The sequence below is a fragment of the Oncorhynchus nerka genome, linkage group LG6, assembly GCF_034236695.1.
Source record: "Oncorhynchus nerka isolate Pitt River linkage group LG6, Oner_Uvic_2.0, whole genome shotgun sequence".
NCBI lineage: Eukaryota > Metazoa > Chordata > Actinopteri > Salmoniformes > Salmonidae > Oncorhynchus > Oncorhynchus nerka.
In genome coordinates this window covers 30,819,659-30,937,709 of record NC_088401.1, presented here as the reverse complement: position 1 = coordinate 30,937,709, position 118,051 = coordinate 30,819,659, and the positions used below count along the sequence as shown (strand labels likewise).

General features: G+C 42.0%; 1 protein-coding gene across 2 annotated transcripts; it reads left to right on the top strand.

Annotated features, from left to right (window-relative positions):
• Positions 1 to 5,986: 5,986 nt before the first annotated feature.
• On the top strand, positions 5,987 to 64,905 carry LOC115130326 (protein disulfide-isomerase TMX3). Of its 2 annotated transcripts, none has more exons than XM_029661352.2 (16): positions 5,987 to 6,085; positions 6,386 to 6,437; positions 9,882 to 9,921; positions 12,241 to 12,364; positions 14,689 to 14,734; positions 18,811 to 18,891; positions 20,013 to 20,112; positions 20,792 to 20,869; positions 21,322 to 21,388; positions 46,493 to 46,591; positions 47,282 to 47,339; positions 47,576 to 47,629; positions 50,007 to 50,063; positions 57,015 to 57,144; positions 58,348 to 58,416; positions 62,506 to 64,905. In XM_029661352.2, exons 1-16 carry the CDS (start codon positions 6,034 to 6,036, stop codon positions 62,776 to 62,778), a joined length of 1,380 nt encoding a protein of 459 aa, XP_029517212.1. In that variant the 5' UTR covers positions 5,987 to 6,033; the 3' UTR covers positions 62,779 to 64,905. The 2 variants fall into 2 exon arrangements, with proteins under 2 accessions (XP_029517212.1, XP_029517213.1); XM_029661353.2 differs by lacking the exon at positions 5,987 to 6,085 and adding an exon at positions 6,183 to 6,275.
• The last annotated feature ends 53,146 nt before the right edge of the window (positions 64,906 to 118,051 follow it).

Sequence of the window (118,051 nt, the reverse complement as noted above, 5' to 3'; positions counted from 1 at the left end):
AATCAATCATGGCCTCTAAACCTTCAAGCTTCATACTGGACCCTATTCCAACTAAACTACTGAAAGAGCTGCTTCCTGTGCTTGGCCCCCCTATGTTGAACTTAATAAACGGCTCCCTATCCACCAGATGTGTACCAAACTCACTAAAAGTGGCAGTAATAAAGCCTTCCTGAAGACAAACAATGTATATTAAACGCTTCAGTCTGGTTTTAGACTCCATCATAGCACTGCGACTGCACTTGTGAAGGTGGTAAATTACCTTTTAATGGCATCAGACCGAGGCTCTGTATCTGTCCTCATGGTCCTAGACCTTAGTGCTGTTTTTAATATCGTCGATCACCACATTCTTTTGGAGAGATTGAAAACCCAAATTGGTCTACACGGACAATTTAAGCCATTTTGCCACGACTTTGTAAGTATGATTGGGGTCAATGTCCATTTGGAAGACCCATTTGCGACCAAGCTTTAACTTCCTTAAATCAAATCAAATCTAATTTTATTTGTCACATACACATGGTTAGCAGATGTTAATGCGAGTGTAGCGAAATGCTTGTGCTTCTAGTTCCGACAATGCAGTGATAACCAACAAGTAATCTAACTAACAATTCCAAAACTACTGTCTTATACACAGTGTAAGGGGATAAAGAATATGTACATAAGGATATATGAATGAGTGATGGTACAGAGCAGCATACAGTAGATGGTATCGAGTACAGTATATACATATGAGATGAGAATGTAGACAAAGTAAACAAAGTGGCATAGTTAGTGGCTAGTGATATATGTATTACATAAGGATGCAGTCGATGATGTAGAGTACAGTATATACGTATGCATATGAGATGAATAATGTAGGGTAAGTAACATTATATAAGGTAGCATTGTTTAAAGTGGCTAGTGATATATTTACAACATTTCCCATCAATTCCCATTATTAAAGTGGCTGGAGTTTGGTCAGTGTCAATGACAGTGTGTTGGCAGCAGCCACTCAATGTTAGTGGTGGCTGTTTAACAGTCTGATGGCCTTGAGATAGAAGCTGTTTTTCAGTCTCTCGGTCCCAGCTTTGATGCACCTGTACTGACCTCGCCTTCTGGATGATAGCGGGGTGAACAGGCAGTGGTTCGGGTGGTTGATGTCCTTGATGATCTTTATGGCCTTCCTGTAACATCGGGTGGTGTAGGTGTCCTGGAGGGCAGGTAGTTTGCCCCGGTGATGCGTTGTGCAGACCTCACTACCCTCTGGAGAGCCTTACGGTTGAGGGCGGAGCAGTTGCCGTACCAGGCGGTGATACAGCCCGCCAGGATGCTCTCGATTGTGCATCTGTAGAAGTTTGTGAGTGCTTTTGGTGACAAGCCGAATTTCTTCAGCCTCCTGAGGTTGAAGAGGCGCTGCTGCGCCTTCTTCACGACGCTGTCAGTGTGAGTGGACCAATTCAGTTTGTCTGTGATGTGTATGCCGAGGAACTTAAAACTTGCTACCCTCTCCACTACTGTTCCATCGATGTGGATAGGGGGTGTTCCCTCTGCTGTTTCCTGAAGTCCACAATCATCTCCTTAGTTTTGTTGACGTTGAGTGTGAGGTTATCTTCCTGACACCACACTCCGAGGGCCCTCACCTCCTCCCTGTAGGCCGTCTCGTCGTTGTTGGTAATCAAGCCTACCACTGTTGTGTCGTCCGCAAACTTGATGATTGAGTTGAGGCGTGCGTGGCCACGCAGTCGTGGGTGAACAGGGAGTACAGGAGAGGGCTCAGAACGCACCCTTGTGGGGCCCCGTGTTGAGGATCAGCAGGGAGGAGATGTTGTTGCCTACCCTCACCACCTGGGGGCGGCCCGTCAGGAAGTCCAGTACCCAGTTGCACAGGGCGGGGTCGAGACCCAAGGTCTCGAGCTTGATGACGAGCTTGGAGGGTACTATGGTGTTGAATGCCGAGCTGTAGTCGATGAACAGCATTCTCACATAGGTATTCCTCTTGTCCAGGTGGGTTAGGGCAGTGTGCAGTGTGGTTGAGATTGCATCGTCTGTGGACCTATTTGGGCGGTAAGCAAATTGGAGTGGGTCTAGGGTGTCAGGTAGGGTGGAGGTGATATGGTCCTTGACTAGTCTCTCAAAGCACTTCATGATGACGGAAGTGAGTGCTACGGGGGCGGTAGTCGTTTAGCTCAGTTACCTTAGCTTTCTTGGGAACAGGAACAATGGTGGCCCTCTTGAAGCATGTGGGAACAGCAGACTGGTATAGGGATTGATTGAATATGTCCGTAAACACACCGGCCAGCTGGTCTGCGCATGCTCTGAGGGCGCGGCTGCGGATGCCGTCTGGGCCTGAAGCCTTGCGAGGGTTAACACGTTTAAATGTCTTACTCACCTCGGCTGCAGTGAAGGAGAGACCGCATGTTTTCGTTGCAGGCCGTGTCAGTGGCACTGTATTGTCCTCAAAGCGGGCAAAAAAGTGATGTCTTGAGATGTTGCTTCAATATATCCACATAATTTTCCTTCCTCATGATGCCATGTATTTTGTGAAGTGCACCAGTCCCTCGTGCAGCAAAGCACCCCCACAACATGATACTGCCACCCCCATGCTTCACGGTTGGGATGGTGTTCTTCAGCTTGCAAGCTTCCCCCTTTTTCCTCCAAACATAACAATGGTCATTGTGGCCAAACAGTTCTATTTTTGTTTCATCAGACCAGAGGACATTTCTCCAAAAGTATGATCTTTGTCCCCATGTGCAGTTTCAAACCGTAGTCTGGCTTTTTTTATGGAGGTTTAGGAGCCGTGGCTTCTTCCATGCTGAACGGCCTTTCAGGTTATGTCGATATAGGACTCGTTTTACTGTGGATATAGATACTTTTGTACCTGTTTACATTTACATTTAAGTCATTTAGCAGACCCTCTTATCCAGAGCGACTTACAAATTGGTGCGTTCACCTTAAGACATCCAGTGGAACAGCCACTTTACAATAGTGCATCTAAATCTTTTAAGGGGGGTGAGAAGGATTACTTTATCCTATCCTAGGTATTCCTTAAAGAGGTGGGGTTTCAGGTGTCTCCGGAAGGTGGTGATTGACTCCGCTGTCCTGGCGTCGTGAGGGAGTTTGTTCCACCATTGGGGGGCCAGAGCAGCGAACAGTTTTGACTGGGCTGCGCGGGAACTGTACTTCCTCAGTGGTAGGGAGGCGAGCAGGCCAGAGGTGGATGAACGCAGTGCCCTTGTTTGGGTGTAGGGCCTGATCAGAGCCTGGAGGTACTGAGGTGCCGTTCCCCTCACAGCTCCGTAGGCAAGCACCATGGTCTTGTAGCGGATGCGAGCTTCAACTGGAAGCCAGTGGAGAGAGCGGAGGAGCGGGGTGACGTGAGAGAACTTGGGAAGGTTGAACACCAGACGGGCTGCGGCGTTCTGGATGAGTTGTAGGGGTTTAATGGCACAGGCAGGGAGCCCAGCCAACAGCGAGTTGCAGTAATCCAGACGGGAGATGACAAGTGCCTGGATTAGGACCTGCGCTGCTTCCTGTGTGAGGCAGGGTCGTACTCTGCGGATGTTGTAGAGCATGAACCTACAAGAACGGGCCACCGCCTTGATGTTAGTTGAGAACGACAGGGTGTTGTCCAGGATCACGCCAAGGTTCTTAGCGCTCTGGGAGGAGGACACAATGGAGTTGTCAACCGTGATGGCGAGATCATGGAATGGGCAGTCCTTCCCCGGGAGGAAGAGCAGCTCCGTCTTGCCGAGGTTCAGCTTGAGGTGGTGATCCGTCATCCACACTGATATGTCTGCCAGACATGCAGAGATGCGATTCGCCACCTGGTCATCAGAAGGGGGAAAGGAGAAGATTAATTGTGTGTCATCTGCATAGCAATGATAGGAGAGACCATGTGAGGTTATGACAGAGCCAAGTGACTTGGTGTATAGCGAGAATAATGTTTCCTCCAGCATCTTCACAAGGTCCTTTGCTGTTGTTCGGGGATTGATTTGCACTTTTCGCACCAAAGTATGTTCATCTCTAGAGGACAGAACGCGCCTCCTTTCTGAGCGGTATGACAGCTGCGTGGTCCCATGGTGTTTATAATTGCGTACCATTGTTTGTACAGACAGACATGGTACCTTCAGGCGTTTGGAAATTGCTCCCAAGGATGAACCAGACTTGTGGAGGTCTACATTTTTTTTCTGAGGTCTTGGCTGATTTCTCTTGATTTCCCCATGGTGTCAAGTAAAGAGACACTGAGTTTGAAGGTAGGCCTTGAAATACATCCACAGGTACACCTCCAATTGACTCAAATTATGTCAATTAGCCTATCAGAAACTTCTGAAGCCATGACATAATTTTCTGGAATTTTCCAAGCTGTTTAAAGGCACAGTCAACTCAGTGTATGTAAACTTCTGACCCACTGAAATTGTGATACAATGAGTTATAAGTGAAATAATCTGTCTGTAAACAATTGTTGGAAAAATCTCTTGTGTCATGCACAAAGTAGATGTCTTAACCGACTTGCCAATACTATAGTTGGTAAACAAAACATGTGTGGAGTGGTTGAAAAACAAGTTAATGACTCTGTCACGGCTGTTGAAAGAAGTGGACCAAAGTGCAGCGTGGTGAGTGTACATTTTATTTTTATTATTGTAAAATGTCACTAACAAAACAAGAAATAAACCCCCAAAAAAAAATGAATGACCGTGAAGCTTAACAAAGACAACTACCCACACCGAAAGGAGGGGAAAAAGGGCTACCTAAGTATGGTCCCCAATCAGAGACAATGATAGACAGCTGTCGCTGATTGAGAACCATATCGGGCCAAAAGAAACCTAAAAAAAACAAAAAATAGAATGCCCACCCCACATCACACCCTGACCTAACCAAATAGAGAAATAAAACGGCTCTCTAAGGTCAGGGCGTGACAGACTCCAACTTAAGTGTATGTAAACTTCTGACTTCAACTGTATATGTTTTACATTGTTTGCAAACTGATATGTGACATGCATTAATGCCAAAATAACATGCAAAACAGGCAAGCCCCCCCCAAAAAAAAAAAAATTTAAAAAAATTATATATATATATATATATAGAGAGAATTTCTTTTTTTTAATAACTTTATTTTCATTTTTATGTGGGGCTCAAAACAGGCCCTGAATGACGGGTTTCCACTGTCAATAGCTCTTACGAGTTTATAAATTACAGTGCATGGAGAATGCTGTTATTTCTACTAAAAATGATGAAGTAGATGCTTCTTCCATTTGGAACCGGCAGGTTCATGGTGATGGATTTATGAGTGAATTCAAGGTCAGAATAAGGTGTGTCTGTAGACACCTCTACCACAACTTAATTTCTTAGATCTCCACCCCCAACGAATAGCGGGAGAACAGAATTCCATTCTCATGCTTAAACTGAAGGTCAGAATAGGCACAGAGAGAAAAGTGCATAAGAAGGGAATTACATTCAATTTACAGGGCTTAACTCAGGTCGGAATCGGCCCCATAAGGCATTGGCCTGCTCCAGCCTCTGGAATGCCCTCACAGACCACCTGAAGGAAACTCTGGGCTCCTTTAAAATGGGCTCCTTTAAAATGGGTCTAAAGACCTTTCTCTTTAGGAAGGCTTTGTGTTGATAGCTGTGCTCCTTGGTGTCCTTGCTCCATAGCGTCAGCTGTATTCTTTGTGTCAGTTGCAGTGTCTAGTTGTGTCCATTTTTTTCTATTTGGTTTTTATTTTTATTTCATACACTTATTATTCTTTATGAGGAAAAGCACTTTACAAATGCAATAAATGATTATTTATTATTGGTTAAACGGAATCAATTGTAGGCTACAGTTAATTTAACAGCAGGAAAAGAAATATGCCAAAGAAAGAGATTGTCTGTAAATGTAATTATGATTAACACTGAAAGACTACATGGTCCTTAAGTTATTATTATAAAAGTAATATTATTAATGCATTTCTGATGCCTGCAACCTTGTGATGCTTCCGATTTAATGCAGCGTAATCACAGCGCATGCTCAGACAGACAGACAGGAAAATACTGCTTGTATTTATTTCCTGCTTGATGTTTCCTTTCGGAGCAATGGCAAAAGTGAAAGCCACCTTGGTTTGTGCAGGTACTTACACTTTCTAACCGTTTCTGTTTTGTTAATAAATGCGTTATTCGTTGCATTACCTTGACAACTTGTCCGATTTATTTTTGCTTGGGTGGAATTGCGGTGCAAAATGCACGGACAGTAACAGTAACGTAGCTAGCTAAGGGCGCGAGCTATTCTAGCTGATGCATCATGAGGTTGCAAGCCGTAGGTAACGTTAGCAGCATATCTCAAATTGCAGAATCATTCGTGTAAATGTGTTGCTTAATTGTTAACGTGATGATTTTCACATTATCTGTTCATTTTGTTTTTATATTGTAGGGCTTTTTCTATGTTCAACGGTGCTTGCAATTGTCGAAGAACTCGATGACACGTAAGTGATGCTCTAATGTATTTCGCTTGTGGAATCTTCCTGTCTTTTGTTTAACGTCAATCCCTAGTATGTATGCGAATGTTGTCACCTGACGACCATTTTGGTTAATGTAATAGTCCCAATGAATAAATATTCTATGGTAAAATAACTTAAGCTATTCCAAACTCAAACCAGTCACTCCCCCTGTACACAGAAACGTATGTTAATATTGTTTGTAAACAAAATTGTAGACTTCTAAGTTTGACTCAGTGTACCCATCACCAAGGGCATAACTTTTGTGTTGTTATGTTGGGGGGGGTACATCCCAAAATTCTGATAATTTGGTCAATATATCCCAACCACAACTGATATACCAATCATTTTGGTATTACTTTAAACTGTTGGTCTAACTTTATTATGCAATCTGGTTTCCGAGCTGGTCATGGGTGCACCTCAGCCACGCTCAAGGTCCTAAACGATATCATAACCGCCATCGATAAGAGAAAATACTTTGTAGCTGTATTCATCGACCTGGCCCAGGCTTTCGACTCTCAATCACCACATTCTTATCGGCAGACTCAAAAGCCTTGGTTCCTCAAATGACTGCCTCGCCTGTTCACCAACTACTTCTCAAACAGAGTTCAGTGTGTCAAATCGGAGAGCCTGTTGTCTGGACCTCTGGCAGTCTCTATGGGGGTGCCACAAGGTTCAATCCTCGGGCCGACTCTTTTCTCTGTATACATCAATGATATCACTCTTGCTGCTGGTGATTCTCTGATCCACCTCTATGCAGACGACACCATTCTGTATACTTCTGGCCCTTCTTTGGGCACTGTGTTAACTAACCTCCAGATGAGCTTCAATGCCATACAACTCTCCTTCCATTGCCTCCAACTGCTCTTAAATGCAAGTAAAACTAAATGCATGCTCTTCAACCGATCGCTGCCCACACCTGCCCTCCCGTCCAGCATCACTACTCTGGACGGTTCTGACTTAGAATTTGTGGACAACTACAAATACCTAGGTGTCTGGTTAGACTGTAAACTGACCTTCCAGACTCACATTAAGCATCTCCAACCCAAAATGAAATCTATTTCGCAACAAAGCATCCTTCACTCATGCTGCCAAACATACCCTTGTAAAACTGACTATCCTACCGATCTTTGACTTTGGCGATGTCATTTACAAAATAGCCTCCAACACTCTACACAGCAAATTGGATGCAGTCTATCACAGTGCCATCTGTTTTGTCACCAAAGCCCCATATACTACCCACCACTGTGACCAGTATTCTCTCGTTGGATGACCCTCGCTTCATATTCGTCACCAAACCCACTGGCTCCAGGTCATCTATAAGTCTTTGCTAGGTAAAGCCCCGCCTTATCTCATCTCACTGGTCACCATAGCAGCACCCACCCGTAGCATGTGCCACAACAGGTATATTTCACTGGTCACCCACAAAGCCAATTCCTCCTTTGGCCACCTTTCCTTCCAGTTCTCTGCTGCCAATGACTGGAACGAACTGCAAAAATCACTGAAGCTGGACACTCATATCTCCCTCACTAGCTTTAAGCACCAGCTGTCAGAGCAGCTCACAGATCACTGCACCGGTACATAGCCCATATGTAAATAGCCCGTCCAACTACCTCATCCCCATACTGTTATTTATTTTTCTCCTTTGCACCCCAGTATCTCTACTTTCACACTCATCTTCTGCATATCTATCACGCCAGTGTTTAATTGCTATATTGTAATTATTTTGCCACTATGGCCTATTTTAAATAAAGGTGAAAAAAATAAAATAAGTTTAGAAAGTAACCATGCTTGGCAATTTTTTTGGTAGAAGGACTGCGAGAAAGTCAGTTCTGGGTTGCATTCAGTTCGATTGAACGTTTGCTACATTGTTTAACGGATGGTGTTTGGTAGGTGTGGCAGGGTGTGGCTTGAAACAGTGAGTGACATATTTGAAGGCCAGCGGTGAATTTTGAACCCACAACCCCTGCCCGTTTTTTAAACTAGTTGTTCAGAACAACGTTGCCTTTTATTTCTGTATTGAATGCAGCCCTGGTGACTTTTCTACTCAAATTAATTAAAGTAATATGATGGTGACACCATTGAAATATAATTTTACAATCCAAAATTGAGCCTAACAACATTCTGGTCCAACAAGACCTGTAGCCAAACTGATGCATCATAGTGGCTATAAATAAATAAATAGACTGAAGCATGGGGTTGCCCATCTGTTTTTGTGCTAATCATTGACTAGATCAGTGCTTCCTAAACGTTTTCTGTCATGGCCCTGTTTGCTCATGGGGGAACATCATATGCCCCTTAACCTCCCCACAAGATTATAGGATAAGAATACTTGTTAGTCATCAAGAAACCGTACATACAAACACCAGTAACTGGTTTCCCTTCCATATTGAAATCAAGAAGAGAAAATTACAAATAAACCAGCTTACTGCTGTGCAATGTCATATATATCCTTATTAAAAATATAAAGTTGTTTCTGGAAGTACTCATTAGGTTGCATAAACATGATGACTGCTTTCCTCCCTGAATTTTGGCCTTCAAAATTGTTTTCTAGGTTGCTGCTGCTGGCCATAGTATGTGAGACAGGCATGCTGCCTCTGACTGGGGAGAGACACAGGCTTGCCTACTGCCAGAGGTTCAGAGAAACAGCCCTTCTCTAATTCTGTAGCCTACTAGAAACAAGTTGTTTCAAGTTTATAATACTACCAAAGGTGTTTAAACTCACAAAATTGAGCCCAATACAACCGTTACCAATTATCACTCATTTTGAGAAAAATCTTGTTACTTTGCAATAGAAACTTAAACGTAAAATGTTTTATTTTTCTGTATAATTCTTATTTGCGCTTATGATTTTACCATGTTAAATGTGACTGTCTTTATTTGTTACAAGTCAGCTCACAAAATTAAGGGTTTGTTAAGAGGAAAGAGCGGAGCTTTTGCTCCGTTCTTACAAGCCCAAAGCATATTTGGCGGCTGGGGGATCCAATCATAAAATTAGGAATTGAGTAGTAGTGTAAAGCCACAGAAAGCCAGTAACTACGGTGGGAAAATAATTTCCAATTCAACCCCTGCAAGTTAAGGGCCTGCTCATTACATCCTTGTTGCAGTATGTCTTGTTCATTAGACTTGTCTATAATACCTCGTTCACATCATATTGGAAATTCAAAAGTCTGACTTGCTTACTCGTTGGAGAAAGATACGTTTCCCACTAGGGAAATATCAGAATCAACCAATAGGAAACTAAACTCAAATCATTTTTGCTTATTTTAACTCAGAGGTCCCGAGTTTCTGACGTGGCGGGATTTTCAATGTTTCATACCGGGTATTGCGAAGTTTCATGGTTTGAATAAGTCACTTTTAATAGCTTTGCTACTGGTTAAAATATAAAGCCAAAATGTTATGAATTCTGATTATAATTTTTTTCTTCCTCAGGTTTAAAGACACCAGAGTAGATGATGTCTGGCTGGTGGACGTGAGTCTTGTTTGCTTTGCATCGCACACACTGCAATCATACTGACGTGACGAGGCTGAATGAGCCCATTCAGCACTGCTTTAGACCCTCGTCCCGACACCAGTGTCCAGCTCATCCCTTACGGAAGTGGCAGTGGGGGAGGGAAGGGGGAGGTGTGTCTACTGTGTGTGTTTTAGTCAATGGAGAAGTCATGCATGGCGGGCGGCGGGCCTGGCCTGGGGGCTCTGAGGGGGTTTATGCCAGAGCCCAGGGTTCATGTCTGAGGCCTGAGCAAATCCAGCTGGCACCCAAAGCTGGCACTCCCTGTCCAGACCAGTCTGACCGCTTGAGGAGAAATGATTGGAGTGACAGCAGTCGTACTATATACACTGACGTCGATCACTATAGGCAGGCACAGACACAGCCGGAAACACAGTCTTGTAGACTGGCACACAGAACAGGGCTGTGCATTGACTATCAGGAAAAAAAAATGCTTAGGTGGAAATGCCAATCCCAATACCAAGTACAGCATTGCCACAAAGATGGGAGATTTTTATTGAAATGTTGTAATTCAACTTTTTTGGCTGGTGGTGTGTTCGGGGTTGTCATTTCAAGTAAACCCAGGGTATAGCAAAGAACAGGTCCCATGAGCGCCAACATGTTAAGTTTACAGGAGCATATATAATGTGGTGTCAAATGAAAGCTAAGTCTATATTTTGGGGGAATTAAGGCATAGATATGTTTTTCAACCATTTTTCCATCCCAAAAATTTGGAATAAACAGAGCTTTGATTTCTGATCACACAGATTTAAAAAAGTATTTAAAAAACCATCTAGAAAAAGTCTTAAAAGGTATTAGAAATGCATCAAAACACAATGTTGAAGTAAAGGCTCCTGCCAACTAATATCAAAATGTATATTTACTTTTGCAGAAATAATTTGCCTTCTGTGAGTTTAAGAAATATTACCTCATGTTTCTGTTACCACAAACCCACATTTCTTTAAAATATTTTCTAATTTCTCTCCCTCATGAGGAGGGAGGATTATGAAAGAAGTAACAAGTAAAGGTAGACCTACAAATTAGTTAGGGTTTTTACTGATAACTATTTTGTTTATGAATTATTAAATGATTACAATGCGTCACTCTGTTACCAAATTGGTACCAGTGACTGTAATGAAATGACTGCAATTGAATTGGGAAATCATAGTAGTCACAAACCACAGGTACAGTAGAGAACACATGGGAAGAGTGCAGTATAATGCAATATACTGTACTGAACTATACTCTACTTTTTTTTACTGTACTCTACTATGCTCTACTGTACAGAACTGTATTTTACTGAATATTACGGTGGTGTCAACTTGTGGAACATAGAAGTTTATGATTGGTACAGATTTGGTCTGGACCAAACAAATTTGATCTTGTTTGGGAGCTGAGCTCATTAGAATAATAGCCAGTGTGTAGAATAATATGCAAATGAGTGATATATCGCCTTAAAGACGATGACTGTATAGTACAGATCCCATGATGTCATTATGTTACCATTGTTCTGTTATGTTACCGAGTGTTAGTCTCGTTCAATTGCAATATTATTGCATAGAACTGACCCATCACAGCAGTGCCAAAAGAGGGCTCACAATTTCAACCAATCTCCGCTAATTTACCACATATGGTTCAATCAAGCCACACATCAGCAAACTTTTTCCTTTGTCAGCGCATTTCTGCGACAAATTGGACAAAATCATTGTCTATTGTTATATGCAAAATGTCAGAATTGACTAAGTAAAATGAAGCATTTTTGCCCACAAATATCACAAAAAATCCCTGCGAAATCTTGGAGGGACTCTATTTATCACCTTGGTTGCTGTAGCTTCATTCACCTCAAACACATGTCAATACAGCAGTTAACTTGCCACTTACTAGCTCAGCATCGGGATTAAAAACTAGTTTTGTTTCATGTCAAGTCAAACTGCAGTTTAGCCTACCTAGCGTCCTAGCTGTCGACAGCCATCTTCCACCTCCGCACTGTTTTGAGAGAAAAGTCTCGCTGTTCATCTGCCCGCTCCGACCGTGTCCTCGTGGTCCTAAAGTCAGCCCGCTAATACCTCTAAACTGCATTTGTCATTTTAATTGGATTTGGAATGATTTTAGTAGCCTATTTTAAATTGTTGTGGTTGAGCTAGGATATGGCGACTGCCATACCCAGTTGATGTCCCTGAGTGTGTTGTCGCCATGCGTGTTATTTCTGAACAGTGTGTGTATTTGTGTTCATAGTTTTAGAGCTAGTCCTATTTCATCATGTTTACAGTGGCTGACAGTGTTGTGTTGGGCCTTTTGCAGTTTTATGCACCATGGTGTGGCTACTGTAAAAAACTGGAGCCCGTTTGGTATGACGTCGGCGCCGAGTTGAAAAGCTCTGGATCGCCTGTGCGAGTGGGCAAGATGGACGGCACTGCATATTCTGGTGAGTCTCTGTTGCAGTGACCATGTCAATGGCTTCTCTACATAATCGTGATTGCCTCTAGTCTTGACTACCGACATTATTTTGTCAATGTAAGTACATTTGAAACGGCACATTTGAAAGTTTTAGACCAAAATAACAGTACGCATATATGGTTTAACATGCAGTCTATCGGGTTGACACCACAGCTATCTATAGTTCAGACAGGAAACGCCACGTATTCGTTTACATTTACATTACATTTAAGTCATTTAGCAGACGCTCTTATCCAGAGCGACTTACAAATTGGTGCATTCACCTTATGACATCCAGTGGAGCAGCCACTTTACAATAGTGCATCTAAATCAATTTAAACATTTATTAGAAGAGGATTACAGTACATGCATACGTTAGTCTTGGCATTAGGCTCTGCTCCTTCGGGGTAGCTCACTGCCAGAGTGCATTATGTTAAGATAATAATATTAATAATATTATTATTATTATTACAGGCAGTGAGCAAAACAAAAGCGGCGCTCAAACAGGCGGAGGCAGGTGTGGGGTGGGAAAGCAGAAAACTGACATGCATGACGAGTAACACATTACAGCAATAGCATGTCACCAGAACCTCAGCGCATAGCTTGCGTGTGGCAGCCATCAGAGAATGTGTGTGCAGAACCTGTTGGACTGAATAGGCCGCCATATTAAGGTAGTGATGAATCTAATTTGTGCAATATCAGCTGATGCCAATACTTGGGTTTCTTGTCTGAGCAATTATGATTATGATTTTTTTTGTATATCAAATACACATGGCCAAAAGTATGTGGACACCCCTTCAAATTAGTGGATTCTGCTATTTCAGCCAAACCCGTTGCTGACTGGTGTATAAGATCAAGCACACATGCAATGCCATGCTATCTCCATACGCTAACATTGGCAGTAGAATGGGCCGTACTGAAGAGCTCAGTGACTTTAAACGTGGGACCGTCATAGGATGCCACCTGTCCAACAAGTCCGCTAGAGCTGCCCCGGTCAACTGTAAGTGCTGTTATTGTGAAGTGGAAACATCCTAGGAGCAACAACGGTTCAGCCGCGAAGTGGTAGGCCACACAAGCTCACAGAACAGGACCATCGTGTGCTATAGCGCGTAAGAACATCTGTCCTTGGTTGCAACACTCACTACTGAGTTCAAAACTGTCTCTGGAAGCAACGTCAGCACAGGAACTGTTCGTCGGGAGCTTCATGAAATGGGCTTCCATGGCTGAGCAGCCGTACACAAGCCTAAGATCAACATGCACAATGCCAAGCGTACACCCTGGTGGAGGAGGAATAATGGTCTGGGGCTGTTTTTCATGGTTCGGGCTAGGCCCCTTAGTTCCAGTGAAGGAAAGTCTTAATGTTATAACATACAATGACATTCTAGATGATTCTGTGCTTCCAACTTTGTGGCAACAGTTTGGGGAAGGCCCTTTCCTGTTTCAGCCTGACAATGTCTCTGTGCACAAAGCGAGGTCCATATAGAAATGGTTTGTCGAGATTGGTTTGGAAGAACTTGACTGGCTTGCACAGAGCCCTGACCTCAACGCCATTGAACACCTTTGGGATGAATTGGAACGTTGACTGCGAGCCAGGCCTAATCGCCCAACATCAGTGCCCGACCTCATTAATGCTCCCTACAGCAATGTTCCAGCATCAAGTAGAACGTCTTCCCAGAAGAGTGGAGGCTGTTATAGCAGCAAAGGAGGGACCAGCTCCATATTAATGCCCATGATTTTGGAATGAGATGTTCAAGCAGTTATCCACATACTTTTGGCCTTGTAGTGTAAATATCTTCCATCTAATTGAGCATACAGAGTCCAAAATGGCACCCTATTCCGTGTATAATGCACTGCTAGGGCCTTTAGGGCTCTGAGCAGAAGTAGTCCACTCTATAGGGTGCAATTTGGGATGCACAAGAGAAGTTAACAACTTCCCCTATGTCTTACTGTGCATCAACTGCCATTCTGTTATCGGTTTCACCTGGCTGTTAAAGATGCACTATTCCTATTGCCAAGACCTAAGTCTGACTTCATTACTTAGGATCTCTTTTTCTCATGTTATTGACCCCTAGCCTCTCACTCTGGCTAATCACGCATAAACCAGATTAAAATTCCACGGACAGATTACATGACTGTCTGTCGCTGACTTTACTCGCAGTCCAAGATTAGGCTAACTAAGAGGCTACTAAAACCTCATCAACAGGTGACGACAGCTTTCAGGTATTAGGGAAAGTGCATTCTGAGGACAGAGCTGGTCCTTAAAATGTAGTCCAAGACAATTAACTGCGGAAAATATTGTCACTTTCCATCCAGGCATGTCCTCAGAATTTGGAGTACGAGGATACCCCACAATCAAATTGTAAGTATGAGCATATATGAAGACGATATACACTGATCATTGCCGTTTAGAAGTTTACATAACGAGCAATGCTTTACCCAATATTTTCTTTCACAATGATCATGTCTTTACTGAACTGAGTTGTCCATTGTGACTTGACTTGTCAGCATTAGGCCTGATGATGAGATTTATGGAATAAAGCTCCCCATACGCCCCTGGGGCTAGCCAATGGGGGATTTAAGGTGTTGTTGCCGCCTACCCTGAGGGCAATACATGGCCTAATGAGGTATTGTATCATTAAGATATGATGATTTGATCATATATTTAGGTAATCCAAGGTGCCAGTCAAATATACTGAGTGCAATGGAGCAGAATGTGTGTGTACAGTGCATTTGGAAGGTATTCAGACCTTTGTTACGTTACAGCCTTATTCTAAAATGGATTCAATTGTTTGTTTTCTCCATCAATCTACACACCCCATAATGACAGCAAAAACAGGTTTTTAGATTTTTTTTTTACAGCCTCGAGTCTTCTTGGGTGTGACACTACAAGCTTGGCACACCTGTATTTGGGGAGTTTTTCCCATTCTTCCCTGCAGATCCTCTCCAGCTCTGTTAGGTTGGATGGGGAGCGTCACTGCACAGCTATTTTCAGGTCTCTCCAGAGATGTTCGATCGGGTTCAAGTCCGGGCTCTGGCTGGGCCACTCAAGGACATTCCTGTGTTGTCTTGGCTGTGTGCTTAGGGTGGTTGTCCTGTTGGAAGGTGAACCTTCGCCCCAGTCTGAGGTCCTGAGTGCTCTGGACTCTCTGTACTTTGCTCAGTTCATCTTTCCCTCAATCCTGACTAGTCTCCCAGTCCCTGCCACTGAAAAATATCCCCATAGTATGATGCTGCCACCACCATGCTTCACCGTAGGGATGGGGCCAGGTTTCTTCCAGACGTGACGCTTGGCATTCAGGCCAAAGAGTTCAATCTTGGTTTCATCAGACCAGAGAATCTTGTTTCTCATGGTCAGAGTCCTTTGGGTGCCTTTTTGCAAACTCCAAGTGGGCTGTCATATGCCTTTTACTGAGGAGTGGCTTCCGCCTGGCCACTCTACCAAAAAGGCCTGATTGATGGAGAGATGGTTGTCCTTCTGGGAGGTTCTCCCATTTCCACCCCGACCAAGGCCCTTGTCCCCCGATTGCTCAGTTTGGCCGGGCGGCCAGCTCTAGGAAGAGTCTTGGAGGTTAAAAACTTCTTCCATTTAAGAATGATGGAGTTCCCTGTGTTCTTGGGGACCTTCACTTTGTTATTATGGGGTATTGTGTTTAGATTGAGGAAAATATTTTATTTAATCCGTTTTAGAATAAGGCTGTAATGTAACAAAATGTGAAAAAAAGGAAGGGGTCTGAATACATTCCGAATGCACTGTATATAGAACCAAAATATAAACACAAAGTTGTAATATTTTTGATTGTGAAGGACACAACTTTTGTCCCTCAGTCAAGTATTGCATTTCAAGCACAGCTTGAACTACAAAGACCAGGGAGCTTTTTGAAAGACTCATAAAGAAGGGCAGTGATTGGTAGATGGATAACAATAACAAATCAGACATGGAATGTCTTTTTTTAAGCATGGTCAAGTTAAATAGGCTGTGGACTATGTATTAAACCACCAAGACACATGAAAGGTACAGTTATCCCTCTGAACTGAGCTGCAGGACAGGAATGAAGCTGCTCAGGAATGTCACCATGAGGCCATTGGTGATTTTAAAACAGCTACAGTGTTCAAATGGCTGTGATTTGATTGGAGAAAACAACTGAGGATGGCTCAATCACATTGGTAACTCTTTACTTCACACCCAGTGTCATAACACGGTCATAATCATTTCATAATATTATAACAGTCATGACCCATATATTTACACAGGTTGTGACATATATTGTGTTATTTTATGGTTGGTTATGACACCTACATGTGTCAACCCACATTTATTCAAATCATTTTTTGTTGTTGTAATGTATTATTTATTGTCAGGTTTTGTTCATCATATTTTTAATAACTTGTAGAAAATACACTTTATGACACTGTCAAGAAGCATCATAATAATATAAAGCAGATAGGCCTATCACATGCATGCCCTTATATCAGTCATTAGTCAAAAAGAGGGTGTCTTTTTTCCCCTGCTCCTGTAAATTCTGCTCCTTCATTCATCCCAGTCGTCAGCAACAGAGAATTGGAATAGGTGCATGTGTGACAATTGTGTGTGAAATTACAATCATTTAATATGCTCAATTTCAAATATGGGCACTTTTGTGTAACAAATATACTGTTGACACGTAGGCTATGGTGTAATCTGGAATGTTATGCTTTGTGGGGTAGGTTTTGTGGGTTTTAACACTCTTATGTAGGTGTCGTAACCAGCCATAAAATAACACAATAGAAGTCACGACAGGTCTAAATTATGTGTCATGACAGTATGATGACAAGTTATGTCAGCTGTTATGAAATGTCTTGCCGTGTCATAATGTGTTATGATGCTGGGTGTCAAGTAAAGTGTTACCATAACATTGTAGAGACTCCACAATGACCTAAATTGATTTTTTTTAGGATAAAAAAGAAACTGGATGGGCCTAAGCACAGGCAAAATCCTAGAGGAAAACCTGCTTCAGTCTGCTTACACCAGAGGCTGGTAGAGGAATTCACCTTTTAGCAGGACAATAACCTAAATCCCAAAGTTGCTTACCAGGAAGACTGTGAATGTTCCTGAGTGGCCAAGTTACAGTTTTGACTTAAACCTGCTTGAAAATATAACGCCAAGACTTGAAAATTGCTAGAGCTTGAAGAAAAAAAGGATGGGCAAATATTGCACAATTTGAAGACCTTCCCAAGAAGACAGCTGTAATCAATGCCGAAGATGTTTCTAACATATTGACTCAGGGAGCTGAATATTTGCGCAAAGACAATATTTTAGTGATACCATTTTATTCACACAGTGGTTTTTTTATTTTATTTTTTAGATTGTTGACAATTAAATACATTTGAATCCCACTTTAACACAAAATGTGAAGACATCCAAGGGGTCTGAACACTTTGGCAAGACGCTGTAAATCCCTGAGGAAGTAGAAGCTGTAGCCTCTTCAAACAACACAGTATAATATTTTATTAATTTATTTGAGGCTTCTGTAGGACACTTAGGTTCTGTTTGAGCAAACATGATAACTCTGTTAGATGATCACAGTGGGGGCAATCATCACATTAAACCAAGCGAGTGATGAAATATTCTCAGGGGACTACACTAGGTAGCTTCCCCCCGGAGAGAAATATAGATACAGACCTGAGACTCCATCTCTCCCGGAGTTCATTAGAATAGATCCAAATAGCCTTGTGTACTGGCGTGTCCCTAGCAAACACTCCTGGATGTATTTGTCAGGTCTTTTGGGGTCTGATCCTGGTAGTGTTGTGGTTGATGTAACTATATAATGAAAGAGAAGAGGGCCCTTGTTTTCTCTCCTGTACTGCTATTGGAAATTGGATGACGCTTATCCAAAACCCTGATCAAATAGAGAGATTCTGGGGCTGAACGTGTCAAGTATCTCTGAGTGGGAGTGCTGATCTTGGATCAGGTATACCCCTGCCCATGTAATGTAATTAGTTGTGATCTAAAGGCAAACCTGATCCGAAATCAGCACTCCTACTCTGAGACGCTTGATACATACAGCCCTGACCTCTGGGTAAAGGGATCACTTTGACCCATGGACCTGCCTCTGGATTGGAATCACATTTTGGTTTGAGTCATTTTGGATTTGACTCACACTTGCTGGAGAAGTGTAATCTCTTAGCTTTGGCATTGTTATCATGCCTTTTCACAGCACTACAAAGAGCAACCCCAGAGTGGGTTGTCAGAATATACACATACAAGCACTAGATACCGAGCATAACAATTAAAGGGCCAAATGAAAGGCTTTTATCTTGTTTTTCTCTCATGCAAATGTACCATTCTGTCCATTTCTCCTCACAAAAGGACTGGCATGAAGAAGGAAATTCACAGTCTTTTTCTTGGTGTTATTCAATCTCTTTCTCACCGCCACACTCACTCTACTCCTTTCTCAGGCTAAAGGGTGATCTTGCCTATAATTACAAGGGGCCAAGGACAAAGGATGACATCGTAGAATTCGCCAACAGGGTAGCAGGGTAAGTCGTAGGACTCTTACCATATGCGCTGTTGCTTCAACATTTCTTATGGATGATATAAATGAGTACATAATCCCTTATGTAAGTCTATATGAATAGATATGATCAGACAAAAATGACTATACATGCCCTGAATACTGTGGTCTTCTAAACAGGACATTATGCTTGTATGGGCTACACATAGGACATTACGCTGTATGGGAACTCTATACAACAAATGTCTCCCCCTTAGAATGCAGTGAATTTCCAGGGCGCAGTGGTCTAGGGCACTGCATCGCAGTGCTAGCTGTGCCACCAGAGACTCTGGGTTCGCGCCCAGGCTCTGTTTCAGCCGGGCACGACCGGGAGGTCCATGGGGCGACGCACAATTGGCCTAGCGTCGTCCGGGTTTGGCCGGGTAGGGATATTCTTGTCTCATCGTGCACTAGCGACTCCTGTGGCGGGCCGGGTGCAGTGCATGGTGTTTCCTCCGACACATTGGTGCGGCTGGCTTCCGGGTTGGATGCGCGCTGTGTTAAGAAGCAGTGCGGGCTTGGTTGGGTTGTGTTTCGGAGGACACATGGCTTTCAACCTTCGTCTCTCCCGAATCCCGTATGGGAGTTGTAGCGATGAGACAAGATAGTAACTACTAACAATTGGATGGGGAGAAAAGGGGGGTGAAATTTAAATAAAAAAAATGTAAAAATGAATGCAGTGAATTTCCACCCAAGCCCTTTAAAGTCTCTTCAAATGCCAGGCAATAGCTTAGCCTGAGGGGATTTCTCTCTCTCGGGAAAATCCAAACTAGACCCATGACGACTGATCAGTCGGAATGGTGGGTCAAAGACCTGGCTGGGTTTTCACCTCTGACTGCATGCTTCTGCGATGTTCACTAGATGGCACCAGAACCATACACATTAAACTAGAGGTCAACTAGAAAAGAAACATGGCCGTGTTCAGTAGGCAGTCCGTAGCAATAAATAAATGAGTGTTCTAATATGAGATGTTCAGGTTAGTTCCTCTCTGTTTCACTTTGTAAACGTTTTCTCAACTTCAGGCAATTTTAACTAATGGCAAACACATTATCTTATAATCCAAACTATAGTGTTTCTGTTTGTGTGCATGTCTTCTGTCCTCTTCAGGCCGGCAGTCCGAGCACTTCCAAGCAAGCAGATGTTTGACCATATGATGAAGAGACATGACGTGCTCTTTGTATACTTCGGCGGGGAGTCTCCTCTCAAGGTAGGGGCTCTGGAAGTTTCTCTGGTCCAGACAGAGCATAACCTCCAAGTGTGGAGTGAGAGTGTTAACAATATGTAGCAATATAATATGTGTGAAGTTGTTTTGACCCAATACCTTCAGAAAAATATAAAAATCAACAAACATTTATGTTAAGTAATTCGGTGCATGAAATCATAGTAGGATTCATATTCTCCCAGTGTGATCATGGGAATTTGTTAACGATACATTTATTCCAGTCAGTTCAAGTAGGTTATTTGCCATTCAGAGGTGTAAAAAGAAATTGTAATTCTTGGTTGTAGCTCTCACATAGTACACATTATATAGTAAGACGATCCATACTACATTGGCGTATTGGTTAGCTACCATCCTGATTTAACTGTGCTTTCTGAGTAATTCGATATGCATTCCCCCCCATATGTTTATCACTTCTCTGTGGGTCTGAAATGTTATCTTAACATCCAATCAATGCCACTGAAAGCTGTCATGGCATTTAGCTAGAATTTATTGATTGGATCATAAAGCTTCTGCCCACACCGCTGCTGCCAAGCGCTCTCAGAGTGAGGAAAGGCCCATTTATACAACGTGCTAGATGACCTTGATAAATGTCCCAAACCAAGTTAACACAGAGGGCAATTCTCAGGGAAGAAGAAGCTTGCAACTTGTGTTTTCTCGTTTGCAGGAGAAGTATATCGACATGGCTGCGGAGCTGATTGTGTATACATACTTCTTCTCTGCGTCTGAAGACGTCTTACCAGAGGTAACGGCCTTGAGAATGTGGCATGTCCCCTGGCTCTTCAGCTAGGTTGTTTCCCCACATAACATTTCAGAGAGGAGAACTTATCAACGGCGCATTTGAAAGTTTCATTCTCATTACTTTTCTAATGAGGGATTTCTTGTGATTTTGATCATTGTTTTAGTCGTATAGCTAGCTAGACGAACACAAGGCAGCACTCACAAGTGAAAGTCCAGGAGTGCTGCTGTGACATTCTCCATGCAGTATGATATGGTAAATGCCATAGGGACAGTGAAGCCTGCGAGCATGCTGCTTTTGCAGGTTTATTTGGCATGAGGTCCACAGTTTGCTAGGATGGCTTGCCGCCAATAGGACTGCTGTCTCGTATGGTTCAGGTGCCCATAAATTAAGAAAGTAAGGGATGATTTATGGAATTCGCTTTGAATTATGTGTTTTTATGTGTTTTCACTATCCAGTCAGTGACTTTGCCAGAGCTTCCATCGGTCGTAGTCTTCAAGGACGGGGCCTACTTTACCTATGATGGTAAGTATCTGGTCGGGGCTACAGGGCTGGGGTGGTGGGTGATACGCTTGAGTAATATTTTGTTTGCGCTTTCCAAATAGTTTTCTAATTTTCTGTTTTAACTGCCTATGGCTTGTCATAAAATGTTCTCTTGGAGTAACTATGTGTGATATCGGCCTTTGAGGACCATCTTTTCCCTAGAAAGGAGGTCAGTCTAATTTGGGCAAGGCAAGGGTGCCATTTTTCTCCTTTGTTCCTCTCCTCCTCTCCTCCCCCTCTACTAGCCTTGTTTGCTCAGGCTTTCTTTCTCCAGTCTTAAACCAGAGTGTCTGTTCTTTCATCTTTCATCCGGCTTCACCACACTGCCTTTTGAAGTGGTGACTCCTCCATTATAAAGCGGTTCGGCTCTTCCCACTATCGCCTCTGTGGTCAGGCCAGTGATGTCGTGGTGGTGGCTTTCTCTGGGCAGACACAGAGCAGGCAAAGGAACAGGGAGGGATGGGTGGATGGTGGATATAACTGAGTGGGCGTGGGATGGTGGGAGACCACAGTGCAGTCCAGAGGAACCAGGGAGGGCTGGGCTTCCATCTGGGACTGACTCGGCCATGTCTGAGTCAGAGCTGCCCAGTAAAGTCAAGTCGGAAAGAATTATATGCTATAGCCACCAATACAGTTCAGAGCCCCCTCAGCGTATGAGCACCAGCTCGCCACATTCTTGCATCACTTCCTCTATACCGCCACCGAGCGTTTCGGGAGGGAGGCGAAAACGGAAGGGCAGCGCGTCCAGGCACAGGCCGACAACAAAGGGGCCCCAGTAGTGTATGTTGGGGAGGTTAGGCGCTCTGTGAAGGGCCCGCAGAACAAAATCCATCCCCTGGTTTGGCTCTGGTCCAGCCTGGCATTGGATGTCTGTCTGTTCCACCTGGCTGTTCCAAAATGGGGGCTTCCGGCACCAGAAGTCCAGCAGGAGGCGGTCTCCACAGCGGACGGTCACCACGAAAATACCACACTCCAGCGAGTCCTCTAGGACCCTGATAACGAGGATGTTCTGTATGGCTTGCATCGCCATGGTTACTGCCAGAGATAAGCTAGGGAAATCAGAGCCGGAGCAACAAGATATGACAGATGATTGGCTTTTTTCTGAACATGCAGCTTGGTTATCTCACTCCACTGGAAAACATAAGTGGTTCTGGGATAGAAAACATATTTGTATTACTTAAGTTTAAAAAATATATATATTTTACATTCTACACTTCATCTTTAGACATTTGGAAACAGAGGGGGTAGACAGGCAAGTGGGAGAACAGTAGAATTGTATCCCGGTCTCCGGTGGGGAACCGTTACTCTGATACTGAGAGTGTTACTGCAAGACCACAGGCTCTGCACAATGAAAAGGATTTAGAAGGCTGTTACTTCAAGATCAACAGTAGCACATAATCCAACAGTAAAATTGGAATGGTAAAATCTCATTTTGATTGGTAAACACATCTCATAGTGCTTCTAAGAGAAATGCTCTAGTCGGTATAATGACCTAAAAGCCTTTCCAATAATACCTTGTATTTAGTCGGTGTGATGCATATTTTACCTGAATCCTCCTCAGCATGGTCCCTGGTTTGGGAGTCCTGCCATTGGTGCTCTGCTCTGGGCTGTGCTCTGCCTAATAGGCGAGTTCCTCTAATGTAGCAGAGCAGCCACTGAAATTATGTTCACATTCTCTCTGGTGCTCTATGACACATTTTTACTGCATGTGTTGGGCTACTTCCCAAATGGCACCCTATTATCTATGTAGTGCATAGGGCTCTGGTCAAAACTAGTGCACTATATAGGGAATAGGGTACATTTTGGGACATACACACAATATCTCCCCTCCACCACATATGCAAGTTACTATCATCGCCAGACGGTCAGAATTTGCATTGAACATAGGGACATTTACAACTACATGCAATCAGCTCATTCAAATATGAGACTAGTACGTCACCATTTACTGTATATTCTAGTTGTGTTATGAATAGCTGTGGGGTTTAGCTTGGACACGTATATTGGCTTGCTTTTGTGATAATTCCAGTGTCTATTTGTACATGTATAGTGTTTTGTGTTAATTCCTGTTTGCACACTCATTGCCAGAATTTGAAATGGTCAACAACAGAACACCCCTTCAGTATTCCCACACCTCAGTTTTAGTGTTGTCCAAATACGGCAGCCCCACTTTGTGTAAACACTATTTGACGTAATGTCATAAAGCTCTGATCGGCTTGCTGCACAGAACAAACAACCTAGCAGTCCATTTTGGAGCATGAACGCTCCCACAGAATACAAGTAATAATAATTATTTTCATTTTACAGAATAATCTGTGCATAAAATAAAAATGGGAAAAAATTGACACTAGACATGGCAACTGACACAAAGAACACAGCTGACGCTACAATGACACCAAGGAGCACAGCTATCACCAAGCCTTCCTAAAGAGAAAGGTTCCCCAAGGAGCAGAGCTTGGTCCTAGGGGCTTGGCAGGATATCACTTGACCCGAGTGTGGGGTTAATGGGGGAGAGCAGTTTAAGATAAGGAGGCCATAAATACATTGCCATAAATACATAGGACAGTCAGCAGCAGGGTTTTGATTTCAATCTGAAATTAGACTGGGAGCCAGTGCAGAGATGCCAGTATGGGGGTGATGTGATGGTGTTTCTGCACTCTCATCAGGATCCTGGCAGTGTTGTTCTGGATGTTTTGGAGCTTCTGGAGACTCCCGCCAGGGATCCCAATGAGTGCGTTGCAATAGTCCAGCCTTGAGGAGATAAAGGCATGGTTGATCTTCTCTGCATCAGACTGAGTGTGGGTGGGATGGAGTTTGGCAATGTTCTTGAGGTGATAGAATTAGGCTTTACACAGTTGTTTGATGTGGTTGTCAAAGGTCAGTGAGGAATCAAGCTTTACACACAGTTTGGAGGTGTGTTATTGGTGAGTTACCTGGTAGGGGTTGCTGTTCAGTTGCTTCATCCATCCCTTTATCTCAAAGCAGGTGTTCAGGCGGCACATGCATCATAGGGACTTGGGGCAGTTTTTACTGACAGCTGGGCAGTGGTGTAAATAACTTTAAGTAAAAATAATTGAACGTGCTACTTAAATCTGGAAAAAAATGTAAAAAAATAAATCCTTACTTTACTCTTTTTTGACAACTTTTACTTTTACTCCACTACATTCCTAAAGAAAATAATGTACTTTTTACTTCATACATTTTCCCTGACACCCAAAAGTACTTGTTTCATTTTTAATGCTTAGCAGGACAAGAAAATGGCCCCATTCACGCACTTATCAAGAGAACATCCCAGTTCATCCCTACGTCCTCTGATCTGGCGAACTCACTAAACACAAATTCTTTGTTGTAAATTATGTCTTGAGTGTTGGAGTGTGACCGTGGCTATCCGTAAAAAAAAAAAAACACGAAAATCTTTCCATCTGGTTTGCTTAATATAAGGAATTTGAAATTATTTATACTTTTACTTTTGATACTTAAGTATTATTAAAATTAAAGACTTTTACTCAAGTAGTATTTTACTGGGTGACTTATCTTTACTTTTATGCAAGTATGAGAATTGGGTACTTTTTCCACCACTGCAGCTGGGTGTCATCAGCATAGCAGTGGAATGAGATTCCATGCAGGGTAATGAAACGACCGAGGGTTGTTGGTCCAAGAACTGATCCTTGTGGGACACCGCACAGTTGGTGTGGTGGGTCCGGGACCTGGACACATACTCAATCCTGTCTGGGTGTAACTAGCTCAGAGCTGGTGGTCCAGATATTCCGATGGTGTCCCGGAAGAATTCCAGGAGGATGGGGTGGTCGACAGCGTCAAACGCTGCTCTCAAGTCCAGGAGGATCAGGAGACGCGGAGTGCTTGCATCAGCTGCAATCAGCAGGTTGTTGGTGACCCTGAGTAGGGCTGTTTCAGTACTGTGGTGTTTGCTGGAAACCTGACTGGAACTTTTCAAACAGGATATTCTGAATGAGATGGTCCTGGAGCTGTACAGACACCACTTTTTCCAACACCTTGGAGAGAAAGGGGAGGTTGGGTATTGGCCTGTAATTGGTTAGCACTTCTGGGTCTATCTAAGGTGGGCTTCTTCAGAAGACCGCTGATGACAGTGGTCTTAAATGCAGGTGGGACACTGCCAGATTGGAGGGAGTGGTTAACAATATGGGTTATCAGTGCAGGGATGCATGGCTGGAGCAGGGCTTTTGGAATAGGATCCAAGGTACAGGAGTAGGTTTTCATTAATACCTCCCTGGGTCAATGAAACAGGAGAGGGGCTGAGGTGGCGTTCGTGGAGGTTCGAGGGCAGGAGGAGACTGAGTAGTAGAGCAGGAGATGAAAGATTTGATGTTGCTAACCTTTGTTTAAAAACATTTTAAAAAGTAAATGAAGCTGTTACACTGCTCTTCTGCTGTCTCCATCTGGGACTGGGTTTTCAAAAGATGGTTTATGGTGGGAAACCGGTGCTTTGAGTTTCCAGGATTTTTATTGATGAGGTTGGAGTAGAACGTTGACCGCGCCTCTTTCATGGCCTTGGAATAGGCTGTATGGTGCTCTTGAAAGGCCCATTTGTGGACAATGAAGTTTTGAGTTTCTGAGATGCCGTTCCATGATGCGACTAGTGGATTTGGTTCTTCTCAGTTCTGGAGTAAACCAGGGAGCTAAGCGAGCGAATGCGATGTCCAATATTTTTATGGAGGTCAAGCACACTGCTCAGGGATTGGTTGTAAACCTCCACAGTTTCATTCACTGACAAAAAAGCTGGAGGAGGCAGGTTCAAGATGTCCTCTGACAAGCTGGCTGGGTCGATGTTTTTCCAGTTCTGGAAACACGTGCTTGGACTTGGTTAAAGGGGAAGGAATGTCAAGTCCAGTGCGACAACCTTGTGGTCAGACACACTAAGGTCATATACCTGCATGTCGTTGATTGGGGCAGAGTCCGTGATGACCAGGTCAAGTGTCCCCACAGGTGTGCGTGGTGGCATCAACAAGTAGCTTCAGGTCAACTCAGAAACTCAGCAGTAGTGACATGAGGGAGAGTCAACGTGGATATTGAAGTCTCCTAGAATCACAATGTTGGCTGAGGTGGAGTAGAGCGTTTGGATTTTACAGCGAGACATACAAAAGAGCACAGTTCAGGCAGCTGGGATCTTTTCAGTTCAACTTGGCATATGATGGCCATGCCAGTGCTGAGGAAGGTGGCATGCCTTATTTATGGCTGAGTAGACCCCAGGCTGATGCCAGGTTTCAGTTAGGCACATGTCAAGCTCCTTGTCTGCTACGTGGTTGTGCAGCAGGAGGGATTTATTAGTGAGAGACTAGACAATAAATAGTTCCATTCTGATAGGCAAGGGAGCTGTAGATGGAACAGGAGCTGCATGAAGTGTCTGAAGAGGTACTGAAATCCACTCCGCGTTTTCAGATTTGCCTTGTGGGTCTCGCGGTGTTTCCAACTGCCTGAGGAGCAGCCCGCAGAGACGTGGCCAGTGTCTTTTGTCATCCATCTCCGTTGGGCATGTTGTACTGCACTCACTGGGAGTGCACACACAACACTTTAGTTTGAGTAATAGTTTCCTAACCCCTTCTGTGTAGTGAATGAGGGTTGCTGCCATTTCTGAGTCTTTGTTTCAGCCTGAAAGAAAATTAGATGAAGCTCTTTGAAGATTTGGGCTGGTTTTCAAATCCGAACAATTAGCTAGTTGATTAAAGGAGTTGATAAAAATAAACTAACTTGTTGGTAAAAATAAATGTGTTCAATACTTGATTAGCTATAAATATATATAATATATATATATATATATATTAAAAACAATGCACATAATATGAACAAATAAAACAAATCGTTACGGATACATTAGCAGGAGTAAACTACACAGGCTGCCATTAGGCGCCATGGCAACCAAAAAGTACAGGGGTTCATCCATTTTTAACCTCCTAAGTGCTCCGATTTGGAAGTTTGACAAAGTTCTACCCGACTTTGATAATGTTACAGCCTGTATATACTGTACAGGATAGTTTTTAATCTTACATAAAGTCTGTGTTCAGTGAAAGATGGGCTGCATGCTAGACTTGAACATGGTTATAATGAAGACTGAAATAGACGCTAGACAGTAGGGGTACTAGTTTGTTCTTCTCTCTGTCTCCAGCCTTTTGACATCTTTTTTTTCCTTTCCCCTTGTTAAAGCTGAGCTCATATATTGCATACTGTTAATGAGATCATATCAACAATGTCTCGCTTGGCTGTACATGGAACATTTCAGCAATTTTATGCTTATATAGCCAGTTATGTGGTGCGGTTTATGGTATTACAGCCTGGAAGCCCTGCATAAAGGCAAGATTTGTTTGCAAATGTTTCAGTGAGAGTACGTCAGTGAGGTGCGACGAATGAATGGGTTTATATGAATGTGTTGGATAGATAACCTGCTCTTAAGGACGACAGAACTTCGGTAATGATCAAATCAAAAGTTTATTTGTCACGTGCGCCGAATACAACAGGTAGACCTTACAGTGAAATGCTTACTTACAGGCTCTAACCAATGGTGCGGGGGAAAAAAGTGTGTGTGTGTGTGGGTAAGTAAAGAAATAAAACAATAGTAAAAAGACATTTGAAAAAAGAGTAGCAAGGCTATATACAGACACCTGTTAGTCAGGCTTATTGAGGTAGTATGTACATGTAGGGATCGTTAAAGTGACTATGCATATATGATGAACAGAGAGTAGCAGAAGCGTAAAAAGAGGGGTTGGCAGGTGGTGGGACACAATGCAGATAGCCCGGTTAGCCAATGTGCGGGAGCACTGGTTGGTCGGGCCAATTTAGGTAGTATGTACATGAATGTATAGTTGAAGTGACTATGCATATAAGATAAACAGAGAGTAGCAGCAGCGTAAAAAGAGGGGTTGGCAGGTGGTGGGACACAATGCAGATAGTCCGGTTAGCCAATGTGCGGGAGCACTGGTTGGTCGGGCCAATTTAGGATAAACATGAATGTATAGCAGACTATGCATATAAGATAAACAGAGAGTAGCAGCAGCGTAAAAGAGGGGGGTGGGGGGGCACACAATACAAATAGTCTGGGTAACCATTTGGTTACCTGTTCAGGAATAGGCTTTGTCGTGTCCTCTTCACGACTGTCTTGGTGTGTTTGGACCATTCTAGTTTGTTGTTGATGTGGACACCAAGGAATTTGAAGCTCTCAACCTGCTCCACTACAGCCCCATCGATGAGAATGGGGACGTGCTCGGTGCTCCTTTTCCTGTAGTCCACAATCATCTCCTTAGTCTTGGTTACGTTGAGGGATAGGTTGTTATTCTGGCACCACCCGGCCAGATCTCTGTCCTCCTCCCTATAGGCTGTCTTGTCGGTGATCAGGCCTACTCCTGTTGTATCGTCAGCAAACTTAATGATGGTGTTGGAGTCGTGCCTGGCCATGCAGTCGTGGGTGAACAGGGAGTACAGGAGGGGACTGAGCATGCACCCCTGGGGAGCTCTAGTGTTGAGGATCAGCGTGGCAGATGTGTTGCTACCTACCCTCACCACCTGGGGGCGGCCTGTCAGGAAGTCCAGGATCCAGTTGCAGAGGGAGGTGTTTAGTCCCAGGATCCTTAGCTTGGTGATGAGCTTTGAGGAGACTATGGTGTTGAACACTGAGCTGTAGTCAATGAACAGCATTCTCACATAGGTGTTCATTTTGTCCAGGTGTGAAAGGGCAGTGTGGAGTGCAATAGAGATATCATCATCTGCGGATCTGTTTGGGCGGTATGCAAATTGGATTGGGTCTAGGTTTCTGGGATAATGGTGTTGATGTGAGCCATGACCAGCCTTTCAAAGCACTTCATGACTACGGACGTGAGTGCTACGGGTCTGTAGTCATTTAGGCAGGTTGCCTTTGTGTTCTTGGGCACAGGGACTATGGTGGTCTGCTTGAAGCATGTTGGTATTACAGACTCAATCAGGGACATGTTGAAAATGTCGGTGAAGACACCTGTCAGTTGGCAGCACATGCCCGGAGCACACGTCCTGGTAATCCGTCTGGCCCCGCAGCCTTGTGTATGTTGACCTGTTTAAAGGTCTTACTCACGTTGGCTACGGAGAGCGTGATCACACAGTCGTCCGGAACAGCTGATGCTCATGCGTGCCTCAGTGTTGCTTGCCTCGAAGTGATTTAGCTTGTCTGGTAGGCTCGTGTCACTGGGCAGCTTGCGGCTGTGCTTCCCTTTGTAGTCTGTAATAGTTTGCAAGCCCTGCCACATCCGTCGAGCGTCGGAGCCGGTGTAGTATGATTCAATCTTAGCCCTGTATTGACACTTTGCCTGTTTGATGGTTCGTCGCAGGGCATAGCGTGATTTCTTGTAAGCTTCCGGGCTAGAGTCCCGCACCTTGAAAGTGGCGGCTCTACCCTTTAGCTCAGTGCGAATGTTGACTGTAATCCATGGCTTCTGGTTGGGGTATGTACGTACAGTCACTTTGGGGACGACGTCCTCAATGCACTTATTGATAAAGCCAGTGAGTGATGTGGTGTATTCCTCAATGTCATCAGAAGAATCTCGGAACATGTTCCAGTCTGTGACAGCAAAGCAGTCCTGTAGTTTAGCATCTGCTTCATCTGACCATTTTTTATAGACAGAGTCACTGGTACTTACTGCTTTAATTTTTGCTTGTAAGCAGGAATCAGGAGGATAGAGTTGTGGTCGGATTTACCAAATGGAGGGCGAGGGAGAGCTTTGTACGCGTCTCTGTGTGTGGAGTACAGGTGATATAGAATTTATTTCCCTCTGGTTGCACATTTAACATGTTGATAGAGATTTGGTAGAACTGCATTAAAGAGATTAAGTTTCCCTGCATTAAAGTCTCCGGCCACTAGGAGCGCCGCCTCTGGGTGAGTGGTTTCCTGTTTGCTTATTTCCTTATACAGCTGACTGAGTGCGGTCTTAGTGCCAGCATCTGTCTGTGGTGGTAAATAAACAGCCACGAAAAGTATAGCTGAGAACTCTCTAGGCAAGTAGTGTGGTCTGCAGTTTATCACAATATACTCTACTTCAGGCGAGACTTCCTTAGATTTCGTGCACCAGCTGTTGTTTATAAATATGCACAGACCGCCCCCCTTCTCGTCTTACCGGAGTATGCTGTTCTATCCTGCCGGTGCAGCGCGTATCCCGCTAGCTGAATATCCATGTCGTCATTCAGCCACGATTCCGTGAAGCATAGTATATTACAGTTATTGATGTCCCGTTGGTGGGATATTCGTGATCCTACCTTGTCTAGTTTATTTTTCCAATGATTGCACGTTGGTGAGTAATATTGACGGTAACGACAGTTTTCCTAGTTGTCTTCTCCGGGTCCGGACGAGGCATCGCTTCCTTTTGCGAATAATTGTGATGTCCTGTGGGGTGTTTGGAGAATATTGTGTGAGTCCTGCTTGTTGTTGTTGTTGAAGAAGTCTTTGTCTAATCCGAGGTGAGTGATCACTGTCCTGATATCCAGAAGCTCTTTTCTTCCGTAAGATACGGTTGCAGAAACATTATGTACAAAATAATTTACAACTATTGTGAAAAACCCCACATAATAGAACAATTGGTTAGGAGACCGTAAAACGGAGGCCATTCCCTCCGGTGCCATTTTTTTGTTGATTCCTTTTCCCCTCTATGGCAAGGAAGCATGCACTGCACACTGATACCAACATTTTACAAACAATACGATACCAGGCCACGTATCACGACACCAAGTAGTAACGTGATACCACGGTGGGGGAAAAATCAGTGGCCAAGCATCCTGTTCTCCCCCCCCACCCCGGACGCTTGTTCACGTTACAACACATTGAATTTGACTTCATACTGTTCAGTGTATAATGGAATACTGCATAGAATGGCTGATTTGCTCATATTTGCAAAGGTCTTCCCGGAATATTCATTAGTGGAGGCTGGTGAAGGGAGGATGGCTCATAGTAATGACTGGAACGGCGCAAATGGAAAGGCATCAAACATATAGAAACCATGTGTTTGATGGAGCCCGTCCTCCCCTATTAAGGTTCCACCAACCTCCTGTGATATACATTCATAAGGACCTGCATGTCAGTAAGGGGAAAACACCTCATGAAACCTTCTTTACTCTTCAGTTAACACAGACACACGCACACACACTCTCCCTCTCTCTGTCTCCCTCACTCTCATAAACACACACCACTCTTTCTCCCACAAACACACACTGCTCCCAACTTTTGAAACGTTAGGCACCAAACTGAATTTAAGGAGCATCAGAAAGAAAGAGATTGTTCTAGATAGTTTAGGCTTACATTAGCCCTAAATGAATCCTACCTTTTGAAGCAGACCCTTTTCCTTTCTTCCTGTGCCAATCAAATTTGCCTAAACCTACTGTCAAATGACCAGGTTGTTAGCTAGCTAGTTAACATTACTGAACAACATTGTTTGTTATCACACCAATATTTAGGGACTCTGGATTACTTTAATTAAAACGGCCCACGTTACGGTTTGTGAAATGATATGAAAAGGCATCTGGGGTAATATGGGTATTATTATGTTTTTTATAATTTAGGCTAGGAGACAGCCGTTTTCTTTGCTCTAAAGCTGCAAGTAGTATTGCCTGTCGCCAAGTGGTGCTCCATTTTCCCACTGACACTCTGAGGCTGCATGACAGTGAACTTGCAAAGTCCACTCAGACTGGTCTGTGCTCTTGGTTATAACAGGCAATTCAATTATACAATGTATCAAAATGGTTCGCTTTGCACACTGCTCCAATGTAACAAATCTAACAACAGAAGACTGATCTGGGTCTGCATCCCCGCTCCACATCACGGCTAAATTATTTACAAAACAAACTGACGGAGGAATAGACCCGCGTGAAGAGAGGACGGAGAGAAGCAGGTGAGTTCAGGCACTCCATGCTTTGGCCGTGCAGCATTTATTGTGATATGGCCACTGCAGAAGTCAGGATATTTATGCTTTGCAGAGCTGTTTCTTTTCAAATACATTTTTAATTTAACCTTTATTTAACTAGGCAAGTCGGTTAAGAACAAATTCTTATTTTACAATGACGGCCGACCCCGGCCAAACCCTCCCTTAACCCGGAAGACACTGAGTCATTTGTGCGCCGCCATATGGCCTGTTGAGCATAGCTGTTGTCAAGGAAATTACTTAGTGTTATACATGACCTCCCGCCCCCACCTACCATCAACCAATCATGCCAATCATGTCCAAAAATTTGGAGGTGCACAGCGGTGCGGTACAGAGTAAAATTTGACCTCTGCATGCCTCCGGAGGCTCCACAATTGTGTCACACCCTCCATACGGAGCCACTGACTACGTTTTAGAATCAAGCATAAATTGGCTCTGAGGGGTCGGGCATGTAGGGGTTGCGTCTGGCTGATTACAGCTGCCACGTGATAAGCGCTTATAAGTGAAGTGGATATTATTGGATCTGTGCATGCAAGAGACTAGTGACTTGCTTAAATTCAACTGAATTCATAAAACAAAATTGACTTTATAAACATTTTATAACGGCGCCAACCGGTTCTTTAGATCGGTAGGGCTGAAAAACTTGGTAGTATCATATGAAAATCAAATTGTATTGGTCACATACACATATTTAGCAGATTTTATTGCGGGTGTAGCGAAATACTTATATTCTGAAATGTTGGTATCATAAGTATCATGGTGTTTTGGTACCGTGGTATTACCGTGGTACTGGTATACCGTACAACACTGCACACCATTTGCTGTCGTGTGCCCTGCCTGTCATATAATTTGCTAGCAACACGGTAACCATGCTCTCCTTTGCTGATGTTCATGCCAGATATCATTATCATCTGGTCTGTGGATGTTGCCAAGCTATCCCAACCCATCTTTTGGCTTGTTGTGCTCTCTCTTACCGTGTGAGTGACATAGCCCTTGTAGTCAGGCCCTTAACACGAGCCTCCTCTCCTTTTCAGTCTGCTTTGTCTCAGAGGGCCAATCCACCATTAACCTTCCTTTACCAGGCATATGTCACACCTGCATCTCACTTTCAAACTAAATATGCTGGCTTATCACCCTCCCTCGACCCCTCCTTATTTGTGAAACTCAGGCTGACAGGCTCGTGTTGGTGTATGTGGAGATTGCAGGGCTCGACCCAGGCAGAGACGAGCGCTAGGCGCGAGCTAATTTGTTTCAAGGTGAACGAGGCCCAGTCAGGCTGCTGGACTCAGCGTGATGCCTACCCTCCCTCCCTCTCTGTCTCCCCCACTGCTTCAGTAGGGAGGGAGAATAAACTTTCAAGCTGCCGCCTGCCCACCTGCTGTCTATAAAGGCCAAGCAGCTGTGGAGAGAACTTTGTGGAATGCCAGTCTACCCACGTCTGACTCAGTGCTGTGAAGAACAACTTCTTGCTAAGACTACATATAACCTACTGTACAGTATGTAACGGCCAAGAGATGACTTACTGTAGCATACAGTATATGCAGTCAAAGCTCAGCTTTTGACTACGTGAGGAGAACATGTATTAGCATTGTATGACCATGATGGTCCATAAGTTTATTACAGGTATTATGGTTGGGTGGTCAACTCATATCTCCTATAGGAGGGAGTCCTACTAATAGCTTATTATAAATGTGTTCACACCTACAGCATTATTTTTATTCTTTAGCCAGCCGGTGTTACCCAACGAGGTCTTGTTAACTTAACATTTCATAATGGAATCTTGTACTTGACATCAATCGTTTCATCCGGTGCCCATGTGCTGCTTCTTTCTCTGGGAGAACAGTGTAGCCAAGCTTGGCTCTGCTTCCCCGTTGCTCACTGTCGCTAGTGGCAGATGGCGATACGGTATTTTCCGTTCAAACGCCTGTTCCACATGTCAAGGTAAAAAAAAAAAAACTTGCAGCGCTGTTAGACATGTCATATTTCACAATAATGCCTTGTGATCTGGAGGACGGCCTTTTGCATCCTCCCAAAGGTCCAAATGTGTAGTCTGTACCCTTACCGATTATCATGGACAGTAAAGATTTGAAAGACACATTACCAGGCAACTCCTTTTTTCTATATTTACAACTTAGGTCAGCTATGTTGGCCTAGGGACTCTTGGGAAACCCAACTACCGAACCATCCAATGATGGGATTTATAAATAAATTATCTGGGTTCCCGAAAGCACTGATCTCTATAATGTATAATCTACTTTTGGAAAGCTCATATTCTGAGCTAGCCATTAAAATATGATCCACAGATCTAAGTGAATCTGAACAGCACTTTTAACTGGAACAGAACATGGACAAATTTTACCTTGGCATCCCGTAATCCGAACCATCAAACATTTAACCTTTGTTCACAGACTGTATTTAACACCAAGGAAACATTTTACGATGAAATTGGCTCCAACTCTTACCTGTTCACTGTGTCCCTTCATATCAGCTAAGCACATTTCTTCATATGATGTTGGAGTGCCCTTCAATTAAATGCTTCTGGGACAAAGTTACAACATACATTTCAAAGTGCATGAATGTAAATATTACTGTGTTACTCAATGATGATGGCTCCTTGAATCTCTCAATCAATCAGAGAAGATTACTACTGGCAGGCAGCACTGCCACAAAAAAAAGATGTTGGCTCTTAGATGGCAATCACCTTCCTCCCAATTCGCCAGTGGATACATTTACTATTAGACGTTACAACATTAGAATTAACAACAGTGAGAATGATTGGTGTTAGTCAAGGAACAATTGCAGCCTGCACAAATGCACTACAGGTCAAAAGGTTTAGAACATCCCCATTTTTCCAGTTTTTACTGAAATTTAAGCAGTTAAAGTCCAGTGAATAACCTGAAATGGTACAAAGGTAAGCGCAAAACACCAGTCTCAATGTCAACAGGCGACTCCGGGATGTTGTCCTTCTAGGCAGAGTTCCTCTGTCCAGTGTCTGTTCTTTTGCCCATCTTAATATTTTCTTTTCATTGGCTAGTCTGAGATATGGATTTTTCTTTGCCTAGAAGGCCAGCATCCCGGAGTCGCCTCTAAACAATTGTCGTGTCTTTGGCTATGCCGGATTAAGTGATATGACATGCTATTCTATCAAATAATTTCTCCGTAATTAATATTACCTGATTGAGCTAATCATGTAAATATAATTAACTAGAGAGTCGGGCACCACAAAATAATATTTATAGAGCTGTTATCTTCCGAATAAACTCTTAAAGACCTAGTAATATTTTACATCAATAGCAGTCAATATTAATCGTCATCTTAATTCAGTCTCATCTGAAAGTTGTAAATTCTTGGTTATCTGCACGAACCCTGGCTAAGAATTTGAATCAGCAATACAAAATTGGGTTTAATTATTAGTTTACTAAATACCTCATTAATCACACAGAATTACACATACACATAATTAAATCATAACTTGATTACAAATGACATCATAAAGGAAAACGTCCCTAGCGGGCGGAACAGATATGACAGCTTGTTACACAAAAGAAAAGGAGCTGGGTTTGAGTGAAAGAGCGGGAAGACTGAGGAACAAAGGGCGAAGCTGTGCTATCGTAAATACAGTATCTTATACATTCTAAATTACCGCCCATTTGGAAAAGGAAAATGCAATAAATATTTACTCTGAGCTGCGCTTCAGTAGGTTGGTGGTAGATGGAAGGCCGTGTTGCCCAACCGAGTCCTTTGAAGAATGTCTCTGCTGGTAAATTGACTCGTTGTAGTAACGTCGTGGTGTGGTAGACGGGATACTCTGTCTGTTCCTTCCTAACCCTCGTTTGCAGCAGCTGTTGCTAACTCAATGGCTAGGAGGTATCACTTCTGTAGTGAATAAGAGTTCAACGTTCATACCATTCGCAACCAAAGCTCACACTGATGTTGGCTTCGTTCTGTAGTTATTATCTGAACCATTCTGACATCGGACCGTCGTCCTAACGTCCTCGGAACAGGAGGTTATATTGCTTGATCCTAAGGGCTTATATAGGAAGGGAGAGGAGGGCGTGTTTGAAAAGGGCGGGCCACTGATTGAGCAGATCCCTATCTTATGAAAACCCAAATCTCACATTTTAGAAGCTAAAATCACATTTCATCCCATCATGAATAATTTCATATTCAAACATTTAAATTGAACAACAATTCCATGTGAATCCGATAACTCTGATGTGTAAACTTTCCACCGTAGAGTTTGTCATCTTATCATTGATGAGAATGTCTCAAATGACAACCGAACTGACATCATATTCATTAAGTACCACCGCATATATGTTCAATTGGTCAGATTACCAGAATATTGTTAATTTCCCCCCACCTTCTGATGTTCCCAGAATCTCTATGTTAACCAAGGGTTTGCAAATGTAACATCTGTAGGGTAGAGAGAGGAAAAAGGGGGGAAGAGGTATTTATGACTGTCATAAACCAACGTCATGGCACAGAGACTGTTTTTTTTGCAGGTACTATTTAATGAAGCTACCATTTGAGATATTGTGAGGCGTCTGTTTCTCAAACTAGACACTCTAATGTACTTGTCCTCTTGCTCAGTTGTGCACCAGGGTCTCCCACTCTTTCTATTCTGATTAGAGCCAGTTTGTGCTGTTCTGTGAAGGGAGTAGTACACAGCATTGTACAAGATCTTCAGTTGCTTGGCAATTTCTCGCATGGAATAGCCTTAATTTCTCAGAACAACAATAGATGGATGAGTTTCAGAAGAAAGGTCTTTGTTTCTGGTCATTTAGAGCCTGTAATCGAACCCACAAATGCTGCTGCTCCAGATACTCAACTAGTCTAAGTTTTATTGCTTCTTTAATTAGCACAACAGTTTTCAGCTGTGCTAACATAATTGCAAAAGGGTTTTGTAAAGATCAATTAGCCTTTTAAAATGATGAACTTGGATTAGCTAAGGAGTGATGGTTGCTGATAATGGGCCTCTGTACGCCTATGTAGATATTCCATAAAATATCTGCAGTTTCCAGCTACAATAGTAATTTACATTAACAATGTCTACACTGTATTTCTGACCAATTTTATGTTATTTTAACGGACAAAAAATTTGCTTTTCTTTCAAAAACAAGGACATTTCTAAGTGACCCCAAACTTTTGAACTGTAGTGTGCCTTATAAGAAAAGAACAAGACGGTAGACTTCAAATCATGTAATGGCCAGCACATCATGGAATGGCCAGCACAGTCTCCAGACTTAAACCCCATCGAGCTGGTTTAGGATGAACTGGGCAGAAGGGTGAAAGCAAAGCAACCTACAAGTGCAACACATTTGTGGGAACTTCTGCAACAGTGTTGGGAAGAACTTTCTGAACTATATTTGATTTCCGTTGTAGAAAGAATGTGTGTTCGGCTGTTATGTCTGCAAAAGGTGGCTACTTTGACGATAACATTTTGTTAAACAAAAAGATTCCCTGATGTATTTTCTGTCTCAAATTGTTAAATGCTTTCATTTCAGAGTACATTAAGACAAACTGTGTGAACTTTTGTAAAAACTATAAAAATGGAGGTGTTCTAAAACTTTTGACAGGTAGTGTATATACTCTGTAAGAATAATCTCAGCTGAAGCCCAGCACATACATACAAAAAATAATATATATGAATATGTATACAGCGACATTTTGAAAGTATTCAGACCCCTTGACTTTTTCCATATTTTGATGGTCACAGCCTTATTCTAAAACTGATTAAATAGTCCCCCCCCCATTAATCTACTCACAATACCCCATAATGACAAAGCGAAAACAGGTTTTTAGAAATGTTTGCACATTTATAAAAAAAAATGTACAACTTAAATATCACATTTACATAAGCATTCAGACCCTATATTCAGTACATTATTGAACCACCTTTGCAGTGATTACAGCCTCAAGTCTTCTTGGGTATGATGCTACAAGCTTGGCACACTGGTATTTGGGGGGTTTCTCACGTTCTTCTCTGCAGATCTTCTCAAGCTCTGTCAGGTTGGATGGGGAGCACAGCTATTTTCAGGTTTCTCCAGAGATGTTCGATCGGGTTCAAGTGCCCGAGCTGTGGCTGGGCCACTCAATGACATTCAGAGTCTTGTCCCAAAGCCACTCATGCGTTGTCTTGGCTGTGGGCTTCGGGTCGTTGTCCTGTTGGAAGGTGAACCTTTGCCCCCATCTGAGGTCCTGAGCGCTCTGGAGCAGGTTTTCATCAAGGATCTCTCTGTACTTTACTCCGTTCATCTTTCCATTGATCCTGACTAGTCTCCCAGTCCCTGCCGCTGAAAAACATCCCCATAGCATGATGCTGCCACCACCATGCTTCAATTTAGAGATGATGGCAGGTTTCCTCCAGATGTGACGCTTGGCATTCAGGCGAGTTCAATCTTGGTTTCATCAGACCTGAGAACCTTGTTTCTCATGGTTTGAGAGTCCTTTAGGTGCCTTTTGGCAAACTCCAAGTGGGCTGTCATGTGCCTTTTACTGGGGAGTGGCTTCCATCTGGCTACTCTACCATAAAGGCTGTGCCTCCATCATTCTTAAATGGAAGAAGTTTGGACCCAGCAATACTCTTCCTAGAGTTGGCCGCCCGGCCTAACTGAGCAATCGGGGGAGAAGGGCCTTAGAAAGGGAGGTGACCAAGAATCCGATGGTCACTCAGACAGGGCTCCAGAGTTCCTCTGTGGAGAAGGGAGAATCTTCTGGAAGGACAACCATCTCTGCAGAACCACCAATCAGGCCTTTATGTTAGTGGCCAGATGGAAGTCAATCCTCAGTAAAAGGCACATGACAGCCCGCTTGGAGTTTGCCAAAAGGCACTTAAAGGACTCACAAACTATATATCTGGTCTGATGAAACCAAGATTGAACTCTTTGGTCTGAATGCCAAGCGTCACGTCTGGAGGAAACCTGGCACCGCTCATCACCTGGCCTATAACATACTTACGGTGAATGGTGGCGTCAGCATCATGCTGTGGGGATGTTTTTCAGCTGCAGGTACTGGGAGACTAGTCAGGATCGAGGGAGAAAGGAGCAAAGTACAGAGCGATCCTTGATTAAAGCTCCCAAGTGGCGCAGCGGTCTAAGGCACTGCATCTCAGTGCAAGAGGCGTCACTACAGTACCTGGTTCGAATCCAGTCTGCATCACATCCGGCTGTGATTGGGAGTCCCATAGGGCGGCGCACACAATTGGCACAGCGTTGGCCAGTGTAAACCGTCATTGTAAATAAGAATTTGTTCTTAACTTACTTGCCTAGTTAAATAAAGGTTAAATTAAAAAAACCTGCTCCAGAGTGTTCAGGAACTCAGACTGGGCCGAAGGTTAATCTTCTAACAGAACAACGACCCTAAGCTTCGGGACAGGTCTCTGAATGTCCTTGAGCGGCTCAGCCAGAGCCCAGACTTGAACCCGATCTAAAATCTCTGGAGAGACCTGCATATAGCTGTGAAGTGATGCTCCCCAAAGGTGCTTCAACATAATACTTATGTAATATTTCAGTTTTTTTTAATAGATTAGTAAAAATGTATTAGCCTGTTTTTGCTTTGTCATTATGGGATATTGTCTGTGTAGATTGATGCGGGGGGAAAAACTATTTTATAATTTTTAGAACAAGGCTGTAACGTAACAATGTGAAAAAAGTAAATGGGTCTGAATACTTTTGTGTGTATATAAATATGTGTGTGTGTGTATATATATACAGTGGGGCAAAAAAGTATTTAGTCAGCCACCAATTGTGCAAGTTCTCCCACTTAAAAAGATGATAGGCCTGTAATTTTCATCATAGGTACACTTCAACTATGACAACAAAATGAGAAGAAGAAAAAAAAAAAAATCACATTGTAAGATTTTTTATGAATTTATCTGCAAATTATGGTGGAAAATAAGTATTTGGTCAATAACAAAAGTTTATCTCAATACTTTGTTATATACCCTTTGGCAATGACAGAGGTCAAATGTTTTCTGTAAGTCTTCACAAGGTTTTCACACACTTGCTGGTATTTTGGCCCATTCCTCCATGCAGATCTCCTCTAGAGCAGTGATGTTTTGGGGCTGTTGCTGGGCAACACGGACTTTCAACTCCCTCCAAAGATTTCCTATGGGGTTGAGATCTGGAGACTGGCTAGGCCACTCCAGGACCTTGAAATACTTCTTACGAAGCCACTCCTTCGTTGCCCGGGCGGTGTGTTTGGGATCATTGTCATGTAGTGATGGACTTTCGTTTTTCTTTGCATATTTGAGCCGTTCTTGCCATAATATGGACTTGGTCTTTTACCAAATAGGGCTATCTTCTGTATACCACCCCTACCTTGTCACAACAACTGATTGTCTCAAACACATTAAGAAGGAAAGAAATTCCACAAGGCACACCTGTTAACCTCTAGCGACGAGCAATCCCGTATCCGGGAGCGTAAATCATAGCCTCAAGCGCATTACCATAACGCAACGTTTCCTATTCATGAAAATCGCAAATGAAATGAAATAAATATATTCAAACACAAGCTTAGCCTTTTGTTAACAACACTGTCATCTCAGATTTTCAAAATATGCTTTTCAACCAAAGCTACACAAGCATTTGTGTAAGAGTATTGATAGCCTAGCATAGCATTAAGCCTAGCATTCAGCAGGCAACATTTTCACAAAAACAAGAAAAGCATTCAAATAAAATAATTTACCTTTGAAGAACTTCGGATGATTTCAATGACGAGACTCTCAGTTAGATAGCAAATGTTAATTTTTTCCAAAAATATTATTTGTGTTGGCGAAATAGCTCCGTTTTGTTCATCACGTTTGGCTAAGAAAAAGACCGGAAAATGCAGTCACTACAACGCCAAACTTTTTTCAAAATTAGCTCCATAATATCGACAGAAACATGGCAAACGTTGTTTAGAATCAATCCTCAAGGTGTTTTTCACATATCTATTCGATAATATATCAGTCGTGACAGTTGGTTTCTCATCAGAAGCAAACGGCACTTCCTGATTGGATTTTTATCTGGGTTTCGCCTGTAACATCAGTTCTGTGGCACTCACAGACAATATCTTTGCAGTTTTGGAAACGCCAGAGTGTTTTCTTTCCAAAACTGTCAATTATATGAGCATCTTTTCGTGACAAAATATCTTGTTTAAAACGGGAACGTTTTTCATCCAAAAATTTAAATAGCGCCCCCTATATCCAAGAAGTTAATTGAAAAATATAAACCCTGTTATGAGCAGGTGTGTCCAAACTTTTTACTGGTACTGTTTATGTTTGTGTATTTGCATTTAATTTTTGTTTTATTTTACTGTCATTGCTGTCAGGCCCAGGGGAAGTGGTGGTATGTGGAGTGTTTTCTGTGCTCACAGGGCGGCTGGGTTGGGTGAATGGGATGGGAGGTTAGGGGTGGAAGATCACTTATTTTTGTTTCTTTCCCTTGTATATTGTACCTGTAACTCCCAATTAAGATAAATGAAAAGGGGTCACACAAAAAGAAAAAGAACATGAGGTTGGTTTGCACTCAGGAAATTGTAGTGTTGAATATGACAATTTATCATTGCGGTTTTAATGAAGCGGGGGAGTTATGCATGCACTGTAAAATTGAAAAGAGCTCAGACTAGCTGCTTCCTGAGTGTGAATGGCATTTTTTTTCTCTGAGTCATTCACCAGTGTGGTTGTATACAGAAACAAAATTGTTAGGCTAATAAGGTCGGGGGAGAGGGGGGTATTATTCATCCAGATGTCACAGTGTGAAAAGAATCCAGGCCTACACAGTTAGTTGCACAGTAAATTTGAGACCTGTGTTCGTTGTGTTGTGAATCAGAGTCTTCTAAAATGCTTAAATAACATCTTCGGTCTGATGTTGTTCATTCATAGAATTTGTGCGTCAACAAAACTGTTTTCATGTTTGTAAAACTATTCGCATTACCATTTCCTCCAGATGTTTTTAGCCACCCTGATTCACAACATGCCAGCTTTGACACAACACACCCACATGAAAAAAGAAAAAGATAGTGTACTAGTCTAAATACTGTAGTATTATATAAACTATAGCGTTCACTTTACTGCTTTTGCAGACGACTAGTATACTGTTTAGTTACTGTAGTGTTTTCGCCTACGTGACTAGTATTTACTGTAGTGTTTTCGCCTATGTGACTAGTATTTACTGTAGTGTTTTTGCGGACATGACCGTAGTATATTGTAGTAACACCGTAGCTAAAATGGCACAACTACCAGACTACGCCAGTTACTGTTTGTTGAGGGGAACACCTCAACCAGAACATAAGACACACTGGTTCGTGACAGGCCACCTATTGAGTTGGTTCAACAGTTCTGAGCAATGTAACAGACCAGACAACATTTCAGCAAAAATGTACAATTTGTATTACAATTGTAACATCTAAACTTTAGGTTCTAGGCCCATTTATGGGTAAACATTTCAGAGTCAGATATAAAGAACAAGCAAAGTTGATTAACTTGACCAGGTTATAGACTACAGGGCTGATTAAGTTGAAGTGCTGACTTAGCACAGTGGCCTCCCTCAAATATCATATGAATACACATTAGACATGGCTAAATGCATAGAATTGCAAGAACATTTACTGTAAAGCTTAGAGAATTAGGTGTGCTTATTTGACACACAACATGCATTAAGAGTACACCAAAGTGACTTCTTAGATCTGTTACTTCCACTAGATGGCTTTCTGAGATACAACAGTGCTTTCAGATGACCAAAAACAATGACAAACAGTACTGCACTTCTGATGGTAGAAAATAAACAGTTAACCACTGCATTTACATAAACAATTGATATTTTAGAAATGCATATTTACTTTATTTAGACAGTCAACTGATTGGAGGGTGCTGCCAATAAACTGCCTGGACCTCAAACCAGCAAAGCCTCTCCCAACAAACCCACTGTAAACAAAAGGATATTCTTGCACTGGCTTTAACATTTCTCCATGTGGGTTTAGGTGTAAATGTGAACTAGGAAAACAATGGAAATACATTTGAATAGGGATGCACCAATATGACTGTAACGATGTGTGCTGAGAGTCAGGAAGCAAGTTCAGGGAGTGAGCGTTTCAATAAATGAACGCAACATAATACAAAACAAGAAACACAAACAACGCACAGACATGAATAACAATAACGCCTGGGGAAAGAACCAAAGGGAGTGCCATATATATAGGGAAGGTAATCAGGGAAGTGATGGAGTCTAGGTGAGTCTGATGATGCACAGGTGTTCGTAACAATGGTGACAGGTGTACGCCATAATGAGCAGCCTGGTGACTTAGAGGCCCAGAGAGGGAGTACACGTGACAATGACATTTTTGCCCGATACCGATAGTGGCCTTTTAAGCATTCCAGTACAGTTAAATAGTTTAACAAAGTTTCATTTGTTCAGTTAGTAACAGATGGTTTAATAACTTGTAAATGACAAATCCATGAATGTGTTTTATCACACAACAGATATTCATGACACAAATATTACAAAGCTGGTTAAGTTGTTGGTGGCTCTGCTTTACTATCCAATCTTGACCGTATGGAGAAACTTAAATGCTTTGAAATAAATATTGGTTTAAACTAAAATGCAGTTAATCATTTTAGCTTTAGCTCCTTGAAAAATGACTGTCTCTAGGTTATGTCATAAACTGCTATAAATGGCACAACTTAAACTTTCCAAATGTGCTCAAATGACTTGACTAGTAAAATGTGAGCAAATTTACAACACATCATCTCATCTTTCATTTAGGAAATAAAAATAATAAACAATAACAAAAAATGCTTTGTTTTAAATGAAATGAAAATGTTGACCTATACCAGCCACGAATAAACAAAAGAAAAGCCATTTGTCTTTTTCCAATTTTAACATTTGGGGGTGGTTTTTCTTCACCTGCTCGGCTTTGTCACAAGAGAGTCTGTTTATGTTTTTGTCTACAATGTTTGAAGCTGCACTGAAAAGGCACTCACTGTCCACACTAGTACAGGGAGCACCAAGATACTTGCACACAGCTTTAGCTAGGATGGGGAAACGGCTCTCCATCATGTAAAAAGTACTGTTCCATCTGGTGGAAATGTCTTGCTTAAGCTTTTTGTTTTCACTCCAAGCTGCTCCAGCGTTGATGCAGGCGGCTGTATGCCAGCTGTGAGTGTTTAACATGACCCACTATCTTCCTACCTGTTGCCACTGTGTCAGATATGCTGCGTTGGGCCAAAACACCTTCGTTCACATCCAGTTGCAGCGTGTGTGCCATGCAAACTGGCGACTCCACATTCTTCCAAATCCTTTGTCATGTTATGTTTCAAACATGTTCTCAAATGCCATTGAAATGGCAGCAGCGATATGAGAACCAGCACATTCTTGAGTTTGCAATACGGCTTTCCTCAGTACGAAATCCTCGTTGACCCAGACTCCGCATACCCATGGGGCTGACATCACTGGTCCGAATGTCAGTCGTGAAGCTAAAAGTAGTGACGCCCATAGCAAGTAGCTCATGTATGTGCGTTTCAACAATACTGTGTAACTCCGGTTGGGCACATCTGGGGGGAAAAAAGTGCCTACTTGGTAGTGTGTACCGGGGCTCGATGTGCTCGATCAGTCGGCGAAAGCCAACATCATCCACGTTAGAGAAGGGTTGATTGTCAAGGGCAATGAATTCCATTATCTTGGCGTTAATGGATTTCAACCTTTGAATTGTCTCGCTGAAATGTTCTTACTCTTTCAAATGACTGCTCGACTTGAACTTGTTTAGTAGTTGGAAGTGTGCGCTTAGTTTTTTTTCTGCTTTTGTTCTAAGTAGTTGCTGAACGTCTGGGGGTGTTGCACTTTCAAATCAGTAATTAGGTTTGTGGTATTGAAAGATTTCACTTTCCCCCCTCGGGAAATAATAGCAGCACAAACTTTTTTATTTGAACCTTTATTTAACGAGGCAAGTCAGTAAAGACATTCTTATTTACAATGACGGCCTTGTTCAGGTACAGAAATACAGCATTTTACCTTGTCAGCTCGGGGATTCGATCTAGCAACCTTTCGGTTACTGGCCCAACGCTCTAACCACTAGGCTACCTGCCGCCCTCATATGGGACTTTTTTGTTGTCTTCCTTTGAAACTTCAAAATAGATCCACACAGCAGACATTGTGGGCTAGGTTAGGAATGCTGTGTTGTAAGTGTAGCGCTGTATTTTTTGTGGCGTCATTACATCATACAGGTATACACGTCAGCTTTGACATCGGTTTTGCACATCGGCGTTAAACTATACATTGATGTTTGGCATTTTTAGCTAATATCGTCCGATTCCGATATGCTTACCAATTTATATCGTGCATCCCTACATTTTAAACTTATTTTGTATTTTTCTCAACAAATGTCTTAACGCATTGTATCTACTTTTGTGCTTGTATTTGTGTTTTTAAATAGTCAAATCAATCAAGAGACTACAGTGCGGAGTATAGTATTCTACAGTATATTTCAAAATGATATCGTAAGCACTACACGATCGAGTGGGATGAGCTCCCCAGAGACAGCACGTTTAAATCAGAACAGCATCGACACCGCTAGCAAAAAAGCTATCTAGCAGTCCAATCGATCTAAAAATACTAAAGTAAACATTATGTAATCAAGTGTTATAACAGTGTGCAGTATAGTATTCTGCAGTATACTACAAAAGTCTATAGTAAGCAGCAGTTCTGAAATATATCCTACCAGACCACTTCACCTATAGACACATATCTGGCAGAACACTGGTCCAATAGCACATCCTTACATAATAATAATATATATTTATTTTATATTGCAATTTTCATACAAAATCTGTAAAAAAAAATATATATATATATATAATAATAATTCAGGGAGCTGCCAGTTCATGAGAGGAGGTCCTCCACAGCTGGATGATGATGCAGTTCAGTATAGGACTAGCTTGAGTAGAGGTGGTGTCGATGGTCCAGCCACAACTCCACTGTGTGTGGCCCTCTTTGTAGTGTCTGGATGGGTGGGAAACTGTGCGTGCGAGCTTGTCTTCCTCACATAGCGAATATCAACAGGTAGTAAGTAAGTAATTAGTCTGACCTTCTACTTCCCAACCACGCGTCGATACTCAATTGAACCATTCTCTGTAAACTGTTGTTTTCTCAATTGATCATCAATGCTTGACATTTCTCTGTTGTCTTGTTATTCTCTGTAATTGCAGAGTACGTGGACGGTGGCTTGTCTTCCTGGGTTAACAAAGAACGATTTCAGAGCTACCTGCAGATCGATGGCTTCACCCTGTATGAACTGGGAGAGACAGGTACAGTATACATTCTGTACTCTACAAACCTACTGACAAGCACAGTATAGGCCTTTTCCATAATCCTGTGCACTTGTGGCTATCTGGGTAGATTTGACAGGTGTAAGCAATTTGGTAATAGCTCCAACTCCAACGTTTTACCCTATTGCTTACACCAATCAGTCTTTCAGATCTCCACAAGTGCACAGAGTCAAGGGGTCGATTTGGGATTGGGCCACCAATTGCATTGCATCCTATCAGTACATTCAACATAATAACCTCAACCAAGGCTTTGTCATGAAATGCTATATGACACGCCAGCAGAGGGCGGAGTAGTTCTTACCATTTCCAACTAAGTGCTTCCTTCCTGCATCAGTCCACAAGCCTGAACACTGAACAATACATGTACACCCATCTTAAGTTGTATGGCAGTTGTTTTATGAGTCCATTTGTCTTGTTCTGATTGGCCTCTTCCCCTTCTACTGCACCTGAATAGCCTCCGCCCACTGGTTCTAGAACCACCAAGAAGTCACCAAATGCAGAATGACAAATTAATAGAAACCTTGGTTGGTGCTTTCTTTGTTTTAGCTGCTTCTGTAGTGATGTGCTATATCTCCCCCAAAGCCTTTTATCTTCAGGCTATTGTCCTCCCGCCTTCTCTTCTGCTGTCTGTTTGTGAGTGTGATTTGTAATCCCTCTCTCCCTCTACAGGCAAATTGGTGGCGATTGCAGTCATCGACGAGAAGGACCCGACAGAGGAAAGCGGCAGGTACAAAAGAACATTGTGAAATTAAAGCCTAGTGCTGCTAGACAAATTACAATCGCACGCTTCCATGGAAACCGCTGCGGCGGCATTTAAAAACGCCCAGCTTTTTCAACTAAAGATAAGCGCTGCATTTATTGTTTGGATTGCCCACAAATTGATGCATGTGGGAAGAGCGTCACGATGTGGACTGATGTGAACTAATGTGGTACCTTTGCCTCTTTCTTTGATTTGTCTGTTAGATTAAAGACTCTGATTCAGAGAGTGGCAAAGGAATACAGGGAGCATTTTAACAGGTAAGTGTTTGGATGGAGATGGACCATTCATATATTCATAATCACACACACACAAACTTTTGTTTTTCTGTCCTTGTGACCGACCTTAAATGTATTTCCATTCAAAACCCTATTTTCTCTAATCCCTAACCTTAACCCCTAACTCTAATCCTAAATCTAACCCCCAATTCTAACCCTAATTTTAACACTAAACTTAAAATAGTCTTTGTCTTCATGGTCCTTGTTTTACTATCCTTGTGGGAACATTTGGAGATTTCAGGTCCCCACGAGGTTAGAAGAACAAGTGTACACACACACACACACACACACACACACACTTATTACAAGGGATCGCTGTGGGGAGACAGCCTAACCAGCTGTACTTCTTTGAGGACATGTCTGGTTTCATTCAGTATCAGTGGGGAGGTAATTATGCAAAATGTCAGGCTTACCAAAAATAGGCGCTCCTCTGGAGCTGTCAGTCGCTGCACAGTTGGAGGAACGTATTACCTCACGAGACTTTGTTCTCCTGTAAGAATACCTTATTAAACTATCACCAGTGTGAATGGAACACTACATTACAGAATGGTGCGTGCAATGGATTCATTTTGCTTTAATTAAGAAGTGATCTACCTCGCGACAAACTCGAAATGGGATTCATAAGGCTGATGCGTAAGAACACACACATCAAATGCATTCACTGCAGTACAGACCCTCGTCCCATACATAGTCCTACATATTAGTGTCAATGTACAGAATCTCACCATACTTGGCACACATTCCATATTGCTCTTTCTCTTTACTAGTTAATTCACCGGTGCTGGCCCTCTAGCTAAATGAAGACGTATTATCTAAAATCTCTATGATCAAAGTGTTTCTTCTCCTCTCCAGGCAGCCACATTAGAGCTGATTGAATTTCACAGATCCCTATCATCAGTTAGACTATCTGCCACGCTATCGCGCCTTGTTTTTGAAGTCATCACACTCTCCTGATTCACAGTTAGATTATAGCCCAGTGTTTTGACACAACCTAAATGCTAGATGGCTCGTTGTAATTACGTCACACCCCCCTTGTTAGTGCCCCTTCTGGTGGGCAGACACGGAGACTGAGGCAGACACGGAGACTGAGGCAGACACGGAAGGCAGGCGACTGATGCAGATAGATGTCATTTGGATGAGTGAAGCGGTGTGTGAGGGTGGTAATGAATACTGTGGCATTCAGCTCGCCCTCCATCCGCAACCGTGTGACAGAGCGATAAATGCAATCTCTGAGAGGAGACTACCCAAGGAGACGTGTCTGTGTGTGTGTTGTGTGTTATTCTCTGTGTGTGTTTGGGTGCTGGCTAGGTGTGTGTGTCTGTGTGCTATGGGTTGGGGGTATGTGTATTTGAGTGATTGTGAGTTAGCGTTGTGGGTCTGTTGCACAGCAGAGAGTTGAAAAGAGAGTGGGAGGGAGGTGAAGACAGGGGGAACGGGAGGGAGACAGCAATATTTATGCGGTTGAGTAGGGAGAGCTATGGTGATTGCTATGATGAACTGACATTTATAGACACGCTCACCACATAAAATGTGTATAATATATTCTTCCAAAAGTCTCTCACATGTACACACACACACGAACACACACTGAATTCATTCATTGAAGTCCATAAACTAGCTTCCTCTTAGGTAAGAGAAATGTCTCACAATTGCTTGGTATCTTAGAATAAGAATTCAACAAGCCTCACTTCCTTCAAGTACTCAGTCTTTAGCCCAATATTATCTGACTGAGCTTCAGCCTAACCAGATTAGATCGGGTTTAATAATAGTTGAGTGTCTTCATAAACATGTCATTGATATTGGCACCGGCTGTATTGTTTGGCACCCAGGGGACAGGTGTTCCAGATGGAACCATGATTTAATATGAATGTAATATATATGTTGAGGCGGCCATAATCCGTCTCTCAGTGCGAATGACTGGGTTCTTCCCAGTTCCCTCGGCTTCTGCTGCAGACCCCTTCCATCCCTATCGCCTGCTTTCTTCCCACAATGCATCACACAGGCGCCAACACAAAACAACACAATGAGATACAAATGGCATGCGCCAACACAGAGCAACACAATGAGATACGAATGGAATTCTTCCTTCCTCTGCCTTACCGTTTTTAGGTAACTCATCCGATACTTTTTTGAAATGGGAATTTGGGAATTTTGTGTTATTTTGCTATTACGTGCCGTTGGAGAGAGAAGGGAGTCCTTGGTTCAGTCTTCATAGGACACTTGTGTTATAACTCTTGTTAGGATAGCAATGCTTATATCCTTTCATTTTGTTGGTCTTATGATGAGTTGTTTGTTATAAATGAGCTTGTTTGTATGCATGTTGTCTCATTTTGTTGCTCGTCTTGTTCCATCTCCCCAGAGACTTCCAGTTTGGCCACATGGATGGAAACGACTACATCAACAGCCTCATTATGGGGTGAGCGTCTCCTCCTTTTTCTCCTCCATCTCTCAGGCTTCTTTACCTCCTCTTCTGTACTTCCTCTCCTCCTCTCCTCTACCACCCCTTTCTTCTACCACCACCTTCCTGTCTCTTCCTCCTCCCTTCTACTGCCTCCTCCTCTCTCCCCCCTACTCCCTTCCCAGGTTTCCTAGGCTACCGCAGTAACCTCACACTGTCAGACTCCATAAAACCGCAATTTAAAGTCTGCCTCCGCTATTAAAATGCACTCTGTTGGATCCGTCAATTACCCGGGACTGACCGTCATTTGCTTTTAGTGGGCTGGGAATTGCCAGAATTACCATGAGACATAGGTGTTGATACGATATGTATTGCGATTCTCTATGTATTGCGATTCGATACTGTGATTTTAGTGCGATTCGATGTTCCAAACATATTGCTTACCATATGTCTGCTGCAGAGGGACAAGAAAGAGCCATGAGAATGAGTTTTGATCAGTCAAGTGCTAAAAACAAAATGGCTCCCTATTTAAAAAGAAGATCGAGAACAAGCTATGAAGGAAAAATACTGCCGTTTTGGTGCAGGTATAGCCAACTAGCGCAATAATATTGCGACTTTGTCAAAACGATACAATACAGTGGGGCAAAAAAGTATTTAGTCAGCCACCAATTGTGCAAGTTCTCCCACTTAAAAAGATGAGGCCTGTAATTTTCATCATAGGTACACTTCAACTATGACAGACAAAATGAGAAAAAAATCCAGAAAATCACATTGTAGGATTTTTAATAATATATTGTAAAAAATAAAAAAAAAAAAAAATCCCGATAGTTACATATCTTTTTATTTTTTCCCCCATCACTAATGCTAGCTCCCATCCAGGTTTACCTTGTATAGATACCGCCGTGGAGATGGGGAGAATACACGAGTCCTATGAAGCTGGTGGATTAGAGTCTTATTGGGCCTGTGCTTTAATGGCTGTCGGAGGGAGAGCTGTGCTAATGATGCAGTAAGCCCCAGTATGGAGCTGCGTGACAGGGCTCGCTGCTGCGTGGTGTGGTGTCATGCTCTGAGAGGCCTGTGCTGCTGCTGTTCTGACACCACCACACTGTTAATTAGCCCGGACCGCCAAGCCTGGCAGGGCCAGCAGGATCACAGCGGGGCAGCGGGGGCACAGGACTGTGTGTGTGTGATGTATGCGTGCAACCATGCATACATACATAATACACGGAGTATACCAAACATTAGGAACACCTTCCTAATATTGAGCTGCATCCCCTTTGCCCTCAGAACAGCCTCAATTCATTGGGGTGCAGACTATACAAGGTATTAAAAGCTTTTCACAGGGATGCTGGCCCATGTTGACTCCAATGCTTGGAGTCAATCCAGCCAAGTTGGCTGGATGTCCTTTAGGTGCTGAACCATTCTTGATACACACAGAAAACGGTCAAAACACAGCAGTGTTGCAGTTCTTGACACAAAACGGTGGCACCTACTGCCATACCCAGTTCAAAGGCACTTACATATTTTTGTCTTGGCCATTCACCCTCTGAATGGCAGACATACACAATCCATGCCTCAACTGTCTCAAGGCTTAAAAATCCTTCTTTAACCTGTTTCCTCCCCCTTTATCTACACTGACTGAAGTGGTGACATCAATAAGGGATCATAGCTTTCGTTTGGATTCACCTGGTTTGTCTTTTTTAATATGAGCGTGACCAAAGCGTGTGTGTGGTTAGGGTTGTCATGATACCAGATTTTCCATGGCAAAAAAAGAAAACACGGAGCAGACTGAACTCGATGGTCCTTGAAAAAATGACTTTCTATAAAATATATATATTTTTTCAACATTATGACTGTTTTCCCCCAAAAACAAGTCTGCTTCATGTTTTGTTTCCTTAACACGGTATTTCGGATGAATTGCAATATTAGCATCATGACAACCCTAGTGTATGTGGGGGGGGGGGTTAAATACCTCAGAATGTTATTGTTTGTGTGAGGGAGATTACAGTAAACATGCTCTTTTAATCACACCAGGGGCTTACAGAGTGTGTTTGTGATGACAGCAAATGTGTTACTGTGAATATGTCTGTGATCGAAGTACACTGTGTGTCTGTGTGTAATGCTGACACTGTGATGGGGGATTATAATAGACATACATATTAAAATGTGTATAGGGTGGGTAGTGATTACACAATTGTTTGCATGCTTGTGTAATAATGTGCTTTCTGTGTGTGTGTGTGTGTGTCCTCTGTGATTCTTTTGGACGGCCCCGGACTGAGTTTGCCCAGGATTAATTGGCCTCCTTTGAGGAATAAAATCCCGGCCTGTCAATGGCCACTAATCCCGCTCCCTTAGGAAGGCCAGGGAAATAAATCTGATGGCCTTTTATCCTCCCCTCCTTCATCACACAGATTACTGGGCTCCTTCTCTGGCAGCGAGAAGCACCCAGTCATATCTGGCAGACACACACGTGCACACACACAGACATGTGCGCGCATGCAAGCACGCACACTCCCTAGTCCCATGTAATTTAACGTCTGAGGCTGGTTTTAGTGTTTCTGCCCGTCTGTTTGAGTATTGCATTGTGTTTGGGTGGAAACTGGAGGAGCCAGAGCCATGGCGACTCTCACACTCTCCGTAATGGCCGTTGCTATGACAGAGCCATTCTGCAATATGCATGCGCAAAGCAGGCAGAGTGAGAGTGGAAGTGCTGCTGAAAAGACCCAGCAGTCTGCTCTCTGAAAGGTGAATGGGCTAATCCATGTTGATTCAAAATGTCTGCCATCTGTTGGTTCTCGGCTGAATGTCAGATGGAGTACTCACGTAGGGTTTGTGGATGGGGGGGGGGGGGGGTTGTGTGTGCATGCACAGCTCCAGATCTCAGCCTAATGGTGGTGTAGTGGAGGGCTGTCTACAAAGCTAGTGTGTGTGCGCAGCTTGTGTGCCTAAGCTCAGCTGCGGTGTGCACAGTGATGCACAACCTGCTTTATCTCAGCTGGTCTGTGTAGTTGTGTGTTTGTTTGTGTATGTGTGTGCACGCACGCACGTGTACATTGTATCTATACGTGTGCCTTCTCTCAGTTGAGCTGTGCAGTTGTCTGATCTTCTGGGTTACACTGTGTCTGTGTGACACTGTATATGTCACCTCAGCTGTGTGGCCACACAGTGCTGGACTCCCTCTGTTTCAGTTGTCAGCTCTAATTTGTAAAGGTTCCTTTAACTGTGGCCCCATGATGCCGCCAGAGTCGCACACTGTTTGCATAAAGATCAAGATGACACTCCAAAAACTCTGCATCGCATTGCCTTTCATCCATACCAAATACCAATGCCCTCAGGAAAAGTCGAGCCGCATCGAAAAGAAAAGAACTGTGTATCCCATCTTGACTATAAAGCTTCTTTGTTATTTTTGTTTCTTGTGCTTTTTACACTATAATCTACTATTTAATTGGCATCATGGTTGATATGCGTTCAACACCATCGTGCCCACAAAGCTCATCACTAAGCTAAGGACCGTGGGACTAAACACCTCCCTCTGCAACAGGATCCTGCATTTCCTGGCGGGCCGACCCTAGGTGGTAAGGATAGGCAACAACACATCTGCCACACTGATCCTCAACACGGGGGCCCATCAGGGATGTGTGCTCAGTCCCCTCCTGTACTCCCTATTCACCCACTACTGGGTGGCCAAGCACGACTCTAACACCATCATTAAGTTTGTTGACGACATAACGGTGGTAGGCCTGACCACCGACAACAATGAGACAGCCTATAGGGAGGAGGTCAGAGACCTGGCAGTGTGGTGGAAGGACGACAACAACCTCTCCCTCAACACGAGCAAGACAAAGCAGATGATTGTGGACTACAGGAAAATGAGGGCAGTACACGCCCCCCATTCAGATCGACGGGGCTGTAGTGGAGCGGATCGAGAGCTTCAAATTCCTTGGTGTCCACATCACCAACACACTATCATGGTCCAAACACACCAAGAAAGTAGTGAAGAGGACACGACAATACCTTTTCCCCCTCAGGAGATTGAAAAGTTTTAGCATGGGTCCCCAGATTCTCAAAAAGTTCTACAGCTGCACCATCGAGAGCATCCTGACTGGTTGCATCACTGCCTGTTATGGCAACTGCTCTGCCTCAGACCGCAAGGCACTACAGAGGGTAGTACATCACTGGGGCCAAGCTTCCTGCCATCCAGGACCTATATACTAGGTGGTGTCAGAGGAAGGCTCAAAGAATTGTCAAAGACTCCAGTCACTGAAGTCATAGACTGTTTTCTCTACTACTGCACGGCAAGCGGTACCAGAGCGACAGGTCTAGGTCCAAAAGGCTCCTTAACAGCTTCTACCCCCAAAACATAAGACTGCTGAACAATTTGTTTTTACACTGCTGCTACTCGCTGTTTGTCTATCCATAGTCACTTTACCCATACCTACATGTACAAATTACCTTGACTAACCTGTACCCCCGCTCATTGACTCTGTACCCGTACCCCACCCCGTGTACATAGTCACATTATAGTTATTTTGTGTTACTTCTCGTATTAAATGTTTTACTTTAGTTAGTAATTATTTTCTTAACTCTATTTTCTTAAAACTGCATTGTTGCAAGTAAGCATTTCACGTTAAGGTCTACAGTCATGGCCAAAAGTTTTGAGAATGGCACAAATATACATTTTCACAAAGACTGCTTCCTCAATTTGTCTGATGGCAATTTCTATATACTCCAGAATGTTATGAAGAGTGATCAGATGAATGAAGTCCCTCTTTGCCATGTAAATGAACTGAATCCCCCAAAATCATTTCCACTGCATTTCAGCCCTGCCACAAAAGGACCAGCTTTCATCATGTCAGTGATTCTCTCAAGATTACCTTTAAAATGGTAAAAGATACATGTATGTTTGAGGAATTTTAATTATGAGATTTCTGTTGTTTGAATTTGGCGCTCTGTACTTTCACTGGCTGTTGTCATATCAATCCCGTTAACTTCTTAGGGCTGCAATCCTGTTAACACAGGTGTGAGTGTTGACGAGGACAAGGCTGGAGATCACTCTGTCATGCTGATTGAGTTCGAATAACAGACTGAAAGCTTCAAAAGGAGGGTGGTGCTTGGAATCATTGTTCTTCCTCTGTCAACCATGGTTGCCTGCAAGGAAACATGTGCCGTTGTGTTCTTGCTTTGCACAAAAAGGGCTTCACAGGCAAGGATATTGCTGCAAGTAAGATTGCACCTAAATCAACCATTTATCGGATCATCAAGAACTTCAAGAAGAGCGGTTCAATTGTTGTGAAGAAGGCTTCAGGGCACCCAAGAAAGTCCAGCAGGCGCCAGGACTGTCTCCTAAAGTTGATTCAGCTGCGGGATCGGGGCACCACCAGTACAGAGCTTGCTCAGGAATGGCAGCAGGCAGGTGTGAGTGCATCTGCATGCACAGTGAGGCGAAGACTTTTGGAGGATGGTGTCAAGAAGGGCAGCAAAGAAGCCACTTCTCTCCAGGAAAAATATCAGGGATAGACTAATATTCTGCAAAAGGTACAGGGATTGGACTGCTGAGGACTGGGGTAAAGTCATTTTCTCTGAGTCCCCTTTCCGATTGTTTGGGGCATCCGGAAAAAGGCTAGTCCGGAGAAGTCAAGGTGAGCGCTACCATCAGTCCTTTGTCATGCATCCTGAGACCATTCATTTGTGGGGTTGCTTCTCAGCCAAGGGAGTGGGCTCACTCACAATTTTTCCTAAGAACACAGCCATGAATAAAGAATGGTACCAACACATCCTCCGAGAGCATCTTCTCCCAACCATCCAGGAACAGTTTGGTGACGAACAATGCCTTTTCCAGCATGATGGCGCACCTTGCCATAAGGCAAAAGTGATAACTAAGTGGCTCGGGGAACAAAACATCAATATTTTTGGGTCCATAGCCAGGAAACTCCCCAGACCTTAATCCCATTGAGAACTTGTGGTCAATCCTCAAGAGGTGGGTGGACAAACAAAAACCCACAAATTCTGACAAACCCCAAGCATTGATTATACAAGAATGGGCTGCCATCAGTCAGAATGTGGCACAGAAGTTAATTGACAGCATGCCAGGGCGGATTGCAGAGGTCTTGAAAAAGAAGGGTCAACACGGCAAATATTGACTCTTTGCATCAACTTCATGTAATTGTCAATAAAAGCCTTTGACACTTATGAAATGCTTGTAATTATACTTCAGTATTCCATAGTAACATCTGACAAAAATATGTAAAGACACTGAAGCAGCAAACTTTGTGAAAATTAATATTTGTGTCATTCTCAACTTTTGGCCACGACTGTACACCTGTTGTATTTGGCGCATGTGACAAACAAAATGGGATTTGATTTGATAGAGGTAGTGAGTGTGCTTAAAATAGAGAGCGCTCACCCCTGACCTCCCACTGGCCAAAAGCCTCCTGCCTACGGTAGCCCTGTAATCACAGTCACCTGTTGTATTCGGCGCATGTAATAAGTGCGGCCCTGAGTTTTCTCAGGTCAGCTCACATGGTCAGAAAAACTCCTGGCCATATATAATATGGGTAGAGGGATATTCTGCAGTATAGAAAAATAGAAAACTTTTACATTCCAGTGTCTCGAAATAGGTGTTGGAGGTCAAATCTGGAAACCTAGGGGTCAAATTGGGACATGTGAGCATAGATGGCAGTGTACATCGCCGAGTCCGTGGTCTAGTGCTAATGCTCCAGGCTTAAAGGCATTAACTGCTCTCCTCACCATAGACTGGGGTTCAATCCCTGCTCCAACCCTCCAATCTATTTCTCCCACCTGCCTGTACCTCAATCCTTCCACTGCTAAAATGATTGCAGTCGAACGATTGCAATCATCCTTTATTGAGATTGACATTTTGCTGCATAGTTTATCTTCTGAATTGGTTATCTGCCATATCTCTGTGACCTTTTTTAGAGTGATAATCTCCTCTTTCTCTCTCCCCCACAGAGAGGTCTCGGTGCCGTCCATCATCATCCTCAACACGTCTAATGAGCAGTACTTCCTGCCCAGCGAGCCCGTGGAGACCCTGGAGCAGCTGGTTCACTTCATCAACAGTGTTCTAGACGGCTCCGCTCAGGTCCATAACTCCACTCTTCTCTGACTCCCCTCCGCCATTTTGGCTACAGCTGGTTTTCTTTTCCCTTCCCCTATTTATTTGACCATTCTAACTGCAACAAAAAGCTCAAATTGTTTGTGCAGCTGTCCAGGGTTTGTTTAGTCTTTATTTATCCAGGGAATTCCAATGAGACTGGATGGACACTTTGGCAATATCCTTTATTGAGATTGACATTTATGTTACATCGTTTTTCTTCTACGTAGCCTTTCTGCCATTACTCTGGCTCCTAAATATTTATTTACAGTGTCAGTATTTGGCATATAATATATTCCAGTATCAGTATTTGGCATTATAATATACTACACTCAATGATTTATATGTACACTAGATGACATATGGGGGGCCCTGTGTTGAAGCCACCATGCCTCCATCTTGGCACCCCTCCTACCTTGTAAAAAAAAAAAGCTATAGAAATGCATTTATACATTTTTCCCCTATTCATTCTATTAGAGACACCTTAATGCATACTTTTAAATTATATTATGTGAGCTAAACATACATATAAAAATGAAAATATGTTTTAATTCCTTAAAAGTATAATATTTAGAGATAACTTATATAACTATCCCCACTACAACAACCAAATACTTAAAGACATGTAATTTTGTCGTTGAAACATGTAATTTAAATACTATAGGATTCCATTAATTCCTATGGAGGACTGCTCCTACTGGGTTGTGCCAATATGGCCAACCGATGGCTTTAAAGCCTCTCAATGGCCAATAAATAGCATCAGCAATCGGGGGTTTCTATACATCATTGAATCCACTAAATGGCAGCTGGAAAAAGTGACATCCTTTCCCCCTCTTGTTTATTATAAAGTCACAGATTAATTCAACTGTAATCCAAACACACCGGAAGTCCTTCTCTTTCCCAGAGCGTTCAGTAGTTTTTTTTTTCGCCTGGCAAAACAAACCAAAACCCCACCAAGTAAACAGCAGTGGAGAGTAAGAACCCTGTTCTGTTCCCCAGGCTCGTGCCAGCCCAGCCAGCTCACCTCATGGCTGCTATGCTGTCAAAGACTCTAATGAGGAAGCGCTGGCAGGCTGATCTCTCTCTCTCTCTTTCTCTCACACACTCTCACTCTCTCTCTCTCACTCACATTCCAGTCTCCCCAGTGCTCCACTCTAACACCACATCCTCTGTCTGTGTGTTTCCCCTCAGGCCCAGGGAGGAGACGGCATGTTCCAGAGGGTCAAACGAGTGGCCTTCGATGCCAAGTCCACCATTATGGTGAGTGGCTGGGCACAATCAGCATTAGGCAAATAGCAGGGGGAAATGGGAAACAGGATGATTGAGGGAGGATAAATTAGCCATGTATGCAGCATAGGTTAAATGTAGGCTGTCGTGATGTCTCCATCAAAACAATTAAGAAAAAACAACATTTGGTTGCCGTTTTTAATTTGAATTATATTTCTCATGGTATTTTCTGAATAACAAGTAGAATATGGAGGGAAATAGCCCTCTGGTACAATATCCTGTGTAGCTAGCTACAGTATGTGTTAGTGATGCACCGATATGACATTTTTGGCCGATACCGATATCCAATATTTTCCTTGCCAAAAAACCTGATGCCGATAACCGATATTTACAATTTTAGCGGCCTTTTAAGCATTCTAGTACAGTTAAATAGTTAACACACACAAAACAAATGGACGCACATGGACACACAAAACCTATTTCTTTCACTTACTTGCTGTGCTGTTTCGTTGTTCAGTCGTTTCATTCTCAACCAGGATTTCTATGGGATTTCTATGGAACGCCGTTTGGGTATTTGCTATTTGACATCTGTTTCAGTAGCTATAGTTAGCTAGCTAACTATATACTTGGTGTCATCTAAAATAACCCTAATTCATAAGACAGCTCTTATTTGATTAATGGTGGGCGAACGCATCTATGTGAAGCTAGCCACAATAAGGATTAGCCACAATAGTGGACTTTGCGGTTAGCCTTCAAAATGAAAGTATGGCATATTCTACTATTTGTATTCATTTGCATTACTGTCAATGACGTGCTTTTATTTTTAAGGCAAACCACAAATTCCACTATTGTGACTAATCCTTCTTGTGGCTAGCTTCACAACACATAACCCGGTGTGGTCGAGCCTCACTAGCCAGATTATAACGTTAGCTTTGGGCAACAGGGTTAAGTTGCTGACTAGCTAGTTATTTTCATGAACTGAAGTTCAATTTCAATAGGCGAACAACAAGTGGCAAGCTAGCTAATACTTACTCACAAGGATTCCTAAATCATTGTTAAGAATAATGAAAATGGCTGCAGGTTCTTCTTGTCATTGTTTTCAGGCTGGTGGATTGATGCTAGCTAAGTACAAAGCTAAAGCTAGCTACCCCAGAAGATGCGGTCAAATAAATTATGCTTTATTACCGACGCGGTATTGTAAACACAGCGTTCGTGGCCGAGGTTGACTTTTTTGTACAGCGTTGACAGTGCTACTGTATCTTTTTTGACACGCAAAGACCAAAACGGCGTTCCATAGTATGTATGTGGTGACGTTAATAGCAGTGACGCTATTACTGTGTAACTCCGGTAGGGCAACATCTGAAAAATAGCGCACTTGGTAATGTGTACCGGTGCCAACATCACCCACGACAAAGAACGGTTGATTGTCAAGGGCAATGAATTCCATTATCTTGGCTTTAATGGATTTCACCTTTGATTTGTCTCGCTGAAATTTTGTTACTCTGTCAAATGACTGCTGACTTGTTGACTGCTCGATCCACACATCATACATTGTGGGCTAGTTTAGGAATGCTGTGTTGCACGTATAGCAACATTTTACGTGGCGTCATTATCAAATCAAATGTAATTTGTCACATACACATGGTTAGCAGATGTTAATGCGAGTGTAGCGAAATGCTTGCATTACGTCATGTACCTTTGTTATATAGATAGGTATGCACGTCAGCTTTGACATCGGTTAAACGAGACTTGGGCCAATACCAATGTTGGCATTTTTAGCTAATATCGGTCGATTCCGATATGTTCACTGATATATCGTGCATCCCTAGTATGTGTCTTAAGGCCCACTATTATTCCCCTGATAGTTACCAGTATGACAAGGAGATGACTCGTCAATAGAAGAGGAGTGGTGTATTGAAAAAGGAAGTTGCAACCGTGACAGAGAGAAAAGATGACAGAAAGAGAGGGAAAGGAATGAGGAAGGATAGAAAATAAATCTTTCTTTGAACTGTTGGAGCTGTTCTTATAGTACAATTAGACACTACACTACCACTTTCACACTCCATCCCCAGGTGACAGCACCAACTGGGTCAGGTGTTGTGCTCTGCCAGGAAGTTTTGTTAAGTGTTGATTGTGCACAGGTGTGGGTAATCAGTCAGTGTGGCAGCTTGCATAGCCGTGAGGCTGCTGCAGTTTGAGGGCCATTTGGGCCTTTGGTTTGAATCGTTATTTTTTGGGCATGCCTTTTTGTAGTTTCCTTTTTTGTGTTTATTTTTTTTTTGTCACTAATTTGAACATCCATAACTTGTTTGAGCTGGCCGACAAAGGAGTCGAGACTGAGCTAGCCCTGGACCCAAGTAAGGTTGCTGTCTCCTGGGCAGATGCATACATCACGGTCCGCACACATAAAATCAGGTTATAGCTAGGCCTAGCACCCCTAGACTTAGCGAGTGTAGTAAAGTCAGTAGGCTAGCTAGTTGGTTTTGTAACAGGGAGGACTAGTGATTATTTGGCTGACTGTGTGATATGAATGAAAATGGGATGTAGTAGCGTAATGCTATTCAGAAAGTAGACTATACCTGAACCAAGAATAAACCTTAAAGGTGCCCTGAAATAGAAAATAAAATTATAGATTAGATTTAGAAAAATGCTAATATGGCAGGAAATATAAATTGATGGAAAATGGTCACCGAGGGGGGGAAAGAAAATCATTGCTTTTTTTTGCCTAAAATTACCATTTTGAAATGTTGTATAGAAGTTTCACAGTTGTTGTTTTTTGTGTGAAGTTCAAGCATGCCTCACTAAAATCTGTAATGGGAAAGAAGGATGTCGTTATTTTTTTCAGTCTGAATGTCATTATTTTTTATTGTGAAGCACTCAGTTGTTTCTTTTGAGTAGTGCCCCTGCTAGCCTTGGTCACTCACAGTGAACAAGATGAGCAAGCAGCCATCAACTTGCCCTCGGAGTGCACACAAACACACATCACTGCAAGGAAGCAACGGTCCGCATTAGACCCAATGACTCATGATGCTGCGTGAGTTAGCATAGCACATCCATCTTTAGCATTACACACGCCTGGCAATTACCATCCCTCTTCTTCCCCTGGCGTTGTCGGCAGGATTTCTCTTCCTTTCCTTCCTGGATGACAGCAGCCTTTGACCGAATGTCTTGCCTCTCGGCACATTGTCTCCCCTGCTACCCGCTCTATTAAGGCCCAATGATTCACTGCCACTCATCCATATTTTAGAGGAAGACATTGTGTGTCACTGGAGTAGTGCTATGAGCTCATCTGTGCCCATAGGTGAGGCTAATTTAGGTTGGTTTATAAGGGAATGCTGAGCAAAGAGGGCAAATTATACAGTCATATTTGAGGTTCCTGGGGTTGTGTGTGTGACTGTGAGGGCCGTTTAGCTTGGTTTAGAAGGGAAAACTGAGCCAGGCAAGCGTAAAAAGTGCATGTTAGGTAATGATATGTTTGGCATTGAATATGTGTTTATGTTTTGGGCTTATAGAGGGCATTGTTAGGATCTAATTATCAGAGTAAAAAACTCAACGGATGCTATGAAAGCTTAACCAAGTTTAATTCTTCCCAGAGGATCAATACAGCTGCATTAGACAAAACATGTTTCCACCACAAGTATATATACTCCAATTTAGGCACTTCTCCAATCCTTACATCTTTTATGGTTCGACAGGAAGACGAAGTGATGGGGTAATAAACCGTCCCTTCTCCCTTAAGGTGATCTGACCTGACCTCAAACCCCTTGATGTCTAACCCAAAGATCTCCACTTATAGCAATCATGTGACTGCCTCCCGGTTACCCAGCACATTCCAAAGCCATCTGGCTCCTACAGATAACAATTAACTTCTGATGAAAACAACAGTATCACCCCTCAGATACCATAGTCTTACTTCTGATATGTCATGTCTCTAGGATAGCAATTTTCCAAGTTTAACCCAGAATCCAACAGCATATATATATTTTACTCTTTCCACTGTTCCACCCTACCTTCTGTCCACCACTGCCAAACCTCTCTCATTCTCTCTCTATCAATCTCTCCATCTCTGCCAATCGCTCAATCTCTTCTTCTTTTCGCCCGATCACCCCTCCCTCCTCTCAGTCTGTGTTTCGCAGCTCCCCAGTGCTGGGCTGTTTCCTGTTTGGTCTGCCACTGGGCGTGATCAGCCTGATGTGCTATGGCATCTGCACAGCCGAGTCGGACGATGGCCAGGAGGACATGGAGCTCATGAAGAGGGACGACGAGGAGGAGGACGACGACGAGGAGGACGAGCCTCGGCAGGCCCCCGGGGAGCTGGAGGGCCCCGAGGAGGACGGAGAGAATGAGGAAGAGGAGGAGCAGGAAAAGAACCCGGACGACAAGAAAGCAGATTAATGCCAAGGGTAGTGGAGGCGGAGAAACAGGCCTAGTGACATACATGGAACTCGGACACATATCAACAATGTGTTGTTTTATATATTTTTCATCTTTATCATCCTTTCCCCCCCCCCCCCCCGCCCTACTGTTTTCTTTTCGCAGACTGTTTTTTTATTGCTATTGAATCTTATTAGTCAGCCGCTAGGCAACGCACTAAAAAAATCATGTCCTTTATTAAATTAGCCTTTTGGAAATGGAATTACAAAGATTAGTCATTGATAAGTGTTGCAGAGAAGAAAGGAAGGAAATAAGCCACATTTTAGCTAAATGTATTATTATCATTTCTTAAACAACCACTACACAGGGTCATTCCATACTTTGAATCAGGTAGCATTTGTGTATAAAAAAAAAAATAAGTGACCCATTTTTCCTGTGTCCAATGGCACTGAAATATTTGATATTGATTTATACACTTTGTTCTGTTGGAATTTAGAATTCCCAAATCAAAGCTTTTGATTACTACTCCCCCCGCTGAATGTTGCAATTCACCCATAGTTGACTGCAGAGGAAGTGCCCATGAAGGAAAATTTGCCATAAAATGAATACTCATGCTTTTCAAATGGAATCTCACGTTTGTAACTCCAGACACTTTTTCATAGAACAGTGTACAACAGTGGAGATGATGCAAACAATCACATAGAGCCCACAATCTGGATAATGTAAGGTTGAAGGGATGTCTGGCTTATTTACCCTGCTGTAGTTTTAAATAGACACACTGTACAGTAAGTTGTTTTTTCTCTATTTTAGATGGCCAATGGTTCATGTAATGGGAGACAGGCTTAATGACATCAATATGGGTTTGTGCATCTGAAATGGCACCCTATTCCCTATATAGTGCACTACTTTTGACCAGCTTGGCCAAAAGTAGTGCACTATATAGGGAATAGGGTGCCATTTCAGATGCAAACATGGAATGGTTATACACTTGAAGACAATGGCTGATCAGATTCAAAATGGTGGCTCTTTGCTCTCCTCTGAAAGATCTTCACCACCTGTTGTCCATCACTAGTTCTGGTAGGCTACGTTTCTGGGAAGGAAATGGTATCAGATTGCATAGAAATGCACTGAGATTACAATACAATTCAGTGTGAGTTTACTCAATGCACTGACAAAATCCTGTTGGGAGTTTTTACAGTACTTAATGACAGTACATTGCAATAAAAGGGTCATGTGGCGTTTAAAGGGGTACACTGTTTATATTCTTAGTCCTACATAAGCATTGCATGACAAACAATGTATATGATATGACCTACGGTTGATGAACAATGCCAGATCAACTACTACAACGGTTTATCTTATGGATACATGGCATACTGATGTTAATGAAATGTTAGATCAAGGTCATATAAGTATTACGAAAAACATGATCTCCAGCCCTCTCGTTAAGTTACCCAGTGAAACTATTATATTACATAACAATTGTTACGTTTCTGTTCAACTTTTTTCTTTAGCGGATTTCATAGACGTGTTGATAGTTTAGAAACAAAACCGACACGTGCGCGACTCTAGGGCGAAACAGATTGTGTTAGATTGATGACAAAATGTTATATTTTTACTCTCCAATGTTTATCGAAAACAATACATTTGCACATTGAGCACTTATCTCAAATAGATCGTTACAGTTGTTAGTTGGCTAGCAAATTTGAGCCATATTAGCATAGACATGACTTCAGTCTAAGCACCTCAAAAACAAGACATGGTATCAAGAACAAGATAAAACTAGCTACCTACGATTCCCCACATGGTAGCTTCTTGTCATTGTTGCTAGCTATCTGGCCATCCAGAATCACAACACACTGCCCCATTGAAGCGCGCGCATCGTTTTCGTGACGTCAGCTAAAACATCTATTGTGCTTGTGTCTAGCGTTTAGTTGACAAAATTAGGCACCCGAACCCAAGTACTAATCTTGGTTTTCAGAAGACAACTGTGAAACTGCACTATGGAAACCAACATGCCCTTGCCTTGCATTCTGGTCATTGTAGTTGCCTACCATTCTCTGCCAAACTTTGCTCATTGGGTTTGAATTGAGATTGTCACACTTTATTACTGGTTTGAAATAAAGATTGTCCTCTTTTTCTTGTTGACTTGACGCCTGTTTGTTCTTCACTGAAACACTGTTACGTTTACTTCAGAGGAGGCTGGTGGGGGAACCATAGGAGGACGGGCTCATTGTAATGGCTGGAATGGAATAAATGGAACAGTCAAACGTGGTTTCCAAATGTTTGATGTGTTTGATAACTTTCCATTCCAGCTATTACAATGAGCCTGCCCTCCTACACATGCAATACTCTCCCTCCATCTCCCTCTCATTCAATCTCCCTATATATTTTTTATATCCTCCTTCCACACTTATTTTCCCTGCTCTTTGCTATTATAATGTAATTCTAGGTAGACACATCTACTCAATTATTGCTGATATAATCAACTTTGGGAGATCTACGTCTGGCAGAGGCTAATTGCATTACTTTCAATGCAAAACTAATTTATTTCCTTTCCCGATGGAACAACAATGTACAAAAGTCAAACTCCCAAGACTTGACTCCAGAAAATGAAAAGGCACCTCATAGGCCTTCAAACTCATACTTTCAACAGGAAAACATGGAAAGCCCCCATGCAAAAGGAGTTGGAAATATGAAACTCAAAATACATTGCATTTTCCCTTAGATGAGTGCGATTTGTTTTTCCAGGTCTGATTTAAAGGACAACATTTTCCTTTGGGTTGTCATTAGATGGATGAATTACGACCAGAATGGGAGATAATAACTACACTAGAATCAGTGCCATTGTGTGTTGCTCATGAAAAAAGTAATTCATCGCTCAATTACCTCGCCCTATAGCGAGAACGAGTTTCATTGTGTGTTAAATGAAGGAGACGAGCTCGCTGTCTCTAACTACCCCTGCAAAGACTTTCACAAAACCGACAATCTAAATCACTGGACAAGGGTGATTACGTTTCGGCTTCATTTTCTTACCTATGCTGCATGTTTAAATAGCAAACAAATAAGGCCGGACAAAGTTGAATTACTGTTTAACGGATGCCCCGCCTCACTTTTCTCCACACCCCGAAAAAAAAAAATCGGAGGTGTTATTTTTTGGCCAATACATGCGGCTCTTTGTTCATAATGCACTGTCTGCTCTCCCTTGAGGCTTTCCCAAATTGACGCCCAAGACACCAAACAGCCTCACACAGAACACAAACCGGCTGCGCGCTTGCGCAATCGTGCATAAATTAATTTTTTCATCTTTGAATTTATATGGTGATCCATCTAAACTTTCATTGTATTACCACACAACCGGCAACAAAGTTCCTCTTTCAATCATCCACGTGGGTATAAGCAATGAGGAGATGGCAGTGGGTACCTGCTTCTATAAACCAATGAGGAGATGGGAGAGGCAGGACTTTCAGTGCGATCTGCGTCAGAAATAGGAATGAGTTCTATTTTAGCCCTTGGCAACGCAGACCCTCGTTGGCGCGCACGAGCAGTGTGGGTGCAATAATTGAATAACATGGATTTCTACATTTATTTTGCGAAGTCCCGCACGCGACGTGTCTGGTCAGCATGTCAGTTTGGACAGTGAAACACGCTGGTGGCTGAAGCCGGCGCAAATTCCTACTATTTATGTGTCCAGTTTAACGTGGGACGTCCCTCATTATAAACAAACAATCGGTAAAATGTTATTGCATAATTTTCTGAAATATTTGAAGCGATTCATAGACGAAACAAACATCTGGACTGGCCAGAGATTAGGGCATTCATCAGCAAAGACGCAGTGTCAACTGATAGTATTTTGGACAACCAAATTGAAGTCAAAATGATTGATGAAATCGAAGTGTGTCAGCTGTATGGTGATTTTCGATTCATAACTTACATTTGACCGGTATTAACAGTAGTAATAGGCCAACCGATAACACCATGACGGAATGCTTTTGAAGTGATGATGCACCGCCGAGAACAGCTAGCTTGTCCAGCAAAGTGACTGGGATCGAATTGAGTCAGCTTGCTCTATGTAGATTGATGCTTCTAATTGTGCATGTTATAAACATGTTTTTTTTGTGATGAAAGATTATACTCTATGGCTGGATTTATGTATTTTTTCCCACTGCTACATTAATTCGGCAGACCTAACTTGATTGACCCTCTTTCTACAATGCCTACTAGTGTATGAGAGGCCTAATCGTATTTGTATGAATATTTTGTTAAGGCCTAGTCTATAGAGATGCATTCAGGTAATAAACTCATGCATAATTTGAATTTGATTACAATTATTTATTGTTCATCATTCTTGAATTTGTTAGACTACACAATTTAGTAGATTAATGAACTGATAATACATTTATACATGACTTTTTTTTTACATGATAGAATATTGCATTCCATTATACATCCTGTGTGAATAATGTTCATTAATGTTAATTTGTGTATTAATAATAATAATCTGAAAATCAGTCTGAAATGGAATATTTTGCCTATTGTTCATGTCCATATAGCCTAGAATAAGGTGGTAAAGTTGTTATTCCTTATCCACCTTATTACTTTTATTTTATTGCTCGCTCACCTTACTTTTCTGGGGGGGAAATCCGTTAAACAGTGAATACATGTTGTCTGGCCTAATGGTAGAATACATTCTGTAGCAATTACTTTTAGTCTCATTCACAGACTCATTTAACAGTTTGAGGTCAGAATGATGTTTAAAGTGACAAATATATTGACATAATATTTGCCAGTTAATAACAATGGTTGATATACACTGAGTATACAAAACATTAAGAAAATCCACTTCAATCAGCATTAAATCCACTTCAATCAGTGTAGATGAAGGTGAGGAGGCAGGTTAAAGAAGGATTTTTAAGCCTTGAGACAATTGAGACATGGATTGTGTGTGTGTGCCATTCAGAGGGTAAATGGGCAAGACAAAAGATCTAAGTGCCTTTGAACGGGGTATGGTAGTAGGTTCCAGGCGCCCCGGGTTTGTGTCAAGAACTGCAACTTTGCTGGGTCTGTGAACATAATGGCACCGGAGGAGATGGCTGCCGTTTTACGGTCCCCTGACCAAGTGTGCTATTGTGTGTGTTATTTGTAACTTATTTTGTACATAATGTTTCTGCCACCGTTGGTTATGACCGAAAAGAGCTTCTAGATATCAGGACAGCGATTACTCACCCCGTACTGGAAGAAGATAACTTTTTCTGGGTACGAGTCGGACGCCAGGGATTTACTCCAGACACTCGACAAGGCCCTCGTCCCCGTCCTTCGCAGGAGAAAGAGAAGGAGATATCGGGGACGTAGGTCTGCGTGCCTTGCAAGGATCCGATGGCGAGTGGGTAATCTGCCTTTACCATTGATCCTTTCCCACCCTGCACTGTGAATGTTTACACGGTGTGTTCAATAAAGACATGAAAACGTATACTTGTTTGTGTGTTATGAGTTTAAGCAAACTGTGTTTGTTAATTGTTGTGACCTAGATAAAGTACAGATCAAATTTTAGGACCAATTTATGAGGAACTCCAGGTATTTCCAAAGTATTCAAATACATTTCTTGCCACTGTACACTCTGTCGGCAGGATAGAACAGCAGCCTCTGGTAAGACAAGGGGTGGCGGTCTATGTGTAATTGTAAACAACAGCTGGTGCATGAAATCTAAGTAAGTCTCAAGGTTTTGCTCGCTTGAGTTAGAGAATCTCATGATAAATTATAGACCACACTATTTACCAAGAGAGTTTTCATCTATATTCTTCGTAGCTATCTATTTACCACCAAAAACCAATGCTGGCACTAAGACTGCACTCAATAAGCTGTATACCGCCATAAGCAAATAGGAAGACGCTCATCCAGAGGCAGCGCTCCTAGTACCCAGGGACTTTAATGCAGGAAAACTTCATCCATTTTACTTCATTTCTATCAGCATGTTAAATGTGCAACCAGAGGGAAACAAACTAGACCACCTTTACTCCACACACAGAGACACATACAAAGCGTTCCCTCACCCTCCATTTGGAAAATCTGACCGTAATTCCTCCTGATTCCTACTTACAAGCAAAAACTAAAGCAGGAAGCACCAGTGACTCTGTAAATAAAAGGTGGTCAGATGAAGCAGCGGCTAAGCTACAGGACTGTTTTGCTAGCACAAATTGGAATATGGATTATTCCGATAGTATTGAGGAGTACACCATATCAGTCACTGGTTTCATCTATAAGTGCATCAATGACATCGTCCCCACAGTGACTGTACATATGTACATACTCCAACCAGAATCAATGGAATTCAGGCAACATCCGCACTGAGGTAAAGGGTAGAGTTGCTGCTTTCAAGGAGCGGGACTCTAACCCGGAAGCTTATAAGAAATCCCGCTATGCCGTCCGACAAACCATCAAACAGGCAAAGCGTCAATTCAGGACTAAGATTGAATCATACGACACCGGCTCCAATGCTTGTCGGATGTGGCAGGACTCGCAAACCATTACAGATTACAAAGGGAAGCACAGCCACGAGCTGCCCGGTGTCACGAGTCTACCAGACTAACAAAATTACTTTTATGCTCGCTTCGAGACAAGTAACACTGAAACATGCATGAGTACATCCGCTGTTCCGGATGACTGTGTGATCATTCTCTCAGTAGCCGATGTGAGTAAGACCTTTAAACAGGTCAACATTCACAAGACCGCAGGGCCAGATGGATTACCAGGACATGTACTCCAAGCATGCGCTGACCAACTGGCAAGTGTCTTCACTGACATTTTCAACCTGTCCCTGTCTGAGTCTGTAATACCAACATGTTTCAGGCAGACCACCATAGTCCCTGTGCCCAAGAACACTAAGGTAACCTGCCTAAATGATTTCCGACCCATAGCACTCACGCCTGTAGCCATGAAGCGCTTTGAAAGTCTGGCCATGGCTCACATCATCACCATTATCCCAGAAACCCAAGACCCACTCCAATTTGCATACCGCCCCAACAGATCCACAGATGATGCAATCTCTATTGCACTCCACCCACCCTTTCCCACGTGGACAAAAGGAACACCTATGTGAGAATGCTATTCATTGACTACAGCTCAGCGTTTAACACCCATAGTGCCTTCAAAGCTCATCACTAAGCTAAGGACCCTGGGACTAAACACCTCCCACTGCAACTGGATCCTGGACTTCCTGACGGGCCGCCCCCAGGTGGTAAGGGTAGGTAACAACATATCTGCCACACTGATCCTCAACAAGGGGGCCCCTCAGGGGTGCATGCTCAGTCCCCTCCTGTACTCCCTGTTCACTCATGACTGCATGGCAAGGTACAACTCCAACACCATCATTAAGTTTGCCGATGGCACAACAGTGGTAGTCCTGATCACTGACAATGACGAGACAGCCTATAGGGAGGAGGTCAGAGACCTGGCAGTGTGGTGTCAGGACAACAACCTCTCCCTCAATGTGATCAAGACAAAGGAGATGATTGTGTATTACAGGAAACGGATGACCGAGCACGCCCCCATTCTCATTGACGGGGCTGTAGTGGAGCAGGTTGAGAGCTTCAAATTCCTTAGTGTCCACATCACCAACACATTATCATGGTCCAAACACACCAAGACAGTTGTGAAGAGTGCACGACAAAGCCTATTCCCCCTCAAGAGACTGAAAATATTTGGCATGGGTCCTCAGATCCTCAAATAGTTATACAGCTGCACCATCGAGAGCATCCTGACTGGATGCATCACCGCCTGGTATGGCAACTGTTTGGCCTTAGACCGCAAATCACTACAGAGGGTAGTGTGTATGGCCCAATACATCACTGGGGTCAAGCTTCCTGCCATCCAGGACCTCTATACCAGGTGGTGTCAGAGGAAGGCCCTAAATATTGTCAAAGAGTCCACCACCCTAGTCATAGACTGTTCTCTCTGCTACGGCATGGCAAGCGGTACCAGAGCGCCAAGTCTAGGTCCAAAAGACTTCTTAACAGCTTCTACCCCCAAACCATAAGACTCCTAAACTGCTAATCAAATGGCTACCCAGACTATTTGCATTGCCCCCCCCCTTTACGCATCTGCTACTCTCTGTTTATTATCTATGCATAGTCACTTTAATTCTGCCTACATGTACATATTACCTCAATTACCACGACTGAACAGTGCCCCCACACATTGACTCTGTAACGGTACCCTCTGTATATATCCTCTGTATATAGCCTCACTATTGTTATTTTACTTCTGCTCTTTAATTATTTGTTGCTGTTATTTGTTATTGATCTATTTTTTACTTAACACTTATTTTTTCTTAAAACTGGGTTGTTGCTTAAGGGCTTGTAAGTAAGCATTTCACTGTAAGGTCTACTACACCTGTTGTATTCGGCACATGTAACAAATAACGATTTGATTTAATTTGTTTATGCTCAACAGTTTCCTGTGTGTATCAAGAATGGTCCATCACCCAAAGGATATCCAGCAAACTTGACACAAATGTGTGAAGCGTTGGTGTCAAAATGGGCCAGCATTCCTGTGGAACCCTTTCGACACCTTGTAGAGTTCACGCCCTTACGAGTTGAGGCTGTTCTGAGTCTGGTAGACTCAGTACATAGAGACATATACGTACTGGTTTATTTTTCAAGGCACTTGAAGCGTAGCATTCATCACTCAAAGAAAGAAAGGGACAAGAAAGAGATAAGGTGGGTTGGTTAATCAATGTTCACCATGGAAACCAACCCACACGTGTACACAGTACTGACAGATGTCATTACATGTACAAGTAACTTCCAAAATAATGGAAACACTTGAGTAAATGAGGGATACAATGTCTACTGAACAAAAATATAAACGTAACATGTAAAGTGTCTGTCCAATGTTTCTTGAGCTGAAATAAAAGATCCCAGAAACGTTCCATAAACACAAAAAGCCTATTTCGCTCAAATGTTGTGTACAAATGTGTTTACATCCCTGTTGGTGAGCATTTCTCCTTTGCCAAGATAATCTATCCACCTGACAGGTGTGGCATATAAGAAGCTGATTAAACAGCATGATCATTACACAGGTGCAACTTGTGCTGGGGACAATAAAAGGCCACTCTATAATGTGCATTTTTGTCACACAACACAATGCCACAGATGTCTCAAGTTTTGAGGGAGCGTGTAATTGGCATGCTGACTGCAGAAATGTCCACCAGAACTGTTGCTAGAGAATTTAATGTTCATTTCTCTACCATAAGCCACCTCCAATATCATTCTAGAGGCCTAATCACCAGACATGTCACCCATTGAGCATGTTTGGGAAGTTCTGGATCGATGTGTATGACAGCGTGTTCCAGTTCCCTCCAATATTCAACAACTACGCACAGCCATTGAAGAGGAGTAGGACAACATTCTACAGGCCACATTCAACAGCCTGATCAACTATATGTGAAGGAGATGTGTTGCGCTGCATGATGCAAATGGTGGTCACACCAGATACTGACTGATTTTCTGATTCACGCCCCTATCTTTTTTTTTTAAAGGTATCTATGACCAACAGATTCCCACACATGTGAAATCCATAGATTAGGGCCTAATACATATATTTCAATTGAATGATTTTCTGAACTGTAACTCAGAACTGTAACTCTGTAAAATCTTTGAAATTGTTGTGTGTTGCGTTTTATATTTTTGTTCAGTGAATATTGAAATGTGCTTCCACACAGGTGTGGTTCCTGAGTTAATTAAGCAAGTAATATCCCATCATGCTTAGGGTCATTTAAAAAAATGCTGAACAGGCCATTATTTATGGGAGCTTCTGGAGCGGGGCCTGATACAGCGTTTTTCACCATCATCAACAATACACCAAATGATGGAATTTCTCGTGGAAGAGTGGTTTCGCATCTCTCCAATAGAGTTCCAGACTCTTGTAGAATCTATGCCAAGGTGCATTGAAGCCGTTCGTGTTTCCTTTAATTTGGCAGTTACCCGTACCTGTACTTCCTTCTTTTCCCTCCATTATGGTTGATGGATGACTACTACCACTACAGACTGTCTATCTGTTTCCTATTATATTCACTCATTACACAAACACTTGACAACTTCAGCCTTTCCAAATACTAGTCCCTCAATACAGTACAAATGGCTGCCTGTCTCTGTTATTGTGTTGCGTTCTCTATCACTCATTCAAAAGAGATGAACACCTAAGATAGTTTCACATAGCCCTTTTCGAGTAGGTTTCTGGCTGCTATTTTCTGTCCAATTATCAAAAGTTCAAACGGCTTTAATAGTGTCTTGTCAGTTTGTAGATGACATTTTAGGAAACTTTCCTAGGGCAGAGTGAATGTGTGAGAATATGGGGCGGTCGGCTGTCACAGATGCTCATGCACGCACGCACACGCACACACACACACACACACACACACACACACACACACACACACACACACACACACACACACACACACACACACACACACACACACACACACACACACACACACACACACACACACTCCCATTGGGATGTACCTGTCATGGGACTTGAAAACAGACTTTAAGGCAGATGAATGTTTCACCCCTTTCAAAGCACTCAAACATAAATCATCATATCAAATCACTTAAAAAATCACTTAGCACTCTACTAGGGTACACATTTGGCTGGAACTGAATCCATTCCAAATGTGAATGACACCTATCATCCGTGTTTGTTTACATTCATTGTAATTGATTTATTAAATGCAGTGACATTTTCACTGAGATAATGCATTGAACCCTCATGGCAGGTTTTGTGAAATGGATTTTAATGAATAGTAATGTTTTTAGAGGTATTGTTATGCATCTGATGTACTGTCAACTCCTTCCATTAGTGTTAGCCTATGATTATACACTGAACAAAAAAACGTCAATCCAGAGCATCACAAACATGCTCAGCGGGTGACTGGTCTGGTGAGTATACAAGCCTTGAAAGAACTGGGACATTTTTAGCTCCCAGGAATTGTATACAGATCCTTGTGACATGGGGCTATGTATTATCCAGCTGAAACACGAGGTGATGGCAATGGATGAATGGCACGACAATGGGCCTCAGGACCTCGGACACGGTATCTCTGTGCATTCAAATTGCCATTGCTAAAATGCAATTGTGTTTGTTGTCCATAGCTTATGCCTGCCCATACCATAACCCCATCGCCACCATGGGGAACTCTGTTCACATTGTTGATATCAGCAAACTGCTCGCAAGACATGACACAATACACGCTGTCTGCCATTTGCCCGGTACAGTCAAAACCAGACTCATCCGTGAAGAGCACACTTCTCCAGTGGGCCAGTGGCCATCGAAGCTGAGTATTTGCCCACTAAAATCAGTTATTACACCAAACTGCAGTCAGGTCAAGACCCTGTTGAGGACGACGAGCATTTAGACGAGCTTCCCTGAGACGGTTTCTGACAGTTTGAGCAGAAATACTTTGGTTGTTCAAACCCACAGTTTCAGCTGTCCGGGTGGCTGGTCTCAGATGATCCCATTGGTGTTGTGTTGTGTGACAAAACGGCATGTGTTAGAATGGCCTTTTATTGTCCCCAGCACAAGGTGCACCTGTGTAATGATCATGCTGTTTAATCAGCTTCTTGATATGCCGTACGTGTTAGGTGGATGGATAATCTTGGCAAAGGAGAAATGCTCACTAACAGGGATGTAAACAACATTTGAGAGAAATAAGCTTTTTGTGCATATGGGACATTTCTGGGATCTTTTATTTCAGCTCATGGAACATGGATCAACACTTTACATGATGCTTTTATATTTTTTTCAGTATACATTAAATGCTCCTATGAACATGACACTTTGCTTGAACATATCAGCTTTTTGTCATTAACATATTTACAGTTATTTCTGATGTTAAGCCAAATTGAGAATGGAATTATTTTAGCTTTGTATGACTTATCCCTATTTCATACATAGTATAGTGTATGATTATGTATTTATTACTTTGGCATCACCTTGTTAAAAGCTATTTTGAATAAGCAGGTCTCATATAGAGTTCTGCTGAAGATAAGTGCATGGCTCATTTGATCTATGTCACATCGGGCGCACTGTAAACAGTGGACTGTTTCTACTCGTAACCTGCACTACAGCTAACGCAGCCACCCAGCAGTCCCCTAATGATTTGTCCTTGTTCGTGATCATTTGCTGAGGGCACCTGTCCCCTTTAGGTGGTCAGGTTGACTTACCTGCTGCCTCACCGCCCGGGAGGGAGGGGGGTAGTGACACGCAGCACACTGGCACAGCTGTCCCAGTTGGCTATTCCCAGATCCCAACCTGATTATTTAAAGAGCTCGAAAATCAGCTTTCACGGCTCAGGAGCAGCAGGGATGGCTGATTCATCAACACGTGGGTGAGTGTGTTTTTTACTTCGCGTCAACAGTGTATTACAGCCAGCATGGCCTGTGTGGGTTTAATCTGAGCCCCAGTCCCCCTTCTCACGCCACACAGATTTTCAGGGATTGAATCTCCTGCTGGGTTGGCAGCTTAATTCCAGACCCCCCTCAACAGGGGCAGCAGCCAACTGGGGTTTAATGATGGTGTAGGTGCACCTACACACACACACATACACACGTTGAATCAGACTGGAGTGTAATAGCATGGGCTTTAGAAAGTAGTCTCTGAATCCCTGTATCCCACCACCCCGGGGAACTGGGAATAAATGGTGTCTGGGGCTCTGAGAACTGAGACTACCATGAGAGGAAAGCTGGCTTTCTGAACAAGTATAAGAGTATTTCACCTCTTTAATCTTCCACAGGCAAGGAGAGAATTACTCTTTAGTAGTTGCTTTGAAATATCTTTCCGGTGCTCCGGAGCTTTGAACACTGTGAATGAGTCTCAATTAACCCTGTGTGACTGTTGATGTTATGTTGCCCTGTGGAAGTACAATAGTAAAGCACCAGGTGCTGTAGAGTCGTCATCGTGACCTCCCTCTGCCCCTGCTAGTGACTGCTGCTGTGAGGAATAACAATACAACCCTCTGCAGAGAATAATAAAAGCACCATACAGCTCACCCGTACAGTCATTCCTTGCACTAGACTGTGGTACAAACTCCACCATCTAATTGGAAATATTTTCTTTTCAACACTCATTTTAATTGCTTTTGTGACTCGGCCACCTTTCTCCCCAGATAGACTAGAGACCGTGTTGAGGTAGCTCTAATGGTATCATAAAATAATCAGAATTGTAGACATTTATCCTGTTTAGAATGACCGGGAGCTATTTATGAAGTTATTTCTAGTTTCGTTCCCTGAGTCCTTGAGCAGAGAATGATTAGAAATATATTTAGGCTTTTAAAATCAAACTAAAGTGTGTCTCAAGGCCTATTTAAAAAATAATGATAGCTTGATAATTGTACCCACAATGGCTCAAACCAAATCTCAGTGACAGACTCCATGAACTCAGCCATAATGGAACCCCCCTGGGAGTCGTTCAGTTGGTCTCTCCCACATAAAAGTTTTAGGTGTTGTAGTGCTGCCACCATGTCCAATTAACATACTTGGATGCCCATTCATTTTGAGTGGCTTTGGGACAGGTTATATCTGTACTGTGGCAGACAGTCAGACATTTACAACCCCACACTCAATACTTCACAGAACTGCCACAAAACTGCCACACTGTAACATATGGTCTCTCGAGAGCTACAGTATGCTGCACCAATAACTCTAATCTAACAGTACAATGCTTCAGTCAGTGCAAATAAACACTGAATTTCAAAGCAGTTACATAGGCTCAGCTAGGGGGACATGAGTAAAGTTGTAGACTACTCTGGAATCTCATAAAGTGGGGCACCAACCCCTCCCTTCTTTCCCTTGTGACCACCCAAGGGGAACCTAGCCTTGAGTTCCCCCAAGGACATTCACAAGAAGGTACTCAAAACTGGGCCTCCTCTCTGTCTTCTCTGGGGGCGGGATGTTTCTGTGGCCTTCGTGTATGAGTGTGCTATATGTGTGGGTTTGGTGTTGTGTGAGTGACTCTCTGGGTGGGGGCCTGTGACGGCCTGTGACGGCAGAGAGGATGAGACAGGCCGTACACCTGGAGTCAATAAAAAAATCTGGCTCCCACATCTAACACGAAGGGTCCTGTAGGATCAGGGCCTGTCACAGACACTTAGAGGTTACATTTGTCACCGGGTTAAGAATGGAAAGTCCGCGCCATGCCCGTCTCCCAGAGTCCTTCCTGATTGATAGTCGCTCTATCAATCATACAGAACAGACAGCCAACATGGGCCAGAGAGAGGCGAGACAGGCATACTGCACTATGGTGCAAGATTGGAAGTGTGGGGTATATTTCATTGGGAATTTAAATGACCAGTAGCTTTCTACTGTATAGTAGAAACAGAAAATAAACTCCCAAACAAATTAGTGCTATCATTAAGAGGCTTGCAACCCATATCCCTAACACATATCATACACAATTATACTGTGGGCAACTGCACCATAGAATAATGATGAGTTGAACAAAAATGGATTACTGTAGAAGAAATGAGAGTGCTGTAACCAGATACAATATAATTTGATATTTACATTTTCTGGCTGCAACAAGGATGGAACACGACTGCACACCTGTTCACTACAAACAAGACAGGAGTCAATCGATTCTAGTGGCATTTACATTAAGACATTCATCATACACCCTAAGTAGACTACTTCTACTTCTACCACTCAATGTACTTCTGTTCAGCATGTACAAACTACATATTGTGTATGTCATAAAATTTGTTGAATTAAATTTTTATTTAAGACAGAAAATCAACTAAATGAGTTTTTGATAGATCTCTCCAGCCGTGCACCACTGCTTCAGCCATTTGTCTTTCTTTGTGGAATTGGACTTATTTTCTCTGGTAACCGCTCCATCACTGGGGAACATGACAGCTCTATCAGGTCATTTGTCCACCGTTGTCTTTACTGATCCAGGTTCGTTAATTGAATTACCCACTGTAACAGGGGAACAATGTAAATCAACAGAACTGACTCAGTTGACCAATTTAATTAAATCTGTTATAAATCAACATGAACAAAATCAAATATTCGGCAGCATGGCATTTTGTTATGGTCAGTGATTTTATTGAATACTAATTATCTGATTTTATTGAATACTAATAAGACGACAACAATGTGTAGCCTACTCACCAGGCATGAAGATCATTTTTGTAACATTTTGACCACTAATTGCCTGCTAACATGCTAGCTAGCTAATCAGTTCAATGTCCAATTGCAAGTAGGCCTACAGCAACTGTTTGATCACTTGATTGTTTTACTTTATTTATGTTGAAGATTATTTGATAATTGACGTTATTTGGAGAAGAAAGTAAGCTCACGGCAATGTTTAGGGATCTTTAGCTACATTTTTAGCTAGCTAGCTTAACATTATTTCTAGCTAGGTACAGTAGATAAATTATTGCTACATTGGCAAATCCATACTTCTGCTGCTTGCATAGCCCATATTGGATGGAAAATGTACTTAAACCACACATACTTGTAAGGTATAGAATGCTTTTATTGTATATCAATCAAATATCCAATTAATGTTGGCCAATATTGAGACATAGGGGTGTAATGCTAGCTAATCCAGCTGTGTTTCTGCATTATATTGCAGTGGAGCTGGCGCTTGCCCCCCCAGCTGGGGTGTAATCATTAGTCCAAAATGTTTTGCAATGGAAACCGTAAACTCCAAATGGAAAATGTTTTGCAATGAAAATGTGTTTCTATTGGACAAATTCAGGTAGGTCCTCCCTGTTTCGTCTCGTTTGGTTCCTTTTGAATACACCCCTGGTAATGAACGTTTGAAATTGAATGAGATAACTTTATTGATAACAACCTAACATAACTGACACTCAATAATTATTTGCATCTGAAGGATTGTGCATTTATTTAAGTTATAGAAATGAAGATATGATCTTTAATTGCTGATGCTGCTTGCTTGCTTATGAGCCTTACATTGTTTGCTGCTTGCCACTTAGAAAATGCTAGGCCTAGCCTAACCAATAGTAGCTAGCCTGCTTTGGCCTGCTAAGGTCACAATAGCCCAAGAATGCACTGTTAAGGAGTGTAGGTGAGCCTACTCCATTAATGTCGAAGGACCTTATATACTATGTTCAGAGGTAAACTGGCTCTTGCAGCCAAAAAAGCCAAATACTCAATCTTAGCATGAATCAATTCTCAATTGCGATATGGTTCTAGAAACATAAAGCTCTACTTTCACATCACATCAAAATTATGTAACAAATACAATTACTGTACACGGTTTTAAACGGTTTGAAAGGTCCAATGCAGTCAATCTCGATTTCCCAGTATTTTATATGTATTTCCACACTATGAGGTTGTAATAATAGTGTGAAATTGCGAAAATTATGATAGTGCCTTTTTAGTGAGAACTGTTTGAAAAGACTGCCTGAAATTTCAGCCTGTTTTTTTGGGATGGAGATTTGGCCTGCCTGACCAATAACAAAGACAGTTTCAAACCTCTTTGCCAAAAACAGCGACTTCAGGTTAAATCTCCTTCCCATTAGCCTCATCCAATTAGTCCCCTCATTCAGACAACTCCCAGATAGACCTAGCAAAATTTTTGCTTGAGAAATTGCTCTTCGCTAAAAAGTGTTTTGTTTCTTTTGACCATTTTAATATGGTCTAATATTATAGCATTCAACAGCCAATTAATTCAACAACATTAAAAGTAGGGTTGGAGTCAATTTAAATTGAAGGCAGTCAATTCTGGAAGTGATTGAATTTAAAATTCAAAAATATAAAACATTTGAAATAAGTTTTTACTTTTCAGTTAATTGAGAAGTAATTGAAAACAGACATTTGTTAGGCTACTGGTTGGTCAAATGCTGTCAATACTGTTCAAACAACCCATACACTAACTATACTGTGCTATGCAACGGACCATCTTATGTACCATTCCCATTATTGAAAGCAATATAAAGTCTCATATCTGCATCTCTGCCTCTGTCTTTTCCCTTATCAGAGTCCCACTGAAAACTCATCATCTCACCCAGTCTTGAAAACACAAACACATTCTTTACTCTTATGGTAAGTTTTGGCTTTATTTCGACATTCTTCAGTTCTACTGTATGCTTAGTAGTCTTGTCCAAGTCAGCTTGTGGTGCATATATAGCTGGTAAAGGGTGTGTGGGGAAGTAAGATAGCAACACTGTCCTTTGTGAGTCCACAGAGAATGAAGGGTATCTTTTGTGAACGTTCCACCAATAAATATGATTTATGACTTGGTAAAATGAATGTGACACAAACAAAAAAATCCATTTCATGGTCTCTGTAGGTATGAAAACATTGTATTATGCCCCATTTTGGGCCTTTACCAAGGGACAAACCATCCTAGGCAACTGGAATGACTATGTGGTTTATGCTGAATGACACAACCACTCAACATCAGTGTGAGAAATCTGTGAACTTTCTTTGTCTTTCTGTTAATTTCACCCCCTGAAGATTCACAAGCCTACGTAATAAGGTATGCCCCCCACATACACACAGTCTCAAACGCACAAAAGTTGACAGGTTTTCAAATGCCAGCAGCACAATGTGCCCAGACAACCTTATCTCCCATGAGTCATCTTTAACTTGAAAAACTGCTTATCAAAAAATGTATTTAAATTAAACTGCTGGCGTTAACATATTGTCTGGTGGGTTTGATTAGATGTGCGTAATAACTTTTCACCAGCGTTATTGTCTGACCATTTCAAACTGTAGCAAATCATAGTTTGAGCTCTGCAGTCGAGTAAACAGTCATTGACGTTTATTACATAGAGAATCCCATGGGACTCTCAAGCTTTATTAGCAATAGCTAATGCATACCAACAACTGTGTCATGTTGTATAAATGATTGGAGACAGGTCTAGGAATACGTAATAGGGGGTTTTAATACCCAAATATACAACATGCCATGAAAAGGCACAGGGACAAAGCCCAAAGCAAACACATATACCTAACACAGGGATGTAACCCAAACAAAAGAGCGAGGTTAAACCTCTAATAAATACACGAGACGAGACTTGCAAAATGCTACATGGGACGAGATCCGTAATAACAAGTGCACAATACACGCAGCACGAAAGCCGAAATAACAACGCACAGGTACTCACAGACCAACAGACATGGGAACAATAACCGACAAGACAATAGTGAACAGAGGGCACATATATGCAATTACCAATCAGGGGAATTGGGAACCAGGTGTGCTTAATGAAACAGTTCAGTGACGCCTAGAGGCGGGTGACGCAGACCTCTGGAGCTGGTGCATGGAATGAGCAGCAGTACCGGGGGAATCCGTGACAAACCGTCCCATTCAAATGAAAAATAAACAGAGTAGACCATATATTCTGTTAATATCATCTCAATTGAGAAATGATCCAATGCATCAGAAAACATTGAATGCTGGAGAAGGAAAAAAACAGTGAGGTGTATTCTCTACTCAAGGGTAAAACAATTTGATGTGCAATTATGATGAATGAATTGTATGGCAAATTAAAGAAAAACATTACCAGGTGATTTATCAACCGGTATTTCAGTTCTAATCAGAATTCTCACCTGTAAAAGCTCTGTAAAAGCAACAAGGTGCTAATGAGCCCTCTTCCCCAGTGCCACATGAGCCAAGATTTTCTAGCCAGCCCCGAGTTAATGAGCTGTTGATTTCTTGGGTAAATGTTCTCTCAAGCCATGACTAAGCTGCCTTTCACAATGAACCCAGTATTATCTCATGAATGGGAGGTCTTTACCCACACACACACACACACACACACACACACACACACACACACACACACACACACACACACACACACACACACACACACACACACACACACACACACACACACACACACACACATAATGTGCGCAAGCACACAGACACACAATCTATCAATCCATAAGCCTGAACACTGAAAACAGTCTTAGTTCACCCAAATTGCAAAATTACATATTAGTTTCCTTACCCTGCAAGGAGTCAATGGACAAGTTTTGGCAGCAATCCATGCTTTGGTATTTCCCTGGCACTGTTTCCAAATGCTAACGTTTTAGCATTTGTGGCATAAATCCAATGCAAGTCATGGTACCAGGTTGGCATTTATTGGGTTGACTCAAGTACTGGAGCCAGCTCTGCATGATAGGCACAGCCACAAGGTCATACAAAATGTTCAACCTGAGCCTTAACCCTAACCTTAACCACACTGCTCACCTTATCCCTAACCCTAACCTTAAATTAAGACCAAAAAGCAAATTGATTGAACCAGGTTTTCCTCTAGGATTTTGCCTGTGCTTATCTCCATTCTGTTTATTTTTTTTATCCTGAAAAACTCCCCAGTCCTTACCGATTACAAGCGCACCAATAACATGATGCAGCGCCACTATGCTAGAAAAAATGTAGAGTGGTAAGCAGTAATGTGTTGTATTGGATTTTCCCTAAACATAACACTTTGTATTCACGACATAAAGTTAATTGCTTTGCCATATTTTTGGGTGTATTACTTTAGTGCCTTGTTGCATGTTTTTGAATATTCGTATTTTCTACAGGCTTCCTTCTTTTCACTCTGTCAATTAGGTTAGTATTATGGAGTAACTACAATGTTGTTGATCCATCCTCACTTTTCTCCTATTACAGCCACTAAACTCTGTAATTGTTTTAAAGTCACCATTGGAGAAATCACTGAGCGGTTTCCTTCCTCTGTGTCAACTGAGTTAGGAAGGACACTTTGTAGTCACTGGGTGTATTGATACACCATCCAAAGTGTAATTAATAACTTCACCATGCGCAAAGGGATATTCAGTATTTGCTTTTTTTATTTTTTTATCCATCTACCAATAGGTACAAGGCATTGAAAACCTCCCTGGTCTTTGTGGTTGAATCTGTGTTTGAAATTCACTGCTCGACTGAGGGACCGTACAGATACACTACATGACCAAAAGTATGTGGTTGAACATCTAATTCCAAAATCGTTAAGATTTCACTTCACTGGAACTAAGGGGCTTAGCCCGAACCATGAAAAACATCACCAGACCATTATTCCTCCTCCACCAAACTTTACAGTTGGCACTATGCATTGGGGCAAGTAGCGTTCTCCTGGCATCCGCCAAACCCATATTCGTTCGTCAGACTACCAGAAGGGGAAGTGTGATTCATCACTCCAGAAAACGCATTTCCACTGCTCCAGTGTCCAATGGCGGTGAGGTTTACACCACTCCAGCCGACGCTTGGCATTGCATAAGGTGATTTAAGGCTTGTATGGCAGCTTGGCCATAGAAATCCATATCATGAATCTCCCGACGAACAATTCTTGTGCTGACGTTACTTCCAGAGACAGTTTGGAACTCGGTAGTGAGTGTTGCAACTGATCAAAAGTTTTAGAACACCTACTTTTACTATTTTCGATATTGTAGAATAGTAGTGAAGACATCAAAACTATGAAATAACACATATGGAATCATGTAGTAACCAAAAAAGTGTTAAACAAGATTATATTCTTCAAATAGCCACCATTTGCCTCGATGACAGCTTTGCATGCGCTTGCTGTTCTCTCAACCAGCTTCACCTGGAATGCTTTTCCAACTGTCTTGAAGGAGTTCCCATATATGCTAAACACTTGTTGGCTTAGCATATGTGGGAACCCTCTCAATTTGGTTGAGTGCGGGGGATTTTGGAGGCCAGGTCATCTGATGCTGCACTCCATCCCTCTCCTTCTTGGTAAAATAGCCCTTACATAGCCTGGAGGTGTGATGGGTCATTGTCCTGTTGAAAAACAAATGATAGTCCCACTAAACCCAAACCAGATGGGATGACATATGGCTGCAGAATGTTGTGATAGCCATGCTGGTTAAGTGTGCCTTGAATTCTAAATAAATCACAGACAGTGTCACCAGCAAAGCACCCCCACACCATAATACCTCCTCCTCCATGCCTTACGGTGGGAAATACACATGCAGAGATAATCCGGCGGATTAAGACGGTTGGAACCAAAAATCTCAAATTTGGACTCATCAGACTAAAGGACAAATTTCCACCGGTTTAATGTCCATTGCTCGTGTTTCTTGGCCCAAGCAAGTCTCTTCTTATTATTGGTGTCCTTTAGTAGTGGTTTCTTTGCAGCAATTCAACCATGAAGGCCTGATTCACTCAGTCTCCTCTGAACAGTTGATGTTGAGATGTGTCTGTTACTTGACCTCTGTGAAGCATTTATTTGGGCTGCAATTTCTGAGGCTGGTAACTGTACTGAACGTATCCTCTGCAGCAGAGGTAACTCTGGGTCTTCCATTCCTGTGGCGGTCCTCATGAGAGCCAGTTTTATCATAGCGCTTGATGGTTTTTGCGATTGCACTTGGAGAAACTTTCAAAGTTCTTCACATTTTCCGTATTGACTGACCTTCATATCTTAAAGTGATGATGGACTGTCTTTCTCTTTGCTTATTTGAGCTGTTCTTGCCATAATATGGACTTGGTCTTTTACCAAATAGGGCTATCTTCTGTATACCACGACTACCTTGTCACAGCACAACTGATTGACTCAAATGCATTAAGAAGGAAAGAAATTCTTCAAATGAACTTTTAAGAAGGCAATTGGTTAAGAAGGTTAATTGAAATGCATTCCAGGTGACTACCTCATGAAGCAGGTTGAGAGAATGCCAAGTGTGTGCAAAGCTGTCATCAAGGTGAAGGGTGGCTATTTGAAGAATCTCAAATATATATACATTTTTTATTTCTTTAATACTTTTTTTGGATACTACATGATTTCATGTGTTAATTCATTTTTGGTTATTTCATAGGTTTGATGTCTCCACTATTATTCTACAATGTAAAAAATATTAAAATGAAGAAAAACCCTTGAATGAGTAGTTTGTCTAAAACTTTTGACCGGTAGTGTATATATACTTTTTTTTTTACTGGATCTGATGGTCAATCTGAGGAGAAGGAGGGAGCAGTGGTGAGGCTGACTCTCACCCTACTCACCGTCCCTCTGCTCTCCCTCTCTCCCTCCGCTGAGGGGACATAGTCTTCCAGCTGATGGCCAAACTCAAGTCGCGCTGCATTACTTCAGCCTCATCCACCAACTCATGTTGTTACTCCTATGACCAGATAAAGTGAAATATTCTTCTATATTAAAAAGACACAAGCTTATTGAAACATTTTTCTATACTCATTCATTGCAGCTGCATTACTGGTTGTAGCGTGAGTGGAAGTAGGCAGAACGTGAATTTTATGGCTTATAAAGGTGTTGAATAAAGTGTTGCCAGCGCTGAATAACAATTTAAACGAGAATTTACCCATAAAAACAGCAGCTCTCTCACAGTATCAACTTTGCTGTGAATTCAAGGCTTCATTTTACAGTCTATGGCTCGAGGAATCTATGCAGACACGGTGATCCGAGCTATCTGATTGGCCAGCGGTAGGTCTGTAGGTGCACTTGATTTGCTCTCTGGGCCTGCCAGATAGGCGGAGGTCTACCTTCAGACACATGAAATGGTTCAAAATGGGAAGACTTTGCCTTCCCGGCACAAGGGCTGCTGAATCAAGTGCACCTACCGCAACAATGCATAGGAATTCCTTGGAGATCGACCAGTCGTGACCACTGCCCTAAAGAATCTCAAATTGATTATGTAGCACAAAAAAGTTATTTATATGGGATTTTGACATGATGTGTGAAAAATGCTAATATAGGTAGGCTACTATGACTTGCATTGTGAGTGTGATTTGTAATCCCCCTCTCCCTCTACAGGCAAATTAGTGGCAATTGCAGTCCCCGACTAGAAGGAACCGACAGTGGAAAGTGGCAGTGGGTCCTGACTCCTGTGTGATCATTCACACATAGATGGCATCGCCATGGACCCCTTGCTTCCCTTCCTGCATGCTTATTTACTTCCTGTTATAGTGTTAATGGTGTTGTGTGGCAAGGCCTTATTATTGTAGCAAGCAGGAACCAACAGTAATCCAATATAATGAGCCAGTGCACTAATATGAATCTGTAAGAGATGCAATTATTGGAATGGGGGTGGGTATCACAAGTCATTTTTTACAAATAAGCCGTTTTCTGCACAACATTACCAAGAATAAAATTCTCCAAAGAACACTCTAGAATTCTGTCACATTGTGTCAACACATTTGTAATGCGGTGTCATTTCCTTGTATTTCCCATCTTATCAATGGTACATTACGTATCTATTATATGCCTAAACAATGACTAATATATAGCTTTTTTGTGAAGACCAATATTGTTCATGGGTCTAGTCACAGACGCTCGAATAGAGTAGTGGTGATGGATTGAGCTGCATCTACTGAACAGTGCTGATAGTTTCCAAAGCATATGGCAGATAGACCCGAGTAAAACCTCCACTAAATTACTACCTTTCATCTCAGAGCCAGACATCCATCTCAGTCAGAACTCAGAACTTCAGAAGTTACAACGCTAGTGTGCCATCCCATTCTGTACCACTGTGACTCTCCCCTCGCTCTACTCTGGCTTCTGTCCACCCCTTCTGCCTGTTTCACCTTAAGGCTTTAAACCCCCTGTCTGATGGGGATTGGGCTGCTCATCCGCTGCCCAGAGCACCAGTCACTCAACCACTGCCTGGCGTCTAGGTGCAGTTCTGCAGCACATCACTCTTTTCTTTCTCCCTGCTGCTGCTCCCTCTTGTCCCCTTCCCTCTGTTCATTCCTCTCTCCCCTCATGGGCGTTGTGATGGCTGTCACTGGGCTGGGGATGGGGGAGGTCTGTGGGGAGACAGGCTGTCACAGGTCCCTGGGATCTCTGTGTGGATCTGTTAGGCCTGGTCAGCCCCGGCCCCCCCAGCCAGGGTGGGCTGGCTGACTAGTGGAGTGTACACAGTTATACTGAGAGACTGGGTTGGTGTCAGGACCAATGAACAGGATACATACTTGAAGTGTGGTTTCAGTGTTATCAAGTGCAATTTTCTTGTCCGGACACTTGACAGACTGAAGACTGTGATTCTACAGCACTACACATAATATTGGAGTTATGGCACTAACCATTCTAAATGCCACTTATACTGTGGAATGGCAGTGCTATGATAGTGACAGTCTATAGTATACCGCAGTATGCATCAAATAAACAGACTTGGTTGAGGTCTCATAAAAATAGTATCACAATAGCATAATGATAAAAATCCCTAAGGAGATTGTCTGTAAATAAATAATGAAAATACAAGCAATTCCCAAAACATGAATAATTAATTTACTGCCGCTACTCTTCATAAAGTTTCTGCAGTATCAATCTGAGTGCCAACTGCTTGCAGTTTCAGAATGCTTCCAGCTTTAAGACAAAGCTTGTCCTTTGGGTGGACTAGCCCTAGCCTGACTGTATAGCTGGGGCTCTGCTGGTCTTGGGTGATAGATCAGTTCCCTTGGACTCATGAATAAGTCAATGATTTGAGGGTGTGAGTTGGAGTAAAGGTCTCCCAGCTCCCAGAGGTTAGGTTAGGGCATCGGGGTGATCTGTTATGCTTGATGGATGGTTGTAGTATCCAGATAGGAACTATAGGAGGAAGCCTTCCATTATTCCGGACAGCATAATTTAAGAATGAAATAAGAGCTTTGTGCAACTCTACGTGACTAATGTGGATTCGTGCATGTGCACACACACACACACGCACGTGCACGCCCACACACACACGCACGCACGCACGCCCTCACACACACACACACACACACACACACACACACACACACACACACACACACACACACACACACACACACACACACACACACAACTACCAAAATTGCACAGTGCATTGAATTAATGCATGGGGTAGCAGAACACTGCAAATTCAAGTTATTGCTTATTCCCTCGTCCATAGAGCATGTGCACAATGAATAATACATCTCTGAATAAACACACATATTGATTCAAACATTAAGTCTATGAATGTACGAGAGATTCGCACCTGATTCCCTGTCCTCTCCCTCAATAGTGCCCATTTTTCCATAATCGCTGAACCTCAGCACATTTTTCTATTTCTCTTTTTCAGTTTCATCGCACTGAAATTTGATTCTTATCACTATGGATCAGGGAGAGGTTGCCTAAAGGCATAAATTGGCCCAATGTAAACAAGTGGGATGAATCGGCTGATCCTAAATGTGAGTCACAAAGACAGGGATTTCGGGCCATGAAATGTATGACAGCTACCATCAATGTCACTCTGGTCAATGACGCAGATACATATAGAGGGAGGGGGAGAGAACAAGAAGAAACCCACTGGGAAAAAACTGGTTGGTTGAATCAATGTTCTTTCCACGTCATTTCGACCCCCAAAATCTATGCTATGTCGTTGAATCAACGTGGAAAACTGATTGGATTTGTAAAAAGTTATAAACGTACGGGGATTTCATTTTTTTTCAATTTTTTTCCCAAAACCCAATGTCAGGGTGACATTCATGTTGAATTCACGTTAGTTGACAACTCAAACAAATGCAGCGGTGGAAAAAGTATCCAATTGTAATACTTGAGTAAAAGTAAAGATACAGTGCCTTGCGAAAGTATTCGGCCCCCTTGAACTTTGCGACCTTTTGCCACATTTCAGGCTTCAAACATAAAGATATAAAACTGTATTTCTTTGTGAAGAATCAACAACAAGTGGGACACAATCATGAAGTGGAACGACATTTATTGGATATTTCAAACTTTTTTAACAAATCAAAAACTGAAACATTGGGCGTTCAAAATTATTCAGCCCCCTTAAGTTAATACTTTGTAGCGCCACCTTTTGCTGTGATTACAGCTGTAAATCGCTTGGGGTATGTCTCTATCAGTTTTGCACATCGAGAGACTGACATTTTTTCCCATTCCTCCTTGCAAAACAGCTCGAGCTCAGTGAGGTTGGATGGAGTTTTCAGTTCTTTCCACAGATTCTCGATTGGATTCAGGTCTGGGGGCCGAATACTTTCGCAAGGCACTGTACCTTAACAGAAAATTTGTAAAAGTGAAAGTCACCCAATAAAACACTACTTGAGCAAAAGTCTAAAAGTATTTGGTTTTAAATATACTTAACTATCAAAGTAAATGTAATTGCTAAAATGTACTTAAGTATCAAAAGTATACATCATTTCTAATTCCTTACTTTTGGGTGTCAGGGAAAATGTATAGAGTAAAAAGTACATCATTCTTTTTCAGGAATGTAGTAAAGTAAAAGTTGTAAAAAATATAAATAGTAAAGTACAGATACCCAAAAAACTACTTAAATAGTACTTTAAAGTATTTTACTTAAGTACTTTACACCACTGAACAAATGTAAATCATAACTAGATGTTGAACTGACATCTGTTCCCAGTCGGAAGAGTGAGATAAATAAGAAAAACATTCTCTATTGTTGTGTGGCTTAGGGGTACAGTAAAAGAAACACAAAGGGCAAGCAAACATCTGTAGGGTTTTGACCTAGCCAGACCCGGCAGAACAATGGCAAAGTTAGTCAGTCACGACTTCTGCCAGATGACAGCCATCTGGTCCTACACCTCGCTAATGAACCCCTTTTTTCAAAAGTTCATAACTGTAATTTGCATCCCCCCCTGATCAAAAGTCATGCAGTAGAGACACGCGGCAGAATGTCATCGGGTGTAAAACAGAGATCTTCCACGTAGTTGAAGTCTACGGATTTAGACCGCTCCGGGATACGAGACATTTTTCGATATGAAAATTATACTTGAAAGACGTGATAAAATATTCACCAGAAAGGAGAATAGGGAGATAGCACACCGCCTTAGGCAAGTGGTGGGCCTGCTGTGAATTGTGTTTTTTTCCATGGGAGAGAGATACTGTAGAGCAAGAAGTAAATGGAGGGGGAGAGGGTCCAAGTGAGAGGGCAAGCGGCCACAGACAGAGAGACATGGGGCTAGATCATGGAGGAAGAACGATCAAACTGTAAAATATCAGCATATGCAAAAAAAATATATCACATTTTGGGGTTTGCAGAACGGCACTGTATACATTATTTTTAAGTCTAAAGGGGGTGGATATTGAAAAAGGTCAGGATTTATTTGACCTTGCAGTTGTTAATATACTGTACAGCAACACCTCCATCATACAGCATTCTGAGCTCTGAAATAAGTATTTGACGCTCGGCTAACATTGGAATTGAAGCAATTTCATCCCCAGACAGTAAAACTCCAGAAAAAAGAGGCACAAACTAGTTTCCACCTGGCATTTTCCTTCATTCAGTCTCCACCCTTGAGAGTGTCAGAGACAGACACATCCCAGCAATCATTAGAAAAGTGTGGCGTATTGATTTGGAGCCAAGAATTTTCTAGGTCACCATTGATTAGCCAATGTGGTGCTTTTGCTGCCTCTGTCATTGCCGGGTCCCTGGCTTTATTTTTAGGCCCCTGTTGATCGATAGGAGGCCGCTGTCTGTGTCTTGCTGGCATTGCGCTTCCCCCATGGAACTGGTGTAGGTCAGAAGCAGAGGAACTCAAATGTTGAAACCAATGATGGGAATCAATGGGTGGGAAATGTCAGCTAGCTTCGCTGTTTACCGTAACATACAGGTTGGAGAGGACACTATTGAGCCCAGTATTATTTCATGTGAATTGATGTCTCAACCCCATTTACTGTACTATTTTCATCTCTGCCAGCCGCGCCTGTGTTGGAGATAAATGGTACAGAGAGCAGGGAAGCATCCTTATACACAGCTGACTAAAACAGATAGCGGCTAGCTAGCTAATAGCTTAGCAGTAACAGCAACGTAAAAATGCCATAACACTAACCCCCATCACGGCTAATAGCATGATAAATATTCATGTCTAGACATTTCAAATGACTTATACAGATGTCAACGAATACAGGACAACAACAAGTCCAGAACCAGCTGTCTCTGATCATAGCTTCCATCGTCAACTACTCAAGTTTCATTGAGTAGCATTAATTGCTCTGAACCATTACAACAAGAGCACATTGAAATATAATGTTGATTCTGTTACTTGGAAACCCAGTAATGAAAATGTTTATGCATCCTATTGAAAGTACAAGCCGGAGCTGCCCTGCTCTCATAAATATGACCATGAACATGTTGCTGATGAAAATAGAGACATTTATATGTGCTCTATTTAGCAAAATAGTGTAGGCTGCACCAGAAGGTGCACAATTGAGTTCAATATTGTTCAAGGTTCTTTCTGATGTAAAATGTTTTTCTCAGTATTTTGTCATACAGTACCTGCAGGCAAGGTAAACAATGGCTGTATCTTTTACATCTGAAAACCGTAACATTATTTTATCTCCATTACTCTCTATTGGGAGCAGATGATTAAAAGGTGTGGCAAGAATATATATTTTGAGGAATATGCAAGGCATATTTAATACTAATTAAATATGCCTTGCACCAGTAGGTACTCCATCTCTCTTTAAAGAGAAGCAACCCTGCAAACTAAATCCAGAATTAGCAGATTTACAGACCTTGTTACTTCCTGAACATATGCTAAAATGGGACAGATTAGATTAAGTGCCCCAATTAAAGTTTTTTTAACGTTTTTTTTTTAGCAAAGTAGACCCGGCGACCCTAGAAAATCTCTCTGCATTGTTTTAACCATCACTTCACTCTCTTACGCACCCCCTCCAGTCCACTCAAAGGGCACACGGCCACCCACTCAAATGTGTCGCTTGAACTACTCAATCACTCACCTACTGCTCTGTGAAATTACAATCCAGAGCCACTTATGGTGGTCCTATAAAGCCACTTGAAATAATCCATTAAGGAAAATGGGCCAAATACAAAGCAGCGCTTTTTAATTTGCCCAGTATAACAGGGCTTTGTTCAATTATTGTTGGATGGTAATTGTGTCCCAGAGAGACTTAAACACATATGCTGTGTACAATGTTAACAGCTCTAGTGGACCTACATAGAGATATGTGAACAATATTGGAGGATTAAAGAGACTTCCACACCTATAGACAGTGCATTGCCCGGGAGCTCTAGAAGTGCTACTGTCAGCATTGACTAATGATCAGCCTGTGCAGCCGGCAGACGTGGGTTCAATTTGTAGTCTTTCAAATACTTTAGCTAGACTTGATTTACATTGCCTGGTGTCATTTAACCAATGGAACAGTCCCAAATGTGCAAACACCACCCATCTGGCCTTCATGACTCAATAGTAGTAGATACAAAACAAATACTATTTGAACCCAGGTCAGTCAGTGCCCAGATGGATCAGAGATCAGGGATCATTGATACTTCCTAACTGTCCTTTCCTTAGTCATTAGCAGACCTAGAGTACCCGGGGCTACACTGAGCCAGGAAGTCACGTCCAATTGGAAAGGAGCCCCCTAGCTGTCAAAGGTCTGTGAAGAAATGATAACAACTCTTTTCCCAGGTGGGACACCCAATCGATGGGTTGACTTGATTAGAGGGAGAAAAACACAACCTTGTTTGAAGAAGAAAGTGAGAAGAGACCTCATCTGAAGGTCTAAGATGTTTAAAACTGGGATCCAGTCCTTGAAGAGTTTTCTGACTTGGTAGACTTGAGTAGTTGCAACGATGCTAAGACATATGCAACCTACTAATATCCAAATGTATAAATATGTGTAAACACCCAAACCGAATCTTTAGCTTAGCTGTAAAATCAGTTGAGAAACCCATGTGAAACTGCTGCTGAGAGAGACAATACGTTTGATATTGTAATTATAGTGGTAGAGAAAAACATTTTGACAGACTAGTTTTTCTCTACATGAGTTGTAACTAATTCTAGGTGTTTACACACCAGTCAACCGTCACATTGATACTGATTAGAACTTCAAATGGAATACCTTTTTGGGTTTAGTGTGCTGAAAATCTATAAAGTAAAACCATGACTGACACTTTACATAATCTACTCCCATCTGGTGAATATACCATATACAAGGATACATACTGTGACAAGAGTAAAAAAAGATATGATCTCTAGTTGTAAATACCGTGTAAATGTGTGCATTTACATATTTTCTGGGAGTAAACACTATCTGTTGCAGTGGGTTTCGATTGACAGCCTGCCACAGAGCATGAAGGTTTCTCTATGCGAGGAGTTTTCGCGTCTGAACACTCCCCCACATGTCTCTCTCTCCCGACGCTGGGGTTTCACAGGTAATTTGAACAAGTGTCTCTCTTGTCCTTTGATCTCGGATGATCAGTGATCAGCTGGAAGACATGGGAAGAAAGTGAAGCAGAGGAGCATTCTTCTGCACTATCTCTAGTTCAGAGTCAGGCAGGTCTGTAGGTATACAGGAATTTTAGAGGAATAACAAGGTGTGTTAAACTGCACTCTGTCGTGATATGTGTGTTTTTACAGCTGGAGATATCGTTTTACTGCATAGACTTCATGTTGCGACTCAATAATGGGCCTCTAATGGAAGTAAGGATGTTATGAAAAATCGACCTGAACACAGCTAGCGATGCTATTCATGATGTGTGCTTTAGCACAGCACAGCTGTTGGTAGTGAAAATGCAGAGCTCAAGAGCATACCGTACCAGTCAGTTTGGACACATACTCATTCAAGGGTTTTTCTATTATTTATTTTTTTACTATTTTCTACATTATAGAATAATATTGAAGACGTCAAAAACTATAAAATAACACATATGGAATCACGTAGAAACCAAAAAAGTGTTAAACAAATCAAAATATATTTTATTTGTGAGATTCTTCAAAGTAGTCACCCTTTGCCATGATGACAGCTTTGCACACTCTTGGCCTTCTCTCAACAAGCTTCATGAGGTAGTCAGTCACCTGGAATGTATTTCAATTAAAAAGGTGTGCCTTGTTAAAAGTTAATTTGTGGAATTTATTTCCTTCTTAGTGTGTTTGAGCCAATCAGTTGTGTTGTGATAAGGTAGGGGTGGTATACAGAAGATTGCCCTATTTAGTAAAAGACCAAGTCCATATTATTGCAAGAACAGCTCAAAGAAGCAAAGAGAAACGACAGTCCATCATTACTTTAAGACATGATGGTTAGACAATGCGGAAAATGTGAAGAACTTTGAAAGTTTATTCAAGTGCAGTCGCAAAAACCATCTAACGCAGAGGATAAGTCATTAGAGTTATCAGTCTCAGAAATTGCAGCCCAAATAAATACTTCACAGAGTTCAAGTAACAGACACCTCAACATCAACTGTTCAGAGGAGACTACATGAATCAGGGCTTCATGGTCGAATTGCTGCAAAGAAACCACTATTAAAGGACACCAATAAGAAGAAGAGACTTGCTTGGGCCAAGAAACACGAGCAATGGACATTAGACCGGTGGAAATCTATCCTTTGGAATGATGAGTCCAAATTTGAGAATTGTGGTTCCAACCGCTATGTCTTTATGAGACGCAGAGTATGTGAACGGATGATCTCCGCATGTGTAGTGCCCACTGTGAAGGATGGAGGAGGTGTGATGGTGTGGGGGACACTGTCAGTGATTTATTTAGAATTCAAGGCACACTTAACCAGCATGGCTACCACATAATTTTGATACAGATGATAGTAAAAAGAAAAGAATAACCCTTGAATGTAGGTGTGTCCAAACTTTTTATTTTTTTACCCCTTTTCTCCCTGATTTCATGGTATCCAATTGTTAGTAGTTACTATCTTGTCTCATCGCTACACCTCCCATACGGGCTCGGGAGAGACAAAGGTCGAAAGCCACACATCCTCCGAAACACAACCCTGCTTCTTAACACAGTGCGCATCCAACCCGGAAGACAGCTGCACCATTGACCTGGTTGGCACTGCGCCCGACCTGCCACAGGAGTCGCTAGTGCGCGATGAGACAAGGATATTCCTACCAGCCAAACCCTCCCTAACCCGGATGACGCTATGCCAATTGTGCTACGCCCCATGGACCTCCCTGGTCGCGGCCGGCTGCGACAGAGCCTGGGCTCGAACCCAGAGTCTCTGGTGGCACAGCTAGCACTGCCCTAGAACACTGCGCCACCCGGTGAGTCCAAACCTTTAACTTCTACTGTACATCAGCCTATTGTCTTCATTTGTCCAAGCTACCAACCAATCATAAACTGATGAGTGTTGTCCCTGAGACAATCTCCTTCTATCAGTAATTATGCTTCTCATTCAAAGAAAGTGGAGACAGCTAGCATAGGCCAGGCAACCTGGTTTGTCATATAATAAAGTTGAAATTATTCCATGGGGATAGTCAGAGATACTTTAAGTAAAAGTTTATAAGAACCCAGTCTTCAGACTCATGCCTCTTGATCAGCTTCCTATTGGATTCTCAAGTGTGTGTTATCAGAGTGTGTCAATGGTATTCCTTACACAGTGAGCATGGTAGAGGGGCTTATATTTGATCTGAAACACTACAATGGTGCTTCCTGAAGAACAGCCCAGGTGTATTTCCAGTGAAAACAGAGAGTACTGATGTTCCTTTACGTTCCTCTCATAAGACCCACAGAGACAAGTGTAGTCCCTTATTTGCAAGTCTGACACCTCCTTCAGAGTTGTGTTCATAGAACATGACACACTGCATCATTCCAAACGCTACATTTGACACAAAAAAGGAAATTCTTGTTTGAGGGCACCTGCGAGACGCTTCCCAAAATAAGTGGCTTATTTATAGCTCAGGTTAACTTTTTTGTTTGTTGATAACTTAAGCAGGTATTGTTCTCCATAACTAACTTGGAGTAACATTTTATTCAGTGTTATTCAGTGTTGGTTAAGGGACGTGACATGATTTAAAACATCCCTTGACTCCATCAATGTGTTTTGAGGATGTCTGGTCACCAAGACCTTCAAAATTGTGTTGTGTTTTTTTTTTGTGTCACATTGTTGCTAAGTGCAGATTTTATGATCTGTTTACAAGGGTGTCTGGATGTCTCATTAGAAACTTCTAAAGCTTCGCCGCCCGTCCCCTCCCAAACCCTCTGGGAACTCTGGGTAAATCATTGTGTCATTGTGTGGGAGAGACCAACACGCCACCAAACAGTTTAAATATTTAAGGCTCTAATTTGGTAATTACTGCCCCCTTTTTAATGACAGTCTGACATAATTCCATCCATCTGTTTTTGGAGTCGTTTTGTTCAACCGTGGTCGAGTTCAGTCTCTCCATCTCGGTACGATAGGAAATAGAACCCGACGGCGTTTCCTCCCAATCAGTCTGAATTAGAGACATGTTGTGGAGCCAGAAGAAGAAATGTATCCCATTCATTGCTAAAAATAATCATTCAAGTGTTTGAATGCAAGACCCATGTTTCCGTCCCCGATTTATAGTCCCGTTGAATCAGTCCCAATGGCACCCTAGTCCCTTCTTAGTGCACTACTTCTGACCAGTGCTCAGAAGTAGGGAAAGGGTACCATTTGGTAAGCATCCCAGATATTATTACTGTTCCAGCAGCAGAGCTATGTCATCCCAGACCAGGACACACTAGTGTAAATACCATAGCTACATCATACTGTCTATATGTTCAACCCACAATGGCTAGGGAATGGAAGTATATCATGTAAAAGGATACAGACTAGAGTTTTACAGCCAGAAACATGCTATTAAACGCATCCCTCAGCTCAGTGTATGCTTCTTCTGCATAAAAAATGATGTCTTTCTCTCTCTCCATCATTCATTGACATTGTAGAATATAGAGCCTATAGACAAGAGTTTCCCTTCCTGTCATCCTCTGCTATTAGAATAGTTCATTTTCCAGCCCATTGTGAGAAGAGAAAGGCCATGGAGTGCCTAGGTAAAGAGCTGGGCTGGCAGACATGTGGATCATTAGGAATGGACCACCATATTGGCGATTGTGTCTGCCTGACATTTGAGAGCGGCAAGCACTGTAAGCTAGGCCTGTCACACTGATAACATTCCCAGGGGTGAGGTCGTGAGTGAAACACTGACTTTATTTATTTATTTCCTCATTAATCCCATGCCTTTAAGGAGGATGGCAGCTGGGTTTGGGTGTGTGTGCATGTGTGTGTGTGTGTATGTGTGTCAGTGTGAATATTTGTGTCTGTGTCGTCTTTTTTATTTCTCCCTTACAATCACAATGTTACAGCTGGCCTTAAATGTAAGGTGCTGCCAATACAATACATTATCATTTTATATGGATAAAATGGGTTTTCATTCACATATGTAATGTCAGGATTTCACCAAATGACCAAGTCAGCTCGATTTAGTAGGTCAAGTTGAAGAACTTTATTTACTGTATTTAAAAAAGTCAAGGTATTATTACTAGTTGATGTTACCAATGTTACAATTGAAAAGTTTATTTCCAAAACGCTATATCCACACATTTTTCACATTTGTGTTTTTTCAGAAATGATTGCTTATATGGCTACCTTCATGTGTGTGTAAAATATTAGTGTTCTCAGATTTTTTATTCATTGATTTCAGATGTGTATGATTGTTTGGTTTTTGAAAAACGCTATATATAGTTGGAATGGGATGTTCTTATCCTGTATATTAAATATATTTAGACTGTGACGTCAATGTGGTCGTCTCACCTAGCTATCTTAAGATGAATGCATTTACAGTAAGTCACTCTGGATAAGAACATCTGCTAAATAACTAAAATGTCAAATGTAAATGTTTTACATACAGATCTCATATTACTGTATGGAAATGTGTTTGTATAAGTTATTTGTTACATTTGACTGTGTAAAACCTAGCAGTACTACTTATTTATTTAAGAGTGAGAAAGATATATAGCATTTTGCAAAAAAACATGATTATTTTTCTCTGTGAAATGAAACCATCAAGTGAAAGATTTTAAACAAATACATGTCTGTCATTGAACAACCCCATGCTATGATTAGACGATGAAAGAACACATAAATCTCTTTTATAATGTCTTTATGTGAATGGTGTAGATTGCCTCTGCATTGTGTTTGATCGGCTTACATATGACCAAAGGATCAGGGTAGGTGTTGATCTTTTAATCTGTGATAATGTCAACATATCTTGACAAACAGAAACCCATGACATACAGTTGAAGTCGGAAGTTTCTATACACCTTAGCCAAATACATTTAAACTCAGTTTTTCACAATTCCTGACATTTAATCCTAGTAAAATTTCTCTGTTTTAGGTCAGTTAGGATCACCACTTTATTTTAAGAATGTGAAATGTCAGAATAATAGTAGAGTGAATGATTTATTTCAGCTTTTATTTCTTTCATCACATTCCCAGTGGGTCAGAAGTTTACATACACTCAAATAGTATTTGGTAGCATTGCCTTTAAATTGTTTAACTTGGGTCAAACATTTTCTGAAGCCTTCCACAAGCTTCCCACAATAAGTTGGGTGAATTTTGGCCCATTCCTGCTGACAGAGCTGGTGTAACTGAGTCAGGTTTCTAGGCCTCCTTGCTCGCACACACTTTTTCAGTTCTGCCCACAAATTTTCTATGGGATTGAGGTCAGGGCTTTGTGATGGCCACTTCAATACCTTGACTTTGTTGTCCTTAAACCATTTTGCCACAACTTTGGAAATATGCTTGATGGCATTGTCCATTTGGAAGACCCATTTGCGACTAAGCTTTAACTTACTGACTGATGTCTTGATATGTTGCTTCAATATATCCAAATAATTTTCCAACTTCATGATGCCATCCTCAGACCAGAGGACATTTCTCCAAAAAGTACGATCTTTGTCCCCATGTGCAGTTGCAAACCGTAGTCTGTCTTTTTTTATGGCGGTTTTGGAGCAGTGGCTTCTTCCTTGCTGAGCGGCCTTTCAGGTTATGTCAATATAGGACTCGTTTTACTGTTGATATATATACTTTTGTACCTGTTTCCTCCAGCATCTTCACAAGGTCCTTTGCTGTTGTTCTGGGATTGATTTGCACTTTTCGCACCAAAGTACATTCATCTCTAGGAGACAGAACTCGCCTCCTTCCTGAGCTGTATTTTATTTGACATTTTTATTACACCTTTATTTAACCAGGTAGGCCAGTTGAGAACAAGTTCTCATTTACAACTGCGACCTGGCCAAGATAAAGCAAAGTAGTGAGACACAAACAACAACACAGAGTTACACATGGAATAAGCAAACATACGGTCAATAACACAATAGAAAAATATATATACGTGTGTGCAAATGAGGTAAGATAATAAATAGTCCATAGTCCATAGTGGCGAAATAATTACAATTTAGCATTTAAACACTAGTGTGATAGATGTGCAGAAGATGAATATGATGGCTGCTTGGTCCCATGGTGTTTATACTTGCATATTATTGTTTGTACAGATGAATGTGGTACCTTCAGGCATTTGGAAATTGCTCCCAAGGATGAACCAGACTTGTGGAGGTTTACACATTGTTTTCCTCGGTCTTGGCTGATTTCTTTTGATTGTCCCATGATGTCAAGCACAGAGGCGCTGAGTTTGAAGGTAGGCCTTGAAATACATCCACAGGTACACCTCCAATTAGCCCATCAGAAGCTTCAAAAGCCATGATATAATTTTCTGTAATTTTCCAAGCTGTTTAAAGGCACAGTCAACTTAGTGTATGTAAACTTCTAACCCACTGGAACTGTGCTACAGTGAATTATGAGTGAAATAATATGTTTGTAAACAATTGTTGGAAAAATTACTTGTGTCATGCACAGGGTAGATGTCCTAACCTACTTGCCAAAACTATAGTTTGTAAACAAGAAATTGTGTGGTTAAAAACGTTGTTGACTCCAACATAAGTGTATGTAAACTTCCGACTTCAACTGTACCTGGAAAACGTCCATGAACAAATACTGTGCTGCCCTAATAGGCCAAACTTCTTTGCAAAGTACAAAATAATAAAGAAAGGGGACATGATAAGCCATTCTAGTCCAATGACAACATGTAGCCTACAGTAGAAAGTACAGTAGCTAGCTAGCATGTACAACATTCACAAATCAATAGATCAAGAGTTCATAATTGACTGAAATACACGAATAACCCAATATATTGGTGGCAGACCATTATTTAAAAACACTGTCAGTGGCCATATAAACTCATTATTAGTGTTTTGACACACATAATTAATTATGATTTCATGGGACAATTTCTCAGTAACATACCTCTTCCACATGGTAGACAGGAAAGAGTTATTTTGATTGAACCTTTATTTAACTAGGCAAGTCAGTTAAGGACAAATTCTTATTTACAATGACGGCCTAGTTCTAAAGCCCCCACCAGCCAAACCCTCCCCTAACCCGGACGACGCTGGGCCAATGCCAATTGTGCTCTGCCCTAAATACACTAATGTAAGGGGGGCAGTGTATGTTTATGAGGGGGAATGGAAAAGGAGAAGGAAGTGTGCAACGTTAAAAAGGGCACTTACAACAAAAGGAATGTACAGTATATCAGGCATGGGAACTATTCAGATTTGATATCGTTATACAACATGAAAATCAACACTTGCTACACTTAAAAAATAAAAGCTAATTTACCAAAATATATGAAAATGGATATCTAGCGTTTTGAAATGAAACTCTTCAATTGTTCCAGCCCCCATTCTACATAATACATTTCTCATCAGCATGGCATTACATCCGTGGTTCACATGCGGATACTTAGTGAGCACATGCTGTGGTAATGTATTCAAGCTCATTGTTGAAATGTAACCCCATGGGGAAGCCTATTTTCCCTTGAGTTCAGCTCTAAAAACACTGACTCACAGAAGAAACATAATGCTGGACAGTATAGCAACTAGGACAATGGTGGACCAATAGATATCCAATAATTCACTATTATAAACTCAGCAAAAAAATAAAGTCCCTTTTTCAGGACCCTGTCTTTCAAAGATAATTAGTAAAAGTCCAAATAACTTCAAAGATCTTCATTGTAAAGGGTTTAAACACTGTTTCCCATGCTTTTTCAATGAACCATAAACAATTAATGAACATGCACCTGTGGAACGGTCATTAAGACATTAACAGCTTACAGACGGTAGGCAATTAAGGTCACAGTTATGAAAACTTAGGGCACTAAACAGGCCTTTCTACTGACTCTGAAAAACACCAAAAGAAACATGTCCAGGGTTCCTTGCTCATCTGCGTGTACATGCCTTAGGCATGCTGCAAGGAGGCATGAAGACTAAAGTGTGGCCAGGGCAATAAATTGCCATGTCCGTACTGTGAGACACCTAAGACAGCGCTTCGGGGAGACAGGAAGCCAAAGTAATTCTGCTACCCAAGAGTGGTAAAGCGGGGCCTCCCGGGTGGAGTAGTGGTCTAGGGCACTGCATTGCGGCGCCAGCGGTTCACACCCAGGCTCTGTCACAGCCAGCCACGACCAGGAGCTCTGTGGGGTGACACACAATTGGCCTAGCGTTGGCCATTAGGGATATCCTTGTCTCATCACACACCAGAAACTCCTGTGGCAGAATGCATGCTAACCAGGTCACAGTGTTGGATGCGTGCTGTGTTAAGCCGCAGTACAGCTTGGTCGGGTTGTGTTTGGCTTTCAACCTTTGTCAGGGGGGTATTTTTATTTATTTTTTCAAGTGGTAAAGCGGCCTTTACTGGTTCTAACAACAGACCTACTGCCAGCTCTTAGCTGTTGGAAAAAATGGTGTTTGATCAAATACAATGCTATTTCTCTGTAAACAAATTAACAACAGACTTTCAGCATGCTTATAGAGAAGGGCACTCAACATGTACTGCACTGACACAAATGACTGATGATTGGTTGAAAGAAATTCATAATAAGAAGATTGTGGGTGCTGTATTGTTAGATTTCAGTGCAGCTTTGGACATTATTGACCATAACCTGCTGTTGAAAAAACGAATGTGTTATGGCTTTTCAACCTCTGCCATATCATTGTTTCAGAGATATCTATCTAATAGAACTCAAAGAGTTTTCTTTAATGGAAGCTTCTCTAATGTCAAACATTTAAAGTGTGGTGTACCCCAGGGCAGCTCTTTAGGCCCTCTACTCTTTTCTATTTTTACCAATGACCTGCCACTGGCATTAAACACAGCATGTGTGTCCATGTATGCTGATGATTCAACCATATACACATCAGCTATCACAGCTAATGAAGTCACTGAAACCCTTAACAAAGAGTTGCAGTCTGGTTTGGAATGGATAGCCAGTAATAAGCTGGTCCTGAACATCTCTAAAACTAAGAGCATTGTATTTGGTACAAATCATTCCTTAAGTTCTAGACCTCAGCTGAATATGGTAATGAATGGTGTGGTTGTTGAACAAGTTGAGGAGACTGAATTACTTGTCGTTACCTTAAATTGTAAACTATCATGGTGAAAACATAGATTCAATGGTTGTAAAGATGGGGAGAGGTCTGGCCGTAATAAAGAGATGCTCTTCTTTTTTAGACACCACACTCCAAAAAGCAAGTTCTGCAGGCTCTAGTTTTGTCTAATCTTGATTATTGTCCAGTTGTGTGGTCCAGTGCTGCAAGGAAAAACCTAGTTAAGCTGCAGCTGGCCCAGAACAGAGCGGCACATTCTGCTCTTCATTGTCATCAGAGGGCTGATATAAATACTATGCATGCCAGTCTCTCTTGGCTAAGAGTTGAGGAGAGACTGACTGCATCACTTCTTCTTTTTATAAGAAACATTAATGTGTTGAAAATCCCAAATTGTTTGCATAGTCAACTTACACACAGCTCTGACACACACACTTATCCCACCAGACATGCCACCAGGGGTCTTTTCACAGTCCACGAATTCAAGAAAGCGTACAGTATTATATAGACCCCTTATTGTATGGAACTTCCTTCCATCTCATATTGCTCAAATAAATAGCAAACCTGGTTTTAAAAAACAGATAAAGCAACACCTCACGGCACAACTTCTCTCCCCTATTTGACCTAGATTGTTTGTGTGCATGCATTTATATGTAGGCTACGTGTGCCTTTTTAAAGAATGTATGTAGTTCTGTTCTTGAGCTGTTCTTGTCTATTGATGTTCTGTATTATGTCATTCTGTATTATGTTTCATGTTTTGTGTGGACCCCACGAAGAGTAGCTGCTGCTTTTGCAACAGCTAAAAAATACCAATATCAAAATGACAGAGTGAAAAGAAAGAAGCCTGTGTAACAGATGTAAATCTTACTCTCCTTGCGTTGTGTTTTGTCAAAATAAATCACCCCAGCCAGTGGTCCCAGTTGATCATTATTTATTTCTGTTGTTAAATAGGAAACAGCACGTTAGTTGTGCAGGGCTTAACGTTTCCAAAACATGCACCCTGTTTGCAATAAGGAATCCTTAAGATGACGATGGGATGCATACCTGTCGTTTTACGGCTCCTGACCAATTCTGCAAAAAATGTTTCCGCTGATCTTAACTTTCTTTTAACATAATGTTTCCGCCATCGTTTCTTATGACCCCAAAAAACTTCTGATTAAAAGCATGAGCTGGCGCACACCTAGAGAAAATAATATAGTGTAGAGGTGCTGACTAACAGCAAATAAACTGTAAACTATAATAAAGAGAGTTACACACAAACCAACATTTCGACATCACTGTGCCTTCTTCAGGGTGACCCTGAAGACCCCGAAGAAGGCACAGTGATGCCGAAACGTTGGTGTTTTATCCAATAAATTACTGGGAGTCAAATTTATATAGAGTGTGCGACTCTATTTATTTTTTACAACCAAACCAAAACATTTTTACAACCAAAACTTCAATGAGTCTTTGGCACAGGACATACTGCACCACCTCTTGCCGGGCCCTGATCCATGGCACTGGGAAGAGGAAAAAACGTTGCTATAGAGGACGCTATGCGGGCACATTGATAAGACTAAGATGACGAGTGAATAAACCCCCGCTACACTCTGTTCTATTGGCGAATGTGCAATCGCTGGAGAACAAAGTGGACGAGCTCCATTCGAGACTATCCTCTCAACAGGACATTAAGAACTGTAATATACACTGCTTTTCGGAGTCATGGCTGAACAAAGACAAAGTTAGCTGGATTTCCCATATGCATCAGCAGGACAGAACATCAGCATCTGGTAAGATCTGTGGGGGTGCGGTGTATCTTTTTGTCAACAAAGACTGGCACTAAGACCACACTCAACAAGCCGCGTAGGACCATAAGCGAACAAGAAAATGATTATCCAGAGGCGGCGCTCCTAGTGGCCAGTGATTTTAATGCATTAAACCTGAAATCCGTTTGACCTAATTTCGACCAGCATCACTAGTCTCATGTGCAACTAGAGGGAAAACAACTCTAGATCCCCTTTACTCTACACACAAACGCATACAAAGCTATCCCTCACTCTCTATTTGACACATCTGACTCTATCCTCCTGATTCCTGTTTACAAGCAAAAACTCAAACAGGAAGTACAGGAATTACCAGTGTACGGTGTCCAGATGAAGGGGATGCTAAGCTACAGGACTGTTTTGCTAGCACAGTGGAATATGTTCCCGGATTCATCCGATGGCATTGAGGAGCTTACCACATCAGTCACCAGCTTCATTAATAAGGACATTGACAACGTCGTCCCCACAGTGACAGTCTGTACATATCCCAACCATAAACTAAAGCTGCCGCTTTCAAGGAGCGGGACACTAATCCGGACGCTTATAAGAAATCTTGCTATGACCTCTGATGGGCTTTGGCTGGGCCACTCAAGGACATTCAGAGACTTGTCCTGAAGCCACTCCTGAATTTTCTTGGCTGTGTGCGTATGTTTGTTGTCCTGTTGGAAGGTGAACCTTCGCCACAGTCTGAGTTCCTGAGTGCTCTGAGGCAGGTTTTCATCAAGGATCTCTCTGTACTTTGCTCTGTTAATCTTTTCCTCAATCCTGACTAGTCTCCCAGTTGCTAAGAAACATCCCCACAACATGATGCTGCCACCACCATGCTTCACCTGGATGATGCCAGGTTTCCTCCAGATGTGACGCTTGGCATTTAAGCCAAAGAGTTCAATCTTGGTTTCATCAGACCAGAGAATCTTGTTTCTCATGGTCTGTGAGTCTTTACGTGCCTTTTGGCAAACTTCAAGTGGACTGTCATGTGCCTTTTGCTGAGGAGTGGCTTCCATCTGGCCACTCTACCATAAAGGCCAGATTGGTGGAATGCTGCAGAGATGGTTGTCCTTCTGGAAAGTTCTCCCATCTCCACAGAAGAAGTCTGCAGCTCTGTCAAAGTGACCATTGGGTTCTTGGTCACCTCAGTGACGAAGGCCCTTCTCCCCCGATTGCTCAGTTTAGCCGGATGGCCAGCTGTAGGAAGAGTGTCTAGGAAGAGTCTTGGTGTTTCCAAACTTCTTCCGTTTAAGAATGATGGAGGCCACCGTGTTCCTGGGGTCCTTCAATTAAGCAGAATTTTGTTGGTACCCTTCCACAGAGCTGTGCCACGACACAATCCTTTCAACGGAGCTCTACGGATAATTCCTTCGATCTGATGGCTTGTTTTTTGCTCTGACATGCACTGTCAACTGGGGGACTTATGTAGACAGGTGTGTGCCTTTCCAAATCATGTCCAATCAATGGAATCTACCACAGGTGTGGTAAATCAAGTACAATCAAGTTGTAGAAACATCTCAAGGATGATCAATGGAAACAGGATGCACCTGAGCTCAATTTCAAATCTCATAGCAAAGGGTCTGAATACTTATGTAAATAAGGTACTTCTGTCTTGTATTTTTTTCTTAAAACCTGTTTTTACTTTGTCATTATGGGTTATTGTATGTATATTGATGAGGAAAAAATATACTTAATCAATTGTAGAATAAGGCTGTAATGTAACTAAATGTGGACAAAGTCAAGGGGTCTGAAGACTTTCCGAATGCCCTGTACACACTCATCACATACTGTACACTGCTGCTACTATCTATTATCTATCCTGTTGCCTAGGCACTTTACCCTTACCTATATGTACATATCTACCTCAATTTCCTCATACCTCTGTACATCGACTGGGTACTGGTAAGCTGTCATTGCATTGGAAGGGCCCATAAGTAAGCATTTCACCTGTTGTTTATGAAGCATGTTACAATTAAAATGTTTTTATTTTTATTTGAAGTAAAACAGCTAAAAAAAAAAGGCTAATAAATGAGCATTATGAACGTTATGTTTGGGGCAAATCCAACACAACACATCACAGAGTAACACTTATATTTAAGCATGGTGGTGGCTGCATCATGTTATGGATATCCTTGTCATCGGCAAGGTCCAAGGAGTGTTTTAGGATAAAAATAAACGGAATAGAGCTAAGCAGAGGCAGAATCCTAAGGAAAAACCTGGTTCAGTCTGCTTTTCAACAGACACTGAGAGACAAGTTCCCCTTTCAGCAGGACAATAACCATAAAACACAAATGCAAATATACACTGGATTTGTTTACCAAGACGACATTGAATGTTCCTGAATGGCCTAGCTACAGTTTTGACTTAAATCCGCTTGAAAATCTATGGGAAGACTTGAAAATGGTTTTCTAGAAATGATCAACAACCAACTTGACAGAGCTTGAAGAATATTTTAAAGAATAATGTGCAAATATTGTACAATCCAGGTGTGCAAAGCTCTTAGAGAGCTCTTCATCCATTATGAATTCAAGCTGTAACAACAAAATGTGGAATAAGTCAAGGGGTGTGAATACTTTCTGAAGGATCTGTGACTTCTAAGTGATAGGAAGCAGGAGCATCACCACCATTCCGCCTACAACGCTGTGCACACACCCGTCGTTACTATATCACTAGTTTCGTCATGTCAGCAAATGACTGCTGTCTGGACACACTCAAATCCTATTTGGTCGCTTGTAACTTGCTGTTTGGACAGTCAGTACGGATTTCAAACGGATTTGAAAAACAAAACTGATTTGAGCATTAATGCCTGCAGTGTGAACAAGGCTTAAGTCTTTGACCACACTGTGTTGTTACTTTGGTGAGTAAAAACTCATGCTTCCTAGCCTTCAAAGATGCGCTGCGCTTGATGTTCAAGCCTTTCCTCCAGCCTTTGAGGAAATGCAGTATCTCTGTCACCCAAGCAAGGTCACGCTTAATCCATTTATTTATGGAGTCATCCTTTGTGTGTCCATTGCTTCTGCCCATATGGCTTGTATGACATAGTGTCTGGAGCTTTGAAAAGGCTTGTTTATAGCCCCTCATATTACAGTAGCTAAATGGCTGTTGCTCATTCGAATTCATTATACCCTTTTTTAATGAACACATTTCTCTCATGTCTTTCTGTTCCTCTACCTATTAGGATAATTTAATTTAATCAAGAGAGAGAGATTTCTGGTTCCATGCTTCAAAATGCCTTAAAAAACACTACATTTAGAGCATATCCAATTAACAAAACCTGAAGGTAATCTGCATAGAGAATGGGCTACTTATTTTTGGCTAGGTTTAGTCGGGGGCCATGGCTCCGACCCTATTGGCTATGGGATGCGCGATAATCTCTCATGGACAGACAATGTAAACATAATTGGTACTGTAGATCTGTAATGATTCAACAGGATGCGTGTATAACAGGGTTGGTTTCAACTTGCCACGTCAGAAATATGTATTCAATGTTTATGTATTTCTATTGGTTGGTTCAAGTCAGATGTCAATATGTCAAATGACATTGGCTACACTTCCAGACAGGGGGAGATTGTGAACGTCAGTTCTTCCCAGTCTGATATTGACATGCAAGCGGTAGGTCAAGGTAGGTCACATTCTATTTAAGTTCACTATGTACATATCCTGATAATGAGCCAGAATTCTCTCTCTATCTTTAAACTGATCTTACAAAACATTAGTAACACCTTCGTAATATTTAGTTGCACCCTCTTTTGCCCTCAGAACAGCCTCAATTCGTGGGGGCATGAACTCCACAAGGTGTCGAAAGCGTTCCACAGGGATGCTGGCCCATGTTGACTCACATTTACATTTACATTTAAGTCATTTAGCAGACGCTCTTATCCAGAGCGACTTACAAATTGGTGCTTTCACCTTATGACATCCAGTGGAACAGCCACTTTACAATAGTGCATCTAGGTCTTTTAAGGGGGGGGGGGAGAAGGATTACTTTATCCTATCCTAGGTATTCCTTAAAGAGGTGGGGTTTCAGGTGTCTCCGGAAGGTGGTGATTGACTCCGCTGTCCTGGCGTCGTGAGGGAGTTTGTTCCACCATTGGGGAGCCAGAGCAGCGAACAGTTTTGACTGGGCTGAGCGGGAACTGTACTTCCTCAGTGGTAGGGAGGCGAGCAGGCCAGAGGTGGATGAACGCAGTGCCCTTGTTTGGGTGTAGGGCCTGATCAGAGCCTGGAGGTAGTGAGGTGCCGTGCTTCCCACAGTTGTGTCAAGTTCGCTGGATGTCATTTGGGTGATGGACCATTCTTGATACACACAGGAAACTCTTGAGCTTGAAAACCCCAGCAGCGTTGTAGTTCTAGACACACTCAAATTGGTACCTACTACCATATCCCGAGCAAAGGCACATAAATCTTTTGTCTTGCCCAATCACCCACTGTATACACAATTCCATGTCTCAATTGCCTCAAGGCTTAAACATTTCTTTAACCTGTCTCCACCCCTTCATCTACACTGATTGAAGTGGATTTGCCTGGTCAGACTATGTCATGGAAAGAGCAGGTGTTCCTAATGTTTTGTGCACTCAGTGTATACGGTGCATTCGGAAAGTATTCAAACCCCTCACCTTTTTCCAAATTATGTTACTTCACAGCCTTATTCTAAAATGGATTAAATCATATTTTTCCCTCATCGATCTAAACACAATACCCCATAATAACAAAGCAAAAACCAGTTTTAGACATTTTTTCAAATTTATAAAAAGTACAAAACAGAAACACCTTATTCATATAACTATTCAGACCATTTGCTATGAGACTCGAAATTGAGTTCAGGTGTATCCTGTTTTCATTGATCATCCGTGAGATATTTCTACAACTTGATTGGAGTCCACCTGTGGTAACTTTCCAGAAGGGTCTTGGTGGTTCCAAACTTCTTCCATTTATTAAGAATGATGGAGGCCCCTCTGTTCTTGGAGTCCTTCAATGCTGCAGTAATTTTGTTGGTACCCTTCCGCAGATCTGTGCCTCGACACAATCTTGTCTCAGAGCTCTCAGATTGCAGCCCAAATAAATGTTTCACAGAGTTCAAGTAGACACATCTCAACATCAACTGCTCAGAGGAGACTGGATGAATCAGGTCTTCATGGTTGAATTGCTGCAAAGAAACCACTACTAAAGGACACCAATAATAAGAAGAGACTTGCTTGGGCCAAGAAACACGAGCAACGGACATTAGACCAGTGAAAATCTGTCCTTTGATCTGATGAGTCCCAATTTGAGATTTTTGGTTCCAACCACCGTGTTTTTGTGAGACGCAGGGTAGGTGAATGGATGATCTCTGCACGTGTGGGTCCCACCGTGAAGCATGGAGGAGGAGGTGTGATGGTGCTTTTCTGGTGACACTGTCTGTGAGTTATTTAGAATTCAAGGCATACATAACCAGCATGGCTACCACAGCATTCTGCAGCGATACGTCTTCCCATCTGGTTTGCGCTTAGTGGGACTATCATTTGTTTTTCAACAGGACAATGACCCAAAACACACCTCCAGGCTGTGTAAGGGCTATTTGACCAAGAAGGAGAGGGATGGTGCTGCATCAGATGACCTGGCCTCCACAATCACCCGACCTCAACCCAATTGAGATGGTTTGGGATGAGTTGGATTGCAGAGTGAAGAAAAAGCAACCAACAAGTGCTCAGCATATTTGGGAACTCATTCAAGACTGTTGGAAAAGCATTCCTCATGAAGCTAGTTGAGAGAATGCCAAGAGTGTACAAAGCTGTCATCAAGACAAAGGGTGGCTACTTGAAGAATCTAAAATATATATCTTAATTTGTTTAAGACTTATTTGGTTAGTACATGATTGTCCTGCACATCTAATGTGTTTCCTTGTGTCTATCGTCAAAATAAACACCAAACAACTAGGATCGCTGGCTGGACAGTCCTTCTTTAAAAACACAACGCAAAAGAGTTACGAAGTACGACCAGCATTTGTTCCAGTGCCTGGTTTTTTCATCACTGGTTATTTGGACAAATCACGATTTCACAGGTGTTAACATCTTTAGAATTTTGGAAGGGGAGGGGACATTTGGCCCATATAGTTGCACGTAAAATACAAAGACAGGATGGAGCGCTTCGGCTCGTTGGTTGATCTCTTCTCTTAACATGTATGGACCCAGAATTGAATCAAACACATGACCTGTTATGTAAAACTTCAGTTCTGGATTAACCAAGATTATATGCTCGATAACTGGACTTCATGTTTTCTTAATAATATTCTCATTTGCAATCCACACAGTACGCATTTGTGGGCTGCAGATAGCCTAGCGTTGTGCCAGTAACCGACAGGTTGCTGGTTTGAATCCCTGACCTGACTAGGTGAAAAACCTGTTGATGTGCCCTTGAGCAAGGAATTTAACCCTAATTGCTCTGGATAAAAGTCTGCTAAATGACCGAGAAAGGGTCATTTCATTAGATACGTTTATTAACACAGAACATAGGCACATTCTAAAATAATTAGATGGGGTGTCAAACTCATTCCATGGAGTTCCGAGTGTCTGCAGGTTTTTGGGTTTGTCTTTCAATTAAGACCTAGACAAGCAAGGGAGGGGAGTTCCATACTAATTACTGACCTTAATTCAACAATCAAGTAGAAAGATGGAGGGAAAACCCGCAGACATTCGTCCCTCCGTGGTTTGACGCCTGCCTTAAAACAATCCCTGTCAAGGGAGGAGCTGATTTGTTTTGCATATCACAGTAAAGCATTCTTATGATGACTGTAACATTTGTTGGCACTTTCAATTCTTGCACATTTTCTCATGAAAAGTGTATTTCAACACTTGGCCGCTGAGGCAAATTTGACAAACGACTAAACTTGGAACCAATCAAAACTCTCGTATATACCGCTTGTGATGAAGGCAGCCAATGGACTGCTTCTATCCACAATGGAAACACAGCCTCTTGCGAAAACCTGAGCTGCTGTCTGATGAAGAGGAACAGATACGGCTAGCTAGCTCCCAGACTGAAATAAGATACATATCTTTTTTCGAGTGCAGTTGAAATATGCAGCATGCAATACGAATTGTCTTGATCTCATGAAGAGGTAACTCTGTTGACCATTTAGACAATTTATTGAAAGCTAGCCACTGTTACAGACTAGCGTAGCCAACAGTAAATGTCCATTTGTGTTTATTATACATTCATTATACCTTAATTCAGTTGTTAATTTATGTTTTGTCATTTCAAGTAACTAGCAGGCTTAAAGACACATTCAATCATATACTGTGTACAGAAACCCAAATACAAGCATGTAGATACAAATATGTGTGTGTCTTGTATAAGATAACTAGAGTTTGATTTCTTAGCCAGACGAGTTCTAAAATAGCAGCTGCCCAATACCATGTTGGGCATGCATAATGTTGGATGCACTGGAATATAAGGTATGGAGCATTATTAAAGAGATGATATAAAAAGCAGTTGGGAAATTAATGTTTGAGTTTCAAGTACTAAATATTCAGTGAATGTGAGTATATTTAGGTGGTTTAAATGATTCACTTTCAAAAAAACCTTCTCAAAGTTAAGTGCCAAAATCTTGCCAATACCATTCATTATTCTACTAACTACAGTATGACCGAGTGAGACGTTTTCCATAATGTATGTTTTATGCATATACATACAAACAAAGAACACCATCACAAATGGTGTTTCACCATTTACTGAGTAAGGAGACAAATAGTAAAGGTGTCTCAGGAAGTATTTGATGTGTCTATCTATATAAATAGTCCAACCTACCAATCAATGCAAGTCAAGTGTTTTGGAGGGCACAAACTTACAACTTTGCAGTCCAGAAATGAGAGCTTTACCATTTATGCCAAAAGCCTTGGCCTGTGATGGAGACCATACAACTGTCATCAACACATATCTTATGTACCCAGGCCACAAGAAACTAGGGTTAAGTGCCTTGCTCAATGTGTTCATCGGCAGATTTGTCAGCGATTCGAACCATTAACCTTTCGGTTACTGGCCCAACGCTCTTAACCTGCCGCCCTGACAAGACTGTTTTAAGACAAAACCCACAAAGAAAAGACAACAGGCAAATGCATATGTGGTCTCAATGTCTAAATACTAACGGCAGGGCTAGTTCAAACTGCAGGACTTTGTGAATAGATCTTGGGAGACAAAAGTGAGAGACAATAATGAATAAAGATGCGCAAGCACGTGTATGTGTAGTGGGTGTTCTTCCACTCTAAAATGCACCAGACTGTATAAGACAAAATCCAGAAAAGTAAAAGAGAACATTCAAATGCGTATGAGGTCCCAATGTCTAAATAGTGACCGCAGGGCTAGTTCAATCTGCAGTAGGATGATTCTCCTCACAGGTGAGGGAATCAGCCCATGCTTGGTCAATTGCACTTGGTTGATCTCGATGAGCAGGACACAGAAGAGCTGAATAGATAATGTGAGACAAAATTGAGAGACACGAATTAATAAAGGAAATCATCACAGCAAAGGAATGTAGTTAGTGAGCTAGGAAATTAACATTCTGACAGTATGAGGCATGGTGCTCTGCAATCATTCGACTCCAACTATTGACAAGGATAATGTGATATTTATTTGTCAGTATGAATGAAATTAGTGGGTCATGCCTTGATGACTGTATTGGATTTACACTACTTGTCCTATAGATTTGTGTAGTCTTAAATGTAATACTTGCTATAAACTGAAAGCTAAAACGCTGATTGTCCTGGAATGACACGCTAGCTAGTGATAAAGCTACAGTATCTGCTCCTGCTAGCTAGAAACATATCACTTGTTGTAACTAGCTAGCTAACTAGCAAACAAGCTACTGTACATTACTAAGGTTCCTGTGTTCTACGTTGGGAGTCATTTTACAGCTTGCTTTGATGGTATCAGGTTTCTATCACTAAATAGTTAGATTACAAATAAATAAAACATACCTGATAGCATTTTGTCGGACGGCGATCTCTCTCGCGATGTCACCAGCTGTCTACTACCTTAGAGACGGATAACGTGTATCAGCAGAAATAGTGTCGTTAATTTCATTGATATGAATCAGTCATATACAGAGAGAGTTGGGCCAATGAGATTTCTGTCTGAGCGTTCTGGGGGCGCCACTTTCTCCTCCATAGCCGTTGCTAAGTGTTAATTGAGGCTTACGCATGGTGTTGTTTATTTCTGATAGCTGTCACTAAGCTACTAAGCTAACATATGGAATTGTTTTAAGATGGTCATTTGTTTTAAGGATCGTTTAGCTATTTGAGTTTTAGGACCCCTTAAAGGTATCAAAAAATATATATACAAAATGTATTTGATTAAATGTTTAATTTGGCTTTAGAAGCCCATAGAAACCCACTGAATAAGATATTTATACATGGATTAACAGATTGTTAAAAAAATAATAATAAATCTGAAGTGTTTTTCCTAAATCTGAGAGATTTTAGAAAAATCAAGAAACTACACATGCATGTACACCCTTATATAGGCTGTCGTTGCAAATAAGAATTTGTTCTTAACTGATTTGCCTAGTTAAATAAATGTTAACTAAAATAAAATCTGTAATTTCTTTACAGGTATGGGGACCTTCAGATGAGTCGTGTGAGGTTTGTGGGTGTGATAGAGCAAAACAACTAACATGTATGTGTTCATGAGATATTCACCTTTCCACAGAGGGGTTAGTGTGTAGCCCAAACTGTTCGGACACTACAGACAGAAGTTGTCAGATTGTCTGTACTGACTTGTGGGAGTGGTAGAGCAAAACAACCAACATGTATGTGTTCAAGAGATATTCACCTTTCCACAGAGGGGTTAGTGTGTAGACCAAACTGTTCGGACACTACAGACAGAAGTTGTCAGATTGGCTGTACTGACTTGTGGGAGTGGTAGAGCAAAACAGAACACCATGGTGTTTGTGAGAGTCTCATCTTTCCATAGGGTCATAATAGTGTTTTAGGCCAAACCGTTAGGATGCTACAGACAATTTCGTGAGAAGACCGATTTTCAGGATGTCTTATGGTCTGACAAACACCACTCTGGCTCTGCCACCTTTTACAGTAGATGTGGAAGTGCGACATCGGCAGATGCAGTGGATTGAGATTCATCTGATGCAAAGAAACATATCTGTAGTTTAAACTAACGGAATTCTGATAGGTATTTTTGCATTATGCTAATTCTATTTCCACAGGGCTGCAGAAAGGGGGTGAAAACCACGGAGGCCTATCTCACTCTGCAAAATCAAATTAGGACAAGCTAGATCAAATATTAAACTTGAAAACCATATGTAGCTGAGGTAGTTCAGTAAACCTTGCTGCCATGATGAGTAACCTTGCCCGAGACCTGATTACCCGTGTTTGCTCCCATACAGATGTAGGATCTTAATTTGAGCCAGTTTGCCACAGCAGGAAAATAATCCCTCAGCAACAAAAAATTAGAATTATTATGTGGATTATAATTAATGGAACTTTTTTACGAGGGAAAATCAAGCCTGATATTTTAAAGTCGAAATTACAAACTTTAGAAGCCTTTTTAAACCTTGAATAAACTACAAGTGTGCATTTCCTGCAGTGCAGGAACATTCTCAGCACCAAAAGAGTAATCAAATGTAGATCCCACAGCTGTAATGCCTAGGCCCTGTGCTTTAGCTTAGCGTGTTAACACGGTCTTGACATCCAGAGGATAGTTAGTGTTTATGTTTATGTGCAAACTTATAATTAAATCAGTAAACATTTCTGCCCAGTTTTGGCTGACAGATGATTTTCTGGTGGTTTTCGATATGAAGTTAACCCACCCTTGAATGGAATGTTGAAGGAAGTAGTAATACTGGTAGTTGAATAATCAGTTTGCAGGTGAAAGTCAGATATAAGGGCAATTCTTGGATTGGGATCTTCTAACTTATGCCTTTATCTTTCACTCTTTGGGCCTTATTTGTTCAAATATAAATCAAAATAAGAAGGTCATACACACAGGATCTTATCAAGCAAGCAGACCACAACAAAATACCAGTATGTGCTTTATGAATATTTATTCATTTTTCCTTATCAATTGGACTCAGTGGAACAGAAGAGTAAATAACATGTTAAACAACAATATCTTTCTTACATGGAGAATGAGTTTGCTGACCACATAAATAAATGGTCACTTGTGCTATGTGTTAGAAGACAGGAAATAACTGTGCCTGTCAGGGCATTTGAATATGAAAGGTGTGGTTCTAACCAATGTTCCAAAATAAACGATATTGAATCAAATTTATAGAGTTAAAGATTGGATCCTTGTAAGCCTGCCCATTTACCCTTCTGCCGCCCCCTGTATCTTCCAATACTGTTGAATATAGAGGGGCGAGCACATTTTTCATTAGAATTTTAATTTATTGTTTCATTGTGGTCTCCCAGGCCTGGCTCTATCATTGAGGCTAAAATAACTGAATTACCGACACGGGGACGAGGAGACTATGAATTCTATCATTATCGCCATGGCAACATGGGCTCTGAGCATGAGCTGCCAGGTTGGTATTGCGCTCTGAGCCTGAGCTCTCTCTTGCCGACTGGAGTGGAGTTCAGGCCATTGTGTTCTCAATAAAATGGGGGCCCCATGTGCAGGGCTGCAGGAGATATGATATCAAATGAGCGGCCAAGTTTTCTCATACGGCATTCTACGTGGAAAGACGAGGGTTTCAAAGCAAATATAACTATTGAAGGAGGGAACTCATCAGTGAAGAGTAGCTTGAATGGTCCATCCAAGGGTTTTCTAGTTACGTGACGGTACATGTCTTTTCTATGTAATTTACAGCCAGTTGCTGGCACATTGATTCGGTTGCCCCAACAGGTCTCCCCTTTCTGACGGAGTATCACGATGCTCCCCTTTATATTGCCATCTAGATTGTTCTTTTGACGAACACCTGTATTGCATAGTGGCATGCTGCCGACACCACCCCCATTGATAAAAAAAGGGTGGGGCAAAAGATATTCATCTTACAACAGTTGGATGCTGTGTGGCTGCATCGATTGAACAGCTCAGGGGGTGGGGTTGGATGATATATCTGTTTCATCATTGTACGTAGAAATGATATTCATGGTACCCACACACAGAGAGCTAGAGAGAGAGAGAGAGAGAGAGAGAGGATAGGCCTACCTACTAAATCAAGAGAAGAACAATCTCAATTGATTGGACCAGAGTCAGATATGATCTTAAAATGGCTAATTGAAATGGTATTGTATTGATACTGATATAAATTGGATTTATAGTCTTTCTGGAACAGTGAAGCATCGTGGGAATTATCAGTAGCACCTTTTCTTTAACCAATTTTCCCAGATCTGAATGTTGATATAAATTGATGCAAGACATACAGTATGTTGAGATTTGGTGAAAGAGCTCATGCTTATACCAGTGTCTGTCCACCCAGCAGCCATTTTCCCATTCTGGTGAAATGAGTTTCAATTGCATGTGGCTCATTACTGTAAACAAACGCAGTATTAATATAAAATATGCAAATTAGTCCATATCAAATTACTGTGATTAATCACCATAGATTACACAGAAGAATCCGTAACAGTATGTATGCCTACAGAATGGGATCCATAGATTCATTTGCATCAGAACAATGAAACCATTGTCCTCATGCACTCCTTTTGATCATATTTATGCAAGAAGTGTTATAGATACTAACATGTACATTTTGTGGCTTACAACATGATACAATTAGTCCAGAGACTTCTCTTATTTCCAACTTTCCCATACAGCCACAGTTAAATCCGTCTTTCAGATCTGTCTTCTGAGTTTTATCTTCAGGTCCTTGCAATTAGGTCTCCTAAATAGTATGCGCTATAATACAGGAGATCCTTCAATTGTGCCACTTCAAAGCCAGAGAAGAGTAGGACGGGAGCTCTTGACTACAGACTGACTGGGACTCCAGGGAGGCTATTTGAGTTGAGACTGGTGAGGCGCCACAAACTATGCATCCACGGTAACTCTCGCTGGTTGTTGCATCACACATCGTGTTTTGATGTAATGCATACAGTATTCTCAATAGCAGTTGGAAAGATGCCCTTGGAGAAATGAGATTGCTTAACCCATGGGTCTGGTCTACACTCTTAGAAAAAAAGGTGCAATCTAGAACCTAAAAGGGCTCTTCGGCCTGTAGGAGAACCCTCTGATGAACCCTTTTTGGTTCCAGTTAGAACCCTTTTTTTGTTCCATGTAGAACCCTTTCCATAGAGGGTTCTGCAGCCTAAAAGGGTTCTCATATGGGGACAGCCGAATAACCCGTTGGGAACCTTTCAAATGTTAGATAGACAAGCAGCCTGATGTTATAAGACTTTGCAAAAGTCGTTTTTGTTGGCTAATTAAGGTTGACTGTTAAAATGACTGTTGTAATGACTCACTGGTCATATGTGCTACATTCCTTTGGAGTAAATAGACATGCAGAATTTTCATTTGGTTGAAGTCTTAGACTATTATAAAAATAAAAAAAACAACTTGACAAGTCCCTTGACTTCAATTCCATGTGTCAAATGAACTCAATATAGATCTCTGAGGGCCAAATGGTCACTCGAGTCAACTCTTTTCACATTGGTTGCATAGCAGTCACATTTTGTTGTCAAGCTGAGAATATCTCCTTCCTGTCACTTCTGTGCTTAGAATTGAGCGGTGATTAATCTCGGCTGAGGGTAACAGTACGACAACCATTGCATGGCAATTAGATGCGTTATTGTCCTTTGTGCAAGGCAACAAAAAGATTCAGAACAACAAATTGTATTTAATTAAATTAATATAATATGAATTAAATAATAATGTAATGTGCTGGGGGAGAAGGTTTGGGGATGCTTTGCACGTTCAAACAGCTGAATCTGTAACAACTGAATAATAAGGGACTTTTGGTGGTCTCATTCTAAACATAGTTGATGCACAACCATGTGCAAACACACGTAACCTTCTGCTTCCACCTATTTGCCTCCTATGGAGTTAATGTTTCAGTAATTATAAACCTCGGCAGGACCTCCAAACCTAAATGATTTCAAACCTAAATGATTGGAATATTCTAGAGGATCCTAGACAGGAGAAGCACTCCAGGATATTTTGCTAAACCGCGGCTGAGCATGGTGCTGTGCGTGTTGGTGCAGTCGGGTGTGCCTTTGATAAAGAGACAGGGGAATTGTCCTTTAAATTTACTGCCCTCTTTTTACTGTACACAATAAATTATCCCCCGTGTTGCAGCCCCCTTTTCTCCACTTGCTAACACTAACTCAGTCAAAAAGCTGAAGAATTATGCCCCTAGGTCGCTGGCCACCCGAGCGCTCTGGGAAATGATTGGAGGAGAAAAATGCCATCCTGACGAACTAAGAGAGACCTTGGGAGATATATGAACAGCGAGAGG

Coding starts and splice junctions, on each gene's coding strand:
- LOC115130326 (XM_029661352.2), top strand. CDS start 6,034: ATGTTTCCTTTCGGAGCAATGGCAAAAGTGAAAGCCACCTTGGTTTGT. Junction 6,086..6,385: donor AGCCACCTTGGTTTGTGCAG/GTACTTACACTT, acceptor TTTATATTGTAG/GGCTTTTTCTATGTTCAACG. Junction 20,113..20,791: donor GCGGGGAGTCTCCTCTCAAG/GTAGGGGCTCTG, acceptor TCTCGTTTGCAG/GAGAAGTATATCGACATGGC.